Genomic DNA, 144,179 nt, shown 5'->3' on the forward strand with positions numbered 1-144,179 from the left:
CATAAGAAGTTGGAGAATTGATGTGATAATGATGACTTGCATGTCTGGGTGTGACGATACCCCACAGAGTATGATATATGTTTTATCTTGAATCAAGGTTAAGGCTTAAATATATGTAAGTTAGGTGGTTACCCTAAGAAAGCACGAGTCAAATGACTCTATGCTGGAAATCGTGAATTGCTGACACGAGGAAACTTGGTACCATGCTATGTGATCTTCTGTACCTTGTATTGTGTCATCCCTATTAGGGACTAATGGTTAGGAGCCCTGCTTTGTGATCTTGAGCCAAACCTTAACACATGGACTTGATTGTAATGGAGATACCCTGCTGTGTGACCTTATGTGTTCTTCTCCCCTCAATAATACTCCAATCTTGGAGGCAACCGGGATTTGGCAGTTGGTGAAAGATTTTAGGGTATACCACCTAGCTTAGTAGTGATACAGTGTTGTTGAAAAATCATTATACTATGCCCATGTGTTTTCGAACTATTTTGTGATAAAGTATTTTACAACAACTCTCATCTATGTTATATAAATATTTTATTTTTATTTTTGGATTACTCTGCGTCTCAGTACATATATATTAACCCCCTCCCCTACCTCTCAGGTTTTGAGGCTCAGTCTAGGGGTTCAGATAAGTTGTAGATAATTTAAACAGTAGGTCAGATTGTATAGTGGTGAGCCTTCTCTATTCCAGATGGCCTGTCCTTTTAGATTATGTCATCTATTATAGTTTCGGTCTACTAGGGCCTTGTCCTAGTTTTCAGATAGTTGTTAGATTTTCATGTAGTAGAGATTTCGCAGAATGTTCCAGATATTGTTTAGTTGATTTTGGATTTCATTCCTTATTATTAAACTTAATATAGAGTATGGCCATGTTTTTGTATTATATCATAAATTTGTATTTTCTTTTATTGTATAAATATTGTGTGTGACTACTATATAGAGTAGGACGTTCAGACCTTCATAATTTGGGATGTCCATCACGGCTAGGACCTAGTTCGGGTCATGCCACTAGTGGGTCTACGGAGGAGTTTAGTATTCTCACATAGAAGTGGGAGGAGGTGAATATGGATTTTGTGATGGGTTTACTTTGTACTCATTGTCAGCATGATTCAATTTGGGTCATTGTAGATAGGATGACCAAATCAGCTCATTTCCTACTTGTTCATACCACTTATTTAGCTGAGGATTATGCCAAGATCTATGTTAGGGAGTTGGTTAGATTTCACAGAGTGCCACGGTCATTCTTTTAGATAGAGGTATGCAGTTTACCTCTCATTTTTGAAAAAACTTCTAGAAGGGTCTTGGTACCCAAGTTCATATCAGTAAAACCTTTCACCCTCAGATGGATGGTCAAGCAAAAAGGACCATCCAAACTCTAGAATATATGATAAGGGCATGTACCATTGACTTTAAGGCTAATTGGGATGACCATTTGCCACTAATTAAGTTTGTGTATAATGACACCAATCATTCCAGTATTCAGATGGGTCCGTTTGAGGCGCTCTATGGGAGGAGGTATAGATCTCCCATTGGTTGATTTGAAGTGGTTGAGGCCACAGTGGTAGGGCTTGAATTGGTATTCAATACCTTGGAGAAAGTTCAGTTGATTAGGGAAAGGCTCAAGAAAACTCAGAGCCAACAGAAATCGAGCGCAGATATGCGCAAAAATATATTGAGTTTGTGGTTGGAGACTGTATATTTTAAAATCTTACCTATGAAGGAAGTGAAGAGGTTTGGCAAAAAGGGAAAGATAAGTCCCTGATATGTTGGTCCTTATCAAATTCTCAGATGTTTGGAAAGGTAGCTTACGAGCTTGAGTTGCCTTCAGACTTAGCTTCAGTGCAACCATTGTTTCATGTCTTCTTGCTACAGAAATGCATATGTGACCCAGTATGTGTAGTCCCTATAGATGTTATAGACATTTAAAACTACCTCTCTTATGAAGAGATCTTAGTCAAAATCCTTGATCGTCAGGTTCACAGACTAAGGAACAAAGAAGTTCCTCTGGTCAAAGTTCTTTGGTAGAATCAGTCCGACGTGGGAGCTACTTAGGAAGTTGAAGCAAATATACGGATCAAGTATCCTCACCTCTTCTCCTTAAACTCAGATTTAACTCAAGGCTACTGCTTTCCTTGAATTTACTTAGTTTCATGTTCAGATTTCCCTTGTGAGTTTGATATGAGTTCAGTTGCATAGCATTCTTATATCATGCATACCTTCATAAAATAGCTCAGTCATGTGACATGCTTTCAAAATTCAGTTTCAGTCATGTTTCAGTACGTTTAGCATGAAAAACTTAGTATATCAGTGATTTCAAGCATATAATCATGTCTCAGTTATGCATGTTCAGTGTGTAGACTCAGTCTATTAGTATTCTCAGCTTAATCATACTCATTCGAGGATGGATGTTCCCAAGCGGGAGATATTGTAAGATCTCATAAAATTCTAAACCTAACTCAACCCCTTAGAGCATGAAAAGAGGTCCCAGACTTAGAGAATTTTAGCTAAGTATTAGCACTTAGTCATTTCTAAAGCCCTCAAAATTTGAGGAATTTATTTACGACCTTCCCGACCTTAAAAGGTTAGTTTTTAAGTTTATTCATGGTCAGAGAAGTTAATAGTACATCTCAAGTGAGTTTTAAAATTTTTGGACAAGCATAAGGGTGTGTTTGAATCTCCAAAATAGTAGCTCAGGGCGATTATCCAGCGATGCTCTACCCAGTCTGGTGATGGGGGGAGCCCGCGATGCACACCACGATGCCTCCCTTAAAACGGTGATCCAGAGCCCACGGCTCCCTGGCCAGTCCGATCTGAGTAAACTTTGCAGTTTTGTTCCGCATTTTAAAGGGCAAATGGGTTATTTTTCCTTTATGCAATAGCTCCGTAACATGGGATTAAATCCCCAAATAGCATAATTGCTCATCCTTTTCACAAAATCCTCTTAAGAACAAGCCCTAGCTTCATCAAGTTTAAGAATCAAGCCTCAAGAATTTCCCACCAATCTCCACGAAATTAATAATCAAGGTATGTTAGGTGTTCATATATGGGTTCCTTTCACCCATAAAGTCCACTAATCCATTTTTAAAACTACAAGTTTGTTGATTTATGAATTACATGCTTGAAACAGAATTAAATTCATGTTAATGTTATTGTTGGGTCTTAGTCCATGATTAAATTACAAGCTTTAATGAAATTAACCATTATATGTGTTGAATTACATGATCTTCATGATAAGCCCTTCTATTTGCAAGTTGATTGATGTAGCCATGATTATTATATGTGTTGTTTATTGTATAACCTAAGCATGCTCCCCATGTGTTTGATAAAATGCCTATGTGAATAAAATAGTGCCATTATAACATGATAGCATGTATTCCCCATTCATGTATAAGTAAATGCATTACAAGTGTTTGCTAAAATGTCTCAATGAGTGGATTGTGGTCAAGTAGCCATTATTATGTTTTCAAGATTATGCCATGATTTACTTTGATGCTATCAAGTCCTGGGGGTATTTAATACCTGGTAAATTTAGCTGTGTACCTAGAGCCAGTGTTAGTTACAAAATAGTATCAGTCATGTCATAATCAATTGGATTCAGTTAGTCATAGAACTCAGTTATAGAACTCAGGAAAAGTTAGTAAACACAACATTCCATCTAGTCCAGTTCAGTGTCTTTCAGTTGGGAGTAGGATTCAGAACCGAGTGAACCCAAGGATTGGGGCTCACCTGATAGAAGAGGGTGTGATCCTCAGAAATAATCCTTGCATTCTAGAACTACGTAGCCAGCGTAGGTTGATACATTAAACCTACTAATTGAGGGTTGATGAGGTGTTTTAACCTGCAAGTTAAGGGTTCCACCATTCTCGTTAGAGTACCTGCTAGATGTGGGTATCTCTTAGTTTTCTCTACCCATGGCACGGTACGGATACCCTTCTAATTTGGGTTATAGATTGGACCCCATCTTAGTTAATTTATCTTATTTAGGGCATATCGGTTAGATGATTACCTTCCACAGTTTCAGTTTAGTATCAGTATAGAACTCAATTAGTTCTAAAGAATTAGGACTGTCAGATTCTGTCAATCAGTATCAGTAACTCAATTATCAGTAATCTCAAATTACTAGCTACTTAGTATTAGAATTCAGTAATTAGCTTCAGAAAAGATCAGTTACAGTATATAGATATATGCACAGTATTGCATACTCAGTATTTACAGTAGTATCAGTTATCCACGTACTCTCATGTTCAGTTATTCTCTATCATTCAGTTAGTTATTGTTCATGCATATGAATCCTTGCATTCAGCCTTACCTCATCTAGCATACATTCAAAGTACTGACACATAACTTTCTTTTGTGCTATGGTGTTTTATATCATAGGTTCAGATGTACGGGCTCCTGACCGCACTTAGCTACCGAATCTATCAGCAACAGACTTGTTGATGGGTTCTCATAGTTTGAGGAAAAAGTTTTATATCATTTCATTATTTCAGTATTTCAGTATGCAGTACTCGGAGTTAGGTGGGGATTTTCCCATCAACTTTATATTCTGACAGTTAGAGGCTTTCAGACTAGAGTATTTTAGACAGATGTTTCAGTATTCAGTAGTTATTTTAGTTATGAACCTTATGGTGATTTTTAGCCTATCTTCCACATTTATTTTAGATATATTATCATTGCAGTGTTTTTATTATTCAGTGCTCGCAGAAGGTACTAGTCATGGGTAAGCTGGTGTCCTTCGGGATTACTAACATCGTGTATCATCCGAGGTACAAACACAGGGAGTTACAAACTTGGTATCAGAGCCTAAGGTTCAATATAGTCCTAGGGATTCTGAAAGCCATGTCTAGTAGAGACTTGTGCATGGGTGTGTAGCGTGCCACACTTATGGACAAGAGGCTATGAGATGTTCTTAGGAAAGGTTTCCCCTCTTTCAATATTCATATTGTGTGAGTGAGCATGATCTCAAGTTGAACTCTCTGTCTAATTCAAGTTTCTCTTCTATTACAGAATATGCCTCTAAAAGGGACTAAAGAAAGAGGAACGAGAGACCAACCAACACCTCAACTCGTCCAGCTAGATCCCCTGGAGGAGCATGACTCCATGTTGAATTTAGAGCCACTTTCACCACCCTATCCAATTCTATTGCCACTCAGAATGAACTGCCAACTACTGCTCTGGCCAACCCAGTGTCCAATACTGCTGCATCCAGGATCCGGGACTTCACCCGAATGAACCCTCCAATATTTACAAGGTCTAAGTTAGATGAGGACCCACATGACTTCCTTGATCAGGTGCAGAAAGTCACAAATATTATAGGGGTAATGACTAGTAACAATGCTGAGTTGGCCACATATTAGTTGTAGGATGTGGCTCACTCATGATTCAAGAAGTGAAGGAAGATAGAGCCGCTGATACAGGGCCCATGGAATGCGAGGAGTTTGCCACTGCTTTTCTGGATAGGTTATTCCCACTGGAGTTGAGAGAAGCTAAGGTTCTGGAGTTCATTAATATGAAGTAGGGAAACATAACAGTGAAATAGTATTCTCTTAAGTTTACTTATTTATCTACATATGACCCTCACGTGGTAGCAGATAGGAGATCTAAAATAAGTAAGTTTGTGATGGGTGTGTCTAACAGTATGGTCAGGGAGTGTAGGACCACAATGCTGATTAAGGAGATAGACATATCTAGGCTCATAGTCCATGCTCAATAGATAGAGGAGGCTAAAAATAGGGAGAAGGAAAAGAAGAGCAAGAGAGCGAGAACAAGTAGCTTTAATTTTATCTGCCTATGTCAGAGGGTGGAAATCGCTCTAAGTTCTTTCCAAAATCCTCAGTTCTAGATCCGTCCTTAGCTAGTGATCCAGCACCAAAATTTAGAGATGGCCACAAAGACAGGACTCCAAGCCCTTAAGTCTCAAGGTGGTGTTAGTAGTGCCTTAACGAATCCTCTTTGCCAAAAATATGGTAGAAACCATCAGGGTATCTGCAGAGCTGGCAGTGATGTATGTTTTAGATGTGGAAATATAGGCCACAGGGTCAAAGATGATCCTTATTCAGGTTCCCAAGGTTAGTATAATCGTCCCCCAGCTCAGTCTGGTTGCCTAAATCAACAGGGTGCTGCTTCTGGTTCCACTAGTGGGTAACGTCCAAATAGACACTTTGCACTTCAGTACTGACATAATCAGTAAACTTCTCCTAATGTGGTACTGGTACGTTACAAATTTATTATTTACATATTTATGCTTTGCTAGGTATATGAGCTTCTTTATCCTTTGTAACCCCTTATATAGCCATTGACTTCGGACTCAGTCCCAAAATTCTAGCAGAGCCTTTCTCAATTTCTACCCAGTGGGTAAATCTATCATAGCCCGCTGGGTATACAGGAACTGTCCGGTTAAAGTGTCTTAGAAAGTTACTTCAACAGAATTAGTAGAATTAGAGATGATAGATTTTGATGTCATTCTCGGCATGGATTACCTTCATTCATGCTATGCTTTATTTCACTGTAGAATTGAATTTTCCATTCTCAATTTTCGAATGAACCTATCCTAGAGTGGAGGTTAGTACTTCAATACTTAGGGCCAACTTTTTTCCTAACTTAGTGAAAGGAAAATGATATCTAAGGGATGTTTCTACCATCTCATTTGAGTCCAAAACTCTAGTTTAGAAACCCCTACTCTTGAGTCAGTATCAGTAACATGTCATTTTCCAGATGTGTTTCCCAAAGAACTTCCTGGAGTTCTTCTCGAGAGTGAAATTGACTTCGGAATCAACCTTCTTCCAGATACCCATCCCATGTCCATTCTTCCATACAGAATGGCTCCAGCAGAACTCAAAGAGTTTACAAAAATAGTTGAAGGATCTCCTAGATAAGGGATTCATCAGACTCAATGTATCACCTTGGGGTCCACCTGTTTTATTAGTGCATAAGAAAATGATTCTCTCAGAATATGTATAAACTACCATCAATTGAACAAAGTCATGATTAAGAACAAGTATCCACTTCCTAGAATTGATGACTTGTTTGACCTAATTTAAGGGTCCAGTTACTTTTCTAAAATAGACCTCAAATAAGGCTATGATCATCTCAGATCCAGAGAATATGACATTCCAACGACAATCTTTAGAACTTGATATGGTCACTTCAAATTCCTAGTCATGTTATTTGGTCTTACAAATGCCCCAACAGCTTTTATAGACTTGATAAATTGTGTATTCAATCATTTCTTGGACATATTCATCATAGTCGTCATTGATGACATCCTTGTCTACTCCCGAAGTGAACATGGCCATGCACATCATCTCAGAATAGTCTTATAGACTCTCAAAGCCTATCAGTTGTTCGTTAAATTTAGTAAATGCAAATTTTGGCTAAAGTTAGTAGTTTTCCTTGTCTATATAGTCTCCGGTGATGGCGTTGGAGTTGATCCCTAAAAGATCAAAGTAGTGAGAAAATGGCCCAAACCCATCTCTCCATCATATATTAGGAGTTTCTTCGATTTGGCTGGCTATTATCAACTGTTTATTGAGAGATTTTTTTCTATTGTAGCTCCTATGTCCATATTGACTCAAAATAAAGTCATTCCAGTGGTTGGATTTTTGTGAGAAGAGTTTTTCAGGAGTTGAAGACTCGACTCACTACAACCCCTGTTTTGAATTTACTAGATGGTTTAGTCGGGTTTATGGTATACTGTGATGCTTCCAGAGTTGGGTTGGGGTGTGTTTTGATGCAGAGAGGTAAGATCATAGCCTATGCCTCTAGATAGCTCAAGCCCTATGAAAAGAACTATCCTACTTATGATCTTGAGTTAGTAGCTGTAGTGTTTGCCTTAAAGATTTGGAGGCACTATTTGAATAGAGTGTACGTTGATGTTTTCACTGACCATAATATCCTGCAATATGTGTTTTCTCAAAAATACCTAGACCTCAGTTAGAGAAGGTGGTTGGAGTGGTTGAAGGATTATAACATGAGTGTTCTGTATCATCCGGGCAAAGCCAATGTAGTGGCTGATACTCTCAGTAGGATGTCTATAGGTAGTGTTGCTCACGTGGGAGATGATAAGAAGAAGTTAGTTCAGGAAGTTCATCAGCTTTCTCGACAAGGTGTTCGCTTAGTCGATTCAGCAGAAGGTAGTGTATTGGTGCAGAGTAGTGCAGAGTTATCTTTGGTTTCTGAGGTAAAGGAAAAGCAGAAAAGGGATCCCAGCCTAGTTAAGTTGAAAGAATCAGTCAGAGATCAGAAGATAGAGATTTTCTCCCAAGGGGAAGATAGGGTGTTGCATTGCCAAGGTTGGATATGTGTGCCAGATGTAGATGGCTTGAGAAAGCGAATTCTCACAGAATTGCATGGTGCGTGTTATTTAATTTTTCCAGGGACCACCAAGATGTACCGCAACTTACGAAAAGTCTATTAGTGGAGTGGAATGAAGAGATATATTACAGAGTTTGTAGCTAAGTGCTCAATATTTCAGCAGGTTAAGATCGAGCATCAGAAGCCTAGTGGGTCTATGCAGGAGTTCAGTATTCTCACTAAGAAGTGGGAGGAGGTGAATATGTATTTTGTGATGGGTTTACCTCATACTCATCGTCAACATGATTTAATTTTGGTCATTGTAGACAGGATGACCAAATAAGCTCAGTTCCTACCAAGTCATATCTCTTATTCTGTCGAGGATTATTCCAAGATCTATGTTAGAGAGTGGGTCAGATTGGACAGAGTGCCACTCTCTATTATTTTAGATAGAGGTATGCACTTCACCTCTTATTTTTGGAAAGCCTTCCATAAGGGTCGTGGTACCCAAGTTCACCTCAGTACAGTCTTTCACCCTCAGACTGATAGTCAAGGAAAAAGGACCATTCAGACTCTAGAATATATACTAAGGGCGTGTGCCATTGACTTTAAGGGTAGTTGGGATGACCATTTGCCACTAATTGAGTTTGAGTATAATAACAACTATCATTCCAGTATTCAGATGGCTTCGTTTAAGGAATTCCATTAGAAGAGATGTAGATCTCCCATTGGTTGGTTTAAAGTAGGTGAGGCCATAGTGGTATGGCTTGACTTGGTATTCGATACCTTGGAGAAAGTTCAGTTGATCAGGGAAAGGCTCAAGACAGCTCAAAGCCGACAGAAATCATGTGCAAATATGCAAAGAAAAGATCTTGAGTTTGAGGTTGGTGACTATGTATATTTGAAAAATTCTTCTATCAAGAGAGTGATGAGGTTTGACAAAATGGGGAAGCTCAGTCCCTGATATCTTGGTCCATATTAAATTCTTAGCCATTTTGAAAAGGTAGCTTACGAGCTTAAGTTGCCTTCAAACATAGATTCAGTGTATCCAGTATTTCATGTCTCCTTGCTACAGAAATGCATAGGTGACCCAGCAGTTGTAGTCCCTATAGAGGGTATAGACGTTCAGAATAGCCTCTCTTATGAAGATATCCCAGTCAAAATCCTTGATCATCAGTTTGCGGAGCTTGAGTTTTGTGTTGCTGCATACGTATCTCTATCTGTGGGTTTTGTGTATTGAGCCAAATAAAAGAGAGAGTCTATATGTGAGTATTTTGTGTGGTGTATTAAATATGGGTCCCCATTCCATTATTTATGTGAGATCCTGTCTTTATCTATATCTATGTGTTGTAAAAAATATAGGGGTTGGACGGTTGAGGTAGGGGTGAGGTAGAGTAGGGTAGTGAGGTAGGTGTAAGACCTCACAAATTTTACTAGTTGTTAAATCTCTTTAAAGCATGTCAAGGGAAGCTTCACACTTAGAAATTTTTGCTAAGTGTTGGAACTTCTTCTTTTCACAAGCCTCAAACTTTGATGATTTATTTCATGACCTTCCCAACCTTTGGTAGTTAATATTTTAGCAAATTCATGATCTAGAATGTCAATAGGGGTTCCCAAACAAGTTTCAGATTTTTTGGACCTTGTTTAGACCATGTTTGGGGTCTCAAAATAGTAGACCAATGAGATTATGGCGCACCGCATTGCCTATCGCATTGGTTAACATTGTTGCAGGCTGCTAGAGTCAAAAATACTGAGGCTCGAGCAATCATGCTACGATGATTTAGGTATCGCATTAATGCCATAGACGTGCCTCATTGATACCATCGATGCACCACGTCGACCAGTGCGTCGGCACCCAGTTTTCCAGTCATTAAAATAATCGTGACCCCAGGGTTATTTCAGTCATATTTTCACAAAAATATCCTTGTTTCTCTCAATTTCTCTCAAGAACAAGCTTATGGTTTTCAATTAAGGATCTACATTCAAGAAATTTCACTATCAATCTTCGTAAAATCAAGAACTAAGGTATGTTAGATGTTGATTCTTGGGTCCCTTTCACCCAAGAAGTTCAAGAACCCTTTTCAAATTATAAAGATTGCATGGTTATGTTTTTTCATGGTTTATGTGAGTTTAAGTTTTTGTTTAAGTTATTGTTGAGTTGTGATTCATGTTCTAGATTACAAGTTTCATGATTTAGTCCTAGCATGTGATGATTTGCATAATGTTCATGATAAACCCCTTTAAGTTGCAAGTTTATTGATGTAGCCATAATGTTCATGATGAAGTATGCTCCCCATATATTTGATAATATGCTTATGTGAAGGAAATAGAGTTATTATAGCAAGTTATCATGAAATTCCTAATTATGTATAAGTTAATGCATGCCAAGTGTTTATTGAAAGGCCTTAGTGAATGAATTATGATATGTTGCATGCACTTCCATTTACGTGCCTTTCTTAATGAATGAATTATGAGACATTGGTATGCATCCCTATAAGTTTACATGTTTATGACGTCCGAGTGCTTGAAGAGATGCCTCCTTGATTTTATTGTGAATGATAGACTATTGTTATGCTATTCAAGAATTGTCATGCCTTATTTAGTTATGTTATTGAGTCTTGGGGGTATTTAATACCCGAAAATTTAGCCGATTGTTTAGAGCCTGTATCAATTTTCAAGATAATCTCAGCTATGCCATGATCAGTAGAACTCAGTTAATTACAAAACTTAGAGAGACTTAGTAATCTCAGTATCAATCTATTCTAGTTTAGTATTCAGTTCAGACCTCAGTAGTTTTCATGTTCCTATCTAGAAACTCAGTAGCATTCAGTCAGCTAACAAAATTTAGTAGTATTCCGTCAGTCAGCAGAACTCAGTGAGATTAGTTTAGTTTAGTTAATTAGTACGATCAGTAATAGTTTAGTCAAACCTAGTATGAACTAGGAAATAAGTTCAGTGTCTTTCAGTTGGGAGTAGGATTCAGCACCAAGTGAGCCTAGAGATGGTGGCTCACCCGCTAGATAGGACTGAGATCCCTAGAAGAAATCCCTAAGTTCCAGAACTGCATAGCCACATAGGCATGAGATGTCACCCGTTAGATAAGACTAATATACTTGTGGATCACCCGCTAGTACAGGATTGATCTCAGGCATCACCCGCTAGGTTAGGACTGACTCCATAGCAGTTATCTTTACCCGTGACATGATACTGACACCCTTCCAGCTGGGGTTACAGGCTGGACCCAACTAGTTCAGATTTAGGGCATGTCGGTTAGATGACTACTCCTACAATTTCAGCTTCAGAATCAGTCTCAATAAAAGAACTCTGCTCAATAGCACAGAAATCAGGATTGTTAGATATAGTCACTTGGCTCAGTAAAGAACTTAGATAGTTCCATAGAATTTAGAGATCACCCGCTAGATAAGACTGATCTCAAATTTAGTCAATTATTTTTTTCATCTAGTAGATTCAGAGATCATTCATTAGATATGACTGATCTCAAATACAGTCAATTAGTATCAAGTACCATTAGATTTAGAGATCACCTGCTTGATAGGGCCGATCTCAAATTCAGTTAATCATCTTCATTATCAGTATATTCAGAGATGACCCTCTAGATAGGATTGATCTCGACCTCAGTCAATCAGATATAAGTATTAGTAGACTCAGTTATCAGAAATCCAGTTATTATAATTTGGTATTCAGTTTTCCTATGATTTTAGTTATAGTTTGTGCATTCATGCATGTATCCTCATTCAGTATACTCAGATTATTCAGTCAGTATTGTTCATGCATATAAACCCCTGCATTTAGCCTTACCTCATCTAGCATACCAGTACATTCCATCATACTGATGCATACTTTTTTGCGCTATGGTATTTTATACCATAGGTTCAGAAGAACAATATCTTGAGCACCCATGGCAGTTCAGATTCAGTCAGCAGCAGTAGACATAGCAGCGAGTCCTCATCATTCTAGGATAATCTTTATTTTATTATTTCACTAGATTTAGTATTTTAGTAGATAGAGTTACTTGGGGACCTGTCCCATCAACTTCATAGTTCAGACAGTTTAGAGGTTTTTCAGACAGATGTATTAGTCTTTAGTTGTATTTTAGATATTTGAACCTTATGTCAAGTTTTCCACCAGTTTTCTGTATTTTTATAGTGTATTATGAAGTGCTCAGTTATAGATACCAGAAAAGGGTTAGCTTGTGGTCCTTCTAGATTATGAGCACCATGTAGCGTCTAGGGTACCAGACTCGGGGCATTACAAACTTGGTATCAGAGCCTAAGGTTCAACAGTGTCCTAGGAAGTTTGAAAGCCACATCTAGTAGAGTTTTGTGCATGGGTATGTTGCACGCTACATTTATGTACAAGTGGCTATAATATGTTTTAGGAACAATTTCCCTTCTTTTAGTATTCATGTCGTTTGAGTAAGCATAAGCTCAAGTTAAGACTCTCAGTCTAATCCATTCTTTCTTTCATTTACAAAATATGCCTCCTAGCAGAGTTAATGCCCGTAGAAATATTAACCAGCCACCTCGGCCCGTAGATCCTTTGAATGAGAATGTGTCGTGTGCAGTGTTTCAGGCTGCTTTTCAGGCGCTAGCCAAAGCTGTGACAACCAATGTTTAGGGTAACTACCAGGCTACAGCCCCACCTCAGCAAGATGGGGACTTAACTGCAGCTAGGATAAAAAATTTCATGAGAATAAACCCGCAAGAATTCTTTGTATCAGTAGTAGGTAAGGACCCACAACTTTATCTTTAAGAGGTAAAGAAGATCACCCAGATTATGTATGTGTCTGAAGAGGAGAGTTTTGAATTGGCATCCTATAGGTTGAAGGATGTTGCTTATGATTAGGTAGTGATGTGGAAGAAGAGAAGAGGGGAGAATACAACCTCCATGACTTGGCAAATATTTCAGCATGCAGTTTTAGATAAGTTTTTCCCACTTGAGATGAGGGAATCTAAGGTAGAAGAGTTCATAAACCTAAGGAAAGGATCTATGTCAGTGAAGGAGTATTGCCTCAAGTTCAATCAGTTGTCTAAGTATGTTCCCAAGCAGATGGATGACCTTAGATCTAGCATGAGTAAGTTTGTGACCGGTATGTCTAGGTTGGTGGTTAAAGAATGTAGGACTGCTATGCTCAATAAAGACATGGATCTTTCTAGAATAATTATGCATACTTATTATATTGGGAAAATTAAATGATATAGAAAGACAGAGTGAATAAGAAAGCCAGAACAGGTAGTTTTAGTTTTTCTCATCCAGGGTCACAAGGTGGCAATCGTTCTTAGTATAGTTAGAAGTTTTCAGTCCCAACTCCATCCTCAGCTAGTGCAACAGTGCCAAAGTTCAAGGATGGCAATCTTGATGGGGTGCCAGGTTCCAAAGCCCAGGGTAGTGTGAGAAGTGAGCATACCTATCCATTTTGTGAAAAATATGGTAAGAACCACCTAGGTGCATATAGAACAGGTAGTGAGGTATGTTTTGGCTATGGTAAGATAGGCCACAGGTTGTGAGAGTGTAGAGTTTGGCTGAGAGGGGTAAAGATTTGCGTCAACAGGGATCCACTTCCAGTACCACTAGTGGCCAGCATCGGAATAGCTTTTATGCACTCTAGAACCATTATGATTCGGAAAGTTTCCCTAACATAGATTCGGGTATGTTATAAGTCCTTCATCTTCATAATATGCTTTGTTAGATCTCTTTCTCCTATTTGAGCTTAAGTTTTCAGCATGAGTTAGTTAGTAAAGCTAGAAATTCAGTTTAACGATCCGATAGTTAAATTTGTATAGTTTATTTTTCCTATCTTTCCATCTAAACATATTATCAGAATATCTCAAGAGTGTAGCTATTCCAAGATAGAGCATCTAAGTAGTTGTGAGTTCAGCTCAGTTCATGTATCATGTATTAGCTTCAGATCCTAGATGTTCAGTCATGATCCTATTTGTAGGTGTCTTATGCATCGCCTCAGTTTTCCATTATCTCAGTAAAGTAAGCATTATTAGAGGCACATAGTGTCCCAAGGGGGAGATACTCTATAATTTCTCAATGCTTTCATGTCCTTAAGCCCATTCGATTTCATGTTCATATGTTTTTTACAAAGTCAGTATCAGTTATCATTGCATATTCAGTCATGCATTCGAGAGTTAGCTTAGTCAGATATTCATGCATTAGATATGCATGTTTAATAGAAGAAGCTTAGCTTATCAGTAATTTCACTCATGCTTTCATGAGAATTAACTCAGTTAGATATCCATTCATCAGATATGCATGTTCAGTGTGAGATTTCTGTATATCAGTAGTTCCAGTCATATAGTCATGTTTCAGATGTTCACGTCCCTTAAGTAAGTTAAGTCTATCAGTAATCTCAGCCTAGTCAGTCTCATTCTAGGACAAATGTTCCCAAGGAGGAGATATTGTAAGACCCTGTAAATTTTCCTAGTCGTTAAAGCTCTTTAAAGCATGTCAACGGAAGCTTCACACTTAGAAAATTTGGCTAAGTGTTGGAACTTTTTATTTTCACAAGCCTTTGAACTTTGATGATTTATTTCATGACTTTTCCAACCTTTGGTGGTTAATATTTTAGCAAATTCATGATCCAGAATGTCAATAGTTGTTCCTGGACAAGTTTTAAATTTTTTAGACCTCATTTAGATCACGTTTGGGGTCTTAAAATAGTATACCAATGCGATCATGGCACGCCGCATCGCCTATCACATTGGTTAACATTGTTGCAGGCTGCCAGATTCAAAAGTACTGAGGCTCGACGCGATCATGATGTGACACATTGGTTATTGCATCGATGCTATCAGCGCACTGCGTTGACCAACGCATCAGCACCCAATTTTCTATTCATTAAAATAGCCATGACCCCAGGGTTATTTCAGTCTTTTTCCACTCTTATATAACCCTAAAACACGAGATTCATCCATATTTTTACCAAAATATAGTTGTTTCTCTCAATTTCTCTCAAGAGCAAGCTTAGGGTTTTCAATTAAGGATCCAAATTCATGAAATTTCACCCTCAATATTCATATAATCAAGAACTAAGGTATGTTAGATGTTGATTCTTGGGCCCCTTCCACCCAAAAAGTTCAAGAACCCTTTTGAAATTATAAAGATTGAATGGTTATGATTTTTCATTATTTATGTGAGTTGAAGTTCATGTTTAAGTTATTGTTGAGTTGTGATTCATATTCTATATTACAAGTTTCATGATTTAGTCCTATCATGTGATGATTTGCATAATGTTCATGATAAACCCCTTTAAGTTGCAAGTTTATTGATGTACCCATGTTAATTGGATGTATTGATTGTTGTATAACCAAAGTATGCTCCCCATATGTTTGATAAAATGCTTATGTGAAGGAAATAGTGTCATAATAGAATGTTAGCATGAAATCCCTAATTATGTATAAGCTAATGCATGCCAAGTGTTTGTTGAAATGCCTTGGTGAATGAATTATGATATGTTGCATGCACTCCCATTTACGTGCATTCCTTACGAATGAATTATGAGACATTGGTATGCATCCCTATATATTTAAATGTTTAAGACTTCCGAGTTCTTGAAGATATGCCTCCTTGATTTTATTATGAATGATAGACTATTGTTATGCTATTCAAGAATTTTCATGCCTTATTTAGCTATGTTATCGAGTCTTAGGGGGGTATTTAATACCCGACAATTTAGCTGATTGTCTAGAGCCAGTGTCAGTTTTCAGGATAATCTCAGTCATGCCATGATCAATAGAACTCAGTTAGTTACAGAACTTAGAGAGACTCAGTAATCTCTGTATAAGTCTATTCCATTTCAGTATTCAGTTCAAACCTTAGTAGTATTCAAGTATCTAGTCTAGAAACTCAGTAGCATTCAGTCAGCTAATAGAATTCAATAGTATTTCATCAGTCAACGAAACTCAGTGAGATTAGTTCAGTTTAGTTAATCAGTACGATCAGTAACAGTTCAGTTAAGCCTAGTAGAACTAGGAAATCATTTTAGTGTCTTTCAGTTGGGAGTAGGATTCAGCACCGAGCAATCCTAGGGATGGGGGCTCACCCACTAGATAGGACTGAGATCCCTAGAATCAATCTTTAAGTTCCAGAACTACATAGCCAGCGTAGGCATGAGATGTCACCCGTTAGATAGGACTAACATACTCGAGGATCACCTGCTAGTACAGGACTGATCTCAGGCATCACCCGCTAGGTTTGGACTGACTACATAGCAGTTTTATTTACCCGTGGCACGGTACTGACACCCTTCCAGCTGGGGTTACAGGTTGGACCCCATTAGTTCAGATTTGGGGCATGCTGGTTAGATTACTATCTCCCACAATCTCAGCGCCAGAATTAGTATTAGTAAAAGAACTCAACTTAGTAGCACAGAAATCAGGACTGTTAGATACAGTTACTCAGCTCAGCAAAAAACTTAGATAGTCTCATAGAGTTTAGAGATCACCCACAAGATAGGATTGATCTCAAATATAGTCAATCATTTTCATCATCCAGTAGATTCAGATATCACCTGTTAGATAGGAATGATCTCAAATACAACCAATTAGTATCAAGTATCATTAGATTCAGAGATCACCCGCTAGATAGGACCGATCTTAAATTAGTTAATCATCTTCATTATCAGTATATTCAGAGATTACCCGCTAGATAGGACTGATATCAACCTCAGTCAATCAGATATCAGTATCAGTACACTTAATTATCAGAAATTCAGTTATTAGAATTCGGTATTTAGTGTTCCTATTATTTAAGTTATAGTTTGAGCATTCATTCATGTATCCTCATTCAGTATACTCATATTATTCAGTCAGTATTGTTTATGCATATGAACTCCTGCATTTAGCCTTATCTCATCCAGCATACTAGTATATTCTATCGTACTGACGCGTACTTTTCTGTGCTATGGTGTTTTATACTGTAGGTTCAGAAGCACGAGATCTTGAGCACCCTTAGCAGTTCAAATTCAGTCAGCAACAGTAGACGTAGCAGTTAGTCCTCATCATTCAAGGATAATCTTTATTTTATTATTGCACTAGATTCAGTATTTTAGCAGATGGAGTTAGTTGGGGACCTATCCCATCACTCCACAATTCAGACAGTTTAGAGGCTTTTCAGATAGATGTATTAGTGTTCAGTTGTAGTTCAGATATTTGAACCTTATGAAATTTTTTGCGCCAGTTTTCCACATTTTTACAGTGTATTATGCAGTGCTCAGTTATAGATATCAGAAAAGGTTTAGCTTGTGGTCCTTCGAGATTATGAACATCGTGTAGCATTCTGGGTACCAGACTCGGGGCATTACAGTGGGTGAGTTGGTTAGGATAAAGTTTGTTAGGATAAGGGAATATTAGGGATTTAATTTGTTAGAGGTTTATTTAAATTTTGTTATTTTTGTATTTTTGTGGGGTATAATCACATGGGTGAGGGTGTATGATAACGCAAGGTAAAAATGGATGAATTGGGTTTTTGGGACGGACAAAATTAGATGTCTACATCTGCAACATGAGATAATAACACCATTTAATAAAAGAACTTGCTAACGACAACTAAACTAAAAACTAGCAAGTCATATGTACAACAATAACTACCACGACTTAGTACCAAATAGATTGGGTTTGACTATATATATCCTAATCTATTTGCTTACTTTCCTATAAGATCTCTTCTCATATGTGATGACATCATATCTTGAAGAAGTCCATAATCTTCATCCAAAGAGGAAGAAGAGCTCCAAAACTGTTTTTCTTGTTGTGAATTATTATTAGTCGAAAATAAGGAGGAATCACCATAACAAGTTCTTCCTCCACTATCACCAGCACTAACGGAGCCACCGTAGTTGATGGTTACCGGTTGAACGCCACCATACCCCAGAGGCATTTTATCGGGCAGGGATGCGTGTGTGTACCTTCATAAGTTGTAACAACTATTGAAGGATCATGAATTGACTTTTCTACTCTCTTCTTCACACCACATGATACTGTTGCGCAACGATAGCAACTCCTGCATACATGAGACACAAAATAAGAAATATTCATAAACGAAATGCTTTGAGCTCCAAACAATCCTTTTATACTCTCTGTTCATTTCATGAGACACGAAATCTGAGAAACGCCGATTCTTTGCATGTATCAGATAGTGTCTGTAGAATTTATAATTTTAAACATGTCATCATATTCTTGTAACTATATGTAAGATCATGTTATTAAAGGTAAAGAATGTGCAGTTCTTTTTTAATAAGATTAGCAAGGAAAGAACGTAATCTAAAAATGTGACAGATATAGAAAGTAGCAAGTTTTTATAGAACTTTATGCTATCTACATTGTTGATATAAGGAAAAAAATTTATATCATCAAAATACTTTTATCTGATGTAGAAGCTTGTAACCTTATACTTTAAGGTCACATGTAAATATCTTTGAGAAGGCTTGAAAGTATAAATGGAGTCAGGATTTAGAGTTTATGATTTCAGAATATATTTTAGATCTTTTAAGTTGCTAGGTTATAAATTAAAACATGTACAAGTATAGTAAATGGAGTTGTTAAAACAAATGCAAATTTGGACCAAGATTACTGAGCTCAGCCCAACTCGTACCTTAGTCTCTAGATTCGGCCCTGTGGATATATGACAATAATGTATATAACTTAGTCTCATTTTCTTTTCAAATAAATTAATCACTTGCTTAGAACCGTAGACATAAGCAAATACCGTGGCATTTCCTGTTTTCCATGTAGGTGTGAAATATACAGATGGCGTTTTGCTTATTCTTTTCATTCACACACCTTCATGGGTCTTGTAATGTTTGAATATAGATTTAGTTGGATATGCAGCAATCGGGACGAGTGAAGAATTAGGAAGTGTGTGTAAGAAAATTGTTGATGTTGGGAGTAAGCAAAGAGAGGCTGAGGAATTGGTGAAAATGAATCAGAGATTGGTATCACAAGTGCTGGTATAATTTTTCATTCAGTTATAATTGGTATGACTTTAGGGATGTCACAGAATCAGTGTACGATAAGACCACTTGTAGCTACACTTTCCTTTCACCAGATATTTGAAGGAATAGGTCTTGGAGGTCGCATTGCACAGGTAATTTTTTATTCTATACAAGGAAAGTCGTGGGTCGAGGGTCTATTTGAAACGTTCAAAGGGTAGAATTTAGATCACATTTATCAGATTTCATTAGATATGTTGTTGTTGTTACTAGTCTTCGGGGTAACACGCATTTTCTGTTGTCATGTAATAAGGAAGTCATGGGTTTGATCTGTGAAATAGCCTCTTACGGACACCCATGGCGTACAATAAACCCTTGTGGTCTTGTCCTTCTTCAAAACCCTTGCATAATAAAAGCTTAGTTTTGTCAGTTATAATACTTATTGTGTAGAATTTAATAATAGAATTTCATCAGTATCTATTACTATCCCATATGTTGCTAATTTAACAAATACTTCCTCTCCTCCGTTTCTAAAAGAATGACCTACTTTCCCTTTTAATGTATTTCAAAAAGAATGATCCTTTTTTTTTGGTAATACTTTTAATTCAATATTTCACATGACATGTTTAAAACCATAAGATTAAAGCGCATTTTGGTACATTTCACATAACTTTAATTTTGGACAACAAGATTCAAAAGTTTCTTTATTTTTTTTTAAACTCTTGTGTCAAGTCAAATTAGGTCATTCTTTTTTAAACAGATGGAGTACATAACAAACAGTTATGAATTTTTTTCCCTTGCTAAAGACTTCTATATGATGGAAGAGTGAGGCACGACTTTTAATATGTATGTATATATCAATAATTATAATTACACGGAGGACATAAATCTTACCCTTGGATATAATTAAATAAAAAGTTACCGATGTTAGTCTGCTTTAGAATCTGCTCAGTGATAAGTGTTTGGATAGAAGTGTTGAAACTATTAACAAAGATTTAGCATTTTTAGTAAAATACGTTGATAAACACTTCTTTATTAAAATGACGGAAATCGATTTATAAGTATTTATTACAGGCAGGATTTAGCTTTTGAACAACAGCCTATATTATGATTGCCTTCTCTAAAGATATGATTGAATGTAAAGTTACCGATATTAGTATGCTCTAGAACCTGCTCAGCGATAAGTGTTTGGATAGAAGTGTTTTTCATTTTTTGGTAAAATATGTTGATAAGTGTGTGTTTTACATTCAGGACTTAGACATAAATCTTGGCCTAGAAAGCGAGACATTTATTTGGTTAGTTCTGAATCTAAAATTTTAAAGATTTTGTTGTTCTAACTTTAATGTAGCTCTAACCTGTGGGGGGAGTGAAATAGCTTCATTTATTTGCTTTAGCTTCCTTTCCTAAGTTGGCTAACTAGAAAATCTGCAGAACAATCGCCTTATCCAAAGATGTGATTGAATCTCAAGTTATCAATATTAGCCTGCTCTAGCTAGAATCTACTCAGTGATACGTGTTTGAATAGAAGTGTTGAAACTGTTAATAAATAGTTAATGTTTTTGGTAAAAATATGTATTATTGGATATATTATTGGGAATGATTGCTTTTTCAATAACTGGATATATATGATGACACAAGTCCAATGCATTAATCCTTGAAGGTTTTTTCTTCTGGTATACTCATAGACATTGCCTTAGTTGATCTTATTGCTCTTGATTTCTCTCACAACAAATTGATGAGTGGTCAGCCATTCTTGAAAACAGTATCTTTTATTGCTCTTCTTCTTGGCTCGACTTCTATGTCAATCCTTGCCCTTGGGCTTGAAAATAGTAGATTAATAAACTTGTGTATCCTTTGACACTTGGAAATTGAAAGTTTGTCATTATTTTTGTCCTTGTATTTTTTATTGACAAACATAGATACCTCAAAAACATATCTAAGTGTAGTCATACAAGTGAAGTACGGAGAGTATTGGCTTAAAATAATTTTTTTTTTGAACAGTTCGGAAAAAGAAAATACATAAATTAAACATAACAACAGTAAAATAATATGACTCGAAAAAAGTGTTATCCGCACTTTCAATATTAAGTAATGCATTAATCCACACACAAAAAGAAACTTTTGTAGGTAGTCCATCATCTCAGAGTTAAAGGGTGCCATCTACATTGTTGGAATATTGTGGTAAGGGGTCCCATCCACATTTATAGCTACTTGAAACTTGCTACATATTCAAATAAAAACGGGCAGCCTAAATTCAATAAAAGTTAAAAAGGCTGGCTTATAGCATGTTTGGCTAAACTTTTATAATCGATTTATTTTAATAAATATTTTTTTATTGGCATAATTTTGAAAAAGTTACTATACACCAAACAACTTGACACATATAACAAGTTATAAACTTGGTAGTCCACCATCTTAGAGTTAACTACATCTACATGATTGAAATATGATTCTAGTAAAGTGTACCATCCAAATTTCTAGCTATACTTGGAACTTGCTACTATAATTTCAACTAAACGTGCACAGGCTAAATTTCAAAAAGAAAAAAAACAGTAAAAAGAGGTCTTATAGCATGTTTGGTTAAACTTTTGCGATCTTCTTATTTTAATAAATATTTTCGTTTGTTAAACATGCTTTATGAAAAAGTACTATCCACTAACCAACTTGACATAAATGATTCATACTTGAAAAGTAAAGTCCTCAAGAGCTTTTCACTTATGGAAACTTACCTTTAAAATTATTGGCTTCACAATTGTTCATCGTTGGCTATCATATATATGCTTGATTTGAACAAAGATATATATAGGAGAATGGCGATAAAGAATTTTTTATTTTCCTCGAAGATGAAGCTTTTTAGAGGGCGGGGGGAAGGACTATGGCAAGCTTTGAATTTCATCCCGTATAGGTGAAATCTAAATAAAATTTTTTAAACGTAATAAGGAAACAAATCTAAGCTTTCTTTCAATTTATTGGATCGGGTTTTTGCTTGGGCCCCTCCACTCAATGTAAAGTTATGGATCTTGTTTTGCGATCTTTTTATTAATAAAAGGTATATTATATTTTATCCCAACTATTTGGTTAATTACATCTTATCTCGATTTTTTAAAATCGTGATACATATGTTATAAGGTGATACATATAAAAAGTGATACATTTAAAACTAACTAGATATTTAATTTAAGGATGTAACAGATTCTCTTTTATTCTGTAGAGCAAATCACGCACAAGCAGTTACACAATGAACTAATGAGATCTGCAAATTTCAAACGAACAAATCAAGCCGGAGAAATGGAATGCTGTCGTAGGATGAGAAATGATTTTTGGTGCACAAGATTGTTTTAAACAAAAAAATTGATGATAGTGATATGATTGTTAGAAATTGTGTGCATTATAATTCATAGGTGGAGTCTCAAATTAATAATTCAAAGGATTCTACTATGCAAATTGAGAAGTTCGATCATGGTAATGTTGACACTGGTGCAGCGACTGTTTCAATCATTTGCAAGGAGATTCGGCCTATTTCTGGGTAATTACGTGAAGAAATAGTGGTAATGTCATGACCCCGTTTGGAGTCATGGTGGCACCAACCACATCCCATCGGTAGGTAAGCCGATACCGTAACCCAGAGATATGGCAAACTAGTTGAAGGTGTGACCTTTATTAGTAGACCCTACATTCCAGAACTATGTAGCCAATATAGGTTGAGTGTTAACCTGCCAGTTGAGGGTTGACATATATCTCACTAGAGAACATGCTAGTAGAAGGTGACTCTTTAGTACTTTGAGACTTCACTTTAGTGGATTCACATAGACAGTGTTAGGAACCGTGGCACGATACTGACACCATTCCAACTGGGGTCACAGGTTGGACATCAATTAGCTCATATTGGGGCATGTCGATTAGATAATAGCTCCCATAATCTCAGTCCAGTCTCAGTTAAAAGTTAGTTAAGGTTTGCATGACTATAGCATACATTTTATCAGTTAACTCAATACTCAAATTTCAGTATTTCAGTTTATAGACTATTCTCGTATCATGTAATATACTTAGTCATGCATTCTTAGATTTTACAGCCTTCACGAATACTATGCATCAGTTATCTCATGCAATTCATTCAGTCAGTTATTATTCATGCACATGAGCCCATGCATATTATCCTAACCTCATTTAGCATACGATCACATTCAAAGTACCGATGGAATACTCATTTCTTGCTATATAATGTCTCCTATCATAGGTTCGGACGCTCGGGTTATCGACCGTACTTAGGCATTCTGGTACATCACAGCAACCGCAGTGGTGAGTCCTCATATTTAGAGGACCGATTATGTTTATTTCAATATTTTATTATTGTGTATTTCAGTATTTTATTCTAGTTAAATAGTTAGAGTTAGTTGGGGCCTATCCCATAAACTCTTATTCAATCGATTTTAAAGGCTTTCGAATATTTCAGACAGTTAGTTAGTTGTTAGTTTTCAACATTTTTGCTTATGTTTCAGAATTGTGGGTTTCAATTGTATTGTTTTCAGTATTTAAGCTCTATGGCATATCTAGCTTTTTTTGCACATCTATATCTTTTATTATCAGTTTATTTGGTGCTCACAGCAGGTACCTACTCATGGGTTAGCTTGTGGTCACTTGTGATCATAAGCACCGTGTGGCATACAAGGTGCACTCCCGAGGTATTACAAACTTGGTATCAGAGCCTAAGGTTTTAAAGCGTCCTAGGAAGTCTAAAACCCACGTTCTTGTGCATGGGTGTGAAGCGTGCCAAACCTATGGACAACAGGCTATAAGACGTTTTAGGAAAAGTTTTCCTTCTTTCAGTATTTATGTCGAGCGAATAAGCATGAGATCAATTTAAACTCCCTTTATAATTCAATTTTCTTTCTATTTACAGAGCGTGCCTCCTAGAAAGACTAACAAATGAAGAAACGGGAATCAGCCTACACCTCCGCCTGTTCAGGAAGATCTCCTAAAAGAGCATGTTTCTCATGCCAAATTTAGAGCTGTATTCACTACTTTATCTCACTCTATAGCAGCTTATAATAATCAACTGGATACTATCTCGACCATTTTAGTGGCTAATAGTGCCGCAGCTAGGATTTGAGACTTCACCCGAATGAACCCTTCTCTATTTTTGGAATCCAAGTCAAATGAGGATCTACAGGAGTTCCTTGACATAGTTCAAAAGGTAACTGACATTATGGGTGTGACTTCTAGTAATAGTGTAGATTTGGGTTCTTACCAGTTGTAGGATGTTGCTCACACTTGGTATTAGTAGTAAAAGGGTGATAAAGGCGCAGATACAGGGCCTGTTGAATGGGAGGAGTTAGCCACATCCTTTTAAAAAAGGTTCTTTCCCTTAGAGTTAATGGAAGCTAAGGTGCAGGATTTTATCAATTTGAAACGGGACATGAGTGTGAAAGAGTATTCTCTTAAGTTTACTTTGCTAGACAGGTAAGCTCCTAATGTGGTGTTTGATACTGTGGATCCTCTTCAGACTTGGATCCCATGAAAGGAGGATTCATCTGGGTGAAATCCCAAATTCTGGTTGTAGCAGTATTGGCTACTAGGTTGACCAGAACAGTAGCTGGCCGCTCATTCTGTGCTGGTATAGAGTTCACTAGAGTAGTGAACGCAACTCTGAATTCTACGTGAGAGACATGCTCGTTCAGAGGATCTGCTTGGATGGGCTGAGGGGCTGGCTGGTTTCCTATTCTTCTTTCGTTCTTATTGGGAGGCATATTCTGTATATCAAAGAAAGAAATGGATTAGACAAAGAGTTTAACTTGAGCTTATGCTCACTCGTACGACATGAATACTAAAAGAAGTGAAACTTTTTCCTAAATGCCTTGTAGCCTCTGGTCCATAAATGTGGTGTGCTATACACCCATGCACAAAAATCTACATGACGTGGCTTTCAGACTTCCTAGGACACTTTAAAACCTTAAGCTCTGATACCAAGTTTGTAATGCCCTGAGAGCACACCCTGGGCATCACACGGTGCTTACAGTCCCGAGGGACCACAAGCTGACCCATGACCTATTACCTGCGGTGAGCACTGGATAACATGATCATAAATATAGAAGAATGATAACATGACATAAGGTTTTAATAGCTGAATTCAAAACTGAAATATGAGCCTATAGAAATAACTGACTGAATTTGATAAAATACTGATAAACTGGATAACTAAATGTAAAGTCTGAATACTAAATAATTTCCTCTAATATCTGATAATCCTCTAAAATTGAATCACTGTGAGTTGATGGGACAGGCCACAACTAACTCTAACTAACTACTAAACTGAGACATGAAATAAAGTAAGTCTGTCCACAAAGTATGAGGACTCACCACTGCTACTTCTGAGGATTTGATAAGTTTAATCGTGAACCGACATGCCCCAATCTGAGCTAATCAGGGTCCAACATGTAACCCCAGTTCGAAGGATGTTAATACCGTGTCACGGGTACTAACGTTGGCTATGTGGATCCACTAAATTGATAAAATGTCCAAAGGACTAAGGGTGTCAAGCCTGAACTGACGAGTGACCCCTGCGAGATAGTCAAGCCTAAACTGATGGGTGACTACTCATATCCTATGTTGGCTACATAGTTCTGGAGTATAGGAACTACTACAATGACTCTACTTATTTGAAGGGGAAGCCGCCATCCCTATACTCGCTCGGTGCTAAATCCTACTCTTAATTGAAAGAAACTAAACTACTAAACTCTTTTGAGTTTAACTGACTGATATTTGACTATTCTGGTAATGGTTATAGTATGTTCTGAAGACTATTCCATAATGTACTGAGACTAGATTACATAAAAAGCTATTGTTTTCGGGTATTCAGTACCCCCAGAACTAAAAAAAAAACAATGGTAAAATGACACTAAAGATTGGGGGACAAAGCATGAAGGCTTTTATTAAATCAATCACTTTTGTAGGCATTTTACCAAAGACTTGTAGGTCATGATTTAATCAATTCATGAGAATAGTATAAAATTTGAAATAATAGCATGATTTCAGAATTTATAACACTAAATCATGATCTAATTCGAAGAATGACAATAATAAAACATGTGGGAATTTAAAAAAATGATAATTTCATTAAAGTATGGTATAAAATCAATATTCATGGAAGTTCATGGAGATTCATAGTTTAAAATCATAATTTAATAGCATAAGTCTTGAAAAGATGATAGATTTGTAGTTTAAAACGGATACTTGGACTCCATATATGAAAGAGATCCATGGATAAACATGTAACATACCTGGAATAATGAATTTCTTCAAGTTCTTGGTGAATTCTTAAGGATTGGCCTTGAATTTGAGAGCTAGGCTTCTTGATTAGGAGAGAATACCTTTTGATTTTGGGAAAATTAATTAAAGAATGATTTTAAAACATTTTTAGGGCTTAAGTATCACACTTGGGTGACTAAAATAATGGGGAAGGACTGTTTTAACCCTGGACGAAATATAAATTTTTCATCAAAAATTACCGAAAAATACCCCTGTTCTCATGCGGCGCTATTGTACCGTGTTATTGGAATGGGAAAACTGGAAAACTGGATGATGGAATGACGGGGGAAAATTGCGGTCCTTCATTGATTGGGACCTGGAATTTCTTCACAACGCGGTGAAAACGTGTTGGAACACTGGAAAATGACAAATGCCAATTTGGCCTTTGGCACAGTGTACCAGGATCGCGGACCAACACTAGAAATTTTCTATCGTCATTTAGACTTGCTCCTCGATGCGCTAAGGATTAAAATGATGGTGTTTAACGATTGAAACTTAAAATTATTATAACTTCTTACCCGATTATCATATTTTGGTTAATTTCTATTGAATGGAAGGCTCTAAATTGACAAATAATGAGTGTTTCAAAAATTTTATATATGAATACTCATGTATTGGGACTTAGATTGCACTAAGGAAAAGCTGGGTATTACAAAAAAATTTGGATATATAGGTTAAATATAGATATTTATGGTTATATACATATTATTGAACAATCTTGACATGTTAGAGAAGCACAACCAAGGGTTCATGTAATATCCGTGTTAGTCTTAGCTCCTTCAGCCCATAGTGCATGTACTAGAGGCTTAAAACTTGAAAATTTAGCTAAGTTTTAGGGACTTAGTTTTATTTTTAGCATATTAACTTCGATAATTTTTAAAGTGACCCCCCCAACCCTGAAACAATGATTTCTATGTTAATTCATGTTCAGGGGTGTAAGTACCATGTCTCAGGGAAGTTTCAGATTTTTCGGATGAGGTTTAGATCGTGTTTAGAATTTGAAAACAACAAGTCATCGCGATACGGCCATTATAGTGATGGACGGCTCATTGCATCGCGGTACCTCACTAATCCGCATTTTAGTTGCAAATTTAAATCCCAGAAGGGCAGTCTTGCCATTTTTACCTCCCCAATCCATGAAAACACGAGATTTATTATTAATTAAGGCATTCTATGCCCAATTTCCTCAATTCCTCTCTAAAATAAACCCTAGCCATCACCCAAATTCATCAAGTTCAAATATTATTTATTTAAAAAATTTAAGAATTCAAGCTTCACCACCCAAGAACGATCAAGAAAGTTAATTCTCCTTCAAGATTAATGCCTTAAGGTATGTTAGCTGTTCATCCATAGGCCCTTTCCACCCGTGGGGTCCAAGAACCTATTTTTATGCTTTAAATCATGAATTTATATGCTTACAATGAGTTATTTTCTTGAAGCTCTTATGAATTTTGATTATTCATGATGTTTGTAAGTGTTTGTAGTTAGAAAGTAGCCCTTGCATTTTTGAAGCATGAAATTCCATGTTAAATCCTCAATGTATGGTTTTAGTGCCGTGACTATTTATTACCACATGTTTCAAACATTCATGAATTTCAAGTGTTTGATGAAATGCCTAAATGGTTAGATTTTGAACAATGGCTACTTGTTATTCTTTTAAGCTTTAGTATGTTTCTACTCTTAATGTTATCGAGTCCTGGGGGTTACGAATATCCAAAAATTTAGGATTTAGTTTGTCTCATTATTTTCAAAAATGGTTTTGAATATATTAGAGTATTATCAGTTCAGTCAGTTATCATTTTAGTAAGCTTAGTTAAGTCTAGTAATCAGAGTCGATCTAGTTGGGAGTAGGATTTAGCAACGAGAGTACCTAAGGATGGGGGATCACCTTCCAGTTAAGGGTATGACCTTTAGTAGCAGTCCCTGCATTCTAGAACTACGTATCCAGCATAGGTTGAGATGTTAACCTTCCAGTTGAGGGTTGACATATATCTCACTAGAGCACCTTCTAGTAGAGGGTAACTCTTTAGTGCTTTTAGACTTCATTTTAGTGGATTCACATAGCTAGTGTTAGTACCCGTGGCATGGTACTGGCACACTTCTAACTGGGTTTATAGGTTGGACCCCAACTATCTTATATTGGGGCATGTTGATTAGATTATAGCTCCCACAGCCTCAGTCCAGTCTCAGTTCAAAAGTTAGTTCAGGTTTGCTTGACGATAACATACAGTTTATCTAACAAATCAGTACTTAGATTTTAGTATTTTAGTTCACAGACTTTCTCGTATAATGTTATATGCTTGGTCATTCATTCCCAGCTTTTACAACCTTCACGCATACTAAGCATCAGTCATCTCATGCTATTCATTCAGTCAGTTATTATTCATGCACATGAGCCAATGCATATCAGTCTAACCTCATTTAGAATACCAATACGTTCAAAGTACCAATGGCATACTCATTTCTTACTATATGATTTCTTATATCATTGGTTTGGATGCTTAGGTTGCCGACCACACTTAGATATTCTATCTCATCAGCCGTAGCCGCAGTGGTAAGTCCTTATATTTTGAGGACCGATTATATTTTTTTCAGTATTTTATTCTAGTTAAACAGTTGGAGTTATTTAGGGTTTGTCCCATCAACTCTTATTCAGTCACGTTTAAAGGCTTTTGGACATTTCAAACAGTTAGTTAGTTGTCAGTTTTCAATATTTTTGCTTATGCTTCAAAATTGTGGATTTTAGTTGTATTGTTTTTAGTATTAAAGCCCTATGGCATATCCATTTTTTCTGCATATATATATCTTTTATTATCAGTTTATTTGGTGGTCACAACAGGTACCTGCTCATGGGTTAGCTTATGGTCACTTGTGATTGTAAGTACCGTGTAGCGTCTAGGGTGCACTCCCGAGGTATTTCAAACTTGGTATCAGAGCCTAAGGTTTTAAAGTGTCCTAGAAAGTTTGAAAGCCGTATTTTGTAAAGTCTTGTACATAGGTGTGTAGCGCGGGAGGCTATAAGATGTTTTAGGAAAAGTTTTCCTTCTTTCAGTAGTCATGTCAAGCGAATAAGCTTGATCTCAATTTAAAATCCCTTTATAATTTAATTTTCTTTCCATTTATAGAGCATGTCTCCCATAAAGACTAATAAAAGAAGAAACGGGAATCAACTCACACCTCTGTCTATTTAGGAAGATCTCTTAAACGAGCTTGTTTCTCATGCCAAATTTAGAGCTACATTCACTACTTTATCTCACTCTGTAGCATCTTATAATAATTATCATGCTACTATCCCATCCATTTCAGTGGCTAATACTGCCGCAACTAGGATTTGAGATTTCACCCGAATGAACCCTTCTCTGTTTTCGGGATTCAAGTCTTATGAGGAACCGCAGGAGTTCCTTGGCATGGTTCAGAAGGTAACTGACATTATGGATGTGACTTCTAGTGAGAGTGTAGATTTGGGTTCTTACTATTTGTAGGATATTGCTCACACCTGGTATATGCAGTGGAAGAGAGATAGAGGTACAGATATAGGGCCTATTGAATGGAAGGAGGCTGCCACATCCTTTTTATCTAGGTTCTTTCTGTTAGAGTTAATGGATGCTAAGGTATAGGATTTTGTTAATTTGAAGTAGGGGAACATGAGTGTGAAATATTATTTTCTTTAGTTTACTCAGCTTACCAGGTATGCTCTTAATATAGTTTCTAATGATAGGTCTAGGATGAGTAAGTTTATTTCTAGGGTAGCTGATAGTGTGGTCAAGGAGTGTGGGACCACAATGTTGATTAAAGAGATGAACTTGTTGAGGTTGATGGTCCATGCACAATATAGTGAGGAGCAAAAATTTAAGGAAAGAGAGCGGAAGAATAAAAAAGCCAGAACAGGTAGCCTTAGTTTTGCTCAACTGAGATTAAAGGGTGGTAACCATCCTCAATTCTATCAGAAATCATCAGCCCCAACTCCGTCTTCAACTAGTGCTCCAGTGTAACAGTTCATTAATGATAATCGGGATAAGGTGCTAGGCTCTAAGACCCAGGGTAAAGTGAATAGTTGTCGTACAAATCCTCTTTGCCAGAAATGTGGTAGAAACCATCAGGGTGTGTGTAGATCTGGCAGTGATATATGCTTTGGGTGTGTAAATCTAGGCTACAAAGTTAGGGATTGCAAAAATAGTGGTCACAGGGTCAGTCCAGTTGGCCCCCAGGGTATCGCTTCCAGCGCAACCAGTGGTCAGTGCCCAAATAGATTGTATGCACTTCTATCTCGACAGGATCAAGCAAGTTCTCCTGATGTAGTTACTAGGACGTTACAGGTCTTTCATTTACATGTTCATGTTGTAGTTACTAGGATGTTACAGTTCTTTCATTTACATGTTTATGCCTTGTTAGATCTTAGAGCTTCTGTTTCTTTTATAACTCGCTACATAGCTGTTAATTTTGTTGTCAGTTCTGAGACATTAGCAGAACCTTTCTGAGTGTTCACACTATTAAGTATCTCTATTGTAGCCAGAAGGTAGACAGGAAATGTCCGATCATAATATCCCATAAACACACCTCAGCTGATCTTGTGGAGTTACAGATGACTGATTTTGATGTCACTCTCAGCATGGATCTACTCCACTCATGTTGTGCTTCAGTTGTTTATTTACATTTTCTAAATGAACCAGCCCTTGAATGGAGGGTTAGTACTTCAGCACTTAGGGGTCAGCTTGTTTCGTGCCTTAAAGAGATAAAAATAATATTCAAGGGGTGTGTCTACCATCTTGTTTGAGTTAAAGACTCTAGTTCAGAGATTCCCAATCTCGACTCAGTTCTATTAGTGAGGGAATTTCCAGATGTGTTTCCCAGAGTTTCTCCCGAAAGAGAAATCGACTTCGAAATAGACCTTCTTCAAGAAACCCAGTCTATTTCTATTTTGCCCTATAGAATGGCTCCTGCGGAGCTTAGGGAAATAAAAGAATAGTTGAAATATCTCATAGATAAGGTATTCATCAGGCCAGTATTTCCTCCTAGGGCTCTCCGGTCCTTTTCATTCGTAAGAAAGATGGTTTTCTCAGAATGTGCATCGATTATTTAGTGAAAAATTAGCTAACGATTACCTATAATTTTTACTATAGCTAATTTCATGTTTTCTAATAATTGACCAGGCAAAAAGAAATTTATATTTTATCCATAAAGGAGTAAAATTTTATCTTGTTGATAGTCATCATTAGGTAATTCAGTTGATGATGAAGAAATCGATGATAAATTTGGAGTCACTAGTGTTGGATTTGGAATCAAGAGGGCATCATGCGGAAGCTTAAAGTTTGCAAACCAAACCATTGATAATTCAGATGAAACAATATAAAATACTAAAAAAAATATAATATTATTATATAATTTGTCCATTGGTCTACATATGAAAACCAAATATCGAAAAATCACTGAACCTATTGAGACAAATCTCTCCCTAAAGAAGACTCTTTAATGACTACATTGTGGATACTATTGTGTTAAGGTATGAGAAGACAGGTCTTCTATTTATAGAGTTCCAAAATATTTCCTCCAAAAAAATGTTAGCAAAATATGGAAAAAATTTATATTTTCCTTTCAGGAAAAATAAAAATAATTATGATATTACTTATATTTTCTTTCGAGAAAAAGTACAACTTAAATTTTGTAACAGGGAAAAAACTCTAACAAATCTCGCCCTTTGGCTCGATGTTCTTCACTTGATCTGCCTTCTTCACATGCATGAACTTCATTCCTCACATAATCATCATCACTACTATTTTTCATGGTTAAAAATAAGATTTAAAATATTATGATTAAAAGAAGATTAAAAATTAATATTTTATTTTTATTTTTAAAGATACAGCAACAAGATTGTTGAAATATGCTTAAAACTTCTTTTCCACACGTAACTAAACAAAATCATCATTATTGCAAAACGGATTGCAGCTTGATTGTTAAATTTCTTTGAACCTGTCTTTAATCTTGTTTCACCAAACCATTGAACCTTTGAGCGATAGGATCTGATACCACTTCCTGGGTTTGTAATTGGTAGGGCCACAAGCAAAAAAATTAAAGTTTGCAAACCAAGAAGATTATAATTGTAAGACCCCGCAAAATCCTTAGCTTAAATCATCTCTTTTTAAGGCTCATTAAGGGGTCCCAGACTTAGAAATTTTTTCTAAGTATTCAAACTTAGTATTATTTTAGTCTTTGTTAGTTGGAAACTCTATTTCGCGGCTCCTAGGCCTTAAAATATCAATCTTTAAGTTGATTCATGATAATGAATTTTAGTAGAGGTTATCGGACGAGTTTCGTATTTTTTGGACCTCGTTAAAACCACGTTTGGAAATCCAAAATAGTGTATCGACGCGATCTCGATGCAGCGCAATGCCATTGCATCGATCAATATTTTTCCTGAACTCCCAATGGCAATTTTCAGTGAACCGGTGCAGACTCGACGCGGCACGTTGGCTATCTCATCGATGCCAATGACACAGAGAGTCATCCTGCGCATGAACAGTCTAGTTTTTAGTCATTAAAAACGGCATCCTTGGGTGTATTTGGGTCTTTTCCCCATCTCCATTCAGCCCTATAACACAACATTCAGACCTCATTGAGCAAAATATACTTACTTTCTCTCAAATTTCTCAAGAACAAGAACCCTAGGTGATATAATTTCAAGGCCAAGGATTAAATTTTCCACCATTATTCTTAAAAAATTTAGCAACCAAGGTATGTCAAATGTTCATCCAAGGGTTCCCTTCCACCCTTAGAATTCAAGAACCCCTTTTAACTAAAAGTTTATGAGTTTGATGAATTTCATGGTTGAATTTGAATGTGTTCATAATTACCATGTTAATGGGGTTTCTAGTTCATGATTTACTACAAGATTTATGTGGAATTGATTGATATGTGTGCATTATTAAGCAAAACCATGTTGAAACCCTTGAAGTTGTAAATGTGGAATTGAACTATGATACTTACATATTGTGTTAGTGTCATGTGCATAGATTATGTCCTTCAAGTGGTTGATGAATTTTTTATGTGAGTTAAATAGTGAAATTACATAATGTCATCATATATTCAAGTTCATGTCATGCCAGTGTTTGCTACAATGTCCCAAACGAATGTACGATGACCAAGTACTTAGCTATCATGTTTCAAGATTGTGCCATGTCTTATAATTTATGCTATCGAGTCCTGGCGATATTTAATACCCAACAATTTAGTTGTTTATCTAGATCCATGGTCAGTCATAGGATAGTATTAGTCATGTCTCGATTGGCAGAATTCAGTTAGTTAACAGAATTCAGTAATATTCTATTAGTCCACGGAACCCAGTAAACTCAATTCATTTATACAGTACGATCAGAAATAGTTCAGTCCAGCCTCAAACAGTCTAGAATTTAGTACAGTATCTATTCAGTTGGGAGTAGAATTCAGCACCGAGTGAACCCATGGATCGGGACTCACCTGCTAGTAGAGGGTGTGATCCTTAGAAGCAGTCCTTGTGTTCCAGAACTACGTACCCAACATAGGTTAAGATATCAACCTACCAGTTGAAGGTTTATGAGGTAATCTACCTGCCAGTTGAGGGTACCATAGTTCTCGTTTAGAGCACCTGTCAGATGAGGGTGACTTAGCTTATCTTTACCTGTGGCACGGTACTAACACCCTTCTAGCGAAGGTTACAGGTTTGACCCCAATCAATTAAGAGAGGGGCATATCAGTTACATGATTACTTTCTACAGTCTTAGTTTCAATTCCACTCTCAGTATAGAACTTAGTTCAGTTCTATAGAAAATCAGGACTGTTAGACACAGTCACTTTGCTCAGAACGGAACTCAGTATATTTCTATAGAATCAAGACTGTCAGATACAGTCACTCAGCTATCAAAAATTCAGTATCAGTAGGCTCAGATATTAGTTAATCGGTATTCAGATTCGGCATTCCAGTGTTATCACGATCTCAATTATAGTTTACATATTCACGCCTTTACTCTTATTTAGTTATACTCACATCATTCAGTCAGTAACCCATGTATTTTAGCCTACCTCACTTTGCATACCAGTACATTCAAAGTACTGATACATACCTATTTTTGTGGTATGATGTTTTATATCATAGGTTCAGATGCGTGGGCTCTTAATCATACTTAGCAGTTCAGATATTCAGTTGACAGAGTTAGTGATGAGTCCACTTAGTTCGAGTACAAGATGATTATTTCAGCAGTCCAGCTTATTTTAATAGTTCGGAGTTATTTAGGGACTTGTCCCACAACTCCATATTTCAGATAGTTTAGAGGCTTTTTCAAACTAGAGCATTTTCACACAGATGTATCAGATTAGGTATTTGCTATACCGTATTAAGTTTTATTTAAGTATTAAACCTTATGGCATGTTTTCTACCTAATTTATGCATATTAAAGTATTATTATTCAGTTATTGTAGCAGGTACCAGTCATGGGTTAGCTTGTGGTCCTTCGAGATTATGAGCACCGTGTAGCATCCGGGGTCTAGACTCGGGATATTACAAACTTTGTATCAGAGCCTAAGGTTCAATAGAGTCCTAGGAAGTCTAAAAACCGCATCTAGAAGAATCTTATGAATGGGTGTGCATCATGCCATACTTATGGACAGGAGGTTGTGAGGTGTTTTAGGAAAAGTTTCCCTTCTTTCAGTATTTTTGTCGTGCGAGTGAGCATGAACTCCATTTAAACTCCCTGTCTAATCTAGATTTCTCTTCTAGTTAAAGAATATGCCTCCAAAGAGGACTAAGGTAAGAGGAATGGGAAACCAGCCATAAACCTATCCCGTCTAGCCAGATCCTCTGGATGAATACGTCTTCCACGCCGAACTCAGAGCAGCTTTCACCACCCTAGCTCATTCTGTGGCAGCCCATTGGAATGAGAGGAGTTTGCCACTGCTTTTCTGGATAGGTTCTTCCCATTGGAGTTGAGGGAAGCGAAGGTTTTGGAGTTTATAAACCTAAAGCAGGGCAACATGATAGTGAAAGAATAGTCTCTCAAGTTTACTCAATTAGATAGATATGCTCCTCGTATAGTGACAGATAACAGATCTAGGATGAGTAAGTTTGTGTCGGGGGTATCTAGTAGTCTGGTCAAGGAATATAGGACCGCAATATTGATTAAGGAGATGGACATATCTAGGCTTATGGTCCATGCTCAGCAGATAAGGGAGGCTAAGAATAGGGAGAATGAGAGAGAGAAAAAGAGAGCGAGAACAGATAGTTTCAACTTCGCTCAGCCTATGTCAGAGGGGGGGAATCATTTTCAGTTCCACCCAAAATCCTCAGTTCTAGCTCCGTCCTCAGCCAGTTCTCCAGTGTCAAAATTTAGAGATGGCAATATAGATAGGCCATCAGGCGCTAAACCCTAGGGTAGTGTCAGAAGTGCCTAAACCAATCCCTTTTGTCAGAAATATAGTAGAAACCACCAGGGTATCAGCAGAGCGGGCAACAATGTGTATTTTAGGTGTGGAAAGCCATTCCACAGAGTCAGAGATTGTCCCCAGTCATTCTCAGGGTTAGTATAACCGCCACCAACTCAGTCCAATCTCTCGAATCAGCAGGATGCCACTTCCAGTGCCACCATGTAACACCCCAAAAATCTATCTCGAGATGTAACACATTGCCTAGGACCACAAGTGATCCCAAACTAACCCTTCTACTGGAATAACTCATAAGCAACTGAATAAAATACTTAAATCTGAATTTGATCAATGCTAACATTAAATTGAAATTATTACAACTCTGCTTTTACAACACAACACTGGAAGAAAATACATTAACTCTACTGACTGTCTATAAAGCCTCTACTAGTATTGACTCTAGGTAGTTGGGACATAACCCTAGCTATCCCAAATCAATACGACTGAATCAAGAAAATGAAATACTACTCAAACTATATAACTAACTTGAGCCCTTGAATCAAGAGGACTCATCACCTACTGACTGGAAGCTACAATCTGTCTGAATATGGTATGTGTGCTACAATTGAACTGATACCTACATTATGAGACAATGTAGCACATAGACATATCTGTGGGTCAGTACTTTGAGGATGTACTGAGTATATGGGGTGAAATGCAGAAGTAAAATATCATCTCATCATTATCATTTGTATAATAATGGATGCTAAATGTAAATGACTCACGTAAGCTGGAATATTTAAAATACTGAAATATGAGGCAATAAAAAGAAAAACATACTTTATGAATCTTGTGAGCCATAACATTTAGTTCTAAAAGTTGTACTTGTATTCTCCCTTTAAATTGTATTGTCTAAGTGTAGAAAGGACTCAATCTTAATCTGTAAGCTGAAAGCTTAAAACTGTAGCTAATATCTTTCTGTAAAGCATAATCTGAGTAAAACTTATGAGCCTTAACACTTAGTTTTCTAAAATATTTTCTATTACTCTTCCTTTTCTAGAATCTATAGTTTGTAAGCTTTAAAAGTTTGGGGAAAAATACTTTATCTGAAGGGAGATATCTTAAAACTATTCTGAAAATCATTACTATTAAGTTGTAGGGAATTCTTTCAAAACTTTAGGACATAGAAACTTTGTAAGCTTTAGAAATTTTGGAACTTTGGGACTTAGGACTTTGGACTTGGGAGTTTCTTCTAACCAACATAAATCATGTGAGCTGACATAAAGTCCAACGTCTTACCCACATTAGAGAGAGCTGTTCTACCCTTGCCATTGGAATAGAACCTTAACTTAAGTGATCACTATCTTAACCCACTATGGACAAATCAGAAATCTATGGTGGCACGTAGTTCTGGAGCATGAGACCTTGGAATCATACCCAAATTGGTGCTAAATACTACTCCCATACTTATTGCTCAGAACTTTTTAGGAAATCCACCTTACTTCGTTCTTCACATAATCTTCATTACTACTATTTTTTATAGTTAAAAATAAGATTTAAAATATTATGGTGAAAAGTAGATTAAAAATTAATATTTTATTTTTATTTTTAAAGATGTAGCTACAGGATTGTTGAAAGATTCTTAAAACCTCTTCTCCACATGTAACTAAACAAAATCCACATTATCGTAAAACTGTTTACAGCTTGATTGTGAAACCGCTTTGAACCTATCTTTAATTTTGTTTCACCAAACCATTGGACCTTTGAGCCATAGGCTCTGTAGCACTTGATAGGTTCAAAAGTGGTAGGGGCTCATGCAGGAAATTAAACATTTCAAATCAAGAAGATGATAATTCAGATGACAAATAAAAGTATAATAAAAAGATATATTATTGATATTATTTGGCCAATTGACCTACACATGAAAACTAAAATTAAATAAACTACAAAACTATTAGGAGAAAATCTCTCCCAAAACAAAACTCCTAAACAACTACAAGTGGATTCTATTGCAATATTGTATTAGAAGGGGGTGTTTTATTTTTAGAATTTCAAAATCTTTCCACCAACAAAAAAGTTAGCCAAATATGGAAAAGAATTATATTTTCTTTTAAGGAAAGGTAAAAAGGGAATCCCGATGCACTAAAGTTACCTCTATACGTGGTGTCTGGGGAAGGGCGCCCCATAAGGAAGTATTCTACGTAGTCTTACCTTACATTTTTGTCAGAGGCTGTTTCTAAGTCTTGAACCCATGACTTCCTAGTCACATGGAAGCAACATTACCAGTTAAGGAAAAGTAAAAGTAATTATGATATTACTTTTATTTTCCTTTCAAGAAAAAGTAAAACTTAAATTTGGTAAGAAAATCAAGATAAAAACCCTAACAACTGAAACATTAATCATGTGATCAGATATTGATGAATCTTGAATTGTAGAAGTAATAAACATAGGTTGATGAGGGGGTTCATGATGAGGTGGCAACATTAGCAAATCAAAAATGGAACTACTAGTTGTTGTTGTGAAATTATTATCAAAGTAGTTTGGATGATCAATAGTAGTAGAACCAAACATAGTTTCTAATAAAAAATTTAATGAATAATATTTTTTCAATGTCAAATTTGTAGCTCATCATATTTGGATTGTTCATGACAAATGTACTTGAATTTCCATCTCCATTTTCAATTGAAGAGTACTCTGATTGTAGATTATTTTCTTTCTCCATGGACTTGATGAAGTACTAGTAGATTTTAGAGAGAGGGGTGGCAGGGGCGGAGCTACAAGCATCAAAGGGTGGTCAGATGAACACCGAATTTTTTTGGATATATAGGTTAAATATAGTTATATAAGGTTATGTACATATTGTTGAAAAATCTTGACAAATTAGAGAAGCGCAGCCAAGCAGTCATGTAATACTCATGTTAGTCTTAGCTTAATTCAGCCCATAGTGCATGTACAAGAGGCTTAGAACCTGAAACTTTAGCTAAGTGTTGGGGACTTAGCTTTATTTTTCGCCTCTTAACTTTGATGATTTTTAAAGTGACCTTCCCTACCCTGAGATGATGATTTCTAAGTTAATTCATGTTTAGGGGTGTAAGTAGCATGTCTCAGGGAAGTTTTAGACTTTTTTAGGGGTGTAAGTAGCATGTCTCAGGGATGTTTTAGATTTTTTGAATGAGGTTTGGGTCGTGTTTGGATTTTGAAAACATCAAGTCATCGTGATAGCATCGCGACATGACCATTATAGTAATGGATGTCGCATCGCATTGTGGTACCTCCCTAATCCACATTTTAGTTACGAATTTAAATCCCAGAAGGGCAGCCTTGCCATTGTCACTGCCCCAATTCATGAAAACATAGGATTTATCATCTGTTAAGGCATTGTATGCCCAATTTCCTCAATTCCTCTCTAAAATAAACCCTAGCCATCACTCAAATTCATCAAGTTCAATAATTATTCCGTCAAAAAATTCAAGAATTCAAGCTTCACCACCCAAGAATGATTAAGAAAGTTAATTCTCTTGAAAGATTAAACCTTAAGGTATGTTATATGTCATCAATGGTCCCTTTCCACTCATGGAGTTCCATAACCTATTTTTATTCTTTAAATCATGGATTTACATGATTACAATGAGTAATTTTCATGAAGCTCTTAGGAATTTTGATTATTCATGATGTTTGCAAGTTATTGTAGTTGGAAAGTATCCCTTACATGTTTGAAGCATGAAATTCCATGTTAAATACCCAATGTATGGTTTTAGTGTTATGACTATGTTATTCTCATATGTTTCAATCATCCTCATGCCTAAATTTATGAATTTTAAGTGTTTGATGAAATGTATAAATAGTTAGATTTTGAACAATGACTACTTATTATGCTTTGAAGCTTTAGTATCTTTCTACTTTAAATGTTATCGAGTCCTGGGGGTTATGAATACCCAAAAACTTAGGTGTTTACTTAGTCTTAGTATTTCAGAATGGTTTCAGATATATTAGAGTATTATCAGTTCATTCAGTTATCACATCTATAATCTTAGTTTAGTCTAGTAAATAAAGTCGATCTAGTTGGGAGTAGGATTTAGCACTGAGCGAACCCAGGGATGGGGGCTTACCTGCCAGTTGAGGGTGTGACCTTTAGTAGAAGTTCCTGTATTCCAAAACTACATAGCCAGTATAGGTTGAGATATTAACCTGGCAATTGAGGGTTGACATATATCTCACCGGAGCACCTGCCAGTAATGAGTAACTCTTTAGTCCTTTGAGACTTCACTTTAGTGGATTCACATAGCCAGTGTTAGAACCTATGGCACGATACTAACACCCTTCCAATTGGGGTCGAAGGTTGGACCGTAATTAGCTCATATTGGGGTATGTCATTTAGATGATAGATCACACAGTCTCAGTCTAAACTCAGTTTGAAAGTCAGTTCAGGTTTGCTTGACCATAGCATACAGTTTATCAGTTAAATCAGTACTCAGATTTTAGTATTTCGATTTACAGACTATTCTCGTATCATGTTATATTCTTTGTCATGCATTATAAGATTTTACAGCCTTCACGCATATATGCATCAGTTATCTCATGTTATTAATTCAATTAGTTATTATTTATGCACATGAGCCCATGTATATCAGCCTAACCTTATTTAGCATACCAACACATTCAAAGTACTAACGTCATACTCTTTTTGTGCATTACTATGACTCATATCATAGGTTTGGATACTTAGGTTACCGACCACACTTAGATATTCCAGCCTATCGGCAGCGACTGCAGTGGTGAGTCCTTATATTTTGAGAACTGGCTATATTTTTTCAGTAATTTATTCTTGTTAAACAGTTGGAGTTAGTTTGGGTATGTCCCATCAACTCTTATTCAATCAGTTTTAAAGGCTTTCAGACATTTCAGACAGCCAGTTAGTTGTCAGTTTTCAGCATTTTTGCCTATGTTTTAGAATTGTGGATTTCAGTTGTATTATTGTTAGTATTTAAGACCTATATCATATCCATATTTTTCCGTACATGTATATTTTTTATTATCAGTATATTTAGTGCTCACAGCAGGTACCAGCTCATGGGTTAGCTTGGGGTCACTTGTGATCGTAAGCACCGTGTGGCATCTAGGGTGCAATCTCAGGGCATTCCAAACTTGGTATTAGAGCCTAAGGTTTTAAAGTACCCCAGGAAGTCAGAAAGCTGCATTGTGTAAAGTCTTGTGCGTGGGTGTAAAGAGCACCACACTTATGGATAAGAGGCTATAAGATATTTTAGGAAAAGTTTTCCTTCTTTCAATATTCATGTCGAGCGAATAAGCATGAGCTCAATTTAAAATACCATTATAATTAAATTTTATTTCCATTTACAGAGCAAGCCTCCCAGAAAGACAAACGAAAGAAGAAACAGGAATTAGCCGGCACCTCCACCTGTTCAGGAAGATTTCCAAAATGAGCATGTTTCTCATGCAGAATTCAGAGCTGAATTCACTATTTTATCTGACTATGTAGCAGCTTATAATAATCATCAGGCTACTTTCCCATCCATTTCAGAGGCTAATACTGTTGCAGCAAGGATTTGGGACTTCACCCGAATGAACCCTCTTCTATTTTCAGGATTGAAATCTAATACGAATCTGCTGGAGTTCCTTAAAATAGTTCAAAAGGTAACTGTCATTATGGTTGTGACTTCTAGTGAGAGTGCAGAGTTGGGTGCTTACCAGTTACATGATGTTTCTCACACTTGGTATAAGCAGTGGAAGAAAGATAAAGGCACAGATGCAGATCCTATTGAATAGGAGGTATTTACCACGTACATTTTAGATACATTATTTCCCTTAGAGTTAAGGGAATCTAAAGTACATGATTTTAACAATTTAAAGCAGGGGAACATGAGTGTGAAAGTGTATTCTCTTATGTTTACTCGGTTAGATAGGTATGCTCCTAATGTGGTGTCTGATGACAAGTCTAGGATGAGTAATTTTATTACTAGGGTAGCTGATAGCGTGGTCAAGGAGTGTAGGACTATGATGTTTATTAAGGATATAGACTTGTATAGGTTGATTGTCCATGCTTAACAGAATGAGGAGCAAAAATTTAAGAAAAGAGAGGGGGAGAATAAGAGAGCCAAAACAAGTAGCTTTAGTTTTGCTTAACCGAGGTCAGAAGGTGGTAACCGTCATCAATTCCATCATAAATATTTAGCCCAAGATCTGTATTCAGCTAGTGCGCCAGTTTCAAAGTTCAGAAATGATAATCGGGATAGGGCGCCAGGCTCTAAGACCTAGGACAGTGTGAATAGTTGTCTTACAAATTCTTTTTGCCATAAATATGGTAGAAACCATTAGGGTGTGTGTATATGTAGCAGTGATGTATTATTTTGGTGTACTAAGCCAGGACACAGAGTCAGGGATTGCCCAAATAGTGGTCAACACAATCAACCCAGTTGTCCCCCAGTTCCATCCAATTGCCCTACTTAATAGGGTGTCGCTTCCAGCGCAACCAGTGGTCAACGCCCAAATAGATTGTATGACCTTCAGTCTTGATAGGATCAGGAAAGTTCTCCTGATGTAGGTAATGGGACATTACAAGTCTTTCATTTCCATATTTATAACTTGTTAGATCCCGGAGCTTCTCTTTCTTTTGTAACTCCTACATAGCTATTAATTTTCTTGTCAGTCCTAAGACTTTAGTAGAACCTTTCTCAGTGTTCACCCCAGTAAGTGTCTCTATTATAGCTACGCAGGTATACAGGAACTATCATATCACAATATCCCAGAAACACACCTCAGTTGATCTTGTGGAGTTACAGATGATTGATTTTGACATCATTCACGGAATGGATTGGCTCTACTCAAGCTATGATTCAGTTGTGTATAGAAACAGAGTTGTTCATTTTTAGTTTTTGAATGAACCATCCTTTGAATGGAGGGGTAGTACTTCAGAAATTAGAGGTTAGCTTGTTTCATACCTTAGAGCAAGAAAAATAATATCCAAGGGGTATGGCTACCATCTTGTTCGAGTTAAAGAATCTAGTTCAAAGATTACCAATCTCAAATCAGTTCTAGTAGTGAGGTCATTTATAGATGTATTTCTCAGAGTTTCTCCCGAAAGGGAAATCAACTTTGAAATAGACCTTTTTCTAAATTCCAGTCTATTTCTATTTCGCCCTACAGAATGGCTCCCGCGGAGCTTATCGAGTTAAAAGAATAGTTGAAAGATATCTTACATAAGGGATTCATCAGGCCCAGTGTTTCCCCCTGGGGTGCTCCAGTCCTTTTCGTGCGTAAGAAAGATGGTTCTCTCAGAATGTGCATCGATTATCGTCATTTGAACAAAGTCACTATCAAAAATAAGTATCCATTCACCAAAATTGATGACTTGTTCGATCAACTTCAAGGTGTTAGTTATTTCTTTAAGATAGATCTCAAATCTGGCTATCATCATCTCAGAGTCAGAGAATGTGACATGTCGAATACAACTTTAAGAACTTGGTGTCATGGCCTATTTTTACAAAGGTAAAAAAAGCACGACTTATGGACTCTAAATTAATTGAATTTTTTACATAGTTGCCTCCTAATTTTCAAGGAAAATAAGGAAACCTATTTATTTATCAAAATATATGATTGATGTTTTAGTTTGCGAAAAAATAATTAAAATTCTAGGTAAGGGTTCAAATTATCCCAAAGGGAAGAGGTTAGCATCCTTCAGGATCAACTAATATGGTACCCGGCTAGACTAAATTTATCAAAAAGGGGGAGGCATAAATAAAATGATGTAAAAAGTGTATCTATATTAAGTATAAATTAATTCTTTTGAGAAATATGAATATTTAAAATTATATAAAGGGATATGTATATTAAGTATATAAGCAAAATCCATTGTTATGAGAAATGTAAAAGATATATATAAAATGTATAAATTATATGAGAAAAAGAAAAATATTTTGTGATGTATGAAAAAATATGTATCTTGATATGACATGAAAAGAAAAAGTATTTACAAATAATAATTTTTATTTGATTAAAATTTATTAAAAAAACTAAAGATTTACTTGAACAGAAAAGATCACAATATTTATCATGTCAAAGTTTGTAAATTAATTGATTAATTTAATTTATTGGTGTAAATATTAACGGCCTAAGTTTGCCTAAGTAACAAAAGGAAAAAAGAAAAGAAAAAAAACATATACAAATATAAAATATGTATCAAAATAATATTAATACATGTGTTGTTGTAAAATACATGTAAAAAAAGTATATAAGTATATGTATGTAAAGAAAAAACAAGATTGAATAAATAAAAATTGTTCTAAAGGAACAGACTACGTAAGATTTTTTTAATGTAAAAAGTATAAATTATTTGATTAAATAATCTAAATTAATCTAATATTTTGATATAAATATTAATGGACTAAATTTGCCAAAACGCATGGTGAAGATTAAATAAAGAATATCCAAAACGCATGGTGAAGATTAAATAAAGAATATCCCGCCCAACACCCCAAAAATAAAGCCTCCGCTATGACTAAAATTTATACAAGTGTACGAATATAACAAAATATAAGCACACAATTCAAAGTCTTATATAACTGTCATTCCCAATAAGTATTTTCAATAATCTGTATAAACACTTGTAATAAAAATGTTAGTAACAAATAACAATAATTAAAATAAATTAACAAAATATGTGTTCATATGCATATTTAAAAATATAATTTTGTTAAAAAGTGAGCTCAGATAAAGTTTTGGAATATTATAAAGATTTCGTCATCGTTCAAATTTATTTATTTTTTGTCACGTATTTATATATGTAATGTCCGTTTTTTATTTGGGGAGGCATCGAAAATCTGACAAAAAGATATTGTCATCGGCTAAGTAAACTTAAAAGCAAAATCCGTCTTTTGTTAGGGTGTCCTCAAGTATCCAATGGAGAGATAATTTCATTGGCCAAATATTTTATACTACCTTAGTAAATAAAATGTATGCGAAAAAATCAATCCGCTGGATAGTAGAAAATCCATATTACACAATATACATTTATATTACACAAATAGAAAATCTATAGCAAAATCATCAGTAATAATAATGAATGGAGAAACAGTAGCAACATAACAAAAACTCGAGCAAGATAAAAATTTGAGCAATATTTGAAACATGTAAATGCTCGTCCGAAAGTATGGAGTTTTATCAACTATGGTCAACACATTTAGAGCAACAATAAAAGCAGGTTAAAAAACAACATTATTCTTCAGTGAATTTAAAATAAAAATTTGAGAGAATAACCATATAATACAACAAAGCCTTATTCAGTCAATGATATCGACAAATAGAAGAGGAAGAAAATGACATCGCTTCCATGGTCTTTGCCAGAGCAACACCGAAAGCCATGAACTTGGCCAGATCTTACCCATTTTTGATGGTAGTGGCTGTGGGGTTGTTTTTTCGGTCTCCGATCATCCGATAGTCATATTCGGAAGGTCGGTAGTGAGGGTAGAGAGAAAAATAGACGGAGAGATGGGCAATAGGGGTAGTTTGCCAGTGCTATTTTCGATAATAGGAGAGAAGAGGTGCGGAGTGTTTGAGAGTGATGTTTTTCGGTGGAGATGGATGGTCGGCGTTGTAGTATAGCTAGAGGTGGTATTTGATAGCCGAAATATGAGAAATGAAGAAGGGGCAGTATAACAGTGGTGGTGTTGGCCGAAGCCCGTTCGCCGGAGCTCTGCCAGTGGTTGCAGATGTACAGAGAGAGAGGCGTGTATGTTGGGAAAGGAAGAAAAAATATGTGTAGGCATGTGTATTGTGAATGTGTGTCTCTATTATGTCTATTTGTGTTGGTATTTAAAAAGGAAAAAAGGCAATTATTTCTTTTAACAAATTCCTTAAATTTTGGGTAGTAGATAAATTAAAGTCAAAAGTAATAAAGAGTGATAAGACCTTGATGTGACCAATTTGTTACTGTATTAAAATAAGTCAATATTATTTCTATAGAATGTATTAAATAAGGTACAAAATAAAAATATCGATATATATAACTACAGAAAAATATAAACAGATATAATTATCTTTGAAAAAAATGTATTATGGTATCAACAACTAAAATTATCATATGTAAAAAGAATTGTAGTATTATGTTATGTATGTATGTAGATGACTGTGCAAAAATATTAAAATGATAATACACTGATAAAAATCCTAAAATTTATGAAATTAAGAAAAATTATATAAAATTAACATATGATAATAAATTGATAAAAATTCTAAAATAATGACAATTATCAATAACTTGTCGGATGTGACAATACCTTATTGTGTGGTCCTTGTCAGATGTGACAAGACATCGAATTATTATACTGTACAAAAATAATTAATCCGATTCAACATTTGTGGACTGTAAAAAATGTAGAAATTAATTTGTAATTATGGAAAAATGTAAAGAATGCTAAAAATATTGAAAAAATATAATAAATTTGAAAGTTTTATAAAAATGTGATGTCATGTTGTGTATGTGTGTAGATGATTGTGAAAAAATGTTAAAGATGATAATGAATTGGTAAAAATTCTAAAGTATAGAGAATTATCAATAAATTAAGAAAAGTAAAAATATGACAACAAATTGATAAAATCCTAAAGTAAGGATGATCATTAATAATTTGTCAACAATTGTAAAAATATGTGAAAATTATATTTTTTTTGCCCTTTAATGACCCGGAAGCCTGAAGACGTTAATTTTAGGTACGGAGAGCAAAATATGAGTGTCAACAGTTGCCCCTTTTTATTTGAGGATAATGTAGAAGTCTTCAAATGAAAAACAGTGACGTGTAGCTAATTATTCTTGACAAAAATGATATATATATATTTTTTTAAAGAAAATTCGATCGAACTCTAATTCAGAGTTGCCTACATACCTCGAGTTATATGAGGATCAGGTCGTATGCAGTTCAAAAGAATAGGCAATTGTTTTTTGCCTTGTTATAGGGGTGAATATCATATGGAATGATTATTGAGAGGAGGCCTATTTGGGAACAAAAGTGTTCATATATTCCCGATGCTCCTTTTAAAATTTCCCAGTATCTAGCTATGAGATGCTGAGGATGCAACATTGAGTACATACTGGGGGAGAAATAATGATTATGTGGTTGCGATGACCGAACTCTGCATAGAACTTCCTATATATCTCGAGTATCACGAGAATCAGATCAATGTAGTTCGAGATGCAAAAATGGAAAATTAATTTTGGGGAGGCTCTCAAAATTTGGCCCACTATATGATTTATGGCTAGCATTTGGACTTATGAATTGAATTTGAAAAAAATGACTTTTTTGGAATTATATTTTTAATTGAAAAGATGCATGATGCCTCTAATTATCTACGTGGAGTTAGAAATGAAGGACGCCTCTAATTATTCATGGGGACTTGGGATGAATGAAGGATGTCTCCGATTATCTACGAAGACTGCTATGATGAATAAAAAATGTCTTCGATTCAGACAGTTTTAAAGGCTTTCGAACATTTCAGACAGTCAGCTAGTTGTCAGTTTTCAGCATTTTTTATTATGTTTCAGAATTGTGCATTTCATTGTATTGCTTTCAGAATTTAATCCCTATGGCATAAGCTTTTTCCGCATATGTATACCTTTTATAATTAATTTATTCAATGCTCACAGAAGGTACCAGCTCATGGATTAGCTTGTAGTCACATGTGACCGTAAGCACCGTATGGAGTCCAAGTTGCACTCCCGGAGCGTTACAAACTTGGTATCAGAGCCTATGGTTTTAAAGTTTCCTAGGAAGTCTAAAATTCGTATTTGGTAGTCTTGTGCATGGGTGTGAAGTGTGCCATACCTATGGACAAGAGGCTATAATATATTTTAGGAAAAGTTTCCATTCTTTCAGTATTTATGTCGTGCGAATAACTATGAGCTCAATTTAAACTCCCTTTCTAATTCAATCTTTTTTTCATTTACAAAACATGCCTCCCAGAATGACTAATGGAAGAAGAAAAGGGAATTTGCCCACACCGCCGCCTGTTCAGGAAGATCCCCTAAATGATCATGTTTCTTATGCCAAATTTAGAGTTGTATTCACCACTTTATCTCACTCAGTAGCATCCTAGAATAATCAGCAGGATCCTGTCCCAGTAGTTTTAGTGGCTAATACTATCATAGCTAGAATTCAGGACTTCACCCAAATGAACCTTCCTCTGTTTTTGGGATCCAAATTTGATAGGATCCGCTGTAGTTCCTTGAAATTATTCAGAAGGTAACTGACATTATGGGTGTGACTTCTAATAAGAGTGTAAAGTTGGGTGCTTACCAGTTGCAAGATATTGCTCACACCAGGTATAAGCAGTAGAAAAGAGATAAAGGCGCAGATTCAGGTCCTGTTGAATGAGAGGAGTTTGCCACGTACATTTTAGATAGGTTATTTCCCTTGGAGTTAAGGTAAGCTAAGGTGCAGGATTTTATCAATTTAAAGCAAGGGAACATGAATGTGAAAGAGTATTCTCTTATGTTTACTCGATTATCTTGGTATGCTCCGAATATAGTGTATGATGACAAGTCTAGGATGGGTATGCTTATTTCTAGGGTAGCTGATAGCATGGTCAAAGAGTGTAGGACTGTGATGTTGATTAAGGAGATGGACTTTTCTAGGTTGATGGTTAATGCTCAACAGATTGAGGAACAGAAAGTTAAAGAAAGAGAGGGAGAATAAGCGACCCAGAATAGGTACCTTTAGTTTTTCTCAGCCGAGGTCAAAGGGTAGTAACCGTCCTCAATTCTATCAAAAATCTTTAACCCCATCTCCCTCTTCAGCTAGCGCTCCTGTGCCGAAGTTCAGAAATGATAATCGGGATAGTACTTTAGGCTCAAAGTCCCAGCTTCGTCTTAACCTAGGGTTTGAGGAATTAAGCTTCAAGGGTAAATTTTCTCAATGTTTTATTCAATTGAAAGGTATGTGGTACTATCCTAAATTCTATGGGCATAAATTTATAGTTTAAAGAAAATTTTATAAGTTATCTACTTTCGTACATGAGATGGGTTTTGAAATTGTTAAAGAGAATGCATTGTAAACCACGTTTTATGATGAAATCTTGTATAATCTATGAGGTTGTTTCCCTAAACCTTGAATTATTTTCAACTGTACATGTGTTATTAGTTTGAGAAGTTATATGAAAGCATGATTTGCGTTATTCCCTTTCTTGTTATGAAAATCATTGTCTTAACAATGTTGTTGACTGTTTACATGGATGGTTATGGATTGTTTTTGTTTTATGAACAAGTGAGAGGGGTTTTTACCTTGATTTACAAATGCTCATGTTTCCTAATAATGAATTTGCGTATGATTAATGAAAGAGATGACCACCGTATGATAAAGTATTAAAAAGGGAGTAGGTTGCATAAGTTTTCATGTGTTTTGGAACAAGAACTTTCTCATGTGATGTGTAAATCTTTTGGGAGGTCACTAACATGCTTTTAAATGAAAAGAGTTATGGATATGATGTGGTATGATCTGAATGACGTGCAAGTCTGGGTATGATGATACCCTATTATGATATGCATACCCTTACAAGAATCAGAAGTGAGTTTTTATGAGTATGAAGCATGATTCTTAAACGACTAAAACAAAACTTAAAGAGAGTTAGATGGTTATCCCAAGAACGCACTTGAGTGTAAGGGCTCATTGCTGGAAATTGAGTTTAACCGATTTGGGAGACATGATTGGCTATGACCAATTTATACTTGCCCTTGAGGTATCGGTACAGCAGAATATTATTTTGGACCTTAATTCTTGTGGCAAACTTGGATTAGGGGGCTTGGAAGAAGAGTTAATGGCAAACAAATATAGCCCGTGGGTACTAGAAATGTACGATGTACCATCTACCTCAGAAGTAAAACAAAGAGTTGAGTTATGACTTACAAGAATGTTTTGAGGCTCTTGAATTGTGCCCATGTGTTTTTTTTATATCTATTATGTTATATTGTTTTCTTGATGCTCACAACTATTTTATATGGAATACCTCTTGCTTTTGGTTAGTTCTGCATACCATTACATTTCAGGTATTGATCGTCCCTCGTGGCGGCTACATTGTCTCATAATGTAAGTTCTGAGGCAGATTTTCGTGGTCCAGCTCAACCGCAGATTACTTCCTGAACTCTAGAGTTGGTGAGCCGCCTTTGCTTCAAAAGGCATATTCTTCTTATGTAGTTTCTATCAGTTTTGTGGTCTGTCCAGGGGCTTTGTACCGGTCTAGACAGACTTGTATTTTAGTTCATTAGAGGCTTTGTAGGCTGTTTTAGATTGAATTTGGGTTTTCCTTTGATACGATGTTATGAAGTTTTAAGTTTGTTTATGGGACCACTATGTTTTCAGTTTATCTTCCGCTCTCTCATAACATATGAGTTATGCTAATGATCACATGCTAAGTGGTCTCTCGGGCCTTCATGGTTTGGGATGCCCATCACAGCCAAGTCCTCAGTTTAGATTGTGACATTTATTTTGTTAGTTTTGAATCTAAAATTTGAAAGATTTTATTGTTATAACTTTAATGAAGCTCTAACCTGTGAAGGAAGTGAAATAACTACATTTATTTATTTTAGATTCCTTTCCTAAGGATCTGCAGAATAATCACCGTCCCAAATATGTGATTGAATCTTAAATTACTAATATTAGCCTGCTCTAGAATCGACTCAATGGTACGTGTTTGAATAGAAGTGCTGAAATTATTAATTAAGAGTTAACATTTTTGGTAAAAATATGTATTATTGGATATATTATTGGGAATGATTGTTTTTCAATAACGGGATATGATGACACAAGCCCAAATGCATTAATCTTTGAAGGTTTATCGGGGTCTTTATCTTTCCGTTCCGGTATACACATATACATGGCTTCAATTGATCTTATTGCTGTTGATTTCTTTCACAACAAATTCATAAGTGGTCAGCGATTCTTGAAAAAAGTATCTTTTATTGCACTTTTTCTTGGTCGATGTCAATCCTTGCTCTTTGGGCTTGAAAATAGCACATTAGTAAACTTGTGTATCCTTTGATACTTGGAAATAGAAAATTCTTGTCATTGTTTTGTCCTTGCATTTTTTATAGACAAATATAGACCTCAACAACATATCAAAGGGTAATCATACAAGTCAGGTCTGGAGAGAACTGACTTAAAATAAAATATTTTTGAGCAGTTTGAAAAAAGAAAAAACATAAATTAAACATAACAACAGTAAAATAATGTGACCCGAAATAAGTGTTATCCGCACATTAAGTAATACATTAATCCACACAAACAAAAAGAAAGTTTTGTTGGTAGACCATCATCTCAGAGTTAAGAGGTGCCATTTACATTGTTGGAATATTGTGGTAAGGGCTACCATCCACATTTATAGCTACTTGAAACTTGCTATATATTCAAATAAAAATGGACAGCCTAAATTCAATAAAAGTTAAAAAGAATGGCTTATAGCATGTTTGGCTAAACTTTACAGTCGACTTATTTTAATAAATATTTTTTTTGTAAAGAATAATTTTGGACACATATGACAAGTTAAACTTGGTAATCTACTATCTTAGAGTTAACTATATCTATATGGTTGCAATATGGTACTCGTAAAGGGTACCGTCCACATTTCTAGCTATACTTGGAACTTGCTACATAATTTAAATTAAACGCGCAGAGGCTAAATTCCACATAAAAAATTTAAAAAAGGGCATATTTGGTCAAACTTTTACGATATTCTAATTTTAATAAATATTTTCGTTTGTTAGGTATGCTTTATGAAAAAGTACTATACACTAAACAACTCGACATAAATGATTCAGAAAAGTAAAGTCCTCATGAGCTTTCCACTTAGTGAAATTTACCTTTAAAATTATTGGCTTCACAACTTTTAATCCGTCGCAATCATATATATGTTTGATTTGAACAAGGATATATAGGAAAATGATGATAAAGAATTTTTTATATTCCAGAGAAAAAGCTATTGGGGGGGGGGGGGGGGGGGGGGGGGGGGGGGGGAGGACTATGGTAAGCTATGAATTTCACCCAGTATAGGAGAAAGCTAAATAAAAATTTGTTAAACTTAATAAGGAAACAAATCTAAGCATTCTTTCAATTTATTGGACTGGGTCTTTGCTTGGGCCCCTCCATCAATCTAAAGTTATGGACCGTGTTTTGAGATCTCATTATTAATAAAAGGGAAAAAAACGTATCTAGTATTCCTTAGATAGGAAATCACAAATTATAGCAAAACTTTCTTTTTATCAAGGTATAGCAAATATTATTGAAAAAAAATTTTAAAAAATGTTTTTTTCTTTTAATAAATTAAAAAAAAATATCAATTATATACATGGAAAAAAATATTCTTCTACCAAAAAAAAAAGGATGTCAGTTATTGTCAGATATCTATATCACCTTAAATATCTCATTAAACGATTTTCATATAATTAATAAAGATCTTAAACATATAATTCAAAGGATTCTCTTCTCAAAATCAGAAAATTTCAGTTTCTTGTAATTCTTCGTTTATTCTTGTTACACATTTCTATTTTTATGTTTGGAAATGATCAATTTAATGGAAGTTGAAAGGGTACATTCGTTGCTTGTTATGCATGGAGGAAGATGGAATGTTAATGATATGCTAATTGTTATTTGATTTAGTAGTTTATTATGATTAGTTGTGTTGCTCGTTTTGTAGAAATAAGATAGCAGTTTCAATCTGATTGTGATGTCGTATGGTGCATTTGGTTGATGCTTTGAATGATATTTTATTCATTCACAGAATGTTAACAATCTGATTGGCGTCGGTAAATTATTGTAATGGGTTGATGATTTTTTTTTTTTTTTTGTATATACACGTCAAATGTTTGATAGTATTTTGTTGTAATCTATGAACTTTGTAAAAGAGTAATTGTGAACCTTTTATGGCAGTTACAGATAGTGGTTTGTGAAATTTTTTAAAATGTTGATGGTATGATATTGTTCTTAAAGTTTATCAAAAGCATTTTGCTTTGATTTGTTATGTTTCTCATGCTTCAGAGATAAGATTGTGCTTTCAAAATTGTTATGATAACGTATGCAGCATTTGATGTTTATGTTGAATATGTTGAAGTTTGTGCATTTATTTAGAATGTTGAAATTATGAAATTGTATCCAATGATGTAAGGAGGTTTGTGTATTTATTTGGAATATTGAATTTATGAAATTATTGTTGAAAATAGGTCAATTGATTATTCATAATGAAATTTGTATTATGCTTATAGGTAGACATAGAGACTTTGCTATAGATGGGATAATGTATGCTGCAGATACAAAGTATAAAAGATTGGTTGCTGTAATAACAAAACAATTGAAGATTAATATTAATTCTACAAAAATTGACATTAAGTTTTTAGTAAATGATAGATGTCCACTAATGCTCATACATAATGACACTGAAGTAATGGTGTATCTAGATAAAAAAAAAAGTAATGAGGATTTTTTTGCTAGGTATCCATTGTATGTGACAACAACTGATATATCAATGGTTGTTAACGAAAATTTTGAACAGTCTGATATTTGTGTTGGTAACAACATGAATATTGAATCAAATCTGGATCAACAGAATTTAAACTCCAGAAATTCAGTTTGGTTGATTGAATTAACTCCAGATGATGAAATCATGGATGAAGATAGAATTGAAATAATTGAAGAAGTTACCAATCCGATAATTGAAGTAAATCAGCGTTACATCAATAAAGAAACACTTTCACATGTTATAGATTTGCGCACTTTCTTGCATTAGTTTACATTTTGAACTGAGAGGTCTAATGCAAAGAGGTACAGGCTATTCCAGCTTACAACTTAAATTCTTAAAAGAGTATATTTCTATGGGATTTTGTTTGTATGTTCTATATTTCTTTGTTTATTTCTAAACATTTTAAACAGCTACTACCTAGTTTGTCATGTGGATGAATGTGCATGGTTTCTAAGATCTTCAAGTACAAATAATACAAAGATTTTCATAATAAGGAATTACTATGAAATACATATATGTTCGACATGAGATCAAATTTATGCAAGACGCCAAGGAATGACAAAGGTTATTGCTGGTTTGGTGTTGCCTAATTTGATAAACACTAATAGAATATACACACCAAATAATGTTGCTGCTGATATGTTAAGACAATATGGTGTGTCCTTAAACTATACTCAAGAATGGTGTGCAAAGGAACTAGCATTTAAGATGTTGCGTGGTGATCCAACCGAATCATATCAAGAACTTCCAGGTTATTTGTACATTTTGGGAAAACAGTATCCTGAATCAGTTATTAGTTGGGAAAAAACAGAAGAAAATCATTTCTTGTATGCTTTTGTGGCGTTGGATGCTTCAATACGTGGATGGGAGTATTGCAGACCTATAATTGTTGTTGATGGTGTTAGGCTAAAATCTCTTATGGTGGGACAATTCTAATTGCAAGCACATTAGATCCAGGAGGTAACAAAGTACTATTTTATTCATTAATTTTCAGGCATAATTTATTTTTTTTAGAAATAGTGTGTTAATTTTTTTATAGTATGATATCAGTATGATTTTGTATGCAGGTCATATATTACCCCTTGCTTATGCATTGGTTGATTCTAAAAATATAGCATCTTGAACATGATTTTTTGAGAAATTTAGAGAAGCTTTTGGAGAAAGAAATAACATGTGTATCGTGTTAGACAAAAATGACAGCATCTGGAAAGCAACATCGACAGTCTATCCGAATCTGTCGCACCATGCTTGTATTTGGCATTTATGGGGGAATATTAAGACGAATTTTTGTAAGAAAGTTGATGAGCTGCATATGTTATTTTTTGCAATGGCGAAGGCATATACACTTCAAAAATTTGAAGTGTTAATGGGGAGAGTCGACCAAATTGACAGAAGAGTGAGGGTGTATTTGTACGAAATTGGCTATCATAAATGGGCAAGGGTTCATTCTACAGTAAAGCGTACTTGGACTCTAACATCAAATATTGCTGAATCCATAAACAATACAAACAGGAAAGTCAGAAGGTTACCTGTTATTTCTGTGTTGGATTTCATGAGGCTAACTGTTGAATCGTGGAATGCAAAAAGTAACAAGGAGGAAAAAAATACATTGACAGTGCTAACAAAAAGATATAATGATATTCTCAATGATAACAAGCAAGAATCACAAAATATGATGGTATGTTTATATTTTAATTATATTACAATCTTGAATAAATTTCTTAAAAGACTATTGTTCTTTGATTTGTTAATTTTATTTTACTGATAATGTTTTAAACTGCAAACATGTTCTAACCAATAACATTTATTGTAGGTAAGAGGTTCAGACGAATTTTTGCATACAGTTACTACTGGAGTTAAAAGGTTTGTTATATGCTTGCGAAGTAGAAAATGTAGTTGTGGTCGATTTCAATTAGATGAGATACCTTACTCACATGCAATGACGGTTATTACATATAGTAACCAACATGGAGAAGACCATTGCTTTGCATACTACAACAATAAAAATTTTAAGGATGCTTATGCTATACCAGTTGAGCCTTTTCCTTGTGAGAGTACGTGGAATATACCTCAAGAAGTCTTGGATGAAATTGTATTACCGCCTGATTCTAAAAGACCACTCGGACGTCCATGTTATGAGAGGTGGAAAGCACCAAATGAAGATAAGTGCAAAAGAGCCAATGTTATATGTAGTAACTGCCATAGAGAAGGACACAACAGGAAAACATACCATAAATATGATCCTCCCGTTTAAGAACTTTTATTTTAGAGTATTTTTCAAGTATGATTTTGTTTTGTTTTTTGGATATTTTAAATAAACAATGCAACTTATCTTTATGTAAAATATTTTGGTGCTCATTTTCAACTTTATATTGGTGTTTTATAAACATATATATGTTGTGAAAAAAAAAAAAACAAGTTGATATCAAATATGTTGAATGAGGTGAAATACAAAAGAAGTGTTAACGTATCATAACATTATATAAGTGTACAAATATATTGATTAAAAAGGAGAAGATTTTTTTTTATATCAGCTATTATAGTATTATAATAATACAACAGTAAAGATCATCAAAAATAGTTAAGAACTAAAAAATAAATGTATATGTGTATTAGCGGAAATCCTATATGATGAAATTTAACAAAATGATATCGATTTCATTGAGCGAGTTTAAATACGAAATAACTGTTAAAAGTATCAAAACATCATACATGAAAATCAATACAAAAAGATATCGATGTATGATGAAATCACGTATGATGAAATAAAAAAAAATGATATCGATTTCATTGAATGAGTTGAAATATGAAATAACTGTTAACAATACCAAAACATCATACATAAAAATCAAAACTAAACTTTGTTCATACCAACAAGTTAAAAAAGACCACACTAACAATCTCCAAGCAATATTAAATATAAAATGCCTATCTATTTCTAGTTTTTGTAGTGACAACTGGACTAACAACGTCTCTCAATATCTTTGGATCACCTAGTCTGCTTGTAAAATTGCCTGTCAGCTCGCTTTCGCTTATAGCATCATCGTTTTGCTTTTTTCTGGCATAATCCCAAAGTAACGCACCATATCTCATACGATGGTTGGTAGCATTAAACATGTTGGTTGAAATATCAAACAATCCATGACTGATAAACTCAAAAAATGCACACGTATACATACCGCAATCACGGTAAAAACAATAATACAAAAATTTAGTACATTACTATATATAGTTATAAAATTGTAATCCAAATAATATAAATATACATATTTAGACTGTGAAGCCTGTTGAGGAATGTTCCTTACAATAACATACTTAAGTGGATCGGTCATGGACTTGTTAATGTATGCAGACTCTCTATCCCAACAAATATCAGCTCGTTTACCATAAAAGTCAGTGGCAAACAAAAATAACGGTATGATGGTAGCACGTGATTGGACATGTTGATGAACATTCTTGGTGTTCAGAGTACATCCAATAAATGAATCATACACATATAGACACAAGTGTCTAATGCGAAACAAAATCCTAATCCAATGGAATGATTCACTAACATTAACTGGAATAATGATGTTGTCCACAGTATCCCAAGATACATTCTCAAGTATCTTAAACCCCCTAATATACTGACCAACATAGTGTTCAGGAGAGATGTATCTCATATCCTTCTTCGCACCCAATCACTGTTGCTCAATTGCACAAACCCACTTAATGAACCAAACATCAGTTGTGGTATATGTTATCGGCTTCATCGTACTATACTTTACTTTTTTTCGTAAATAGTACATGATAAAATCTACATGCTGTTTTAAAGAGAGACAAAATAGTAATGAGCAGAAATTCATTTTAAAGAATACATATTTGTTACAAATAGTTATACAATAGTTGAAAAGAGCATGCACATACAACCAAAGTTTTGTGAATGAATATAGGTATCATTCATAGGATACTACCAAAGTTTTCTTGCATGATGATATTACCATGTTATTTCATTAAATAATGAGTTGTTCATCTGTACTATAATATGCTAGTCTACTTTCATTATTCATTAAATATTACTGCAATCATGGACTTTTTATAACATTTGAATCCACTGCATATACAAACTATGACAGAAAATGCCTTCAAAATTAATTTCTCTTCAATATATCATATTATACACAAACAGACATACACTTTTATAATGACACTTATAGAACGTTAAAATAACTATACAATTCCTTTTTTATCCAGATATTAGCCATACACATACACAATATATACTATATGAAGTTTGTATTAAATTAGATTTGAAAGATACCTAATCGTACTATGGACGATCAGTGTGAATCATTGTAAGAAACCAACCCTTCTTATCAATTTTCAATCCACCAAGCTCAAATTCAGAATTTATGATGACATCTTGAGCATTGTTTTTTGTATTCCTATGATTATTAAATAAAACATAATATTTATATATGATATTATACATTAAACTGTTGAATGTATGAATTAGTACATTAGTACATAAGGTAAAAAATAAATCGTTACCTTTCTCGCACTTTCTTCACATAACATCAATCTGTAAATTAGTCAATCAGTATATCTGGAACCTCAAATCCAACATAGTCTTCAAATGGATGTTTTTTGTTAAAGTAAATGATGGATTTTTCATGGGTAGAACCATAATGTTGGTGCATTATCAGTGGAGATTTATCAAAGCTGACCGGTGATAAAATTTGGGATTCGGATTTCGGTGTTTCAAGCTTCCTAAATGTAGGTTCTAGTGCGATCAGCTGTGACTCAGTAAAAAATGGTAATTCCAAAGGAGAAAGATTATTGCTTGATTTTGCACCACCAATGTCACCACACACTATACATATAAATACATTCAAAAAAGTCATATAGAGATCAGTTTGTTACATTTATAATATAGAACTCTATGTATTAAGGATTAACAAATTAATATCAAGTTAATGTCACATTACCATCCATTTCAAAAGCGATATCACAAGACAATTCATCCTTCACTTTGATAGGTTCATTAGAAATTTGTTCACATGTCTTGCTTTCATTTGGTGTTTGCAATAAATTATCCACAGACCGTGAATCATTCTTCTAATAATCATAAAAAATAAAATTAACTTTTGAAAATAAATCCAAATAAAATTGTAAAAAACTTTACAATGCATACCCGATCTTCATTGAATTCATCAGACTTGATTCTTGTAGATCTTAGTTCATTCAAAATAGTCTTGACAGACTCAGCAACATATTTTTTACCTCCGTAAACTGCTTATCAACCTACTCATAATGCAATAATGGATGTAATAATTTCATGTAAAATAATATATTCTGTATAAGTTAAAATCAATTAAACTAATTAAACTTTACTACTGACCTTTTTATGATTATTAGATATTTCATCAAGAAACTGTACATACATAAACATATAAATTTAATAACAACATGCGTATGACCTGTACGTTCATACTCATATAAATATAATATCAAAAGAAAACACACCTTTTTCTAAAATTTCAACATTTCAGCTCGAACCTAGAACATACATGGTATATGTATAGTATATATAGTAGGTAAATTCATAATCAAAATTTAAAAATTTTAATTGAATAAGTGATTACGATATTTATGTTTTATATTTACCAATTCGTTCTTCATATCAAAGATTTGTTCGTCTTTCACATTTGATGATGAATTTTTTTCATCATCGACATATGGATGAACAAAGTTGTCTTGCTCTTGATGAACGAAACTATCTTGATGTATTGTAAGAAGATTGTACTTTACCATTTCCTCATCGGTAAAGGCAATATCTTTGAATTGATACTAGTATAAAAAAAATGAGTTAGTTTAAATAGATAACAAGTATAAAATGAGAATAAAATAGATATTGATTTAGAATTAAAGCTAATGTATAGAAGTGTAGTTGAGATTACTTCATTGCTAGAATGCTTAAACATTATTGTCTTCAAATGCTCATTAAAAATGAGATCCTCCGATGACCTTCAATTTAGAATTCGAGGACTCATAACTGATTCACTTCGAATCGCAACAGCTTTGTCCATGTTCAAACAACATTCATAAAACCATATTTGAAGAGCCAAATGAAATCCACCAAAGGTAAATGATGAGAGACTCGTCTTCAAACCATGACTATTAGATTTATACGACATTCTAAAGCACCCATTGCCCCAATCATAATTCAAGTACTCACAAGATTCAACTAGATCAAAATAAAATTTTGATATATAATTCCTTGGCAAATCAGGAATTAAGAACCAGATTATGAAATAAACCATACCAATTTCATACAGATTATCTTCTTAAAAAAATTGTCATTCGCAATAAAATCAGTATAGAAATCACTTCTCTTCACCTTTTCAATACCAGGATAATACTTAGACATAAGCTTGTTCAGAAGTTTGGAATCTGAATAAAAATCACCTTTTTTGTCAAACCTTAAACCAGTTTCAACACAAAATTCTCTCTTACCAAAATGCAACAAATTGCCATTCAACCTAAAGATGAACAAATCATCTCTGTTATTCTCCGTCTCAGCTTGCAATAAATTTCAAAGAAGTTGGGGCTGGACTTTAAGCTGTTGAATCTTCAAAAAGTGTCTGAAGGGAGAATTTTCAAATCTTTCAAAGTGCTCTTTTTTCCATCTTAACATAAGATCAGCGAAAACATCAACCTTAATATATGATGCCCAATGACTGTATGTTTTTCGCTCCTACATACATTTATAAATACAAAAATAATAACATAAAAATACAACAATATTTAGCTTTTGATAGTTGGAAGACGATCTTTTAATTGATGCAACAACCATACATTTTAAGTAATAGCATAATTTATACAAATTTTGAACTAACTAAAGCAACAATCAAATACTTTTTAATAAACAAAAATTAACTAATTATTATTATGAAACAAAAATTGTATGAATATTCTGTAAAAACAACATAAAAATCATATGACCTTTTTAAAATTAGAAATCAAGATGATAAGAAAAAAATATACAATTTTTTTTTTTGTAAAAAAAAACTTATACAGAAAAAAAATCATACCTTGCAAACTTTTCGAGGATTTTCGTTGGACACATTCTTTACATTTTTTTCTTAGCCCTAGCCCTTGTTACTCGAGAAGGTGCTTCTCCTCCACACTTGAGTTTTTTTGAGTAATGGAATCTCATCCTCAAAATCGGAGTCCGACACTTGTTCTCTGTCCTCTATCCAAATTCTTTCTCCTATAATTCCTATTATCTTGAGGAATCTCAACCCTTTTTCTCAAATTTAGCTACTTCGATGCTTCATGAACAAAGGAGACTTCAATTTTGTCGGGCAAACACTGATTTTAATGCTTGTTGTGAGACTCACTTTCAACAACTTTTTTTACACTTCGATAGAGGAGAAGGAGTGAAACAACCTAAATCAAACGAAGGTCTCGAAATTTGAATGGGTCTACTATTTTTAATTATTCTAGGACTTCTACGTGAAGGAGTAGAATCGAATTTTGGTTTAGATATCATGCACAATAGAGAATTCAGAAAACAAATATATCAGTTTCGTATTTTTTGGGACAAAAGATGAATGTTAACTATGAAACCCAGAATTTTCAACTAAGAAGATGAGTATAATATCGCCAATATGAAACTCTTTTTTACAATCTTGTATTTTCAAGAAGAAAATATGCATATTTTATAAAGACACAAGTTTCAAGAAAGTTTTTAAAGGGTTGAGTGTTATAATGGAGAAAGGAAAAGGTGACGTTGATTGTTATAATAGAGAATGGAGAGAGAGAACACGTATATCTTCTTTCAATATATTGGAACACACAATCTTCTAATATATTTATCTTCTTCCAATAATAAATTTATCTGATAAGTAAGAGTATAATATTTTAAATAAAAGATAATTAACATATATTTACCATAATTATCAGTACACAATTTAAGAAAAATATTAATTACAATCCTTAAAAAAAAGTAACTAATTTTACATTTAATAATTAGAAACAATTTCTGAAAATATACTTTAAAAAGTTATCTCTTTTAATAAGTTGCTATAACTTGTAAGTAATTTGCTATTATTGTAATTATCTAAAAGTGTTGCTAAAATTTGTTATTTTAGATCTAATAATACTATGAAGAATAATTTCCTCTTAATAAAATGGTCTACACTGGACCGAAAAAAATTAATTAAAAAAAAATCTACGCATAGTCGTCTATGGGTGCATATAATATACCCCACATAAATCTATCCATATTTCTCAAGGTTTAGACTACATGGATAGTATTTTCATTTGATTTTCATTCGGTGTTTGGCGTATGTTTTGAGACCTGATTAACTCTATTTTTTGTAATTCACTTATAAATTTAATATTTTAAAAAGTAATACGATGAAATTAATCAAGTTACATAACCAAGATATATGTTTCCGTTAATCCCTTGATTTTCGTCTTGAATTAAGAGATTTTATTACCAAAAGTATCTTCAGTTACCGAAATACTTGTGCATGTCATGATACATGGACCTACATGACACGACAATGTACCTAGATGCATTTTAAGTGCTAGAAAGTATAATTTCAAAAACTAATGTTTGAGGGAGTTATGAGCTCCTATACTGATGGATTTTCTATTATTTTGACATATAATTAATCATTAGTGTAAGCTAATTTATTATAACTGATAAATTATTATTAATTATAAATTCTATTAAATAAAATTACTTGTAACTACAAATAATCTGCTTCGGACGTAATGTATCAAATCAAGTAGTAGCAGTAGTACTAGTACTAGAAAAGTGACAAGAAAAATTCAAAATATGACTGGCCAGAATTTGGAAATACATTAACTTAATTTCTAATATAACTGGATAGAATTTGAAAAGTCATTAAATTAATTTCTAATATAACTGGCTAGAATTTGACTGGCAAGAAAAATTTAAAATATGACTGGTCAAAATTTGAGAAGTCATTAAATTAATTTCTAAATGTTTCTTTAAGTTGGTGTACATATTGACACTAAGAAAGAATTTGATCTTAATTATGTAATCTTATACAAAAACTTTATTAGGAAAATAATTTACAGTGTCATATGCTTTCCAAATTTAATACAAAAATGTCCCTATAAATTTCTTTTCATCTTTGCTCAACATTGTGAAAATTCATCAAACACTTTTTCGCAATTATTATTATTATTAGAAAAAAGGCTTTCTTGGACAATTTCATCCCATTAAAAACAGAAGAAGAAGTACGGATGAATGTAGAAAATCCCTGGACTATTACCAAAATAATCACGGACTTTGAGAAGTCCGTGAAGATATTGGTATTGTCACTCGAGGATATGAAAAACCATATTTTTAAGCATTGGATGAAAGGTATGGTCAAGCTGATAAAGAAAGGAAACAAGCAGGAAGTAGAACTAGTGGATGTCACTGATGTGGTGAATTCTAAAAATCACCGAGCTTTCATTCAGATGATGGAGCCTAGCAAAGATTACGCAATTGCCTGTATGAATTTATTTGCTAATGATGAGTTGAGGGTTGGTGATGAGATTGGACTGTATTGGGATACGGGATCTAACAATTTAAAGTTCAAGATAATTAAAAAGGGACCTTTTTAAAAAATCTTAGAATAATATTTGTAGGGAGATTGAAAGGTTGTTATAATTATATTTGAAATAAGTGCTATTAAGCCATAATATTAAATTTATCATTTTGTTTCTATTTCTTAGATCATCATGTTATCCCATGGTTTTATTTTATGTGTTCTAATTTTATAGCACATGAAGTATAAAAAGGTAATAAATTCATTTGATCATGTGGTAAAGATATGTATAATAAATCTAAACATCGCTAAATCAATATATCAAATAAGTTATTAGAATTAAAAAGCTATGTAAAAGGTGATTGTAGTGAAACAGTTGAAAGATAAAAGTATGCAAGAACTATACTTGATAAAATCTTATGATGGATTTGCATTAATTTCAAATGGTAAGATGGTCAAAAGATTGATATATTTTTATTTAAAAAGATGCTGGTAGTTATCATCAAGTACCAGTTAATAATATAAATTTACAATATTTCTTCTTACAATGAAATATTATATTAGACTCGCCAATAAGTTGTGTGATGATTAATACAAAGCTTTTGAATTGGGTATTTGTTGTTTATTCTTTTAAAAAATATAGAAAACCACAATTATTTAAAACATATCAAAGAAACACAAAAAAATATTAGAAAAAATTAGGCAAAACTAGACCAAAATATAAAAAGCGTTTGAGTGTGTTTTGATTATATAATTGAACCACTACATTATAAAATTTATTATCTGTAATATGTGTATAATTTGTACAAACAAAATGTTCACTGTCATCATTTCGACTTTGATTCAGTTATAAAAAGTTACAAGATTAGATTCGCGAAATCTAAATGAATTGCCATGATTTCAAATATTTTTGAATTTTCTCTAGAGGAATCATATTCCTCTAATATACATCATTTGAGACAACCTAGAAGTTTTCTATTATGTAAAACATATTCTATTTTAGAATTCAGTCAAATGATAGAAAGGGATGCAAAATTTTGGCTAATTTTATTGTACGAAGATCAATATCGACGCTAAAATTTTCATCAAAAATTATGACTTAACTAGGGATGCAACTTAAAGTTTATTGATTGTTAGCTATATTTTAACAAGGGAAGTGTCTAGACAAATACATAACAAACATATAGAAGTGATACAAATATTTATCATCAAATCTTAAGTCGTAATAGACCATCATGATTTTGGAATAAACTTGACTTGTCACAACTCTAATAGATTGCTAAAACTATAACCACATATTTTTATAGTTCTCCAGAATATGCTACAAAACTCTTGAAATGTGTGCAGGAAAGACATTACTAGAAAGAACGCCAAAGAATATACAAAAATCGAAATATTTGAAAACTTTTTCACTACAAAGATTTCTACAACATGCGATAATACACCATTTAATAAAAGAACTTGCTAACAATAGCTAAACTAATAACTAGCTAGTCATTGTACAACAACAATTATCACGACTCAGTCCCAAATAAATCGGGTTCGACTATATATATCCTAATCTCTTTTCTTACTCTTCTATAAGATCTCTTCTTATATGTGATGACATCATTTCTTGAATAAGTCCAAGATCTTTATTCAAAGAGGAAAAAGAGCTCCAGGACCTTCTTTCTTGTCGTGGATTATTAGTTGGAAATAAGGAAGAGGAATCACCAAAACAAGTTCTTCCTTCACTATCACCACCACCTATGAAGCAATCGTAGTTGGTGGTTACCATCAGAACGCCGACATACCCCTTAGGTGTTACGGGGAAGGGATGCGTGTGTGGACCTTCATAAGTTGTAAAAATGATTGAAATATGTTGAATTGACCTTTCCACTCTCTTCTTCACACTACATGATGTTGTTGTGCAACGATAGTAGTTCCTGCATACACAAGACATTTTATGCATATATCTCACACTTGCATTATAAGACTAGCTACTGACGAAAGGATAAAATAAATATTCATAAGCGAGATGCTTTGAGCATCGAACAATCCTTTTATACACTGTCCATTTCATGAGACAAGGAATTTGAAAAACGTCGACTCTTTGCATGTATCAGAAAGTGTCCGTAGAATTTAAAATTTTAAACATATCATCATATTCTTATAACTATATATAAGGTCATGTTATTTTTAAAGATAAAAAAAATTAAAGGAAAAGAATGTGCAATTTTTTTTAATAAAACTAGAAAGGAAAGAAAGTAATATAAATGTGAGAGATCTAGAGAAAGTAGCAAGTTCTTTGTAGAACTTTATGTTATTTACATTGCCAGTATAAAAAAAATATTATATCATCAGAATATTTTTATCTTTTGTAGAAGCTGGTAACCTTATATAGTTATGTATTTGACCCTTACAAAAAAATATTAACATGTGTAAGACATGAGGATTGTTTTAAAAACATTAATATTATTGATGTAGCTATAAAAACTTCTTATTCAACATAAAATTATTAGATTAATAAATTTTAAAAGGATCTTCTTTTAAAAAAATGGAGGGGGGTGGGGGAAACTAAATATGGGGTAACTTAAACAAAACAAGGAATCGAGTGCGGAAATAATTTCATAGTTAAACAACAAAAATCTTATACTAATCTCAACAATTGATCGTTCTATAGAAAATCCAGTTAGCTAGAAGTTATTTAGTGATAAATTAGCTAAGGATTACCTATAATTTTTATCATAGCTAATTTCATGTTTTCTAATAATCGACTAGACAAAAAGAAATTTACATTTTAGCTTGTTGATAGTCATCAGCAGGTAATTCCATTGATGATGAAGAGATCGATGATAAATTTGGAGTCACTGGTGTTGGATTTGGAATTGAGATGGTGTCATGTGGAAGCTTATAGTTTGCAAACAAAACCATTGATAATTCAGATGATAAACTATAAAATACTAAAAAAAAAAAAATATTAGTATATGATTTGGCTATTGGCCTACAAATGAAAACCTAATATCGAAAAATTACTGAACCTATTGGGAGAAATCTCTCCCTAAAGAAGACTCTTTAATGACTACATTGTGCATACTATTGTACTAAGGTATGGGAAGAGATGTCTTCTATTTATAGAATTTCAAAATCTTTCCTATAAGAAAAAGATTACCCAAAAATAGAAAAGAATTATATTTTTCTTTCGGAAAAAGTAAAAATAATTATGATATTACTTTTATTTTTCTTTCAAGAAAAAGTAAAACTTAAATTTGGTAAGAAAATTAGGACAAAAAACCTAACAAATCTTTCCTTTTGGCTTGGTGTTCTTAACTTGATCCGCCTTCTTTACATGCATGAACTTCGTCCTTCACATAATCTTTATCACTACTATTTTTCATGGTTAAAAATAAGATTTAAAATATTATGGTTAAAAGTAGATTAAAAATTAATATTTTATTTTTATTTTTACAGATGCAGCTACAACATTGTTGAAATATGTTTAAAACTTCTTCTACATATGTAACTAAACAAAATCGTCATTTTCGTAAAACTGGTTGTAGCTTGTTTGTGAAACCGCTTTGAACCCGTCTTTAATCTTGATTTACCAAACCATTGGACCTTTGAGCTATAGGCTCTGATACCACTTGCTAGGTTCAAAATTGGTGAGGGCTCATGCAAAAAATTAAAGTTTTCAAATCAAGAAGATGATAATTCAGATGACAAATAAAAGTATAATAAAAAGACATGTTATTGATATTATTTGGCCAATTAACCTATACATGAAAAATAAAATTAAAGAAAACACAAAATTATTGGGAGATAATCTCTCCCAAACAAAACTCTAAAACAACTACAAGTGGAAGCTATTGCGATATTATATGAGAAGGGGATGCTTTATTTATAGATTTCAAAACTTTTCCACCAAGAAAGAAGTTGGCCAAATATGGAAAAGAATTATATTTTATTTTAAGAAAAAGTAAAAAGGACAATCCGGTGCACTAAAGCTATCTCTATACACGGTCTCCAGGGAAGGGTCCCACCATAAGTGTGTATTGTACACAGTCTTACCTTGCACTTCTGTCAGAGGCTGTTTTCAAGGCTTGAACCCGCGACTTCCTCGTCACATGGCAATAACTTTACCAGTTAAGGAAAAGTAAAAGTAATTATGTTATTACTTTTATTTTCCTTTCAAGCAAAAGTAAAACTTAAATTTGGTAAGAAAATTAGGACAAAAACTCTAACAACTAAAACATTAATCATGAGATCGGAAATTGATGAATCTTGAATTGTAGTAGTAGTAATCATAGGTTGATGGTGGGGGGGGGGGGGGTTCATGATTAGGTGGCAACAGTAGCAAATCGAAAATGGAACTACTAGTTGTTGTTGTGAAGTTATTATCAAAGTTATGTGGATGATCAATAGTAGTAGTGACCAAACATAGTTTCTAATAAAAAGTTTAATGAATAATGTTTTTGAATATCAAAGTTGTTGCTCATCAGTTTTGGATTGTTCTAGAAAAATGTCCTTGAATTTCCATTTCAATTTTCAATTGAAGAGTACTCTGATTGTAGATTATTTTCTTTCTCCATGGACTTGATGAAGTACTAGTAGATTTTAGAGAGAGGGGTGGCAGGGGTGGAGATACAACCATCAAAGGGTGGTCTGATGAACACCAAAAAAATGTAATACCCCGAGAGCACACCATGGGCATCACACGGTGCTTACAGTTCCGAGGGACCACAAGCTAACGTATGAGCAGGTACCTGCTGTGAGCAATAGATAGCATGATCATAAATGCAGAAGAATACTGACATGCCATAAGGTTTTAATTACTAAATTCAAAACTGAAATATAAGTCTGTAGAAATAACTGACTAAATCTGATAAAACACTAATAAAATGGATAACTAACTGTAATGTTTGAATACTGAATAACTGACTTTAATGTTTGATAAAACTCAAAAATTAAATGACTGTGAGTTGATGGGGCAAGCCCCAACTAACTACTAAACTGAGACATGAAATAAAGTAAGTTTGTCCTCGAAGTATGAGGACTCACCATTGCTACTGCTGAGGATCTGATAAGTCTTGTCGTGAGTCGAAAACTGAGCGTTAGAACCTATGATATAATATATCATAGTGCAAAAGAAAAGATATGCAATCAGTACTTTGAATGTACTGGTATGCTAAATTAGGTAGGCTGATATGCATGGTTTCATGAACAGAACTAATAATTAACTTAACATGCATGTAAATCATGGAGTACTGAATAGAGAGCATGAAATCTGTAGGTACTAGGAATATGTGGAAATCTGTAAACACTGAGTATGCATGAAAATCTATAAATATTGAAGATACGTGAAATCTGTAGGTACTGAGGATGCATGACAAATCATATAACATGAACTGAGTAAAATCTTTAAACTGAAATATGGAAACTTGTACGCTTTGGTCAAACAACACTAAGACTAAAAAACTGAACTGGGGCTGTAACTGAGACTGTATCTGAGACTGTGGGAGGTATCATCTAACCTACATGCCCCAAATTGGATCTAATCAGGGTCCATCCTATAACCCCAATTAGAAGGGTTTTAATACCGTACCGCGGGTACTAACACTGGCTGTGTGGATCCACTAAACTGCTATAGTGTTCAAAGGACTAAGGGTGTCAAACCTTAACTGATGGATGACCCCTGTGAGATAGTAAAGCCTAAACTGATGGGTGACTTCTCATATCCTATGCTGGCTACATAGTTCTGGAGTATAGGGACTACTACTAATGACTCTGCCTATCTAAGGGGAAGCCGTAATCTCTACACTTGCTCAGTGCTAAATCCTACTACCAATTGAAAGACACAAAAATACTAGACTGTTCTAAGTCTAACTGATTGATATCTAACTATTCTGATAATGCTCATAGTATGTTTTGAAGACTATTATGTAATATAAGATTAGATTATATAAACAGCTATGGTTCAATACCCCCAGGACTTAAAAACAATAATGGTAAAATGACACTAAAGCTTGGAGGACAAAGCATGAAGGATTTTATTAAATCAAACACTTTTGTAGGCATTTTACTAAACACTTGTAGTTAATGGTTTAGTCAATTCATGGGAATAGTATAAAACTTGAAATAATAGCATGATTTCAGCATTTATAACACAAAATCATCATCTAGTTCGAAGAATGAAAATAATAAAACATGTGGGAATTTATAACAACTATAATTTCATTAAAGTGTGGTATAAAATCAATATTCATGGAAGTTCATGGAGATTCATAGTTTAAAATCACAATTTAATATCTAAATCTAGAAAAGATGATAGATTTGTAATTTCAATCGGATACTTGGACTCCATAAATGACAGAGATCCATGGATGAACATCTAACATACCTGGGTAGTGAATTTCTTGAAGTTCTTGCTGAATTCTTGAGGATTGACCTTGAATTTGAGAGTCAGGGTTCTTGATTGGGAGAGAATACCTTTTGATTAGGGGTAAATTAATTAAAGAATGATTTTTAGGGCTTAAGTATCATACTTGACAGACTAAATAATGGGGAAAGGACTGTTTTAACCCTGGACGAAATATAAATTTTCCATTAAAAATTTCTAAAAAATACCCCTGGCGCGACGCGGTGCTATTGCGCCATGTCACTGGAATTGGACAACTGGGAAACAGGACGATGGCGCAACGCAGGGAAATTGCGGTCCTTCACTGGTTGGTACCTGGAAGTTCTCCGCGACGTGTTGAAAATGCTGTGGAGCACTAGAAAATGACAAATGCTAATTTGGCCCTTGGTGCAACACGCCAGGATCATGAAGCAACACTGAAAATTACCAATTGTCATTTTGATTGGCTCTGCGATGCGCTAAGGATTAAAATGATGGTGTTTAACGACTAAAACTTAAAATCGCCATAACTTCTTACCCGGTTATCGGATTTGGGCAAATTTTATATCGTTGGGAAGGTAATTAAATTTCCTATGCAATGGCAAGCTCTAAATTGAAAAATAATTAGTGTTTCAAAAATTTTATGTACAAATACTCATTTATTGGGAGTTAGATTACGCTAAGGAAATGCGGCCTATTACAATATCTCCCCCATAGGATCATTCATCCTCGAATAAGACTGGTAAAGCTGAGGGAAAACTGATGGACTGAGTTTAGACACTGTACATGCATATCTAATGCATGGAATTCATGACTGAACTGACCCATGAATACATGACTGACATGACATGATGTGCAACTAAAACTGAGCTTTATAGAGGGAAATCTTAAAAATATTAGTACCTTTTACTAAATTTGGATTCGTCGAGAAAAGATGAGGGTACTTGGTCCGCATATCTGCCTCTGCTTCCCAAGTGACTCCCTCAATGGACTAATTTCTCCAAAGAACATTGACCAATAAAACTTCTTTGTTCCTTAGTCTATGAACTTAATGATCAAAAACTTCGACTGGAACACCCTCAAAGGAAAGACTGTTATGAATATCTACACTTTCTAAGGGAACAACTATAACTGGATCACCAATAATCTTTTTCAACAATGAGACATTGAACACTGGGTGTGCTGAGGCTAAATCTGAAGGAAACTCAAGCTTGTAAGCTACCTTTCTGAAACAACTGAGAATTCTGAGGGGATCGACATATCGGGGACTGAGTTTCCCTTTCTTGCTGAATCTTTTCACTCCTTTCATGGGAAAGATTTTCAAGTATACAAAATCACCGACCTCAAACTCGAGAACCTTTCTCCTCATATCTACATATGATTTCTATCGACTCTGGGAAGCCCTAAGCTTTATCTGATCAACTAAACCTTCTCTAACACATCAAACACCAAGTCAGGCCAACTACTGCAGCCTCACCTACTTCAAACAAAAAAATTAGAGATCTACATCTTCTGCAATAGAGAAACTCAAATAGAGTTATATAGATACTGGAATGATAACTGTTATCATATGTGAATTCAATCAAAGGCAAGTGGCCATCCCAACTACCTTAAAATTAACTATGTATGCTCTCAGCATATCTTCTAGAGTCTGAATGGTCCGTTCTACTTGACCATCTATCTGAGGGTGAAAAGTTATAATGAGATAGACTAAGGTACCAAGACCCTTTTGGAATGCTTTCTATAAGTGAGAGGTAAACTAGGTACCTCTATCTGAGATGATAGATAAGGGAACACCATGCAACTTGACCAACTCTTTGAGATAGAGTTTAGCATAGCCCTCGGTAGAGTAAGAGATACGGACTGGCAAGAAATGAGCTAATTTGGTCATCCTGTCTATGTAACCCAAATAGAATCATGCTGATAATGAGTACAAGGGAAACCCATCACAAAGTCCATGTTAACTTCCTCCCATTTCCAAGTGGGAATACTGAACTCCTGTATGGACCCACTAGGCTTCTGGTGCTCAATCTTAACTTGCTGGAATGTAGAGCACTTAGCCACCAACTTTGTAATATCCCTCTTCATCCCATTCTAAAACTAGATTTCTCGCAAATTGAGGTATATCTTAGTGCCCCTGGATGAATAGAGTAACGCGCACCATCCACTTCTGCAAGAATTTATTGCCTCAAATCATCTATACCAGGCACACATAATCGACCCAGATAATACAACACATTATTTCCCCCTTGGGAGAATACCTCTACCTTCTGATCTTTGACTGACTCTTTCAACTTAACAAGAATGGGATCTTTATCCTGCTTTTCCTTCACCTCAGAAACTAGAGATAATTCTGAGCTACTCTGTATCCATACACTACCTTCTATTGAATCGAGTAAGTAGACACTTAGTCAGGCAAGTTGATGAAATTCCTGAGCTAACTTCTTCTTACCATCCTCAACATAAGCAACACTACCCATAGAGAACCTACTGAGAGCATCAACAACTATATTGGCCTTTCCCGGATGATACAGAATAATCATGTTATAATCCTTCAATAACTCTAACCACCTTCTCTGACAAAAATTGAAATATTTCTAAGAGAACACGTACTGCAGGCTTTTATGGTCATTAAACACATCAACATGCACCCCATACAAGTAATGCCTCAAAATCTTTAAGGCAAATACTACTACTGCTAACTCAAGATCATGAGTTGAATAATTCTTCTTATAGGGTTTAAGTTGTCTGGAGGCATAGTATATGACCTTACCTCTCTGTATGAGAACACAACCCAAACCTACTTTGGATGCATCATAGTACACAATATACCCATTTGAACTATCTGGCAAGGTAAGAACTGGGGATGAGGTGAGTTGAGTCTTCAAATCCTAAAAACTCTTCTCATAAGAATCTGACCGCTGAAACTTAACTTTCTTATGAGTCAATCTAGACATGGGAGATGTAATAGAAGAAAATCCTTCAACAAACCAATAGTAATAGCTAGCTAAACCCAAGAAACTCCTGATATCTGATGGAGAAATGAGAATAGGCTAGTTTTTCACTGCCTCAGTCTTTTGAGGATCAACTCTAATGCTATCACCAAAAATAATATGGCCAAGAAAAGCTATTGATCTTAGCTAGAATTCACACTTACTGAATTTAGCAAATAACCGATGAGCTCTAAGAGTTTGTAACACTATTCTAAGATGGTCTGCATGATCAGTTTTGCTACGGGAGTAAACATGAATGACATCAATGAAGACTATGATAAACATATCCAAGTACGTCTTGAACACTCGGTTCATCAAGTCCATGAAGGCTACTGGGAAATGCATGAAACCAAAGGACATGACTAAAAATTCAAAGTGGCCATACTGAGTTCGAAAAGCTATTTTCGGAATTCATATTCCCTGACTCTAAGATGATGAAAATCTAATTTGAGGTCTATCTTTGAAAAATAGTTGGCACCCTGAAGTTGGTCAAACAAGTCATTGATTCTAGGAAGTGGATATTTATTATTGACTATGACTTTGTTCAACTGATGGTAGTCTATGCATATTCTAAAAGAACTATCTTTCTTATGCACGAATAGAATAGGTGTTCCCCATGGGGAGACGTTGGGTTAGATGAATCCCTTATCTAGAAGATCTCTTAGCTGTTCTTTTAACTCCTTGAGTTCTATTGGAGCCATTTTGTATTGTCGAATATATATGGGTTGAGTATCAGGAAGAAGGTGTATTTCGAAGTTGATTTCCCTTTTGGAAGGAACTCTAGAAAGATATTCAGGAAATACATCTGAGAATTTACTTACTACTAGAATTGATTCAAGAGTTGAAGTTTCTGAGTTAGAGTCTTTGACTTGCACAAGATGGTAAATACACCCCTTCGATACCATCTTTCTCGCTCTAAGGTACGAAATCAATTGACCCCTAAGAGATGTGGTACTACCCCTCTATTTAAAGACTAGTTCATTTGTGAACTGAAAATGAACTATTCTGTTTCTACGATCAACTGAGGCATAGCATGAGTAGATCCAATCCATGCCGAGAATGACATCAAAATTTGTCATCTCTAACTCCGCAAGATTAATTGAAGTAACTTTATGAGATATTTTGACAGGATAGTTCCTGTATACCTGTCTGGATACAATGGAAACACCTACTGGGGTAGACACTGAAAAGGGCTCTACTAAAGTTTCTAGACTAACTCTGAAATTGATGTCTATATATAGAGTTACAAAAGAAAGAGAAGCCCTAGGGTGTAGTAAGGCAAAAACATATAAATGAAAGACGTGCAACATATTAGTAACTACGTCAGGAGAATTTTCTTGATCTTGGCGAGACTAAAGAGCATATAATATGTTCGGATGCTAACCACTGGTAGCACTGAAATCGACACTCTTCTGAGTTGGGTGATCGGATGGAACTGGCCTTGTTAGCGCACATCCCTACCTTTTGTAGCACCTACCCAAGACTCTCAAATCTGAAGGCCTGGCTTGTCACACCCAAAGCACATATCACTACCCACTCTACACTCACCCTAATGGTGTCTGCCATATTTCTGACATAGAAGGTTTGTACAGGCATTGCTAACACTGACCTGGGACTTAGAGCCTGGTGCTCTACCCCTATTGTCATTTCTAAATTTGGGTATGGGAGAACTGGATGAAGACGGTGCTGGGGCTAAAGACCTTTGATGAAACTGAGGACGGTTACCACCCTCTACCTTTGGTTGATTGAAGTTAAAACTACCCTTCCTAGCCCTCTTTTTTCCTCTCTCCCTCTCCTTAATCTTCTGATCCTCTATCTATTGAGCATGGACCATCAGTCTTGACAAGTCTATCTCACTTATTAGTATTGTGGTCCTACACTCCTTGACCATACTATCAGTTATGTTAGACACAAACTTATTCATCTTAGACCAGTTATCATCTACTACATAAGGAGTAAATCTAGCTAACTAAGTAAACTTGAGGGAATACTCCCTTACGCTCATGCTTCCCTGCCTCAAGTTAATAAACTCTAACACCTTGTCTTTCCTCAACTCAATAGGAAGAATTTGTCCAAGAAAGTTATGGAAATCTCTTCCTATTCTACAGGACCTGCATTTATACCCCTATCAACCTTCCACTACATAAACCAAGTATGTGCTACATCTTACAACTGGTAAGAAAAAAACTCAGCACTATGACTAGATGTAACCCCCATAGCATCTATGACCTTTTGAACCATATCTAAGAATTTTCGTTATTCCTGTTCAAACTTAGATCCCGTGAAAGAAGGAGTTTTCATTCGGGTAAAATCCTAAATTTTGGTTGCAACAGTATTGGCCACAGGGTTGGCCAGAACAACAGCTGGACGATTATTCTATGCTACTATGGAGTTTGCTAGAGTAGTGAATACAACTCTGATTTCTGCGTGAGAGACATGCTTATCTAGAGGATCTTCTTGGATAGGCTGAGGGGCTGGCTAGTTTCCTGTTCTTCTTCCGTTCTTCTTGGGAGGCATATTCTATAAATAAATGAAAGAAATAGACTAGACAAGGAGTTTAACTTGAGCTCATGCTCACACGCACGACATGAATACTAAAAGAAGGGAAATTATTTCCTAAATGCCTTGTAGCCTCTACTCCGTAAGTGTTGCGTGCAACACACCCATGCATAAGACTCCACTTGACATGACTTTTAGACTTTCTAGGATACTTTAAAACCTTATTCTTTGATACAAAGTTTGTAATTCCCTGAGAGCACACCTTAGGTGTCACACAGTGATTTTAGTCCCGAAGGACCACAAACTTACCCATAAGTTGGAACCTGCTATGAGCATTGGATAACATGATCATAAATGCGAAAGAAAACTAACATGTCATAAGGTTTTAATAACTAAATTCAAAACTAAAATATGAGTCTATAGAAATAACAGACTGAATCTAATAAAATACTAATAAACTGGATAACTAACTGTAGTGTCTAAATACTGAATAACTAACTTTAATGTCTGATAATCCTCTAAAACTAAATGATTGTGAGTTGATGGGAGAGACCATAACTAACTCTAACTAACTACTAAACTGAGATATGAAATAAAGTAAGTCTATCCTCAAAGTATAAATACTTACTACTGCTACTGCTGAGGATCTGATAAGTCAAATTATGAGTCAAGAAATGAGTGTCAGAACCTATGATATAATACATCATAGCAGAAAAGAAAAGGTATGTGATTAGTACTTTTAATGTACTATTATGCTAAAGGAGGTAGGCTGATATGCATGGTATCATGAATAGAACTAATAATTAACTGAACATGCATGTAAAGCATGAAGTACTGAATAAAGAGCATGAAATTTATAGGTACTGGGAATACGTGGAAATATGTAAATACTGAGTATGCATGAAAATCCATAAATACTAAAGATACATGAAATATGTAGGTACTGTGGATGCATTACCAAGTATATAACATGAACTGAGTAAAATTTGTAAATTGAAATACTAAAATAACTAAAATTTGTATGCTTTTGTCAAATAGAACTAAGACTGAATAACTGAACTAGGACTGTAAGTGAGACTGTAACTGGGATTGTAGGAGATATTATCTAACCGACATGCCCCAATCTGAGCTAATTAGGGTCCAACCTGTAACCCCAGTTGGACGGGTGTTAATACCATGCCACGGGTACTAATGTTGACTGTGTAGATCTACTAAACTGATATAATATCCAAAGGACAAAGGGTGTTAAGCCTGAACTGACGGGTGGCCCCTGCAAGATAGTCAAGCCTAAACTGACGGGTGACTTCTCATATCATGCGCTGGCTATATAGTTCTTGAGTGTAAGGACTGCTACTAATGACTCTGCCTATCTGAAAGACACTAAAATACTAGATTGTTCTGAGTTAACTGACTGATATCTGACTATTTTAATAATGCTCATTGTATATTCTGAAGACTACTCTGTAATGTAATTAGAGTAGATTATATAAAAAACTATTGTTTTCGGGTATTCAATACCCCAGGACTCAAAAACAACAATGGTAAAATGACACTAAAGCTTTGGGGACAAAGAATTAAGGCTTTTATTAAATCCATCACTTTTATAGGCATTTTACAGAACACTTGTAGTTCATGGTGTAGTCAATTCATTGGAATACTATAAAACATGAAATAATAGCATGATTTTAGCATTTATAACACTAAATCATGATCTAATTCGAAGAATGACAATAATAAAACATGTGAGAATTTATAACAATGATAATTTCATTAAAGTATGGTATAAAATCAATATTATGGAAGTTCATGGAGATTCATAGTTTAAAATCATAATTTAATATCATAAATCTTTAATAGATGATAGATTTGCAATTTAAAATGGATACTTGGAATCTATAGATGAAAGGGATCCATGAATGGATGTCTAACATACCTAGGATAATGAATTTCTTGGAGTTCTAGCTGAATTCTTATGGATTGAACTTGAATTTGAGAGCTAGGGTTTTTGATTGGGAGAGAATACCTTTTGATTTAGTGGTAATTAATTAAATAATTATTTTAAAAATATTTTTAGGTCTTAAGTATCACATTGGGCGGACTAAAATAATGGGGAAAGTACTATTTTAACCTTGTATGAAATATAAATTTTTCGTCAAAAAATTTAAAAAAATACCTCTAGCGTGATGCGGTGCTATCACGCCGTGTCACCAGAATCGGACAACTGAAAAATTGGACGATGGTATGATGCGAGGAAATCGTGGTCCTTCACTAGTTAGGACTTGGAAGTTCTCCGAGATGCAATGAAAATGCGTTGGAACACTGGAAAATGACAAATTCCAAAAGTTGTCCTTTGGCGCGATATGCCAGGATCATGGAGTAACACTGTAAATTGCCAATCATCAATTAGACTGGCTCCATGTTGTGCTAAGGGTTAATATGATGGTGTTTAACGACTAAAACTTAAAATCACCATAACTTCTTACCCGGTTATCGAATTTGGTCAAATTTTATATCTTTAGAAAGCTAATTAAATTTCCTACGCAATGGATGACTCTAAAATGACAAATAATTAGTTTTTCAAAAATTTTATATATGAATACTCATGTATTGGGGCTTAAATTACACTAAGGAAATTTGGGCTATTACAAAAAATTTTGGATATATAAGTTAAACATATATATTTGTGGTTATATACATATTGGTGAACAACCTTGACAAGTTAGAGAAGCGCAGCCAAGCGGTCATGTAATACCCATGTTAGTCTTAGGTCAGTTCATCCCGTAGTGCATGTACAAGAGGCTTAGAACCTAAAAATTTAGTTAAGTGTTAGGTACTTAGTTTTATTTTTGGAATCTTAACTTCAATGATTTTTAAAGTGATCTTCCCAACCCCGAGAAAATGATTTCTAAGTTAATTCATGTTCAGGGGTGTAAGTACCATGTCTCGGGGAAGTTTTAAATTTTTCGAATGAGGTTTAGGTAGTGTTTGGATTTTGAAAATAGCATGTTATTACGATAGCATCGCGACATGGCCATTATAGTGATGGATGGTCATCACATTGTGGTACCTCCCTAATCCACATTTTAGTTGCGAATTTAAATCCCAGAAGGACAGTTTTGCTATTTTCACCTCCCCAATCCGTGAAAACACTAGATTTATCATAAGTTAAGGCATTGTATGCCTAATTTCCTCAATTAATCTCTAAAATAAACCCTAGCCATCACCCAAATTCATTAAGTTCAATTATTATTCCTTTAAGAAATTCAAGAATTCAAGCTTCACCACCCAAGACCAATCAAGAAAGTTAATTCTCTTGCAAAATTAAAGCCGTAAGGTATGTTAACTGTTAATCCATGGGCCCTTTCCACCAGTAGAGTCCAAGAACCTATTTTATGCTTTAAATCATGAATTTACATGCTTACAATGAGTTATTTTCATGAAGCTCTTATGAATTTCGATTATTTATGATGTTTGCAAGTGATTGTCGTTGGAAAGTATCCCTTACACGTTTGAAGCATGAATTCCATGTTAAATCCCTAATGTGTGGTTTTACTATTGTGACTATGTTATTTCCACATATTTCAATCGTCCCCATGCTTAAGTTCATGAATTTCAAGTTTGTAATGAAATGCCTAAATGGTTAGATTTTGAACAATGGCTACTTATTATGCTTTGAAGCTTTAGTATGTTTCTACTGTTAATGTTATCGATTCCTGGGGGCTATGAGTTCCCAAAAACTTAGGTGTTTATGTAGTCTCAGTATTTTCAGAATGGTTTCGAATATATTAGAGTATTATCAGTTTAGTCAGTTATTACATCAGTAACCTTAGTTTAGTCTAGTAATCAGAGTTAATCTAGTTGGGAGTAGGATTTAACACAGAGCGAACCCAGAGATGGGGGCTCACTTACTAGTTTAGGGTGTGACCTTTAGTAGCAGTCCCTACATTCCAGAACAACATATCCAGCGTAGGTTGAGATGTTAACCTGCTAGTTGAGGGTTGACATATATCTCACTAGAGCACCTGCCAGTAGAGGGTGACTCTTTAGTCCTTGTGACTTCACTTTAGTGGCTTCACATAGCCAGTGTTATTACCCGTGGCACGGTACTGGGACCCTTCCAACTGGGGTCATAGGTTGTACCCCAATTAGCTCATAGTGGGGTATGTCGATTAGATGATAGCTCCCACAGTCTCAGTCCAATATCAGTTTGAAAGTTAGTTCAGGTTTGCTTGACAATAGCATACAGTTTATCAGTTAAATCAGTACTCAGATTTCAGTATTTTAGTTTACAAACTATTCTCGTATCATGTTATATGCTTGGTCATGCATTCTCATATTTTACAGCCTTCATACATACTATGCATTAGTTAACTCATGTTATTCTTTCAGTCAGTTATTATTCATGCACATGAGCCCATGGATATCAGCCTAACCTCATTTAGCATACCAGTACTTTCAAAGTACCTATGACATACTTATTTCTTGCTATATGATGTCTCATATCATAGATTCAGACGCTCAGGTTGTTGATCGCACTTAGACATTCTAGCCACTAGAAGCCGCCATAGTGTGAGGACCAATTATGTTTATTTCTATATTTTTTTAGTTTATTTCAGAATTTTATTCTAGTTAAACAGTTGGAGTTAGTTGGGGCCTGTTCCATCAACTCTTATTTAATCAATTTAAAAGGCTTCAAGACATTTCAGACAGTCAGTTAGTTGTCGGTTTTCAGTATTTTTGCTCATGTTTCAAAATTATTGGTTTCAATTGTATTGTTTTTAGTATTTAAGCCCTATGGAATATCCAGCTTTTTTTGCACATGTATATCTTTTATTATCATTTTATTTGGTGCTCATGGGTTAGATTGTGGTCAATTGTGATCGTAAACATCATGTAGCATCCAGGGTGCATTACAAACTTTATATCAGAGCCTAATGTTTTAAAGTGTCTTGGGAAGTCTAAAAGTCGTGTTGAGTAAAGTCTTGTGCAAGGGTGTAAAGTGTGCCACACCTTTGGACAAGAGGCTATATGGCGTTTTAGGAAAAGTTTTCTTTCTTTTTGTTTTCATGTCGAGCAAATATTCATGAGCTCGATTTAAATTCCTTTTATAATTTGGGTGCCTCCTAGAAAGACTAACGAAAGAAGAAATGTGAATCAACCCGCACCTCCACCTATTCAAGAAGATCTTCTAAACGAGCATATTTCTCATGCCAAATTTAGAGATACATTCACTACTTTATATCACTCTGTAGCAGCTTATAATAATCAGCAGGCTACTGTCCCAGCTATTTCAGTGGCTAATACTGCAGCAGCTAGGATTTGAAACTTCATCCGAATAAAACTTTCTTTGTGTTTGGGATCCAAGTCTGATGAGGATCCATAGGAGTTTATTGACATGGTTCAGAAGGTAACAAACATTATGGGTGTGATTTTTAGTGAAAATGTAGAGTTGGGTTCTTACTAGATGTAGGATATTGCTCACACCTGGTATATGTAATAGAAGAGAGATAGAGGCATAGATACAGGACCTGTTGAATGAGAGAAGTTGGCCACATCCTTTTTAGATAGGTTCTTTACCTTGGATTTAATGGAAGCTAAGGTGTAGGAGTTTATCAATTTGAAGAGGTACATGAGTGTGAAAGAGTATTCTCTTAAGTTTACTCGGTTAGCCAGTATGCTCCTAATGTGGTGTCTGATACTGTGGATCCTCTTCAAACTTGGATCCCTTGAAAGAAGGAGGATTGATATGGGTAAAATCCTAAATTCTAGTTACAACAGTATTGGCCACTGGGTTAGCTTGAACAACAGCTGGTCGTTCATTCTATGCTGCTACAAAGTTTGTTAGAGTAGTGAACGCAACTCTGAATTCTACGTGAGAGATATATTTGTCCAGAGGATCTTCCTGGATGGGTTGAGGGGATGGCTGGTCCCTTGGTATTCTTCCGTTCTTCTTCGAAGGCATATTTAGTAAATGGAAGGAAGAAATGGATTAGACAGAGAGTTTAACTTGAGCTCATGCTCACTCGCACAACATGAATACTGAAAGAAGGGAAACTATTTCCTAAATGCCTTGTAGCCTCTGGTCCATAAATGTGGCATGCTACACACCTATGTGTAAGACTCTACTTGACGTGGCTTTCGGACTTCCTAGGACACTTTAAAACCTTAGGCTTTGATACTATGTTTGTAATGCCCTAAGAGCACATCATGGGCATCACACAGTGCTTACAGTCCTGAGGGACCATAAGCTAACCTATGAGCTGGTACCTGCTGTGAGCACTAGATAACATGATCATAAATACAGAAGAATACTAACATGCCATAAGGTTTTAATAACTGAATTCAAAATTGAAATATGAGTCTACAGAAATAACTGAGTGAATCTGATAAATATTGATAAATAGGATAGCTAACTGTAATTTCTGAATACTGAGTAACTGACTCTAATGTCTAATAAGCCTCTAAAACTGAATAACTATGAGGTGATGGGACAGGACCCAACTAACTCCAACTAACTACTAAATTGACACATGGAATAAAGTAAATTTGTCCTCGAAGTATGAGGACTCACCACTGCTACTGCTGAGGATCTGATAAGTCTAATCGCAAACCAAGAACTGACCGTCAAAATTGATGATATAATACATCATAGAGCAAAATAAAAGGTATGCAATCAATACTTTGAATGTACTGGTATGCTAAATGAGGTAAGTTGATATGCATGGTTTCATGAACAGAACTAATAATTAACTGAACATGCATGAAATGCATGGAGTACTTAATAGAGAGAATGAAATCTGTAGGTACTGGGAATACATGAAAATTTTTAAATAGCAAGTAAGCATGAAAATCCATAAATACTAAAGATACAAGAAATTTGTAGGTACTATTAATGCATGACAAAGCATACAATAGGAACTAAGTAAAATCTGTAAACTGTAAAACTGAAAAAACTAAAATTTGTATGCTTTGGTCTAACAACAATAATCCTAAATAACTGAAATGGGTCTATAACTGAGAATGTATCTGAGACTATTGGAGGTAGCATCTAATTGACATGCCCCAATCTGACCTAATCGGGGTCCAACCTATAACACCAATTAGAAGGGTGTTAATACTGTACCACGGGAACTAACTCTGGTTATATAGATCCACTAAACTGATATAATGTCCAAAGGACTAAGGATGCCAAGCCTGAACTGACGGGTGACCCCTGTGAGATAGTAAAGCCTTAACTGACGGGTGACTTGTCATATCCTACATTAACTACGTAGTTCTGAAATATAGGGACTGCTACTAATGACTCTACTTATCTGAATGGGAAGTAGCCATCTCTACACTCGCTTGGTTCTAAATCCTACTCCCAACTGAAAGACACTGGAATACTAGACTGTTCTGAGTTTAACTGACTGATATCTGACTATTCTAATAATGCCTATAGTATGTTCTGAAGACTATTCTGTAATTTACTGAGACTAGATTAAATAAACAGCTATGGTTTTGAGTATTCAATACCCCTAGGACGAAAAAAAATAATGGTAAAATTACACTAATGCTTGGGGGACAAAGCATAAAGGCTTTTATTAAGTCAGTCACTTTTGTAGGCATTTTACCAAACACTTGTAGTTCATGGTTTAGTCAATTCATTGGAATAGTATAAAACATGAAATAATAGGATGATTTCAACATTTATAACACTAAATCATGTTCTAATTTGAAGAATGACAATAAAAAACATGTGGGAATTTATAACAACTATAATTTCATTAAAGTATGGTATAGAATCAATATTCATGGAAGTTCATGGAGATTCATAGTTTCAAATCACAATTTTATAACATAAATCTTGAAAAGATGATAGATTTATTATTTAAAATGGATACTTAGATTCCATAGATGAAACGGATCCATGGATGAACTTCAAACATACTTGGTATAATGAATTTCCTGAAGTTCTTGGTGAATTCTTGATGATTGGCCTTGAATTTGAGAGCTAGGATTCTTGATTAGGAGAGAATACCATTTGATTTGGGGGATATTAATTAAAGAATGATTTAAAAAATGTTTTTAGGGCTTAAGTATCACACTTGGGTGGACTAAAATAATGGGGAAAGGACTATTTTAACCTTGGACAAAATATAAATTTTCCATCAAATTTTTTTGATAAATACCCTTGGCACGATGCGGCGCTGTTGTGCCGTGTCACTGGAATTGGACAACTGGGAAAATAGATAATGGCGCGACGTAGGGAAATCGTAGTCCTTCACTGGTTGGGACCTGGAAGTTCTCTACGATGCAGTGAAAATGTGTTGGAACACTGGAAAATGACAAATGCCAATTTGGCCTTTGGCGCGATGTGCCAGGATTGTGGAGCAACACTGAAAATTTCCAATCATAATTTAGCCTAGCTCCGCGACATGCTAAGGATTAAAATGACAGTTTTTAACTACTGAAACTTAAAATCTCCATAACTTCTAACCTGATTATCGGATTTGGACAAATTTTATATCATTGGAAAGCTAATTCAATTCTATATACAATGGCAGGCTCTAAACTGACAAATAATGAGTGTTTAGAAAATTTTATATATGAATACTTATGTATTGGAGCTTAGATTACGCTAAGGAAATGCGGGGTATTACAAAATTTTTTGGATATATAGGTTAAATATAAATATTTATGGTTATATACATATTGTTGAAAAATCTTGACAAGTTAGAGAAGAGAAACCAAGCGGTCATGTAATACCCGTGTTAGTCTTAGCTCAGTTCAGCCCATAGTGCATGTACAAGAGGCTTAGAACCTGAAAATTTAGCTAAGTGTTGGGGACTTAGTTTTATTTTTGGGATCTTAACTTCAATTATTTTTAAAGTGACCTTCTCTACCATGAGACAATGATTTCAACGTTAATTCATGTTCAGGAGTGTAAGTACCATGTCTTGGGGAAGTTTCAAATTTTCAGATGATGTTCAGGTCGTGTTTGGATTTTGAAAAATACAAGTCATCGCGATAGAATTGCGACACAGCCATTATAGCGATGGATAACTTATCACACCGTGCTACCTCCCTAATCCACATTTTATTTGTGAATTTAAATCCCAAAAGGTTAGTCTTTCCATTTTCAGCTCCCCAATCCATGAAAACACTAGATTTATCATCAGTTAAGGCATTGTATGCCCAATTTCCTCAATTTCTGTTTTAAAATAAACCCTAGCCATCACCCAAATTTATCAAGTTCAATCATTATTCCTTCAAAAAATTCATGAATTCAAGCTTCACCACCCAAGAACAATCAAGAAAGTTAATTCTCTAGCAAAATTAAAGCCTTTAGTTATGTTCGATTTTCATCCATGGGCTATTTCCACCTGTTGAGTCCAAGAACCTCTTTTTATGATTTAAATCATGAATTTACATGCTTAAAATAAGTTATTTTCATGAAGAACTTATGAATTTCGATTATTCATGATGTTGGAAGTGATTGTAGTTGGAAAGTAGCCCTTACATATTTAAAGCATGAAATTCCATGTTAAATCCCCAATATATGGTTTTACTGTTGTGACTATTTATTCCCACATGTTTCAATCGTCCCTATGCCTAAGTTCATGAATTTTATGTGATTGATGAAATTCCCAAATGGTTAGATTTTGAACAATGTCTACTTATTATTCTTTGAAACTTTAGTACATTCCAACTGTCAATGTTATCGAGTCCTAGGGGTTATGAATAACTAAAAACTTAGGTTCTTACTTTGCCTCAATATTTTTAGAATGGTTTTGGGTATATTAGAGTATTATCGGTTCAGTCAGTTATTACATCAGTAAGTTTAGTTCAGTTAAGTAATCAGAGTCAATCTAGTTGGAGTAGGATTTAACACTGAGTGAACCCAAGGATGGGTGCTCACCTACCAGTTGAGGGTGTGACCTTTAGTAGCAATCCTTGCATTCTAGAACTACGTATCCAGCATAGGTTAAGATGTTAACCTGCTAGTTGAGGGTTGACATATATCTCACTAGAGCACCTGCCAGTAGAAGGTGACTCTTTAGTCCTACGATACTTCACTTTAGTGGATTCACATAGCCAGTGTTAGTACCTGTGGCACGATACTGACACCTTTCCAACTGGGTCGCAGGTTGGACCCCAATTAGCTCATATTCGAGCATGTTAATTAGATGATAGCTCCCACAGTCTCACTCCAATCTCACTTTGAAAGTTAGTTCAGTTTTGCTTGATGATAGAATAAAATTTATCAATTAAATCAGTAAGTTTTCTGTATTTTAGTTTATAGACTATTCTCATATCATGTTATATGCTAGGTCATGCAATCTCAGATTTTACAGCCTTCACATATACTATGCATCAGTTATCATGCTATTCATTCATTCAGTTATTATTCCAGCACATGAGCCAATGCATATCAGCCTAACCTCATTTAGCATACCAATACATTCAAAGTACTGATGGCATACTAATTTCTTGCTATATGATGTCTCATATCATAGGTTTGGATGCTATGATTGCCGATCGCACTTAGACAGTCCATCTCATGAGCAGCAGCCGCAGTTGCGAGTCCTCATATTTTGAGGATCGATTATGTTTTTTTCAATAGTTTATGCTAGTTAAACAGTTGGAGTTAGTTGGTTCTTGTCCCATCAACTCTTATTCAGTCACTTTTAAAGGATTTCAAACATTTCAGACAGTCAGTTAGTTGTCAGTTTTTAGCATTTTTGCTTATGTTTCAGAATTGTGGATTTCTATTGTATTGTTTTCAGTATTAAAGCCCTATGGTATATCCAGATTTTTATGCACATGTATATCTTTTATTTTCAGTTTATTTGGTGCTCATGGCAGGTACTAGCTCATGGGTTAGCTCTTGGTCACTTGTGATCGTAAGTACCATGTGGAGTCCAAGATACACTCTCGAGGCGTTACCAACTTGGTATCAAAGCCTATGGTTTTAAAATGTCCTAGGAAGTATGAAGCCATGTTGAGTAAAGTCTTGTGCATAGGTGTGAAGCATGCTACACATATGGATAGGAGGCTATAAGATGTTTTAGGAAAAGTTTTCCTTTTTTCAGTATTCATGTCAAAAGAATAAGAATAGCTCAATTTAAAATCCCTTTATAATTTAATTTTCTTTCCATTTACAGAGCATGCCTTCCAGAAAGACTAACAAAAGAATAAATGGGAATCAACTTGCACCTTCGCCTGTTCAGGAAGATCTCTTAAATGAGCATGTTTCTCATGCTGAATTCAAAGTTGTATTCACTACTTTATCTTAATCTATAGAATCTTCTAATAATCAGCAGGCTACTGTCCCTGCCATTTCAGTGGCTAATACTACCGTAGCTAGGATTCTTGGGATGAACCTTTCTCTATTTTTGGGATCTAAGTCTGATAAGGATCCACAGGAGTTCCTTGACATGGTTCAGAGTGAGAGTCCAGATTTGGGTTTTTAATAGTTGCAAGATGTTGCTCACACCTGGTATAAGTAGTGAAAGAGAGATAGAGGCACAGATATAGGGCTTCTTGAATGGGAGAAGTTGGCCACATCCTTTTTAGTTAGGTTCTTTCCATTGGAGTTAATGAAAGCTAAGGTGCAGGAGTTTATTAATTTGAAGCAGTGGAACATAAGTGTGAAAGAGTACTCTCTTAAGTTTACTCGGCTAGCCAGGTATGCTCCTAATATGGTGTCTGATGATAGGTCTAGGATGAGTAAGTTTGTTTCTAGGTGAGTTGATAGTGTGGTCAAGGAGTGTAGGACCGCGATATTGATTAAGGATATGGACGTATCTAGGTTAATGGTCCATGCTCAATGTATTGAGGAGTAGAAATTTAAGGAAAGAGAGAAGGAGAATAAAAGAGCCAAAATAGGTAGCTTTACTTTTTCTTAACTGAGGTTAGATGGTGGTAACCATCCTTAATTGCATCAAAAATCATCAGCCCCAGCTCTTTCTTCAGCTAGTGCGCCAATGTCGAAGTTTAGTAATGATAATCGGGATAAGGCGCCAAGCTCTAAGACCCAGGGTAGTGTGAATAGTAGTCATACAAATCCTGTTTGCCAGAAATGCGGTAGAAACCATCATGATGTGTGTAGATTTGGCAGCGATGTATGCTTTGGGCATGTCAAGTAAGGCTACAGAATTATGTATTGCCTAAATAGTGGTCAGCAGGGTCAGTCCAGTCATCCCCCAATTCCATACAATCTCCCAACAGATTGTATGTACTTCTATCTTGATAGGATCAGGAAAGTTCTCTTGATGTAGTTACTGGGAAGTTACAGTTTTTTCATTTACATGTTTATGCCTTGTTTGATCCCGGAGCTTCTCTTTCTTTTGTAACTCCATGCATAACTAGTAATTTTGTTGTCATTTATGAGGCAATAGCAGAACCTTTCTCAGTGTCCACCCCTGTAAGTTTTGCTATTGTACCCAACAAGTTATACAGGAACTGTCCGGTCACAATATCCTAGAAACACACCTCAGTTGATCTTGTAGAGTTACAGTTGACTGATTTTGATGTCATTCTCGGCTTGGATTGGATCGACTCATGCTATACTTAAGTTGTTTATAGAAACAAATTTGTTCATTTTCATTTTCTAAAAGAATCAGCTCTTAAATGGAGGGTTGCTTCAGCACTTAGGGGTCAGCTTGTTTCATACCTTAGAGCAAGAAAAATAATATCCAAGGGGTGTGTCTACAATCTCGTTCAAGTTAAAGACTCTAGTTTAGAGATTTGCAATCTCGAGTCAGTTCTAGTAGTGTGGGAATTTCTAGATGTGTTTCTCAGAGTTTATCTCGAAAGGGAAATCGACTTCAAAGTAGATCTTCTACCAGATACCCAGTCTATTTCTATTCTGCCCTACAGAATGGCTCCTGTGGAGCATACGGAGTTAAAAGAATAGTTAAAGTATCTCTTAGATAAGGGATTTATCAAGCCCAGTGTTTCTTCCTAGGGCTCTCTAGTCCTTTTCGTGCGTAAGAAAGATGGTTCTCTCAGAATGTGCATCGATTATCGCCAGTTGAACAATGTCAATATCAAGAATAAGTATCCACTTCCCAGAATTGATGACTTGTTCGATCAACTTCAGGGTGTCAGTTATTCCTCTAAGATAGACCTCAGATCCAGCTATCATCAGTTCAGAGTCAGAGAATGTGACATTCTAAAAACATCTTCCAAAACTCAGTATTCTTATTGAACATAAAATTATTAGATTCATCAATTTAGAAATGATATTATTTTTTAAAAAAATAGAAGGGGTGGGGGGAACTAAATATGGGGTAACATAAACAAAAAATGGAATCGAATGCGGAAAAAATTTCATATCTAAACAACAACAATCTCATACTAATCTCAACAGTCGACCGTTGTTTAGAAAATCCAGTTAGATAGAAGTTATTTTGTGACAAATTAGATAAGGATTACCTATAATTTTTATGATAGCTAATTTCGTGTTTTCTAATAATCGACCAGACAAAAAGAAATAAACATTTTATCCATAAAGAAGTAAAATTTTAACTTGTTGATAGTCATCAACAGGTAATTCAGTTGATTATGAAGAAATCGATGATAAATTTGGACTCACTGGGGTTGGATTCGGAATCGAGATGGCGTCATGCAGAAGCTTAAAGTTTCCAAACCAAACCATTGATAATTCAGATGACACAATATACAATACTAAAAAAATATAATATTATTATATGATTTGGCCATTGGCCTACATATGAAAACCTAATATCAAAAAATCACTGAACCTAAGAGAAATCTCTCCCTAAACAAGACTCTATAATGACTACATTGTGGATACTATTGTGTTAAGGTATGAGAAGAGAGATCTTTTATTTATAGAGTTCCAAAATCTTTCCTCCAAGAAAAATGTTTGCCAAATATGGAAAAAAATTATATTTTCCTTTCAGAAAAAGTAAAAATAATTATGATATTACTTTTAATTTCCTTTCTAAAAAAAGTAAAACTTAAAGTTTGTAACAGGGCAAAAACTCTAACAAATCTCCCCTTTTGGCTTGATGTTCTTCACTTGATCCGCCTTCTTCACATGCATGAACTTCGTTCTTCACATAATCTTCATCACTACTATTTTTCATGGTTAAAAATAATATTTAAAATATTATGATTAAAAGTAGACTAAAAATTAATATTTTATTTTTATTTTTAAAGATGCAGCTACAGGAATGTTGAAATATGCTTAAAACTTCTTCTCCACATGTAACTAAACAAAATTTTCATTATCGCAAAACTGATTGCATCTTGATTGTTAAATCACTTTGAATCTGTCTTTAATCTAGTTTCTCCAAACCATTGAACCTTTGAGCTATAGGCTTTGATACCACTTTCTAGGTTATAAATTGGTAGGGCCTCATGCGAAAAATTAAAATTTGCAAATCAAGAAGATGATAATGGTAAGACCCCGCGAAATCCTTAGCTTAACTCAACACTTTTGAAAGCTCATTAAGGGGTCCCATACTTAGAAAATTTTGCTAAGTATTCAAACTTAGTGTTGTTTTAGACTTCGTAAGTTGAAAACTCTATTTCACGGCCCCTATGGCCTTACAATGTTTATCTGTAGGTTGATTCCTTATCAGGAATGTTATAAGGTGTTCCCGAACGAGTTTCATATTTTTCAGATCTTGTTTGAACCACGTTTGGAAATCCAAAATAGTGTATTGACAGGATCACGGTGCGGCGCGGCGGCCATCACGCCGATCAAAATTTTTCCTTGACTCCAAGTGGCAATTTCTAGTGAACCGAAGCAAAATTGACGTGGTGCGTCATCCTTTGCATCGACATTTCGGATTTTAGTCATTAAAAGTTTCATTTTGGGGTATTTGGGTGTTTTCCCCACCCCTATTTAGCCCTAAAACACAAGATTCAGCCGTTATTGAGAGAAATATACTTACTTTCTCTAAAATTTCTCAAGAATAAGAACCCTAGGTGATTTAATTTCAAGGCCAAGGATCAAGATTTCCACCATTGGTCTGGAGGAATTTAGAAACCAAGGTATGTCAAGTGTTAATCCAAGGATTCCCTTCCACCCTTGGAGTTCAAGAACCCCTTTTAACTACAAGTTTATGAGTTTGATGAAATTCATCGTTGAATTTGAATGTGTTCAGGATTACCATGTTAATGGGGTTTCTAGTTCATGATTTACTAAAAGATTCATATGGAATTGATTGATATCTATGCATTATCATATAAAACATGTTGAAACCCTTGAAGTTGTAAATGTGGCATCGAACTATTATGCTTATATGTTGTGTTAGTGTCATGTGCATAGATTATGTCCTTCAAGTGTTTGATGAATTGTTTATGTTAGTTGAATAGTGAAATTATATCATGTCAGCATATATTCAAGTTCATGTCATGCAAGTGTTTGCTAAAATATCCCAAACGAATGTACAATGACCAAGTACTTAGCTATCATATTTCAAGATTATGCCATGTCTTATAATTTATGCTATTGATTCCTAGGGTATTTAATACCCGAAAATTTAGCTGTTTACCTAGAGCCATGGTCAATCACAGGATAGTATTAGTCATGTCACGATCAATAGAATTTAGTCAGTTAATAGAATGTAGTAGTATTCGGTCAGTCCATGGAACCAAGTGAACTTAGTTCAGTTAAGTTATACAGTATGATTAGAAACAGTTCAGTCCAGCCTAGAACAGTCTAGAATCTAGTCTAGCGTCTATTCAGTTAGGAATAGGATTCACTACGGAGTAAACACATGGATGGGGACTCACCTGCCAGTAGAGGGTGTGATCATTAGAAGCAACCCTTGTTTTCCAGAAATACGTAGCCAGTATAGGTTGAGACATCAACCTGCTAGTTGAGGGTTAATGAGGTAATCTACCTGCTAGTAGAGCATACCACAATTCTCGTTCAGAGCACCTGCCAAATGAGGGTGACTCAGTTTACTTTACCCGTGGCACGGTACTGACACCCTTCCAGCTAGGGTTATTGTTTAGACCCCAATCAATTCAAAGAGGGATATTTCGGTTAGATGATTACTTTTCATAGTCTTATTTTCAGTTCCAATCTCAGTATAGAACTCAGTTTTGTTCTAAATAAAATTAGGGCTGTCAGACACAGTCACTCAGCTCAAAACGGAACTTATTATAGTTCCATAGAATTAAGACTATCAAATACAGTTAATCAGCTATCATAAAATTAGTATCAGTAGGCTCAGATATTAGTTAATCAGTATTCAGGTTTGACATTTCAGTATTATCACAAACTCAGTTATAGTTTATGTATTCATGCCTGTACTGTCATTCAGTTATACTCACGTCATTCAGTCAGTATTGTTTATGCAGATGAACCCATGCATTTCAGCCTACCTTACTTTGCATACCAGTACATTCAAAGTACTGACGCATACCTTTTTATTATGCTATGATGTTTTATATCATAGTTTCAGACACGCAGGCTACCGATCATGCTTTAGCAGTTTAGATATTCAACTGACAAAGTTAGTGGTGAGTCTTTTTAGTTCAAGGACATGATGATTATTTCAGTAGTTTAGATTATTCAGTAGTTTAGAGTTAATTGGTACTTATCCCATCTACTCCATATTTTATACACTTTAGAGGATTTTTTAGACTAGATTATTTTCAGATAGATGTATCAGATTTGGTATATATTATATCATATTCAATTTTATTTTAGTATTGAACCTTATGGCATATTTTCCACCTAATTTTTGCATATTATAGGATTATTATTCAGTTATTACAGCAGGTACCAGTCATGGGTTAGCTTGTGGTCCTTTGGGATTATGAGCATCGTGTAGCATTTGGGGTACACACTCGAGGCATTAAAAACTTGGTATTAGAGCCTAAGGTTCAATAGAGTCCTAGGAAGTCTTAAAGCCACATCTAGTAGAATCTTGTACATGGGTGTTTAGCACACCACACTTATGGACAGGAGGCTGCAAGGTGTTTTAGGAAAAGTTTCCCTTTTTTCAGTATTCATATCGTGCGAGTGAGCATGAGCTCCAGTTAAAATCCCTATCTAATCAAAATTTCTCTTTATTTTATAAAATATGCCTCTAAAGAGGACTAAGGGAAGAGGAATGGGATACCAGCGAGAACCCCAGCCCATTCAGCCACATCCTCTGGACGAACACATCCCCACATTGAATTCAGAGCAGCTTTCACCACCCTAGCTCATTCTGTGGTAGCTAAGAATGAACTCTAAACTGTTATATCGGCAAACCCAGTAGCCAATACTATTATAGATAGGATTTGGGATTTCACCCAAATGAACCGTCCTTCTTTTATTAGGTCTAAGTCAGATGAGGACCCTCAGGAGTTTCTTGATCAAGTGTAGAAAGTTACATATATTATGGGTGTGACTGCTATTGAGAGCATTGAGTTGGTCGCATATCAATTCCTTGATGTGGCCTACTCATGGTTCAAATAGTGGAAAGCATAAAGGGTCGCACATGCAAGATCCATAGAATGGGAGGAGCTTGCCACTACTTTTCTAGATAGGTTCTTCCTATTGGACTTGAGGAAAGCAAAGGTTTTGGGTTTATAAATCTTAAGCAGGGTAATATGAAAGTGAAAGAGTATTCTCTCAAGTTTATTCAATTATCTAAATATGCTCTTCTTATGGTGGCAGATAGCAGATCCAGGATGAGTAAGTTTGTGTCGAGGGTATCTAGTAGTGTGGTCAAGGAATATAGGACTGCAATGCTGATTAAGGAGATGGACATATCCAGGCTTATGGTCCATGCTCAATAGATAGAGGAGGCTAAGAATATAGAGAAGGAGAGGGAGAATAAGAGAGCGGGAATAGGTAGTTTCAATTTTGCTCAACCTAACTCAGAAGGTGGGAATCATTCTCAGTTTTGCCTAAAATCCTAAGTTCTAGCTCTGTCCTCAGCCAATGCTCTAGTGCCAAAATTCAAAGACAGCAATAAAGATAGGGCACCAGGCTCTAAACCCCAAGGTAGTGTCAGTAGCGCCCAAACCAATATCCTTTGTCAGAAATATGGCAGAAACCACCAGGGTATCTACAGAACGGGCAACAATATGAATTTTGGATATGGTAAGCCAGGCCATAGAGTCAAAGATTATCCCCAGTTAGGTTCTCAGGTTCAGTATAACCGTCGCCCAACTCAGTCCGGTCACCTGAATCAGTAGGGTGCCGCTTCTAGTGCCACCAGTGGGCAGCGCCGAAACAGACTCTATGCTCTTCAGTCCTGACAAGATCAGGAAAGTTCTCCTAATGTGGTAACTGGTACGTTATAAGTTTTCCATTTACAAAATTATGATTTACTAGATTTAGGAGCTTCATTGTTCTTTGTTACTCTATATGCAACCATTGATTTTAGAGTCAGTCCCAAAATTCTAGTAGAGTCTTTTTCAGTCTCTAGCCCAGTGGGTAAATCTATCATAGCTCGGTAGGTATACAGGAACTGTCCGGTTATGATATCTCTGAAAGTCACTTCATTAGACTTAGTTGAATTAGAGATGATCGATTTTGATGTCATTCTTAGCATGGATTAGCTTCATTCCTTCTATGGCTCAATCGACTGCAAAAACAGAATTGTCTAGTTTTAGTTTCTAAATGAGCCCATCCTAGAATAGAGGGGTAGTACTTTAGCACATAGGGGTCAGCTTGTTTCTTACCTTCGGGCGAGAAAAATGATATCTAAGGGATGTGTCTACCATTTTGTTTGAGTCCAGGACTCTAGTTCAGCAACCCCTACTCTTGAATCAGTATCAGTAGCATGTGAATTCCCAGATGTGTTTCTCAAAGAACATCTCGGAGTTCCTCCCGAAAGGGATATCAACTTTAGAATAGACCTTCTTCCAGACACTCAGCCCATAACTATTCTTTCATATAGAATAGCTCTAGCAGAACTCAGAGAATTAAAAGAACAGTTAAAATACCTCCTGGATAAGGGATTTATCTGACCTAGTGTGTCCTTATGGGGCATACCAGTTTTATTCGTGTGTAAGAAAGACGATTCTCTCAAAATATATATTGATTATCGTCAGCAAAATAAAATCACGATCAAGAACAACTATCCCCTTCCCAGAATCGGTGATGTGTTTGACAAACTTCAGGGGTGCCAGTTACTTCTCCAAGATAGACCTCAGATCAGGATATCATCAGCTCAGGGTCAGGGAATATGACATCTTAAAGATAGCCTTTAGAACTCGGTATGGTCACTTCAAATTCTTAGTCATGTAATTTGGTCTTACCAACTCCTCAACAACATTCATGGACTTGTGAATCATGTGTTCAAGTAGTACTTGGACATGTTCATCATAGTCTTCATAGGTGACATTCTTTTCTACTCCCGCAATGAGCATGATTATGCAAACTATCTCAGAATAGTACACAGACTCTCAGGAACCATCAACTATTCGCCAAATTCAATAAGTACAAATTTTTTCTAAGGTCAGTAGCTTTCCTTATCTATATAGTTTCTGGTGATGGCATTAGAGTTGATCCCCAAAAGACCGAAGCAGTAAGAAACTATCCTAAACCTATCTCTCCATCAGATATCAGGAGTTTCTTGAGCTTGGCCAGCTATTACCGATGGTTTGTTGAGGGATTTTTATATATTATATCCCCTATGTCCATATTGACTTATAAGAAAGTCAAATTTTGTTGGTCAAATTCTCATGAGAAGAGTTTTCAAAAGTTGAAGACTTGACTCACTACAGCTCCGATTTTGACCCTGCTAGATGGTTCAGATAGCTTTGTTGTAAATTGGTATACTTCCAGAGTCAGTTTAGGGTGTGTTTTGATGCAGCGAGGAAAGGTCATAGCCTACGCCTCTAGACAGCTTAAACCCCATGAAAAGAACTATCCTACTCATGACCTTGAGTTAGCAGCAGTAGTGTTTGCCTTAAAGATTTGGAGGCACTATTTGTATGATGTACACATTGATGTGTTCACAGACCATAAGATCCTGCAGTATGTGTTCTCTCAGAAAGACCTAAACCTCTGTCAGAGAAGGTGGTTGAAGATATTGAAAGATTACGACATTAGTGTCATGCATCATTTGGGTAAGGTAAATGTAGTGGTTGATGCGCTCAGTAGGATGTCTATGGGTAGTGTTGTGCATATAGAGGATGGTAAGAAAAAGTTAGCTCAGGAAGTTCATCAGCTTGCCCGATTAGGTGTAATACCCCAAAGTTTCCTAACTAATGTTGTCCCAAGAATGTCAAGTATAAGCTTCTAAATAGAATGATGTTTATTCCATGGGGAATTTTTAAGATTTTCACTTTTAGTTATGTGGGAAATTCAATATGCTTTCCATCAATATAAGATTTGCCCAAATTTGATAACTGGGTAAGAAGTCATGACTATTTCAAGTTTCCATCATAAAATAGTGCCATATTAGTCAGTGGCGCGCCGCACCACAAGGGAAAATTGCATTTGTCAAATTCCAGTAGGGGTCTGCAATAGTGGCGCATCAAGTCAAACTTTTATGTTGCAAACGAAGTGGCGACACAATGGCTCAGCATCACACTGTCCCTCAATTTCCCTTTGTAAATTTCAGTGACTCGACGCGATAGCACCTTGTCACGCCAGGGGTCCAGTTTGGGAAATTTTTATTGAAATTAAAAGACATGTCCAAGGTTAAAAGGGTCAATTTTCAACCCCTGTTTAAATTCAATAACACGTGATTCAATGACTTTTCACCCAAAACATAGTGTTTCTCTCAAGTTTCTCTCAAGAAAAAGCTAGGGTTTTCAATTGGGGACTCAAATTCAATACTCAAATTCAAGAGTCTCTCTGTCAATCTTCATAGAATCAAGAACTAAGGTATGCATAGTGTTCATTCATGAACTCCTTTCATCCATGAAGCCCAAGAATCTCTTTTCAAAGTTCAAGTATATGGATTTTTATGAATTCCATGTTGGGTTTGCTTTTGTTCATATTGATAATGACCAATTGAATTCTAATCCATGTTTGGTGATAAATCTAAATGGAATTAATCATTATAGGTGTAGCTTCATGTGAATCCATGATTAAGCCTTGAATGGTGAAATTAGAATTGAATCATGATGTTTACTTGTTGTGTAATGTTGTCTACATGTACTATGCTCACCATGTGTTTGACTAAATGCCTATGTGATGGAAAAGTGCCCTACTAGTATGATAATATGAAATCCCCATTCATGTACAAGTTCATGCATGGAAAGTGTTTAGTAAAATGTCTTAGTCAATGACTTATGGATATATGCGTAGTGCTTTAGAACTTATACTTTATGAATTCTCCAGCTTCTTATGTTATGGACTGTGGATGTGATCATGTACTCAAGAGAGTTATGTTTTTTCAGTTTCTTCCATCGAGTCTTAAAGGTACTTGTAGCCAAAAAATATAACTGAGTGCCTAGATTTAGTATCATATTTTCACGATATCCTCAGTCAAGCCATGATCCATAGAAATCAGTCAGTCATGTGACTCAAGAAATCTCAGTAGTTCAATAATCTCAGTACTATTCCATTAGTCAACGGAATTTAGTTAATTTAGTCCAGTTCAGTTCAGTAATCCATGTTTAGTGTCTATTTAGATGGGAGTAGGAATTAGCACTGAGTGAATCCAATGAAGGGAACTCACCTGCTATATGAGGGTGTGATTCTTAGAAGCAATCCTTGGTTCCAGAACTACATAGCTAGCATAGGTTAAGATATCATAGCCTATTATATGAGGGTAGATGAGGTGGCTTAACCTATTATATGAGGATTCCCACCGTTCTCACTAGAGTTACTTGTTATATGAGGGTTACAGATTGGACCTCAACCAGCCATAATGGCTTATTAGGGGCATGTCGGTCAGATAACTACTTCTCACAGTTTCAGTTACAGAATTTAGGACTATCAAATACAACCATTCAGTCTCAGTAATAAAACTCAGATAGTTCTACAGAATTTAGGACTGTCAGATACAGTCAACTTAAAATAGTACAGAACTTAGCTAGTTCCATTAGATATGGGACTTTCAGATATAGTCACTCATGTTATCAGTTATATCAGTCATCAGAATTTAGCTATCAGTCATGTTAGTTATCAGTAAATTCATGTTATCATGATCTCAGATATAGTTACTATGTATTCATTCATGTATTCTCACGTTCATATTAGTTAGTTAGCCAGTATTGTTCATGCATATGAACCCAACACATTCATCCTAACTCACATGCATACCAGTACATTCAAAGTACTGACGCATTTGCGCTATGGTATTTAATACCATAGGTTTAGAAGGATGATCTCCAAAGCATCAGTAGCATTCCAGTCTCAGCAGTCAGGGTTAGCTGTGATTCCTCATCTTTCAAGGACATGATCATTATTTTATCATCTCATTAATTAATTTATTAGTTGGAGTTAGTCGGAGATATGTCCCATCAACTCCTTATTCAGACAGTTTAGTCAGTTAGAGGCTTTGTACACTATCATGTTCAGACTATCATGTTAGACAGTTATTTCAGTATTTTGGCTATTTCATACCCCATCCATATGTTATGATTTATCAATTATGTTATAGTTTTGACCTTATGGCCTTTCATTTTGTGTTTCCATATTTATACAGTATATCATGTAGTATATACGTACAGATATTAGTCATGGGTTAGATGTGGTCCCTCGGGGTCATGAGCACCATGTAGCATTCTGGTTACCAGATTTGGGGCATTACACTAGGTGTTCATTTAGTCGATTCATTAGAAGGTAGTGTATGGGTACAGGCTAGTTCAAAATCATCCTTAGTTTCTGAGGTGAAGGAAAAACAGGATAGGGATCCCAATCTAGCTAAGTTAAAGGAATCAGTTACAGATCAGAAGGTAAAGGTTTTCTCTCAAGGGGGAGATGGTGTGCTATGTTGCCTGGGTCGGCTATCTATGCCAGATGTAGATGATTTGAGACAGTGAATTCTTGCGGAAGTGCATGGTGCACGCTACTCTATTCATCCAGGGGCCACTAAGATGTACCATGATTTATGGAAGATCAATTGGTAGAGTGGGATAAAGAGAGATATTGCAGAGTTTTTAGCTAAGTGGCCAATATATCAGCAGGTTATGATCGAAGATCAGAAGCCAAATGGGTCTATGCAGGAGTTCAGTATTCCCACCTGGAAATAGGAAGAAGTGAATATAGACTTTGTGAAGGCTTTGCCTCATACTCGTCATTAACATGGTTCATTTTGTGCCATTGTAGATAAGATTACCAAATTAACTTATTTCCTACTAATCCATACCTCTTATTCAGATGAGGGTTATGCCAAACTCTATATCAGGGAGTTGGTCAGGTTGCACGGTGTTTCATTGTCAACTATTTCAGACAGAGGTATGCAGTACACCTCTCATTTTTGGAAGGCATTCCAAAAGGGTCTTGGTACCCAAGTTCATCTCTGTACATCCTTTCATCCTCAGACATATGGTCAAGTAGAAAGGACCATTTAGACTTTAAAAGATATGTTGCGAGCGTGTGCGATAGACTTTAAAGGTAGTTGGGATGACCCTTTGCCTTTGATTGAATTCGCATATAACAACAGTTATCATTCCAGCATTCAAATGGCTCCATTTAAAGTAGTTTATAGAAGGAAGTGTAGATCTCCCATTAGTTGGTTTGAAGTGGGTGAGGCCATAGTGGTAGGGCTTGTATTGGTATTTGATACCTTATAAAAAGTTTAGTTGACCATAGAAAGGCTTAAGACAGCTCAGAGCCGATAGAAACTGTTCGCAGATATGCGTAGAAAGGATATCAAGTTTGAGATTAGGGATTTTGTGTATTTGAAATTATCTCCTATGAAAGGTGTGAAAAGGTTTGCTAAAAGGGGGAAACTCAGTCCCTGATATATCTGTCCTTACCGAATTCTCAACCATTTTGAAAAGGTAGCTTACGAGCTTGAGTTGCCTTCAGACTTAGCTTCAGTGCATCCAGTGTTCCATTTTTCCTTGTATAAGAAATGCATAGATGACCCAGCAGTCCTAGTCCCTATAGAGGGCATAGATATTCAGAACAACCTCTCTTATGAGGAGTTTCCAGTCGAAATTCTTGATTTTCAGACTCGTAGACTGAGGAACAAAAAGGTCCCTCTAGTCAAAGTTCTTTGGCGGAATCAGTCCGTTGAGGGAGCTACTTGGGAGGCAGAAGAAAATATATAGACCAAGTATTCCCACCTATTCTCCACAAACTCAGACTTAGGCCAAGGTAACAGTTTTTCTTTGAATTACTCAGTCTTACGTTCAGATATAGCTACTAACGTAGTATCAATTAACATTGCATACTCAGTTATGCATTCACGAGTCAGTTCATTCATGTACTCATGCATCAGACATGCATGTTCAGTATATAAACTCAGCTTATCAGTAATCACAGTCATGCATTCATGAATTATGTTCAGTTATGTACTCATGCATCAAATATGAATGTTCAGTATGATAATTTCGTATATCAGTAATTTCAATCATGAAATCATGCTTCAGTTGTGCATGTATAGTAAGCAAGCCTAGTCTATCAGTTATCCCATTGTAGTCTGTAACATTCAAGGATGAATGTTCCTAAGGGGGAGATATTGTAAGACCCCGCAAAATCCTTAGCTTAACTTCTCCCATTTTAAAGCTGGTTAAGGGGTCCCAAACTTAGAAAAATTTTCTATGTATTTAAACTTAGTGTTATTTTAGTCTTCGTAATTTGGAAACTCTATTTCGCGGCCCCTATGACCTTAAAATATAATATTTAGGTTGATTCATGATCAGGAATGTCATTTGGTGTTCCCGGATGAGTTTTGTATTTTTTGGACCTCATTTGAACCACATTTGAGAATCCAAAATAGTTTATCGATGCAATCTCAATGAAGCACATCGTCCATCATGTCGATCAATAATTTTCCTTGATTTCCAGGGGAAATTTCCAGTAAACCGATGCGGACTCGAGGCATCATGTTGGCTATCGTATCGATGCCAACAACGTGGCGCATTGTCCTGTGCGTCAACAATCCGATTTTCAGTCATTAAAAGCCACGTCCTTGGGGGTATTTGGTTTTTTTCCCCACCCTTATTCAGCCCTAAAACACGAGATTCAGCCCTCATTGAGCAAAATATACTTACTCTCTCTCAAATTGCTCAAGAACAAGAACGCTAGGTGATTTAATTTCAAGGCCAAGGCTCAAGATTTCCACCATTGTTCTTCAGGAATTTAGTGACCAAGGTATGTCAAGTGTACATCCAAGGGATCCCTTCCACCCTTGGAGTTCAAGAACCTCTTTTAACTACAAGTTTATGAGTTTGGTGAATTTCATGGTTGAATTCGAATATGTTCATGATTACCATGTTAATGGGGTTTCTAGTTCATGATTTACTACAAGATTCATGTGGAATTTATTGATATGTGTGCATTATCATGCGGAACCATGATGAAACCCTTAAACTTGTAAATATGGAAATGAACTATGATGCTTATATATTGTGTTAGTGTCATGTGCATAGATTGTGTCCTCAAGTGTTTGACGAATTGTTTATGTGTGTTGAATAGTGAAATTATATCATGTCAGCATATATTCAAGTTCATGTCAGGCAAGTGTTTGCTAGAATGTCCCAAACAAATGTACGATGACGAAGTACTTAGCTATCATATTTCAAGATTGTGCCATATCTTATAATTTTTGCTATCTAGTCCTGGGGTATTTAATACCTGACAATTTAGCTGTTTACCTAGAGCCATAGTCAGTCACAGGATAGTATCATTCATGTCACGATCGGCAGAATTCAGTCAGTTAATAGAATTTAGTAGTATTCGATCAGTCCACAGAACCCAGTGAACTCAGTTCAGTTCAGTTGTACAGTATGATCAGAAATAGTTCAATCCAGCCTAGTACAGTCAAGAATCCAGTCCAGTGTCTATTCAGTTGGGAGTAGAATTCAGCACCGAGTGAACTCGTAGATGGGGACTCACCTGCCAGTAGAGGGTGTGATCCTTCGAAGTAGTCTTTATTTTCTAGAACTACGTAGCCATCATAGGTTGAGACATTAACCTGCCAGTTGAGGGTTTATGAGGTGATCTACCTGCCAGTTTAGGGTACTACCATTCTTGTTCAGAGCACTTTCCAAATGAGGATGACTCAGGTTATCTTTACTCATGGCATGGTACTGACACTCTTCCAGTTGGGGTTATAGGTTAGACCCCAATCAGTTCAGAGAGGGACATGTCGGTTAGATGATTACTTTCCACAGTCTCAGTTTCTGTTCCATTCTCAGTATAGAACTCAGTTCAGTTCTACAAAAAATTAGGACTGTCAAACACAGTCACTCAACTTAGAATAAAACTTAGTATAGTTCCACAGAATCAAGACTATCAGATACAGTCACTTAGCTATCATAAATTCAGTATCAGTAGGCTTAGATATCAGTTAATCAATATTCGACTTTGGTATTCCAGTGTTATCACGATCTCAGTTACAGTTTATGTATTCAGACCTGTATTGTCATTTAGTTATACTCACGTCATTCAATCAGTATTATTCATGCATATGAACCCATGTATTTCAGCCTACCTCACTTTGTATACCAGTACATTCAAAATACTAACGCATGCATTTCTTTTGCACTATGATGTTTTATATCATAGGTTCAGACGCACGGTCTCCCGATCATACTTAGAAGTTTAGATATTCAGCTAACAAAGTTAGTGTTGAGTCCTCTTAGTTAGAGGGAATGATGATTATTTGAGTAGTTCATCTTATTTCAATAGTTTGGAATTGGTTGGGGACTTGTCCCATCAACTAAAAATTTTAGACAGTTTAGAGGCTATTTTAGACTAAAGTAATTTTAGATAGATGTATCAGATTTGGTATTTGTTATACCGTATTCAGTTTTATTTTAGTATTGAACCTTATGGAATATTTTCCGCCTAATTTCCGCATAATCGAGTATTATTATTCAGTTATTGTTGTAGGTACTAGTCATGGGTTAGCCTGTGGTCCTTCAGAATTATGAGAACCGTGTAGCGTCCGTGGTACAGACTCGGAGCGTTACAATAATTCAGGTGACAAATAAAAGTATAATAAAAATACATATTATTGATATTATTTGGACAATTGACCTACACATAAAAAAAATATTAAAGTAAATACAAAACAATTGGGAGAAAATCTCTCCCAAAACAAGGCTGTTAAACAACTACATTGTGGATGCTATTGCGATATTGTATGAGAAGGGGGTGTTTTATTTATAGAGTTTTAAAACCTTTCCATCAAGAAAGAGGTTAATCAAATATGGAAAAGAATTATATTATCCTTGAAGGAAAGGTAAAAAGGGAAGCTCGGTACACTAACACTACCTCTATGCGCGGTGTCCGGGGAAGGGCCCCACCACAAAGGTGTATTGTACGAAGCCTTACCTTGCATTTTTGTCAGAGGCTATTTCCAAGGCTTGAACCCATGACTTCCTGGTCACATGGCAGCAAATTTACCAGTTAAGAAAAAGAAAAAGTAATTATGAAATTATTTTTATTTTTCTTTCAAAAAAAAGTAACAACTGAAACCTTAATCATTCAATCAGATGTTTATGAATCTTGAATAGTAAAAGTAGTAATCATAGGTTGATGAGGGCGTTCATGATGAGGTAGCAACATTAGCAAATCGAAATGGAACTACTATTTGTTGTTGTGAAATTATTATCAAAGTAGTGTGGATAATCAAGTAGTACCAAAAATAGTTTCTAATAAAAAGTCCAACGAATAATCCTTTTCAATATCAAAGTTGTTGCTCATCATCTTTAGATTGTTCATGACAAATGTACTTGAATTTCCATTTCCATTTCCATTTACATTTTTAATGGAATAGTACTCTAATTGTAGATTATTTTCTTTATCCATAGACCTGATGAAGTACTAGTAAATTTTAGAGAGAGACGTGGAACGGGCGAAGCTACAGCCATCAAAGGGTGGTCAGACGAACACCCTTCGTCAGAAATTTTTTTTGGATATATAGGTTAAATGTAGCTATTTATGGTTATATACATATTGTTGAACAATCTTGACAAGTTAGAGAAGCACAACCAAGCGATCATGTAATATCTGTGTTAGTCTTAGCTCAGTTCAGCCCATAGTGCATGTACAAGAGGCTTAGAACCTGAAAAATTAGCCAAGTGTTGGGGACTTATTTTTATTTTTGGACTTTTAAATTGGATGATTTTTAAAGTGACCTTCCTGACCTCGAGACGACGATTTCTAAGTTAATTCATGTTCAGGGGTGTAAGTAGCATGTCTCGAGGAAGTTTCAAATTTTTCGGATGAGGTTTAGGTCATGTTTGGATTTTGAAAATAGCAAGTCATCGCGATAGCATCACGACACGGACATTATAGCGATGGATGGATCATCACGTCGTGGAACCTCTCTAATCCACATTTCAATTGTGAATTTAAATTCTAGAAGGGTAGCTTTGTCATTTTTCACCACCCCAATCCATGAAAACATGGGATTTACCATCAGTTAAGGCATTGTAAGCCCAATTTTCTCAATTCCTATCTAAAATAAATCCTATCCATCACCCAAATTCATCAAGTTCAATCATTATTCCTTCAAGAAAATTCAATAATTCAAGCTTCACCACCCAAGAACAATCAAGAAAGTTAATCTCTTACAATATTAAAGCCTTAAGGTATATTAGATGTTCATCCATAGGCCCTTTCCATCCATGGAGTCCAAGAACCTATTTTTATGCTTTAAATCATGAATTTACATGTTTACAATGAGTTATTTTCATGAAACTTTTATGAATTTTAATTATTCATGATATTTGCGAGTAATTCTATTTGGAACATAGCCCTTACATGTTTGAAGCATGAAATTCAAAGTTAAAACCCCAATGTATGGTTTTAGTGTTGTCATTATTTTATTCCTATATGATTCAATCACCCCCATGCCTAAGTTCATGACTTTCAAGTGTTTGATGAAATGCCTAAATGATTGGATTTTGAACAATGACTACTTATTATGCTTTGAAGAGTTAGTATGTTTCTACTGTTAATGTTATCGAGTCCTGGGGGTTATGAATACCTAAAACCCTAGTTGTTTACTTAGTCTCAGTATTTTTAGAATGGTTTCAGATATATTAGAGTATTATCTGTTCAGTTAGGTATCACATTAGTAAGCTTAGTTCAGTCTAGTAATCAGAGTCAGTCTAGTTGGGAGTAGAATTTAGCACCAAGCGAACCAAAAAATGGGGGGTCACCTGCCAGTTGAGGGTGTGACCTTTAGTAGCAGTCCCTGCATTCCAGAACTACGTAGCCAATGTAGGTTGAGATGTTAACCTGCTAGTTGAGGGTTGATATATATCTTACTAGAGCACCTACCAGTAGAGAGTGACTATTTAGTCCTTCGAGACTTCACTTTAGTGGATTCTCATAGCCAGTGTTAGTACCCGTGGCACGGTACTGACACCCTTCTTACTGGGGTCACAAGTTGGACCCCAATTAGCTCATATTGGGGCATGTCGATTAGATGATAGCTCCCACAGTCTCAGTCCAGTATCAGCTCCAACGGAAAACTGAACGGACTGCACCATCAGCTCTGAAATATTGATTTTAGGCTAGGTAGACCTTTGTTTTGGGTCCCGGTGCACCCGAGCTCATTTTGACCTATTGGTCGAAAAGTTGAAAAATTGGAAATATGGTTGTGGGACTCACATTTGATCGAAACAACCTCTGATGGAAAATCCAACTTCGTCAGTAGATCCAAAATATCGATTTTAGAGTGTTAGTATGTTTGGTATGATTTTAAGGCTTTTAAATCTCAGTTCGATCCTCGGTTTAGAAAATTCTAATTTCGGGTTTCATGGGTCAACTTTATGAAAACAATATTTTTTTTTGAAAATTTGATATCACCATTGCGTCCGTAACGTCGAATTTAGTATGGTTGTATAGTGTATTTTCGTATATCGGACTCCAAACAAATCCCAGGCACTCCGTTGAAATCCGATCGACTTAAGAAGAAAAAAAACAGCACTTATATTGCAGATTTTCTGCAATATAAACAGCTTTTTCACTCATTTTGGCCTATTTTGTTCATTTTTCATCTTGACTTTTGAGAGTTAAACCCTAAATAGTTTAGAAGCTTAAAAGTGAAGCTTGTGGGAGCTTGGGAAGCTAGATTAACATCTATTTGTTGGTTTTATTATGGATTTAAGGTAAGAATTCACCCCTTTTTTTAATAATTTCTTGATAAATTCTTCAAAACTCCAAAAATCTTAGGGCATGATTTTAAACTCAAATTTCACCCATTTCACTTGAACAATATTTTTATCTTATAATTACTAATTTTTCATCAATTGAATCTTCAAAACAACTCTGATTCTGGATTTTAACCCGGATTTCAAAAATTTTACCCAATAAAGCTCAAAAAATAGTTTTTCTGCAATTTGAACCCCATTTCAATATAAGTTGGGTTTTCAGCTATAGGTTTCTAAAAATATGGGGAACATGTTTTTGAAGTAAATTTTCAATTTTTCCCTTCTTTTTCGAAAACCCATTTTGAAGGTACGTTTTGACCCCGAACCAAAAGTAGTCGATATAGGTGTTGTTGGTTTTGTTTTGACGCTTAGATTTTATATTTGATGTTTTTAGTGGAGTTTGAAATTATTCATGAAAAGTAAGGTCGCGGGTTCAAGTGTAGCAGACCGGTTTCACTTTCGAGGTAGGTTATGTCTTAACTCTTCAAACTGGGTTGGGTGGTAAATGATGGTACAAAATGCATGTTAAGGGTAGGAACTAATCATGAAAAATGACAAGATATGTGTTTTTCCCTTGTGGGGGCTTATATGTGATGTAATTATCGAAATTGAGATATTATGTGATATGCGTGACCGTGTGGGGTCCTATGTGATATTGATAGCCTTGAATACATATGAATAATTGTATTGTGTTGTTAAAATGGTAATGTGGTACCATTGGTGTATTGTGATTATATTCGTAATTTATTGGCAAATGAGACATGTGAAAATTCATGGATAATATGAAAATAATGAGAGGATATTGGCGTATGTGATTGTGGAAATGTATCATTGTGGTTGGTTGTGGAAATATATCATACTCGTTGATGAAATATTGGTACCATTGTGGCAATATCTGAGAAACACAGGCAACACCTTTTTAAAAGATATTGTAACACCTTCTTAAACCCTTTCCAAGGGATGTACTGGAAAGGGGATATGAGATATGTGGATTGTATATAAGTTGACGAACCTCCCATAGGTCCTACATCAGGAAGCTTTAGCTCCGTAGGTGTATATGGGGATTGTGTCATGATCCCGGAGGTTGTGCGACGACCTCATGCATTATCATCATCATCATCATAATCATCATATACATTGCACTTACTTTATTGTGTTTATGTTGTGTTGTATTGCCTTATTGACTTGTCATCTATGTATTTGTCTTACCTTCCTTTACTTTTATTTGATGATTTGAATCTACATGTTCTCTCTTATTCTATTTATATGTGATATAATGTATACTTATGTTCTATATCTTGGTGTGTTGTTGTAATATATGTGAGATATATTTGAACTGTTAGTGCAAGTGGTATGGGCTACCGTTGTAGGACATTTTCTGATTGCAGGTGATGTGCCCTTAGTTTATATTTTGTATGCTTTATTTACTACTTTGCTTGGTCTGACTATGATACCTACTGAGTACAAGTGGATAGTACCCATACCTACTGCGCCCTATCAGTGCAGGTCCTATCTTGAGTGCGCCTCAGCTTACTTGACTTGGGTTATTGTTGGAGCTTCCAAGGTAACGGTTGAACATTCATGCGTTCAAAGTTCACCTCTATCTTTCTACAGTAGTTATGTGTTTATTAGTATTCGGAGATATATATTATTCATTTGTGGTTATTTTTCTGATGCATTTGACTCTTGGATTGTATTAGTAGTTCTTACACTATTGACAACTGGTTTTAGGCATGATTGATATTTTGGATAAGTTTTTTCTGCATTGTTATGATTACTTGTATGGTTTGGCTTCATCCTATAAGCCTTACCATAGGATATTTCTATCTTTTCTTCTTTTCGTATCAGTTTGGGTAATAGGCTTTCTTGTCAAGGTACACCGCGACAAGTGCTATTATGACTCTCATTTTTGGGTTGTGACAAATTGGTATCAGAGTAGTCAACTTTCATTGGTCTCAGCAGTGTAAGAATGGGATGTCTAATAGAGTCTCACAGATTGATACTTAGACGTCCGTATCTATATTCGAGAGGCTATAGGATGTCTTTAGGAAACTTTCCTCATTTTATTCTTTATCGTGCAAAGTTCTTTCATACCTTGTTTTCTGAGTTGTGTTTCACTCTTTCTATGCGAATAGAGTTTTTTATGCTACTATCAGTTCAGAGATGCTGTGAGAAATTAGTGAATACCATTTGTCAGTTATAGGATTATTGATTCTCCTAATTTGTTATGGGATCGCTTTGTTGACACCTTTCTAGAGAGATTTAGGCCTTTTAGTTTGAGAGATCTTATGTGGGATGAGTTTGATCATTTGGAGCAGGGCTCCATGACAGTTGCTGAGTATGAGGCACTGTTCCATACCCTATCCAGATATTCCTATGATAGTATTTCCACCAAGTTTGAGAAGATATGGAAGTTTGTAAAGGTTTTGGATGTCTTTCTTTAGTTGGATACATCTCAGATGGTTGTGTTTGGGGTTTATTTCAGAGTATTATGGATCATGCTAAGATGATAGAGGGTATTCTTTGTCCATCTCAGGAAGGTGCCAAGAAGGTGCGACATTTTGGTAAGTTCAAGAGTCAGACCTCTCAAGGCAGATATTTTAGAGGTTCTCATGGATACCATGGTAGGATAGTGTAGGTGACTTTTCCAAGTTCAGGTGGTGGATCTTCTAGTTCAACAGTTCAGGGTGTCCATTCATGCTCAGTTGTACTTTCTCTTGTTAAAACTGGTCATAGAGGTTGCTATGTGTGTGATAAGGTTGGCCATGTGGCCAAGGACTATTCTTGCTGTGTGTTTAGAGTTATTTCTATTTCAGTTGTGAGAGGTAGGTGTTCTACCAAAGGTGTAAGAGGTACAGATGGTAGAGCCCGTATTGGTGGTCATAGGGCTACTCAGCCAGTTGTAGTCATAGATAGTGTTAGACTATACCAGCCATACCTAAGGCAGATACTTCTGATATTTTGATTACAGGTATTATCCTTGTTTATTTCAGACCTGCATCTATATTATTTGATCCCGGATTGACTTTCTCCTATACATCTGTGTATTTTGCTTTGGGTTTTGATTCTGTTATTGAACCTCTTTCCATGCCTATTCGTGTGTCTACCCTGGTAAGTGATTCTTTAGTGGTAGATCGGGTGCATCGATTTTGTGTTGTGACTTTTGTTGGGCGTGAGACTTTGATATACTTGCTTGTATTAGACATAGTCGATTTTGATGATATTTTGTGTATGGATTGGTTGTCTCCTTCTTATGACTTCCTAAATTGTTATGCCAAGACTATGACTTTATCTTCGGTCGGTATGCCAAGAATAGATTGGAAGTGTACACTTCATTTGGGTCCTAAGAGGATTATATCTTATGTTTAGGATCGTAATTGGTTGAGAGGGGATGTTTATATTACTTGGACCATATTTGTGACACCAGTGTTGTTTTTTCTCCTTCCTTAGATTCTATTTGTATTGTCTGTGAGTTTATGGAGGTGTTTTCTACAGACTTGCCTAGTATACCTTCGGATTGAGATATTAATTTTATTATTGATGTTGAGTCGGCACCAAGCCTATTTTTATTCCTCCTTATAGGATGGCCCCAGCAGAGCTGAAGGAACTGCGGATCAGTTGCAGGAGTCATTGGATAAGAGATTTATTCGACCTAGTATTTCACCTTGGGGTGCTCCTGTCTTGTTTGTAAAGAGAAAGGATGGGTCTATGCAGATGTGTATTGATTATTGGTAGTTGAATAAGGTGATGGTTAAGAATAAATATCCTCTTCCTCGCATCAATGATTTGTTAGATTAGCTTCAAGGTGTGGCGGTGTTTTCAAAGATTGATTTAAGGTTCGGTTATCACCAATTGAGGATTAGAGCTTCGGATATTTCAAAATAGTTTTTGGGACTCGATGTGGTCATTATGAGTTCTTGGTCATGTCTTTTGGGTTGACCAATTCCCCTGCCGTGTTCATGGAGTTGATGACCTAGTGTTTTGACCGTATTTTGACTCCTTTGTTATGGTATTTATAGATAATATCTTGGCTTATTCCAACAGTGAGGTTGAGCATGAGGAGTATTTATAGATTGTGCTTTAAAGATTGAGAGATGAGAAATTGTATGCTAAGTTCTCTAAGTGTGAGTTTTGGTTGGAGTCAGTTTCTTTCTTGGATCATGTAATGATTAAGAAAGGTATTATGGTTGATCTAGCTAAGGTTGTAGCGGTTTGTGATTGGGCTAGACCTACTTCGCCTACCAAGATTCAAAGTTTTATTGGGTTGGCTGAGTATTATTAGTGTTTTTTTAGGGTTTCTCTTCCATTGCTACTTTGTCGACCAATTAACTCAGAAGAAGATTTCCTTCTAGTAGTATGATATTGTGAGGCAAGCTTTCAAAAGCCTAAGGATTTGTTGACTTCAGCTCCTATACTGGCTTTGCCCAAGGAGGACATAGGTTTTACTATCTTTTGTGATGCTTCAGGTGTTAGGTTAGGTATTGTGTTGATGCAGAAGGGCAAGGTAATTGTGTATGTGTCTTATCAAGATTGGAGCCTCATAACAGGAATTATCCTACCCATGATTTAGGATTGTGCGCAGTTGTGTTTACCTTGAAGTTGTAGAGGCACTACTTGTATGGAGTCCGTTATGAGATCTTCTCAAATCATCATATCCTTCAGTACTTCTTTACTAGTGAGATCTTCATATGTGGCAGAATCATTGGCATGAGTTTCTTAAGGATTATGACTTGACTATTCTCTACCATTAGGGCAAGGCTAATACAGTCTTTGGCTAACCTGATAGTTAGGCTTGATATTCCAACATCGAGGCATGTTTTGGCATTTAGGGAGGCTAGATCTTCTTTGATAGAGCATATTCGAGCTCATCAGTTTAACGATGTTAGATTGAGGTTGATTTGAGATAAGGTGTTGAGTGGGGAGGCTAAGGAATCCTCACTTGATTTAGATAGAGTTTTGAGGATTAGGGGCTGAGTTTGTGTGCCGAGAGTGGTGATTGGATTAGGTTGATCTTGGAGGAGGCCCATTGTTCAAGATATTCTATCCATTCAGGTGTGACTAAGATGTATCGTGATTTGAGGCAGCACTATTGATGGGGTGGTATGAGGTGAGATATAGCGAATTTTATGGCTCGTTACCTATGTTGTTAGTAGGTCAAGGTTGAGCATATGAGACCTGGTGGTTTTCTTCAGAGGCTACCCGTTCTTGAGTGGAAGTGGGAACCCATCATTATGGAATTTATGACTGGTTTACCTCGTACATCTTATGGTTCTGACAGTGCTTGGGTCATCATGGATTGATTGACCAAGTCAGCTCATTTTATTCTGGTTCAGATCTCATTCAGTACTGAGAGGTTGGCCCGTATCTATATTCGTGAGATTGTGCGTCTACATGGTGTACCAGTGTCCATTATTTCAGATCGAAGTCCTGTGTTCACATCTCACTTTTGGAAGACTTTTTAGGATGAGTTGGGTACTTGGGTTAATCTTAGCACAGTGTTTCACACCCAGATTGATGCCAGTCAGAGCGGACTATTCAAGTTTTGGAGGATATGCTTCGCGCATGCGCGAAGGATTTTGGTGGCCAGTGGGAGCAGCATTTGGCTTTAGCATAATTTGCATATAGTAATAGCTACCATTCAAGTATGGATATGGCTCTTTTTGAGGGGTTGTATAGTAGGCTTAGAGTAGGCAGAAGTGTTATGCTGATCGTGTACTTCGTGCCTTAAGATTTGGCGTCGGTGATCATATTTTCCTTACTGTTTCATCCATGAAGGGTATGATGAGGTTTAGGAAGAGGGGAAAGCTTAGTCGTAGGTATATTGGTCCATTTGAGATTCTTTGGACTGTTGATGTTCTGGCTTATGAGTTGGCTTTGCCCCCTGATCTATGAGCTATTCATCCAGCTTTTCATGTTTCTATGCTTCTTCGCTTTATTTCTAATGAGTATCATGTCATTTCATTGAGAGTAGGTACAGTTAGATGAGCGGTTGTTCAATGTTGAGGAACCGGTTTCCATTTTGACTAGGGGTGTTAGGCGGTTGCACTCTAGAGTGATCCCTGTGGTTAAGGTCCGGTGGCGACATCGACCTATGGATAAAGCTACTTGGGAGGTTGAGTCTAATTTGCATGGTTCCTATCCCCAACTTTTCATTAATTCATGTATTTATTTGCCTTAGTTCGAGGACGAACTAGATTTTTAGTGGTGGATGATGTAACGACTTAAAAATTTGATGAAATATGTGAAATTTGTGATTTTGTGTAATTTGACTATTTTATCCCTCCCCATAGTTGCATTATGATATGTCTGGGATGTGAGAGTGATTGGCATAATTTTTGATGCATTTCGGTATCATTTATGCAATATTGTGGTTTTCTATGGCTTTAAGAGCCTTATTTTGGACTTATGTGAATATCTTTTGATCCGTGCGATGGATGAATGAACGGACTGTGCCTTCTCCTCCAGAATATCGATTTTAGGCTAGGTAGACCTTTGGTTCGGGTCTCGGTGCACCCGATCTCATTTCGACCTATTGATCGGAAAGTTGGAAAATTGAAAATATAGATGTGGGACCCATATTTGATCGAAACGACTTTTGATGGAAAATCCGACTTTACCAGCAGATCTGAAATGTCAATTTTAGGGTGTTAGCATATTTGATATGATTTTACGGCTTTTAAATCTCATTTCGACCTTCGATTTGGAAAATTATAATTTTGCGTTTCGGAGGTCAACTTTGTGAAAATGATGTTTTTTCAAAAATTTGATAGCTCCATCGCGTCTGGAACGTCGAATTGAAAATGGTTGCATGGTTCATTTGTGTATACCGGACTCCGAACGAATTTCTGACACCCCGTCGAAATTCGTTCGAATTAAGAAGAAAAAAACCAGCAGTTATATTGCAGATTTTCTGCAATATAAACAGCCTTTACACCCTTTTTGGCCTATTTTGTTCATTTTTTATCTTGCCTCTTGAGAGTTAAACCTTAAATAGTTTGGGAGCTTAAAAGTGAAGCTTCTGAGAGATTGGGAAGCTAGATTAACATCTGTTTCTTGGTTTTATTACGGATTTAAGGTAAGAATTCACCCCTTTTCTTAATAATTTCTTGATAAATTTCTCAAAACTCCAAACATCTTAGGGCATTATTTTAAACCCAAATTTCACCCCTTTCACTTGAATAATATTTTTATCTTATAATTACTAGTTTTTCATCAATTTAGTCTTCAAAACAACTCTGATTCTGGATTTCAACTCAAACATTTTACCCGGTAAAGCTAAAAAAAATGGCTTTTTCTTTGATTTAAACCCCTTTTTTCACTTGATTTAACTTGGGTTTTCAGTTGTAGGTTCCTAAAAATATGGAGAATATTTTTTTGAAATAAAATTTTGATTTTTACCTTCTTTTTCAGAAACTCATTTTGAGGGTCCGTTTTGACCCCGAACCAAAAGTAGTCAATATGGGTGTCGTTGGTTTTGTGTTGACGCGTAGATTTCATAGCTAATATTTTTAGTGGAGTTCGAGATTGTTCGTGAAAAGTAAGATCGCGGGTTCAAGTGTAGCGGATCAATTTCAGCTTTCGAGGTAGGTTATGACTTAACTCTTCAGACTGGGTTGAGTGGTAAAGGTTGGTACAAAATGCATGTTAAGGGTGAGAACTAATCATAAAAAATATCTATCTATGTGTTGTTCCCGTGTGGAGGATTATATGTGATGTAATTGTCGAAATTGAGATATTATGTGATATGTGTGACCATGTGGGATCCTATGTGATATTGATAGCCTTGAATACATATGAATAATTGTATTGTGTTGTCAAAATGCTAATGTGGTACCATTGGTGTAATATGATTATATTCATACTTTATTGGCAAATGAGACATATGAAAATTCATGGATGATATGAAAATAATGAGCGGATATTGGCGTATGTGGTTGTGGAAATGTATCATTGTGGTTGGTTGTGAAAATATATCATATGGTTGTTTGTGAAAATACTCATTGTGATTGGTTGTGAGCATTACATCTCCATATCATACTCATTCATGAAATATTGGTACCATTATGGCAACATCCGAGACACAAGCAACACCTTTTTAAAAGATATTGTAACACCTTATAAAAGCCTTTTCGAGGGATGTACTGGAATAGAGATATGAGATATGCGGACTGTATGTGGGTTGACGAACCCTCCATGGGTCCTACGTCGGGAAGCTTTAGCTTCATAGGTGTATACGGGGATTGCGTGATAATCCCGAAGGTTGTGCAACGACCTCGTGCATCATCATCATCATCATCATCATCACCATCATCATCATCGTCATCATATACATTGCACTAACTTTATTGTGTTTATGTTGTTTTGTATTGCCTTATTGACTTGTCATCCATGTATTTGTCTTACCTTCCTATACTTTTATTTAATGATCTTATATCTACATGTTCTCTCTTGTTATATTTATATGTGACATAATGTATACCAGTGTCCTATATCTTGGTGTGTTGTTGTAAAATGTATGAGATATATTAGAACTGTTAGTGCAAGCGGTGTGGGCTACCATTGTGGGATATTTTCTGATTGTAGGTGATGTGCCCTTAGTATATATTTTGTATGCTTTATTTATTATTTTGCTTGGTTGGCCTATGATACCTACTGAGTACAAGTGGACCGTACTCATGCCTAATTTTCCCGTTTGGTGTAGGTCTTAACTCGAGTGCAACTCAGCTTTCTTGACTCGGGCGATTATTGGAGCTTTCAAGGTAGTGGTTGGACATTCATGCATCCAAAGTTCACCTCTATCTTTCTATAGTAGTTATTTCTTTATTAGTATTCGGAGATAGATATTATTCATTTGTGGTTACTTTTTCGATTCTTTTGACTCTTGGATTGTATTAGTAGATCTTACACTATTGACACCTGATTTTAGGCATGATTGATATTTTGGATAAGTTCTTTCTGCATTGTTAGGATTACTTGTATGGTTCGGATTCATTCTAGAAGCCTTACCGTGGGATATTTCTGTCTTTTCTTCTTTTTGTATCACTTTGGGTGTTACTTATCAAGGTACGCCGTGACAAGTGCCATCATGACCCTCATTTTTGGATCGTGACAAAAGGAATAGTTGAAAGATCTCTTATATAAGGGATTCATCAGGCCCAATGTTTCCCCTTGGGCTCTCCAGTCTTTTTCGTGCATAAAAAAGATGGTTCTCTTAGAATGTGCAGTGATTATCGCCAGTTGAACAAAGTCACTATCAAGGATAAGTATCCACTCCTCAGAATTGATGACTTGTTCGATCAACTTCAGGGTCCCAGTTGCTTCCTTAAGATAGACCTCAGATTCGGCCATCATCAGCTCAGAGTTAGAGAATGTGATATTTCGAATACAGTTTTCAGAACTTGGTGTCATGCCCTATTTTTACAAAGGTTAAAACAAGCACAACTTATGGACTCAAAACGAATTGAATTTTATACATAGTTGCCACCTAATTTTCAAGGAAAATAAGGAAACCTATTTATTTATTAACATGTATGATTGATGTTTTAATCTGCGAAAAACAGTTAAAATTCTAGGTAAGGGTTCAAATTATCCCGAAGGAAAAGGGTTAGGCACCCTTCAGGATCCACAAATATGATACCCGGCTAGACTAAATTTATCAAAAAGGGAGGAGGTATAATTAAAATGATGTAAAAAGTGTATATATATTGAGTATAAATTAATTCTTTTGATAAATACTAATATTTAAAACTATATAAAGGTATATGTATATTAAGTATATAAACAAAATCCATAGTTATAAGAAATGTAAAAGATATATATAAAATGTATAACTTACATGTGAAAAAGAAAAACATTTTGTGATGTATGAAAAGAAATGTATCTTGATATGCCATGAAAAGAAAAAGTATTTACAAAATAATATTCTTAATTTGATTAAAATTTATGAAAAAATAAAGATTTACTTGAACAGAAAAGTTCACAATGTTTATGATGTCAAAGTGTGTAAATTTATTATTAATTTAATATATTGGTGTAAATATTAAAGGCCTAAGTTTGCCTAAGTAACAAAAGGAAAAAAAAAAAAGAAAAAAATATATACAAATATAAAATATGTATTAAAATAATATTAATACATATGTTGTTGTAAAATACATGTAAAAAAAAGTATATAAGTATATGTATGTAAAGAAAAGACAAGATTGAATAAAGAAAATTTGTTCTAAAGGAAAAGACTACGTAATATTTTTTTAATGTAAATAGTATTAATTATTTGATTAAATAATCTTAGTCAATAAAATATTTTTATACAAATATTAACAGACTAAATTTTTCAAAACGCGCGGTGAAGATTAAAAACAAGAATATCCCGCCCAACACCCCAAAAATAAAGCTTCCGCTATGATTAACATTTGTACAAGTGTAAGAATATAACAAAATCTAAGCACATAATTTAAAGTCTTATATGACTGTCATTCCCAATAAGTATTCCCAATAAGTTGTATAAACACTTGTTATAAAAATGTTAGTAACAAATAACAATAATCAAAATAAATTTAAAAAATATGAGTGCATATACGTATTTAAAAATATAATTTTTGTTAAAAAGTGGGCTCAGATAAAGTTTTGGAATATTATAAAGATTTCATCGTCGCCCAAATTTTTTATTTGGGGAGGGCTCAAAAATCCAATGAAAGATATTGTCATTGGCCATGTTTTGATGTTTGATATAAAATAAGTAAACTAAAAAGCAAAATCCGTCTTTTGTTAGGGTGGCCTCAAGTATCCGATGGAGAGATAATTTCATTGGCTAAATATTTTGTACTATATTATTAAATAAAATGTAAGCGGCAAAATCAGTCCGCCGGACAGTAGAAAATACATATTACACAGATAAAAATTTATATTAAACAAATAGAAAATCTATAGCAAAATCAACAATAATAACAATGAATGGAACAACAGTAGCAACATAATAAAAACTCGAGCAACCTAAAAATTGGAGCAATACTTGAAACATATAAATGCTCATCCGAAAGTATGGAGTATTATCAAATCCGGCCAACACATTTAGAGCAACAATAAAAGAAGGTAAAACAAAACATTATTCTTTAGTGAATTTCAAACTAAAATTTGGAAGAATAACCATATAATACAACAAAACCCAAAATATTGAAGCCTCATTCAGTTAATGATACCGACGAACAGAATAGGAAGAAAATGATGTCGCTTCCACACCTTTCATCGGAGCGACGCCGGAAGCCATGAACTTGGCCAGATCAAATCCATTTTTGATGGTAGTGGTTGTGGGGTTGTTTTCTCGGTCTTCGTTTGTCCGATAGTCAAATTTGAAAGGTTGGTAGTGAGGGTAGAGAGAGAAGTAGATGGAGAAATGGGCAACAGAGGTAGTTCGCCGGCGTTGTTTTCGACAGTGGGAGAGAAGAGACGCGAAGTGTTTGAGAGTGGTGTTTTTTGGTGGAGATTGCTGGTCGGTGTTATGGTGCGGTTGGAGGTGGTGTTTGACGGCCGAAATATGGGGAAAAAAGAAAGGGCAGTGTGACAGTGGTGGTATTGGCTGGAGCCTATTCGCCGGAGCTCCGACAGTGGTGGCTGATGTACAGAGAGAGAGGCATATGTGTTGGGAAAGAAAGAAAAATTCATTTAGGTGTGTGCATTGTGAATGTGTGTGTCTACTATGTGTATGTGTGTTGGTATTTAAAAGGGAAAAAAGGCAATTATTTCTTCCAACAAATTCCTTAAATTTTGGGTAGTAGGTAAATTAAAGTCAAAAATGATAAAGAGTGATGAGACCTTGATTTTACTGATTTGTTACTTGTATTAAAATAAGCTGATATTATTTCTGTAGACTGTATTAAATAAGGTACAAAATAAAGATATTGATATATAAAACTACAGAAAAATATAAACAGATACAATTATCTTAGAAAAAAATGTATTACGCTATAAACAACTAAAATTATAATATGTAAAAAGAATTATAGTATTATGTTATGTACGTATGTAGATGACTGTGCAAAATTATTAAAATGATAATAAAGTGATAAAAATCCTAAAATTTATGAAATTAAGGAAAATTATTTAAATTAAAATATGAAATAAATTGGTAAAAATTCAAAAATAATGATAATTATCAATAAATTGTCGGATGTGACAAGACATTATTGTGTGGTCCTTGTCAGATGTGACAAGACATCGAATTATTATACTGTACAAAAATAATTGATCCGATTCAGCATTTGCGGACTGTAAAAAATGTAGAAATTAATTTGTAATTATGGAAAAATGTAAAGAATGTTAAAAATATTTAAAAAATTTAATTAATTTGTAAACATTATAAAAATGTGATGTTATGTCTTGTATGCGTGTAGATGATTGTGAAAAAATGTTAAATATGATAATGAAATAATAAAAATCCTAATGTACAGAGAATTATCAATAAATTAAGAAAAGAAAAAATATGACAACAAATTGATAAAATCTTAAAGTAAGGATGATCATCAATATTTTGTCAACAATTGTAAAAATATGTGAAAACTATATTTTATGCCCTTTAATGATCAGAAAGCTGAAGACGTTAGTTTTAGGCACGAAAACTAAAAATTGGGTGTCAACAGTTGCCCGTTTTCATTTGAGGACGATGTAGAAGTCTTCAAATGAAAAACGGTGATGTGCAGCCAATTTTCCTGGACAAAAATGATATATATATTTTTTTTGAAGAAAATTCGATTGAACTCTAATTAAGAGTTACCTATATACCTCGAGTTGTATGAGGATCAGATCGGGTGTAGTTCAAAAGAATAGGCAATTGTCTTTTGCCTTGTTATTAGGGGCGAATGATCATATGGAATAATTATTGAGGGGAGGGATGTTTGGGAATGAAAGTGTTCATGTATTCCCGATGCTCCTTTTGAAATTTCCCAGTATCGAGCTGTTAGATGGTATATAATTTCGTACATGATATGGGTTTTGAAATTGTTGAAGAGCATACATGGTAAACTACGTTTTATGATGAAATCTTGTTTAAACTATGAGGTTTTTTCCCTAAAACTTGAAATATTTTCATCTGTACATGTGTTATTAGTTTGAGAAGTTATATGAGAGCATGATTTGCGTTATTCCCTCTCTTGTTATGAAACTCATTGTCTTAACAATGTTGTTGATTGTTTACACGGATGGTTAAAAGTTTGAGTTCAAATATTTTGCTAATATTTATGGATTGTTATTGTTTTATGAACGAGTGAGAGGGGTTTTCCCTTGATTTACAAATACTCCTGTTTTCTAATCAAGAATTTCCATGTGATTGATGAAAGAGATGACCACCGTATGATAAAGTATTGAAAATGGAGTAGGTTGCATAAGTTTTTATGTGTTTTAAAACAAGAACTCTCTCATGTGATGTTTAAATCTTTTGGGAGGTCACTAACATGCTTTTGAATAAAAAAGGTTATGGTTATGATGTGGTATGATCTGAATGACGTGCAAGTCTGGGTATGACGATACCCTATTATGATATGCATGCCCTTACAAAAATCAGAAGTGAATTTTTGTGAGTATGAAGCATGATTCTTAAAGTACTAAACATGGAAGCATGATTCTTAAAGGACTAAAAATGGACTTAAAGAGAGTTAGATGGTTACCCCAAGAAGGCATTTGAGTGTTAGGGCTCATTGCTAGAAATCGAGTTTTACCGATTCGGGAGACATGATTGGCTATGACCAATGTATACTTGCCCATGAGGCACCGGTACATTAGAATATTATTTAGGACCCTAATCCTTGCGGCAAACTTGGATTGGGGGCTTGGCAAAGATTTAATGGTGAACCTATATACCCCGTAGGTACTAGAAAGGTAAGGTATACCATCTAGCTCCGAAGTAAAACAAAGAGTTGAGTCATGACTTACAAAAATGTTTTGAGGCTCTTTAATTATGTCCATGAGTTTTTTATATCTATTATGTTAAATTATTTTCGTGATGCTCACAACTATTTTATATGGTGGAATACATGTTGCTTTTGGTTAGTTCTGCATACCATTACATTTCAGGTATTGACCGTCCCCCGTGGCGGCTGCATTATCTCATAATGTAAGTTCTGAGTTTGATTTTTGTGGTCTAGCTCAACAGTAGATTACTTCCTGAACTCCAGAGTTGGTGAGTCTCCCTTGCTTCGAAAGGCATATTCTTCTTATGTAGTTTCTATCAGTTTTATGTTCCGTCCAAGGGCCTTGTACCAGTCTAGACAGACTTGTATTTCAGTTCATTAGAGGCTTTGTAGATAGTTTTAGATTGGATTTGGTTTCCCTTTGATACGATGTTATGAAGTTTTAAGTTTGTTTATGGGACCACCATGTTTTCAGTTTATCTTCCTCACTGTCATACCATATGAGTTATATTTATAATCACATGATAAGTGGTCTCTCGGGCCTTCATGGTTCGAGATGCCTGTCACAGCCAAGGCCTCGGTTCAGATTGTGACATTTATTTTGTTAGTTCTAAATTTGAAATTTGAAAGATTTTGTTGTTCTAACTTTAATGTAGTTCTAACTTGTGAAGGAAGTGAAATAGCTTCATTTATTTGCTTTAGATACCTTTCCTAAGGTTCTGCAGAACAATCGCTTTCCCAAATATGTGATTGAATCTAAAGTTAATAATATTAGCTTGCTCTAGAATCTACTCAATGATACGTGTTTGAATAGAAGTGTTGAAATTGTTAATTAAGAGTTAACATTTTTGGTAAAAATATGTACTATTGGGTATATGATTGGGAATGATTGTTTTTTCAATAACAGGATATGATGACACAAGCCCAAATCCATTAATCTTTGAAGGTTTATTGGGGTCTTTATCTTCCGGTTCCGGTATACACATATACATGGCATTAGTTGATCTTATTGCTCTTGATTTCTTTCACAACGAATTCATGAGTGGTCAGCCATTCTTGAAAAAGTATCTTTTATTGCTCTTCTTCTTGGCTCTACTTTGATGCCAGTCCTTTCTCTTTGGGCTTTAAAATAGCACATTAATAAACTTTTGTATCCTTTGATACTTGGAAATAGAAAGTTCTTAGTCATTGTTTTTGTCCTTGCATTTTTTATAGACCAACATAAACCTCAACAACATATCAAAGGATAATCATACAAGTGAGGTCTGGAGAGAACTGACTTAAAATAAAATATTTTTGAACAGTCTGAAAAAAGAAAATACTTAAATTAAACATAACAACAGTAAAATAATATGATACAAAATAAATGTTATCCGCACATTAAGTAATACATTAATCCACACAAAAAAAAAAAAGTTTTGTTGGTAGTCCATCATCTCAGTGTTAAGAGGTGCCATCTACATTGTTGGAATATTGTGGTAAGGGCTACCATCCACATTTATAGCTGCTTGAAATTTGCTATATCTATATCTATAATCTATAATATATTAAAAGTGTGAAGACTCTTAGAAAAGTGAATTGAACTTTTTGCCCTTCATTAAAATTCTCTGTAATAGACAAAATTGTCTTTATACTATTTTTCTTAAATAATAATCATTTAATTATTAAAATATAATAATCAAAATTCAAATAATGTCATAATGCTACAATTTTATTTTAAGTAAATTTTTAGGCGTCAGTGGGCATTGTTAGAATGATATTAATGTTAGGTGTAGAAGTGTAGGATTTTTTTGAGGTTTACAATTTGGTTCTTTTCCAAAATTCGTAGACCCATCTGTTAATGCCATAGTAGAAGTGTTGTAATACTAGGTTAATATATTAAAATTTAGGGTTAAAAAAAGACTACCATAAATATTTTTTACTTTTTAAGGTAAATTCTTTTTAAAGAGGTTTTCGTCTTCTATAAATTAAGGATTTATTACTTTTATAATATTATAATGACATTCATAACGTAGTTTTCTCTGTTTTTTTCATAGTAAAGACTTATGCTCCTGTTTTTTGTATCGTAGAACACTTATGGGTTCTAATCAATTAATGCTTGGGTCGATCAACTCTAACTATTTCTTTTTATTTTATTTTTGCAGCGTTTGGTCATCTCAGACAAGTATAATATTTTTATAATTTTTGTTAGTTTATGATTTCATTTAATTTTTATTATTATTTTAATTGATGGTCTATCGGAAATAACTCTTAGTAATAATAGGTTAGAAATAAGTTGTGTACATATATATTATTGTTACAGATATTAGATGTGCTAAAGATCCTACAATGAACATCGACCTACCTCCAATAATGAAAACGTAGGCATCTCGCTTCTTTTTCTTTACTACTTGTGCTCTCAATCGATAAATACTTATTGTTTGTAGAACTATGTAATCATACTTATTTGTTGTGGTTTTATTTTTCTATGATTTTACTTGTTTAAATTTATGTCGTGAATTTGATGGTTTGATTTGTGTCATTCCTTTAATTTTCTAAGAGTTTTCTCTTAAGATATGGTAAATCGTCATTTTTTTAAGGAAAAACCACTTTTGAAAAGATATATTTTTATAAGTCAAAAATTGTAGAAAAAAATAATCTTAACATAACTCTAATATTAAGACTTTAAATCAACACAAACTTTACCTTATATAAATTGTATTAAAGTGAAAATCTTTAAAATTCAACAAAATTTCGAGTGTAATTGAATGGGGAGTAAAGTTGAAACATTTGATGATGTAAAAAAAGTTGCCTGTTGAATTCAAGTTTCGGGTATTTATCTTTTTTATTTAAATATCTCATCTTTCTAACACTATAATTGATAGATCCGCGTATTTGGTTAGTAAAACGAGTTGATAAGAGTGTTGATAACATTCAAAAGATGAAGCATGCATGTATTTGCTTTATTCATTAGTGTTAATCATTGTTTTAAAAGATGGGGGCGTGAGGGCGGGTGTTTTACTTAGTACGGGGTGAGGCATAAGCTTCGAGGTGATAGAGTGTAAGCCCAATGAATCTTTAAATTTTTAATTTATAATATAAGTAAATATTATAAACAATAAACTAATAGCTAAAACAAATAAAAACATGATTAAACAAACTTATAAAAATAAAATTTCTAATATAATCTTACAAGTATAAATAAAGAAATGTTACAATAGGTACTATGAGATACAAATCAACTCTAACATCTTAACTTTTAAATAATAAAAAAATTATATTTTTGTAAAATATATTACTATCGTACTATGTAATTTACATCTTTAAAAGAAAATAATCAATAAACTTTCTTAGTACCCTTACGATAATTTTGAGATAATAAAACACAATAATTTACTTTTAAATAGCGATGATTTTGAGGCATATGAAAAATGATAAAATATGAAATTTTTGAGCTGTATGAAAATAATATGAAGAGAAATGGTAAGTGAAGCTGTAAAATTCAGCTAATTAAGTATTTTTAAAAGAAATATTAAATGATACTCACCTTCACAATGCTTTTAAATAATAAATATGCAATACAAGGGCTTGTTATTTGAGTTATTCTCGATCTTTTAATCCTATAAATGAAAACAAATATTAAGCATCATTTATTTATTAGAAATTATAAGGGTCGACAATGTCAATTAAGGAATTCAACATATAATTTGTCTAAGATTTGTTAGGCAAGCCTTGAGCTTTGAGCGTTGGACGTTAGGCGTGCTTAGGGCGTACAGTTGGGCAATTAAGGTCTAAGCCCCATAGGACTAGGCCTCACATGTATACCTCGAGATATTTTATTAGTGATCTACCCCGGAACGAGCCCCTAGATTGCCTCTGTTAGGTATATTTATTTGTCAGTAAGATTTAAAGAGATTAAAATCTGAATTTACTATACTATAACACTTCATTAATAGGACTAAATGGTTTCCCAACCTACTAAAATCTATAGAAATTCCATTACTATAATTTTTTGTGATGCACCTAATCTTGCTTCATAATTGTCTTGAATTAATGTTTTAAGTTATATTTAGTGGACTAAATTTTTATTATCTGCATGTATAAATTTGTTAGATTCATTAAATAAGTATTTATGTTCATGTAATATTATTAGCTGTCATGAACGACACATACTTTGTGGCCATAATTTCTTAGAGCAACTTAATGCTTCTTCTTAAGCTTTCCTCGGAGCAATATTGCCATCAGTGTAAAGTTTTCAATAAAACTTTACATGCAACGCTCATTGCTATTATTATATTTGTTGAGAAATTTAAAACAATGGTCAAGGAAACATTCAACTTTATAACAAAATCCAACTTCATAAGTACTTGTTCGAATTGATATAAAGCAACGGGGATGCAGTTATCCAACTGATCAAGATTTGTGTAATCCATTCATTGTTACAAACATGTATTACAACATTTTGCAAAGCACTAAACAAGGTAGTCAAGATAAATGAGTCGGACTATAAGAAAAAGATATAAAATAGAGTATCACAAAGTAAATACAATTCTCACTATGAACGCTTTTGCTGCCATCAACCATAAATTCCGCCATAAGGCTCACATTCTTGGCTTGAATTTCAAAATTAAAAAGAGTCTTCAGATATTTTTTTTTAGAGAAATTAAGGTTCTTTTTTAAATTATTCATATTAATGGAGGGTTAAAACTCTTAATTGTCACTCAAAAAAATGAAAATCTTATAGTAATTGATGGTGTTTGATTAGGTAGAATGCAAAATTCTTAAGGATGATAGAACTTTAGTTTCCTATGTTAGATTGAAAGTGCAACATGATAATGCTCCGGTTCCTATGAAAGGAGGAATAATATACCACCTCACATATTAAAGATACAATATTATGCTCTCAACACAAGCACTGTGAGGGTATATTTAATTTCTGGATCTTAAAATTGATTAATTGAGAAAAGCATATGATGACTTGTGTATTTAAAATGATAAAATTATAACAATTGAAATAAATTTTAGTTTAATATATTGAGAGTTTTTAGGAGACAATCAATTATTTTATTGAATTAGGTATATAGAATTAACATTCATGTATGAAATATATTTTTTATTTAATAACTTCAATTCAATATTTTAATTTAATATTTGTACAAAAAAAAAACCTTTATTTTATCCCACATCAATACAGATATAGTTTTAGAAAATAATTATATAATTTTAAATATAATTGATGCAATTTGCCGGAGGTACAAAGTAAATATCTTTTATGAGAACGTAGATTTATTCCTAGGGTGTGTTTGGTATGAAGGAAATTATTTTCCTAAAAAATATTTTCTTGAAAAATAAGTGCTTTTCTTACTTATTTTCTGTTGTTTGGTTAGTAAGAAAAATTTATCGTCCCAAGATATTGAAGTATAGCATGAAAAAATATTAATTATACGAGACTCAACCTGAAACCTCGACTACCCGACCCAATACGGGAATCGACTCACCACTGCAACCCGAGATACAAGTCCTTACATCAACACTTGACTTTCAATCTGACCCCCCAACTCGATACTTGAGATCTGAGATCTTACCTTGACCCAAGACTCTACTTTTAAACCCAATCTCGACACCAACTCATGATTTGACTATCGATCCCAGACCTATTTCCACAACTCTCGATTTGGACCCGACTTTGACTCCCAAATTGAGACCTGATCCTAACATTGGATCTAACATGTCTAATCTCAAGATTTGACCACGACCCCAAGTCTCAACTTAAACCTAACCCCGACTCCAATCTCGAGAACCGTCCTAACCCATCTCAACTTAGGAAATTGTCCCGACTGATCTAGAAGCTTGACCCGACTCTCGATTCATAATTTGACCTCGACTCTAGACTCATAACTTCATCACTTGAGACCCAACTTCTGACACTGGACTTGACTTGACCTTGCACATGACTTAGTATCCAACTCCAAACCTAGGTTCTAGGACTCGATAACCTCAATCTCGGTGAGGAACCAAACTTTGAATCATGATTCATGACCTAAATTTGACTCCTAACTACAAAATAGAACTATCCTTGACTCTCGACATATTATCCAACTATGACTCTTAACTTGAAACTCGACCTCGATTTCTAAAGGATTCGACTGCCAATATAAAACACGACCTCAACACCCGACTTAATACCTGGCCTGACTCTTGATTAAGGTTGGACCTTGTGTATGGGTCGATAATCGGGAGTTGGGTTGGGGTCTCAAAATTTATTTCGGGTTGAGGTCAGGATTGGAGTTAGACCCAGGGTCGAGAGTCTAGTCAAGATCGACCCTACTTACTCTTTTGTGGTTGGACCCGAGTTAATATCGAAAGTTGCTCTTGAATCGAGGTTGGGTTGGGCCAAGCACAGGATATAGAATCGAGGTCAAATTCTAGGAGTCGGGGTCAAATAAGGGTTTAGAGTTGGGTCTCGAGTTAAGGTTGGATCCTGGTCCAACGTCTCGAGTCAGGGTTGACTCAACTTTAAATTCCGATCCCGATCATCAACCTTCAACTGCATCTCTAGAATAAATAATCAGGTAAACTATTAAAATCTAATTTTTACCTTTATTGATTTTTTAGCAATATTTTTATACAAGCTTATTATTAAATGTTCGATACACGTGCAATGCACGTACACTAAGCTAGTATTCAAATAAAAACGGAAAGCCTAAATTCAATAAAAGTGAAAAAGTCTGGCTTATAGAATGTTTGGCTAAACTTTACAATCGACTTATTTTAATAAATATTTTTTTGTCGGGAATAATTTTGGACACATATGATGACAAATTAAACTTGGTAATCCATCATCTTAGAGTTAACTATATCTACATGATTGAAATATGGTACTAGTAAAGGGTAGCATCCACATTTTTAGCTATACTTGGAACTTAGCTTGCTACATAATTTAAATTAAACGCGCAAAGCAGTAAAAAAAGGGCATACCTATTTGGTCAAACTTTTGCGATCTCCTTGTTTTAAAAAATATTTCCGTTTGTTAGACATGCTTAATGAAAAAGTACTATACACTAAACAACTCGACATATATGATTCGAACTGAAAAAGTAAAGTCCTCGTGAGCTTTCCACTTAGTGAAACTTACCTTTAAAGTTATTGGCTTCACAACTTTTCATCTGTGGCAATCATATATATGTTTGATTTGAACAAGGATATATAGGAAAATGATGATAAACTTTTTTTTTATATTCCACAAAGATGAAGCTATTGGGGGTGGGGGGTGGGGGGTGGGGGTGGGGACTATGGTAAGCTATGAATTTCATTCAGTATAGGAGAAAGCTAAATAAAAATTTGTTAAACTTGATAAGAAAACAAATCTAAGCATTCTTTCAATTTCTTGGATCGGGTCTTTGCTTGTGCCCCTCCATCAATTTATTGGATCGGGTCTTTTACTTTCTTCAATTTTTAAATTTTTTACGCACCCAGTATACTTAAATCCTGAGTACGCCACCGAATCTAAACATAGTCATCTATAGGTGCATACCCTACATAAATATATCCATATTGCTCAACGTTTACACAAAATTGATTTCCTAAGCTCCACTTAGCTTATAGGAAACCTAATAAGATAGACTACATATATAGTATTTTCATTTGATTTTCATCCGGTGTTTGGTGTATGTTTTGAGACCTTATTAACTCAATTTTTTCTGATTCACTTATAAATTTAATATTTAAAAAGTAATACAATGAAATTAATCAAGTTACATAACCAAGATATATGTTTCCGTTAATCCCTTAATTTTTGCCTTGAATTAAGAAATTTTATTACCAAAAGTATCTTCAGTTACTGAAATACTTGCGCATGTCATGATACATGGAGCTGCATGACACAACAATGTACCTAGACGCTTTTTTAAGTGCTAGAAAGTGTAATTTCAAAAACTAATGTTTGAGGGAGTTATTAGCTCCTGTACTGATGGATTTTCTATTATTTAGACATATAATTAATCATTAGTGTAAGCTAATTTATTATAACCAATTAATTATTATTTATTATAAATTCTATTAAATAAAATTACTTGTAACTAAAAATAATCTGCTTCGGACGTAATGTATCAAATCAAGTAGTAGTAGTACTAGTAGTAGAAAAGTGACAAGAAAAATTCAAAATATGACTGACCATAATTTGAAAAGACATTAACTTAATTTCTAATATGACTTGCTAGAATTTGGAAAGTCATTAAATTAATTTCTAATATAACTGGCAAGAAATTGACTGGCCAGAAAAATTTAAAATAAGACTGGCCAAAATTTGGGAAGTCATTAAATTAATTTCTAAATGTTTCTTTAAATTGGTGTACAAATTTACACTAAGAAAGAATTTGATCTTAATTATGTAATCTTATACAAAAAACTTTATTAGGAAAATAGTTTATAGTGTCATACGCTTTCCAAATTTAGTACAAAAACATCCCTATAAATTTCTATTCATATTTGCTCAACATTATGAAAATTCATCAAACACTTTTTCTAAATTTTATTATTATTAGAGAAAAGGCTTTCATGGACAATTTCATCCCATCAAAAACAGAAGAAATACGGATGAATGTTGAAAATCCATGGACTATTATCAAAATAATCACGGACTTTGAGAAGTCCGTGAAGATATTGGTATTGTCATTCGAGGATATGAAAAGCCACATTTTTAAGCATTGGATGAAAGGTATGGTCACGCTGATAAAGAAAGGAAACAAGCAAGAAGTAGAACTAGTGGATGTCACTGATGTGGCAAGCTCTAAAAATCATCGAGCTTCCATTCAGATGATGGAGCCTACCAAACACTACGCAATTGTCTGTGAGAATTTATTTGCAAATCATAAATTGAGGGTTGGTGACAAGATGAATTTATTTGCAAATCATAAATTGAGGGTTGGTGACAAGATTGAACTGCATTGGGATACGAGATCTAACAATTTAAAGTTCAAGATAATTAAAAAGGGATCTTTATAAAAAAAAAATCTTAGAATAATATTTGTAAGGAGATTGAAAGGTTGTTATAATTAATTTAAAATAAGTGCTATTAAGCCATAATATTAAATTTATCATTTTGTTTCTATTGCTTATAGTGTCATGTTATTCCATTGTTTTATTTTATGTGTTCTAATTTAACAGCACATGAAGTTTAAAAAGGTAATAAATTCATTTGATCGCGTGGTAAAGATGTGTATAATATATCTAAATATCGTTAAATAACTATATCAAATAAGTTATTAGAATTAAAAAGTTATGCAAAAGGTGATTGTAGTGAAACAGTTGAAAGATGAAAGTATGCAAGAACTATACTTGATGAAATCTTATGATGGATTTGCATTAATTTCAAAGGGTAAGATGGTCAAAACATTGTTATATTTTTATTTAAAAAGATACCGGTAGTTATCATCTACGACCAGTTAATAATATAAATTTACAATATTTATTTTTACAATGAATATCATATTTGACTCACTAATAAGTTGTGTGATGATTAATATAAACCTTTTGAATTGGGCATTTATTGTTTATTCTTTTAAAAAATATAGAAAACTACAATTATCTAAAACATAAAAATAAACACAAAAAAAGATTAGAAAAAATTAGGCAAAACTAGACCAAAATATAGAAAGAGTTTGAGTGTATTTTGATTATATAATCGAACCACTACATTATAAAATTTGTTATCCGTAATATGTGAATAATTTGTACAAACAAATGTTCACCGTCATCATTTCGACACGTGCGCAGTAACTGAAATTGTAACTGAAAGGAAGCCAAAGGATATACAAAAATCGAAATATTTGAAAACTTTTTCACTACAAAGATTTATACAACATGAGATAATAATACCATTTAATACAAGAACTTGCTAACAATAGCTAAACTAAACACTAGCTAGTCGTTGTACAACAACAATTACCACGACTCAGTCCCAAATAAATTGGGTTCGACTATATATATCCTAATCTTTTTTCTAACTCTTATATAAGATCTCTTCTCATATGCGATGACATCATATCTTGAAAAAATCCATGATCTTCATTCAAAGAGGAAAAACACCTCTAGAACCTTCTTTCTAGACGTGAATTATTAGTTGAAAATAAGGAAGAGGAATCACCGTAACAAGTTCTTCCTCCACTATCACCACCACCTATGAAGCCATTATAGTTGGTGGTTATCTTCTGAACGCCGACATACCCCTTAGGCGTTACGGGGCAGGAATCCATGTGTGTAACTTCATAAGTTATAAGAACGATTGAAATATGTTGAATTGACCTTTCCACTCTCTTCTTCACACTACATGATGTTGTTGTGCAATGATAGTAGTTCCTGCATGCACAAGACATTTTATGCATATATCTCACACTTGCATTATAAGACTAGCTGCTGACGAAAGGGAAAAGGAGATATTCATAAGCGAGATGCTTTGAGCATCGAACAATCCTTTTATACACTGTCAGTTTCACGAGACAAGGAATTTGAAAAACATTGACTCTTTGCATGTATCAGAAAGTGTCCAAAGAATTTATAATTTTAAACATGTCATCATATTCTTATAACTATATATAAGGTCATGTTTATTAAAGAAAAAAATTAAAGGAAAAGAATGTGAATTTTTTTAAATAAAACTAGAAAGGAAAGAAAGTAATATAAATGTGAGAGAAATAGAGAAAGTAGCAAGTTCTTTGTAGAACTTTATGTTATCTACATTGTTGGTATAAAAAAAATATTATATCATCAAAATATTTTTATCTGTTGTAGAAGCTGGTAACCTTATATAGTAATGTATTTGACCCTTACTAAAAAATATTAACATATGTAAGACATGAAGATTGTTTTTAAAACATTAATATTATTGATGTAGCTATAAAAACTTCTCCTTCAACATAAAATTATTAGATTCATAAATTTTGAAAGGATCTAATTTTAAAAAATGGAGGGGGTGGGGGAAACTAAATATGGGGTCACTTAAACAAAACAAGGAATTGAGTGCGGAAAAAATTTCATAGCTAAACAACAAAAATCTCATACCAATCTCAACGGTTGACCGTTCTATAGAAAATCCAGTTAGCTAGAAGTTATTTAGTGACAAATTTGCTAAGGATTACCTATAATTTTTATCATAGCTAATTCTATGTTTTCTAATAATAGACCTGACAAAAAGAAATATACATTTTATCCATAAAAAAGTAAAATCTTAGCTTGTTGATAGTCATTCGCACGTAATTCAGTTGATGATAAAGAAATCGATGATAAATTTAGAGACACTGGTGTTGGATTCGGAATAGAGATGGATTCATGCGGAAGCTTAAACTTTGCAAACTAAACCATTGATAATTTAGATGACACACTATAAAATACTAAAAAAATATAATATTGTTAAATAATTTGGCCAATGGCCTACATATAAAAACCTACTATCGAAAAATTGCTGAACATATTGAGAGAAATCTCCCCCTATACAAGACTCTATAATGGCTACATTGTGCATACTACTGTGTTAAGGTAAGAGAAGAGAGGTTTTCTATTTATAGAGTTCCAAAATCGTTCCTCAAAGAAATAGGTTAGCCAAATTTGAAAAAGAATTATATTTTCCTTTCAGAAAAAGTAAAAATAATTATGATATTACTTTTTATTTTCCTTTCAAGAAAAAGTAAAACTTAAATTTGGTAAGAAAATCAGGCAAAAACCCTAACAAATCTCCCTTTTTGGCTTGATGTTCTTCACTTGATCCGTCTTCTTCACATGTATGAACTCCGTTCTTTACATAATCTTCATCACTACTGTTTTTCATGGTTAAAAATAAGATTTAAAATATTATGGTTAAAATTAGATTAAAAATTAATTTTTTAATTTTATTTTTAATGATACAGCTACAGGATTGTTAAAATATGCTTAAAACTTCCTCTCCACATGTAACTAAATAAAATTGTCATTATCATAAAATTGGTTCCAGCTTGATTGTGAAACTACTTTGAACCTGTCTTTAATCTCGTTTCACCAACCCATTGGATGTTTGAGCCATAGGCCCTGATACAACTTGCTAGGTTCAAAATTGGTAGGGGCGCATGCGGAAAATTAAAGTTTGCAAATAAAGAATATTATAATTCAGATGACAAATAAAAGTATAATAAAATGACATATTGTTGATATTATTTGGACAATTGAACTACACGTGAAAACTAAAATTAAAGAAAACACAACTATTGGTAGAAAATCTCTCCCAAAACATGACTCTTAAACAACTACATTGTGGATGCTATTGCAATATTGTATCAGAAAGGGGTGTTTTATTTAAAGAGTTTCAAAACCCTTTCACCAAGAAAGAGGTTGGCCAAATAAGAAAAAGAAATATATTTTCTTTTAAAGAAAGGTAAAAAGGGCAGCCCGATGCAATAAAGCTACCTCTATGCGCGGTGTTCGAGGAAGGGCTCCACCACAAGGGCGTATTGTATGCAGTCTTACCTTGCATTTCTGTCAGAGGCTGTTTCCAAGGCTTGAACCCGTGACTTCCTGGTAATATGGTAGCAACTTTACCAGTTACGGAAAAGTAAAAGTAATTATGTTATTACTTTTATTTTTCTTTCAAGAAAAAGTAAAACTCAAATTTGGTAAGAAAATTAGGAAAAAAACCCTAACAACTAAAATATTAATCATGTGATCAAATATTAATGAATATTGAATTGTAGAAGAAGTAATCATTGGTTGATGAGGGGGTTCATGATGAGGTGGAAACATTAGCAAATCAAAAATGAAACTACTAGTTGTTGTTGTGAAATTATTATCAAAGTAGTGTGGATGATCAATAGTAGTAGTGCCAAACATTGTTTCTAATAAAAAGTTTAATAAATAATCTTTTTCCATATCAAAGTTGTTGCTCATCATGTTTGGATTGTTTATAACAAATGTACTTGAATTTCCATTATTTTCTATCTCCATGGACTTAATGAAGTACTAGTAGATTTTAGAGAGAGGGGTGGCAGAGGCATAGTTACAACCATCGAAGGGTGGTCAGATGAATACCCTTCGTCAGAATTTTTTTATGGATATATAGGTTAAATATAGATATTTATGTTTATATACATATTGTTGAACAATCTTGAAAAGTTAGAGAAGTGGAGCCAGGCGGTCATGTAATACCTGTGTTAGTCTTAGCTTAGTTCAGCCCATAGTGCATGTACAAGAGGCTTAGAACCTGAAAATTTAGCTAAGTGTTGGGGAATTAGCTTTATTTTTGGCCTTCTAACTTCAATGATTTTTAAAGTGACCTTCCCGACCTCGAGACAATGGTTTCTAAGTTAATTCATGTTCAGAGGTGTAAGTAGCATGTCTCGAGGAAGTCTCAGATTTTTCGGATGAGGTTTAGGTCGGTTTGGATTTTGAAAACAGCAAGTCATTGCGATAGCATCGAGACACGGACATTATAGCAATGGATGGCTCATCCCATTGTGGTACCTCCCTAATCCGCATTTTAATTGCGAATATAAATCCCAGAAGGGCAGTCTTGCCATTTTCACCGTCCCAATATGTGAAAACACAGGATTTATCATCAGTTAAGGCATTATATACCCAATTTCCTCAATTTCTCTCTAAAATAAACCCTAGCCATCACTCAAATTCATCAAGTTCAATCATTATTCCTTTAAAAAATTTAAGAATTCAAGCTTCACCACGCAAGAACCATCAAGAAAGTTAATTCTGTTGTAAGATTAAAGCCTTTAGGTATGTTAGATTTTCATCCATGGGCCCTTTCCACCCATGGAGTCAAAGAACCTATTTTTATGCTTTAAATCATGAATTTACATACTTACAATGAGTTATTTTCATGAAGGTCTTATGAATTTTGACTATTCATGATGTTTGAAAGTGATTGTAGTTGGAAAGTAGCCCTTACATGCTTGAAGCATGAAATTTCATGTTAAATCCCCAATGTATGGTTTTAGTGTTGTGACTATGTTATTCCCACATGTTTTAATCATCCTCATGCCTAAGTTCATGAATTTCAAGTGTTTGATGAAGTGCCTAAATTGTTAGATTTTGAGCAATAACTACCTATTATGCTTTGAAGCTTTAGTATGTTTATACTGTTAATGTTATCGTGTCCTGGGGTTATGAATATCCAAAAAATTAGGTGTTTACTTAGTCTCAATATTTTCAGAATGGTTTCAGATATATTTTAGTATTATCAGTTCAGTCAGTTATCACATCAGTAAGCTTAGTTCAGTCTAGTAATCAGAGTCAATCTAGTTGGGAGTAGAATTTAGCACTGAGCGAACCAAGGGATGGGGGCTCACCTGCCAGTTGAGGGTGTGACCTTTAGTAGCATTCCCTGTATTCCAGAACTACGTATCCAGTGTAGGTTGAGTTGTTAACCTGCCAGTTGAGGGTTGACATATATCTCACTAGAGCATATGCCAGTAGAGGGTGACTCTTTATTCCTTCGAGACTTCACTTTAGTGGATTCACATAGCCAGTGTTAGTACCCGTGGCACGGTACTGACACCCTTCCAACTGGGGTCGCAGGTTAGACCCCAATTAACTCATATTGTGGCATGTCGATTAGATGATTGCTCCCACTGTCTCAGTTTAGTCTCAGTTCGAAAGTCAGTTTAGGTTTGCTTGACCATAGCATACAGTTTATCCGTTAAATTAGTATTCAGATTTCAATATTTTAGTTTACAAACTATTCTCATATCATGTTATATGCTTGGTCATGTATTCTCAGATTTTACAGTTTTTACGTATACTATGCATTAGTTATCTCATACTATTCATTCAGTCAATTATTATTCATGCACATGAGCCCATGCATATCAGTCTAACCTCATTTAGCATACCAAAACGTTCAAAGTATCGATGACATACTCATTTTTTGCTATATGATGTCTCATATCATAGGTTAGGATGCTCAGGTTGCTGACCACACTTAAACATTCCAGCAAATCAGTAGCAGCTGTTGTGGTGAGTCCTCATATTTTGATGACCGATTATGTTTTTTTTTTAGTATTTTATTCTAGTTAAACAGTTGGAGTTAGTTGGGGCATGTCCCATAAACTCTTATTCAGTCAGTTTTAAAGGCTTTCAGATATTTCAGACAGTCAGTTAGTTGTCAGTTTTCAGTATTTTTGGTTATGTTTCAAAATTGTGGATTTCAGTTGTATTGTTTTCAGTATTTAAGCCCTATGGCATATCCAGATTTTTCTGCACATGTATATCTCTTATTATCAGTTATTTTGGTGCTCCCAGCAAGTACCAGCTCATGGTTAGCTTGTGGTCACTAGTGATCGTAAGCACCGTGTGGTATCCATGGTGCTCTCTCGGGGTGTTACAAACTTGGTATCAGAGCCTAAGGTTTTAAAGTGTCCTTGGAAGTCTGAAAGCCACATCTTAGCAAGTTGTCACTACTTTATCTCACGATGTAGTAGCTTATAATAATCAGCAGGCTACTGTCCTAACATTTCAATGGCTAATACTACCGTAGCTAGGATTCGGGACGTCACCCGAATGAACTCTTCTTTATTTTTTGGATCCAAGTCTGATGAGGATCCGCAAGAGTTCCTTGACATGTTTCAGAAAGTAACTAACATTATAGGTGTGACTTCTAGTGAGAGTGAAGAGTTGTGTTCTTACCAGTTGTAGGATGTTGCTCACACTTGGTATAAGAAGTGGAAGAGAGATAGAGACACAGATAAAGTGCATGTTGAATAGGAGGTGTTGGCCACATCCTTTTAGATAGGTTCTTTCCCTGGATATAATGGAAGCTAAGGTGTAGGAGTTTATCCATTTAAAGCAGGGGAACATAATTATGAAAGAATATTCTCTTAACTTTACTCAGCTAACTAGGTATGCTCCTAATGTGGTGTCTGATGACAGGTCTAGGATGAGTAAGTTTGTTTCTAGGGTAGCTGATAGCATGGTCAAAGAGTGTAGGACCGCGATGTTGATTAAGGAGATGGACTTGTCGAGGTTAATGGTCCATGCTCAATATATTGAGGAGCAGAAATTTAAAGAAAGAAAGAGGGAGAATAATAGAGCCAGAACAGGTAGTTTTAGTTTTGCTCAGCTGAGGATAGAAGGTGGTGACTATACTTAATTCCACCAGAAATCATTAACACTAGCTCCGTCTAAAGCTAGTGTGCTAGTGGTGAAGTTCAACAATGATAATCGGGATAGGGCGCCAGGCTCTGAGACCCAGGGTAGTGTGAACAGTAGTCATACAATTCCTTTTTATCAAAAATACGGTAAAAACCATCTGGGTGTGTGATACAACACAAACAAGAGGAACACAAAACAGCCATAAAATAGTCCAACACACCCTCCAAAAAAGTCCACAAATCACAGCAAATTGTGGACTAAATGGAGACCTCACTCAGATTTGACAAATAAAACAAGAATACAAGAAACAAAGGTGTATTTGACACCCAAAACAGCCATAAATTGTGAAGAACTAGAAGACAACAAGAAAACAAATTTTCGGATTCAACAAGACACAAAAACAGTCCACTACAAACAATAACAAGATTACAAGAATAAAAGGATTGATAGTGAGATATAGATTTTTTACAAGACTTAGGAACAAAGTGTGATTCAAACACTAGACCCCTAATTAATGTAACAACAACACCACACTCTTATAGTGTCCGTCAAGGGAATCACTCACCTCAAGATCTACCGTTTCGAAGAAAAGAACAATATTGGCTTTTCCAAGCCCTATACTAAGGATGAATTTTTCAAGCCCTAACTTAGAACTGTACTAAGGTGTTGCACTCTCCAAAGAGAGAATGTCTTTCAAATGTTCATCATTCATTAACTAAAGAGAAATGACCTAAAATAAACTACTATAGTATATTACAAAAGAAATATAAAATGACTTCAATGACCTTAATGAGGTGGGTGGCAATGGAGTGTCATTTAGACAAGGCTAAAAGACCAAAATGACCTTGAGGCTAAGTGACCAAAATGACCTTAATAAAAGGGGCCAAAACCGTGAACCATCAAATGTGGTCCAAACCCGTGAGTCCTCTAGTCTTCAAGGCTCCAAGCAATCTTCCACACACGGGTTTGTTTAATGGCATGCTCAAAATAACCCCTACAAGTATAATCCTGTGCCCTCCATGGGACCAAAGCTTGATTCTTCATGTAGTAACTTTGAATGATGCCATCAAAAGCTAAGGTGCCCATTTTACTTGTATCATCCTCCCCTTCTTGAAAAGGATTCGACCTTGAATCCGTACCTTGCAAAATAAGAGAAAGGACAAACAAGCACAACATCCTCATGGCATGAGGGTTAGGGTTAGCACAATAATAAGCATCATCACGCCAAGGGGGTACATACTTGAAGTATAACCAAGAATCCTTTGAAGTGAGTATTAAAAACTCAATGAAAGATGTACAAAGGATTTGGTTATGGGATACACTAAGAGTGATACTTTGCTTTTCATGTATACCAAGCAACAAGTTGGGTGCACCAACATCACCATTTTTACATTTGGCACCGGGGCCGAATGGGAAAAGTGGCCATAGACACGGGTCTGGACAACACTCCTCTTTCTCGTGGTGTACTCCCAAACTAAACGACATACTCTCTATAATAGCATATGTATCATCCAAAGCAAATATAGAGTAGAGAAAGGTATCACTCAAATTGAATTCTATCAAGGTGCCCTTATGTGTGTACTCCCTACTAGTTTCCCAATAATAACCATGAGTACTCTCAACAATAAAGTCACACAAAGTAAAAGAAGAAGTAGCTTCCGCAACTACATATTCCTTACCCCTAAGAGTACTCTCATCTTCCAAGAAGAGATTTTCATCTTTAGGAGGAATGTTGTCACACAAAAGTGGGTTAGCATATAGGCTATAGCTTCCAAGGCAAGCTATACCATCATTTTGACCACTAGCTTTATTAAAAGTGTTTAAATCATCTTCAAACAAGACATTACACCTAAAGAGAGTGTGATCTACCTGACAGACAGATTTGGAATAAGCAAGTTCCTCACACTCTAAATGATCAATATCAAGTTTCAAGGATGTTCCAAACACAAGATTACCCCAAGAAGAGATCTCGGGTTCACTCCACTTTGTTGACCAACATTTTCAAATACTTCACTCGCTTGAGTTCTATTAAGCACATCACACACATACTCAAGTAGGGGACAATTTTCACAAACAAGTTGATCAACACCAATTACACAAGACGATGTACTTTCGTTCAACATATAGGCTTCAACACTAAGTGGACATAAATTGATCTTACAAGAGGAGTCAATTTCTTCATCAATAGGTTCAACTAGTGTATCCAAACTCACAATATGTACATCAACAACAAGAGGCAAGGAATCATTAGACTCATAAATAAGTAAGCTACTAATCACACTCAATGGCTTACTAGCCACACAATTGTCATTCACATGCACTAAAGTGTATGAGTTAGCTATTTTACCTTTAAGATCTTGAGTAGACTCTTCCTTGTCATAAGGTGAAGGTCCTCCACAAGCTTGGGTAGCAACTTCCTTTTGGCATTTTTCGCCTTCCCTTTCCATGTTAGTACCTGCACAAATGTCCTTAGAAATGGAAGGACAACCAATGTTAGTATGATTTGGTGGCAATCCCCTCACTTCACTCTACATATCCTCTCCTTTTTCCACTCTCGGATTACCACCTTGCACTCTCTTACTCCTCTCAATCTTTTGTCTCTAATCATAAATCGGATTGGAGTAGGTAAGCATTTCTCTTTGCGGTTTGGGTAGCAAGTACGTTATGAGGCGATTTCCCCATTGGTCTTTTAAAACATTAGGCCAATTTTGCACGTTAGGAACTTGATGTCGTGCAAAATAATCGGCACCCAAGATCATATGACCATAGGTTAAGGAAAAAACATCGCACCACACCTCCTCATGGTAATCAAATTGGGAGAAGACAACTTTTACCCTCTCGGTAACCTTGAAATTGCCCAAGTAGTATGGAACAAGTAAAGGCTCTCAAAATAATCCCAAGTAGTCAACCATGGATGGAAGAATGTAGTTTTCACAGTACCTATCATTCAATACCATAAGAAAGCCTGGTATCCCACAAATAGTCACCTTTTCAGAGTGTACACTCCTCCTTGGATCAACATTGTAAGGCACACGAGTACCCATCAGTTTTGGAGATGCTTGCCCTCTTCTTCTCATGGGACAACCTCTACTATAACTAGTATAACCAATCACACCATGTTGACCTTGATAAGAAGTACTACAAGGTGAACAATATGATCTTTCACACTCTACTTGCATACTCTCATCATAGCTCTTATAAGCTTTCCGAATGAAAGTATTATACCTAACACCAAATATAGGTTCAGAGTGGGAAGTATAAGACTCCTCATATGCCCCAACTTCATCATAAGAACCATCACGAGGTCCTACATCATCTCTAAATTCACCATAAGCACTAGGCACATCATTCCCCTCATTTTCTCCCTTAGACCTGAGACCCTCAAATCTGCCCAAGTTTTGATCATGGCTATTTTCATAGACCGCACAATCTCCCTCAACTTCGTAGCCATAAAACCCCTTACTACAATCATAGTCTCCCATGTTGTATCACAATAATCCCCGACTATCGAAGAAATGTTCTCCTTATATCACCTTTGTACCTACAGAATGAACAAACAAGATTAGTAGTAAAGCTTCTCACTAACACTCGTATACACTCACCTTTGTGATTCTCACAATTCGAGCGGCGAATATTGAAAGTTGCTTATACTGCAGTAGTCAATAGGATGTCAATTCTACTTGGCGGTCGGAATAGATTCTTGTTTGATCGACTCACGACACAAAAATAAAATGTACATATGAACTTGAAACAAAGAAGTTACTAAGATTTAAAAATGAGAAAAAACACATAAATAACGAAGACACGAAAGGAAGGGATTCAAAAATTAATCTACAACTAAGTAGGTGATTACTAGTTGTTAATTAATTCTAGAATCAAGACAGGAAACTAAGGAAGCAATAAAGTGACACTAATAATCTAAAATTTGAGCCAAAATTTGATGCATGAACAGTAACTTGATGATGTGGCAGCCACATATTGGTTGCGGCTTCTACAGTTTTTATTTTCCAAAGCCCAAGTCTTGACTAATTTTAATTTGGATGGGTGGAATTTATTTTAAGGAGGAAAGAATAAGTCGAGCCTTTTTTTTTTTCAAGTTTCAAATTTAAAGACTTGACTTTTGTAGTACTTTTCCTTAAAACATGAACCCTTATTTTTTTTGGAAAAGTGATTGAGATGTGATTGACTTGTTGGTGGGTGATGGTAAGTCTTTTAAGACTAACAAAGTTCTCACATTTTTTACTTCACCTTTTTGGATCTAAATTTCACTTTATTTTAACAAAGTATGAAGGTTTGGAAGAACATTAAGAACACTTCAACAATCACCAAGAAAATCAACGACAATCTCCCAACAACAACAACAATTCCGCAACAAAAAAGTCAACTACAAACTTCTAACAAACGGCCAAGTCCTTTAATGTGGTGTTTTGGTCTTAACAATGGGTGAAGATTGGGATGAACAACAAGAACACAAAAACTTTTCAAGAACAATAACAACACCAAAAACGTTCAGCCGAAGTCCACAAGAAAGGTCACTACACGGCCAAGAACAACAACATCAATACACGACCATTAACTTTTTAACAACAACCATCTCAATAATTCAAGCTTAACTTTAGATCTAGACTCAAGAGTGTTAGAGAAGAAGAAAGCTAACACTAGAAACAACAAATCAAACAAAAGAACACCTAGATCTAGACTAAACTTTCCAGCCAAGACAACAACAACAAGAATCCAACTTCTCGGCCAAGGACACAACTTTTTTTGTATTTTTCAACTACCAAGCCCAAGATTGATCTTATAGGAACAAGATCAAGTCATGCTCTGATACTAAATGATACAACACAAATAAGAGGAACACGAAACAGCCACAAAATAGTCCAATACACCCTCCAAAATAGTTCACAAATCACAACAAATCGTGGACCAAATAGAGACCTCACTCGAATTCGACAAATACAACAAAAATACAAGAAAAAAAGGTGTATTTGACACCCAAAATAGCCACAAATCATGAAGAAAAAGATGACAACAAGAACACAAATTTTTGGATTCAATAAGACACAAAAACAGTCCACTACAAATAATAACAAGATTATAAGAATAAAAGGATAGATAGTGAGATATAGATTTGTTACAAGACTTAGGAACAAAGTGTGGTTCAAACAATAAAACCCTAATTAATGTAACAACAACACCACACTCTTACAGTAATCGCTAAGGAATTCACTCACCTCAAGATCCACCGTTTCCAAGCAAAGAACAATATTGGCTTTTTCAAGCCCTATACTAAGGATGGCTTTTCCAAGCCCTAACTAAGAAATATACTAAGGTGTTGCACTCTCCAAAGAGAGAATAAGTCTTTCAAATGTTCATTATTCATTAACTAAAGAAAATGACCTAAAATAGACTATATATAGTATATTATAAAATAAAGATAAAATGACTCCAATGCCCTTAATGAGGTGGGTGGCAATGGAGTGTCATTTAGACAAGGCTAAAAGACCAAAATGACCTTGAGGCTAAGTGACCAAAATGACCTTAATAAAAGGGTCCAAAATCATGAACCATCAAATGTGGTCCAAACCCATGAGTCCTCTAGTCTTCAACCCTCCAAGCAATCTTCCACACACGGGTTTGTTTGATGGTATGCTCAAAATAACCCCTACAAGTATGATCCTGTGTCCTCCATGGGACCAAAGCTTGATTCTTCACGTAGTGACTTTGAATGATGCCATCGAATGCTAAGGTGACCATTTCACTTGTATCAGTATGTGTAGATCTGGCAGTGATATATATTTTGGGTGTGTCATGCCTTGCCACAGAGTAAGGGATTGCCCAAATAGTGGTCAGCAGGATCAGTCCAGTCGTCCGTAAGTTTTATCCAATTGCCCAACTCAACAGGGTGCCGCTTTCAGCGCAACCAGTGGTCATCACCCAAACAGATTGTTTGTACTTTAGTCTTGACAGGGTCAGGAAAGTTCTCCTAATATAGTTAGTGAGATGTTACAGGTCTTTCATTTACATGTTTATGCCTTGTTAGATCCCGGAGCTTCTGTTTCTTTTGTAACTCCCTTCATAGCTATTAATTTTCTTGTCAATCGAGACTTTAGCAGAACCTTTCTCAGTGTCTACCCCAGTAAGTGTCTTTATTATAGCTAGGTAGATATACAGGAACTGTCCGATCATAATATCCCAGAAACACACCTTAGTTGATCGTGTAGAGTTACAGATGACTGATTTTGATATCATTCTCAGCATAGATTGGCTTTACTCATGTTATGCTTCAGTTGTTTATAGAAACAAAGTTGTTCATTTTTAGGGGTCAGCTTGTTTCGTACCTTAGAGCGAGAAAAATGATATCCAAGGGGTGTGCCTACCATCTTGTTCAAGTTAAAGACTCTAGTTCAGATATTCCCAATCTCGAGTCATTTCCTGTAGTGAGAAAATTTCTAGATGTGTTACTCGAAGTATCTCCCAAAAGGGAAATCAACTTCAAAATAGACATTTTTCCAGATACCCAGTCTATTTTTATTCCGCCCTACAGAATGGCTCCCACGAAACATAGGGAGTTACAAGAATAGTTGAAAGATCTCTTAGATAAGGGATTCATCAAGCCCAGTATTTTCCTCTGGGGCGCTCCAGTCCTTTTTGTGCGTAAGAAAGATGGTTCTCTCAGAATGTGCATCAATTATGGTCAGTTGAACAAAGTCACTATCAAGAATAAGTATCCACTCCTCAGAATTGATGACTTGTTCAATCAACTTCAATGTGCCAGTTATTTATTTAAGATAGACGTCAGATCCGGTTATCATCAGCTTAGAGTCAGAGAATATGAGATTCCGAATATAGCTTTTAGAACTTTGTGTCATGCCCTATTTTTACAAAGGTTAAAACAAGCACAACTTATGGACTCAAAATGAATTGAATTTTATACATAGTTGCCACCTAATTTTCAAGGTAAAATAAGGAAATCTATTTATTTATTAACATGTATGATTGATGTTTTAGTCTATGAAAAAACAATTAAAATTCTAGGTAAGAGTTCAAATTATCCCAAAGGTAAGGGGTTAGGCACCCTTCAGGATCCACAAATATGGTATCCGGCTAGACTAAATTTATCAAAGAGGGAGGAGGTATAATTAAAATGATGTAAAAAGTATATATATATATTAAGTATAAATTAATTCTTTTGAGAAATACGAATATTTAAAACTATATAAAGGTATATGTATATTAAGTATATAAACAAAATCCATTGTTATGAGAAATGTAAAAGATATATATAAAATGTATAACTTAAATCTGAAAAAGAAAAATATGTTGTGATGTATGAAAAGAAATGTATCTTGATATGCCATGAAAAGAAAAAGTATTTACAAAAAATATTCTTGATTTGATTAAAATTTACGAAAAAGTAAAGATTTACTTGAGCAGAAAAGATCACAATGTTTATGATGTCAAAGTGTGTAAATTAATTGATTAATTTAATTTATTGGTGTAAATATTAACGGCCTAAGTTTACCCAAGCTAAAAAAGGGAAAAAAAAAAGAAAAAAAAATATATACAAATATAAAATATGTATTAAAATAATATTAATACATATGTTGTTGTAAAATACATGTAAAAAAAGTATATAAGTATATGTATGTAAAGAGAAGACAAGATTGAATAAAGAAAATTTGTTCTAAAGGAAATGACTACGTAATATTTTCTTAGTGTAAAAAGAATAAATTATTTGATTAAATAATCTAAGTTAATTTCATATTTTTATATAAATATTAATGAACTAAATTTTTCAAAATGTGTGGTGAAGATTAAATAAAGAATATCCCGCCCAACACCTCAAAAATAAAGCTTTCGCTACGATTAACATTTGTACAAGTGTAAGTATATAACAAAATCTAAGCACACAATTTTATGTCTTATTTGACTGTCATTCCCAATAAATATTCCCAATAACTTGTACAAACACTTGTTATAAAAATGTTAGTAACAAATAACAATAATCAAAATAAATTTAAAAAATATGTGTGCATATACATATTTAAAAATATAATTTTTATTAAAAAGTGGGCTCAAATTAAGTTTTGGAATATTATAAAGATTTTGTCATCGCCCAAATTTATTTATTTTTTGTTACGTATTTATTTACGTAATGTTCGTCTTTTATTTGGGGAGGCCTCAAAAATCGGACGAAAAGATATTGTCATCGGCCATGTTTTGATGTTTGATATAAAGTAAGTAAACTAAAAATAAAAATCCGTCTTTTGTTAGGGTGGCCTCAAGTATCCGATAGAGAGATAATTTCACTGACTAAATATTTTGTACTATATTATTAAATAAAATGTAAGCGGCAAAATTAGTCTGCCGGATAGTAGAAAATTCATATTACACAAATAAAAATTTATATTAAATAAATAGAAAATCTATAGCAAAATCAGCAATAATAACAATGAATGGAGAAACAGTAGCAACATAACAAAAACTCGAGCAAGCTAAAAATTGGAGCAATATTTGAAATATGTAAATGCTCATTTGAAAGTATGGAGTTTTATCAACTGCAGCCAACACATTTAGAGCAACAATAAAAGCAGGTAAAACAAAACATTATTCTTTAGTGAATCTCAAACCAAAATTTTAGAGAATAACCATATAATCCAACAAAACCCAAAATATCAAAGCATTATTCAGTCAATGATACCGACGAACAAAACAGAAAGAAAATGATGTCGCTTCCACAACGTTCACTGGAGCGACGTCGGAATCCATGAACATGGCCAGATCTAATCCATTTTTTATGGTAGTAGCTGTGGGGTTGTTTTCTAGGTCTCCAGTCATTTGGTAGTCAAATTCGAAAGGTTGGCAGTGAGGGTAGAGAGAGAAATAGATGGACAGATTGGCAATAGGGGTAGTTCGCCGGTGCTGTTTTTGACTGTAGGAGAGAAGAGGCGCAGAGTATTTGAGAGTGGTATTTTTCTGTGGATATGGCTGGTCTGCATTGTGGTGCGAATGGAGGGGGTGTTTGATGGTCGAAATATGGGAACAGAAGAAGGAGCAGTGTGACAGTGGTGGTGTTGGCCGGAGCTCGTT

General features: G+C 34.8%; 1 pseudogene; it reads left to right on the forward strand.

The window, feature by feature from the left end:
• Positions 1-18,335: 18,335 nt before the first annotated feature.
• LOC107872110 lies at positions 18,336-120,118 on the forward strand (annotated as a pseudogene).
• The last annotated feature ends 24,061 nt before the right edge of the window (positions 120,119-144,179 follow it).

This window comes from Capsicum annuum, chromosome 5 (assembly GCF_002878395.1).
Source record: "Capsicum annuum cultivar UCD-10X-F1 chromosome 5, UCD10Xv1.1, whole genome shotgun sequence".
In the NCBI taxonomy this organism is placed as follows: domain Eukaryota; kingdom Viridiplantae; phylum Streptophyta; class Magnoliopsida; order Solanales; family Solanaceae; genus Capsicum; species Capsicum annuum.